Source organism: Hemiscyllium ocellatum, chromosome 11 (assembly GCF_020745735.1).
Source record: "Hemiscyllium ocellatum isolate sHemOce1 chromosome 11, sHemOce1.pat.X.cur, whole genome shotgun sequence".
Lineage (NCBI taxonomy): Eukaryota > Metazoa > Chordata > Chondrichthyes > Orectolobiformes > Hemiscylliidae > Hemiscyllium > Hemiscyllium ocellatum.
In genome coordinates, this window is record NC_083411.1 from 91,279,181 (window position 1) to 91,423,359 (window position 144,179).

At 40.8% G+C, this 144,179-nt stretch overlaps 1 protein-coding gene and 1 pseudogene across 3 annotated transcripts; both read left to right on the plus strand.

The window, feature by feature from the left end:
• The first annotated feature begins 14,582 nt into the window (after positions 1-14,582).
• si:ch211-153b23.7 (TNFAIP3-interacting protein 3) lies at positions 14,583-63,065 on the plus strand. 3 transcript variants are annotated; one of them, XM_060832245.1, is made up of 8 exons: positions 14,583-14,793; positions 15,272-15,442; positions 35,311-35,485; positions 38,672-38,815; positions 44,452-44,577; positions 48,223-48,468; positions 51,239-51,364; positions 60,274-63,065. In XM_060832245.1, the coding sequence occupies exons 2-8, from the start codon at positions 15,312-15,314 to the stop codon at positions 60,526-60,528; spliced, it is 1,203 nt and encodes a 400-aa protein (XP_060688228.1). In that variant the 5' UTR covers positions 14,583-14,793; positions 15,272-15,311; the 3' UTR covers positions 60,529-63,065. The 3 variants fall into 3 exon arrangements, with proteins under 3 accessions (XP_060688228.1, XP_060688229.1, XP_060688227.1); XM_060832246.1 differs by lacking the exon at positions 14,583-14,793 and adding an exon at positions 14,818-15,060; XM_060832244.1 differs by lacking the exon at positions 14,583-14,793 and adding an exon at positions 15,082-15,171.
• A 67,374-nt stretch (positions 63,066-130,439) lies between these two features.
• LOC132820554 (U6 spliceosomal RNA) lies at positions 130,440-130,538 on the plus strand (annotated as a pseudogene).
• Positions 130,539-144,179: the final 13,641 nt, after the last annotated feature.

The following is a 144,179-nucleotide window of genomic DNA, read 5'->3' on the forward strand; positions in this document are numbered from 1 at the left end:
GGTTGGATTTGCTGAAGGGGAGGCTCAGCATTTGCATATCCTTGGGGGAGTGGGAGGGGGAGTGAAAGTGGTCGACCACAGGGCAGTGGAGTTGTTTGGTGCACGTGTCTCAGAGTTTCCCTGAAACGTTCCGCATATTAGCATCCATTCTCCCCAATGTAGAGGAGACCACATTGTGCTCTGAAATGTCTCCACCACTTACAGTCGGACCCCAAAAGAGATATTTCCCTCCCCACCCCTTTCTGCATTCTACAGGGACCATTCCCTCCGCAACTCCCTTATTAGTTCCCCGCCCCCCACAACCCATCCTCCACTCCCGGCACCTTCCCTGACCGCTACAACAGGTGTAAAACCTGGGTCCACATCTCCCCCCTCCCCTCCATCCAAGGTCCCAAAGGATCCTTCCACATCTGGCTAAGATTTACCTGCACATCCAAACACCTCCTCTACTGTGTCCATTGCTCTCAATGTGGTCTCCTCCCAATTGGGGAGCCAGGACGCCAATGCATGGAATGTTTCAGAGAACATCTCCAGGACATAGACACCAAGCAACCCCACCACGCTGTGGCCGACCATTCCACTCCCCTTCCCAATCCCCCCAAGGACAAGTCCTGGGCCTCCTCTACTGCCAAATCCAAGCCACCCACTGCCTGGAGGACGAACAGGTCATTTTTCTGCCTTGGGACCCTTCAACCACATGGCATCAATGTCTAGTTCACCAGTTTCCACATTTCCTCTCTCCCCACCTCATCCCAGATCCAACCCTCCAACTCAGCACTGCCCTCTTGTCCAAGTTCCTTCCTACCTATCACTATTAGTCCACCTTCATTTACCTATCGCCTTCCCAGCTACGTTCCCTCCAGCCCTGCCCCAACCTATTTATCTCTCAGCCCCCTTGGGCCCCTCCCACATACCTGATGAAGAGCTCTGCGCAAAACGTCAGAAAACTCCTTGGGTGCTGCCTGACCTGCTGTGCTTTTCCAACGCCACACTTTTTGACAGAAATGTGGAGATGTTCAAAGAGGAAATTTCAGAACTTAGGGCTTTGGAATCTGAAAGCCAACTCATCAATAGTGAAGAAAGTAAAATTGGGAATACTTAAGAGACAAGAATTTGAAGAACATAGCTATCTCTAGAGGATTGTAGGGCTGGCAGAGGAAGTCAAAGACATGGAGGAGATTTGAATTTGAAAGCTAAGGTTGACAAAGAGACCTGGCAGCTCTGATGCCTCAGCACACCATCAAGAGATAGTGACACTGCTGAGGAAAACTCAGGGTGTCTCAAAATGGACCCACCTGGTGGGAGTAAGTAGAACTCAAAACTTAGGGAAGTGTAAAGTTAAATAAACCACTGATAACAGGAAAATCACTTAGAGTCATAGAGATGTACAGCACTGAAACAGACCCTTTGGCCCAACTTGTCCATGCCAGATATCCCAACACAACCTAGTCCCACCTGCCAGAACCTGGTCCATATCCCTCCAAACCTTTCATATTTATATACCGATCCAAATACCTCTTAAATGTTGCAATTGTACCAGCCTCCACCATTTCCTTTGGCAGCTCATTCCCCATACACCACTGTGTGAAAACATTGCCCCTTCGGTCTCTTTTATATCTTTCCTCTCTCACCCTAAACCTATGCCCTGTAGTCTAGGATTCCCCCTCCCCAGGGAAAAGACTTTGTCTATTTATCCTATCCATGCCACTCATGATTTTATAAATCTCTATAAGGTCACCCCTCAGCCTCCGACATTCCAGGGAAAACAGCACCAGCCTATTCAACCTCTTCCTATAGCTTAAATCTTCCAATCTTTCAAGTCTCACAACATCTTTCTGATAGGAAGGAGACCAGAATTGCACACAATATTCCAACAGTGGCCTAACCAACGTCCTGTACAGCTGTAACATGACCTCACAACTCCAGTACTCAATAATCTGACCAATAATATATGTATACATGTGTGTATGTATATACATATGTGTATATATACATATACACACACACATACATAATATATATGTGTGTGTGTGTGTATATCTCATTGGTCATATACCTATTATATATCAACTTTACTATCGCAATATGTCCCAAAGAAAGTCACATGCACATTATAAAGCAATATTCAACACTGAGCCATTTAATGAGATGGAAAGGCAGATGGCTAAAACTTAGATACAGAGGTAGTTAACATAGAATCCCTACAGTGTGGAAACAGGCCATTCAACCCAACAAGTCCACACTGACCCTCTGAAGAACATCCCACCCTATCCTTGCAATCCTGCACCTCCCATGGCTCATCCACCTAGTCTACACATCCCCTGTATACTATGGGTAATTTAGCATGGCGAATCCACCTAACCTGCACATCTTTGGACTGTGGGAGGAAACCAGAGCACCCAGAGGAAACCCACACAGACACTGGAGAACGTGCAAACTCCACACAGACAGTCGCCTGAGGCTGAAACCTGAACCCAGGTCCCTGGTGCTATGATGCAACATGCTAACCACTGAGCCACCATGCTGCCCCAAATGTCACACTACAGCCAAATTACTCCTTCAACAGAAGAAAAAATCTACTGAAGCCACAAGTTGTAATAGGCACGAGTAACAAAATCAAGATATAGAGTCATAGAGTCATAGAGATGTACAGCATGGAAACAGACCCTTCGGTCCAACCCATCCATGCCAACTATAATGAGAGGAAACTAAACTTCAATTTGATAAAATAGCCAAGTCATCGCTAGACTTGATCATTAGATAATCAGAGGGTAAATGTTCAAGGCTCCCAACAAATGTCCATCCACATAGCAACTTGCAACATGTCTTGATTCTGTGTAGTGAATGTGAACAACCACATATAACACTGATCAATTGATTGATTGATTGATTGATTGAAGACACCTACATACAACTGGAGAAGCTGTTCAATTACTACACAGTTGATCAGAAATATATGATCTCACACAGATACGCAATATAGAATGACCATCAATCCCAGAGATACACTGGTCACCAACAACAGAAATGGATCAGCACCAACAACAATCACTATGACACTCGCATTCGCCATAGGAATGAAATTCTCTTGGAATGAGCAGATACCAGATGAACAGCCAATGGAACCTGCACGCACACATTAGGAGACTTTCATGATTAAGCCTGTGTATGCAATTCATGTAAGAGACTGACAGAAATGGAATTGCCTAGAGTTAACAGACTTCTGTAATTAATTGTAATTTGCTTTGTATCATGTACATTGAGTAACTAATTAGCTTTATTACTGGCATGTGTACCAAGGTACATTGAAAAGTGTCGTCTTATGTGATTTAAAGGCAGATTGTACTACACAAGTGCATCAGGGTGACAACTGAGTACAGGATACAATGTTACAGTTGCCAAGCCAGTGCAGAGGGAGATCAACATTAACATTTAAGACATCCATTCAAAAGTCTGATATCAGTGGGGAAGAAGCTGTTCTTGAACCTGTTCATACACATATTCAAGTTTCTATATCTTCTGCCGATCAGAAGACAGTGGAAGAGAGCCAGATGGGAATGGTCTTTGATTACATCGGTTGCTTTCACAATGCAGTGAGATGTACTGATGAAGTCAGTGGTTGGGAGGTTGGTTTGTGTGATAGACTGTGCTATGTTCATAACTCTCTGCAGTTTCTTATAGTCTTGAGAAGACCAATTGCCATACCATGCTCCGGTGCGTCCAGATAGGATGCTTTCTATGAAGCATCTGTAAAACTTGGTGAGAGTCCTTGTGCACAGGCTGAATTTCCTGAGCCTCCTGAAGAAGTAGAAGCATGGTTATGCTTTCTTTGACTGTAGTGTCAATGTGGGTGAACCAGGACAGATAGTTCATGATAGTCTTTCCCAGGGACTTGGGCTCTCGACAATATCCATCTCAGCAACATTGATGCAGACAAGGGCATGCCCTCAACTCCACTTCTTGAAGTCAACGACCAACTCCTCCATTTTGCTGACATTGATGAAAAGATTGTTGTCCTCACTCCTTGCTGCTAAGCACTCTATCTCCAACCACAACGCCATAAACAAACACATAGATCTAGATACCATCTATCAACCCTCAGAAAATGAACAGGAAATGACATCACCACAAACCCCAGGAACCATTAGCCAAGTAATGAAACGTCTGGATATCAAATCTACAGCTCAGCGAGCAAACCTGCACCCTAAACCTCAACCTGAGCTACAAACCTTCACAAACCTTGCAAAAACTCTATCTCCTTCCTGAACTCCGTCTCATCTTTGTTTGAGATCGAACCTACACCAGTTCAGAAGGAGTGCCCCAGAGCAGAAAGGTGAGGTGGAGTGGTAGAGATGTTTAGGGAGGGAATTCAACAGTTTATAATTGATGATGAAGGCACCGACTCACCAACATTGAAACAATTAATATTAGGCATGTTCAAAAGACCAAAATTAGGTTAGCTTAGAAATTCCAGAGGGTTATAATTCTGAAGATTGCAGAAATAAAAAGGGCTGAGGTCATGGACATATTTCAAAATAAGGCCGAAGACTTTCCTATTGTGCCCTTGTTTAATCTGGAGTAAAAGTAGTTCAAACTGGGAGATGGGTGAATGAAAGTTTGTGCAAGTAAGGTCACAGGAAATAGAGCTTTGGATGAACCTGAATATGCAGTGGGTAAGAGTTGGGGCACTTTGGGGTATTTTGGAATAGTCAAGTCTGAAGTGAAGACTATGTAAAGGTGACTTCATCATTTGCAACGATGTGGGGCTGTAAGCTGTGAAGAATCGTTCAAGTATCAGTTCGGCTTGGCATTACCAATGGTTTATGCCCCATGAATGCTGAGTGATATTTTGAATTGTGTTTCTCACAATCTTTTCTTATCCTTCATGTTCCTTTTACTGACATGACAGTATGTTTCTTACTAAAGTATAACTCACTTTGGTGTAAAATGGAGATTTGAGTCATCCTGGAATTATCAAGCTCTGATGACTTCTGATAAATTCATTTGTCCAAAGCCAACTTTGTCAGATCAAGATCTTTTATTTTATGATTCAAGGTTTGACTGCCGTGTCTGTAAGCAAGTAACTGTCGAACCTTGTGTTTTTTAATAGGCTGCAAAACAACTGTCTCATCAGCAAGAAGTGATATTTTAAAGTTAATCTTATCTACACTAATTCTATTATTTTTATGATATGATTTTATTTGGAATTAAAACTTTATAAGAGTAGTAACCTATAGAGTTACCATATTATTTCCTTTCTTTAATTTCAGTTACATGATTGAAGGCCAAGGTTTCTCTGATGGGATAGAAAAGATGCAAAGGGAAAATCTGAAGGCAAGTCTTAATTGGGTCATTATCCCATTATAAAGTGGACCATTGCTGATAATAATCTGACAACCAGATTATAGTCGGAGATACAAAAGATGCAGGGTCAAGATCAACAAGAGAATTTATGAGAGAGTTGCTTGTTAAAAAAAGCAGTAGAAAATAAACTCCCATTCTATATTTATAAACATGAAGAATAATGGTTAAATGAGGAGTGAATGAAATTTGAACTAATCTTGTTCTTTAAAGTTTTGTTAGCTTTTTGAGCAATTCCAACATTTTTGATACTTTGGATTTCTTTAATTGACCTGATTCACTTCTTTGCAAAACTGTTCCCGATTAGGGAAATTTATTGTGCAGGCATGGCTCAAACCAGTGCTGTTTATAATGCAGTCATCTGTTAACCATAAGACCATAAAATACAGGAGCAGAATTAGGTCATTCAGCTCATCAGATCTGCTCTGCCATTCCATTACAGCTGATGTGTTTCTCAATTCTATTCTCCTGCCTTCTCCCTGTAAATCTTGATCCCCTTAATAATGGAGAACCTATCTATCTCTGTCTTAAGTATATTCCACAGCTCTCTGTGGCAATGATTTCCATAGATTAGCAACCCTCAGGCTGAAAGTATCTCTCCTCATCTCAGTTCTAAAGTGCCATTCCTGCTGTCTGAGGCTGTGCCTTCAGGTACTAGTCTCTTCTGCCAGTGAAAACATCTTCTCCATGTCCATTCTATCCAGACCTCTCAGTATTCTGTAGGTATCAGGCAGATCCTCCCTCATCCTTCTAAACTCTATCAAGTACACAAACATAGTCTTCAACTACTCCTCCTATGACAAGCTCTTCAGCCCCAGGATCTGCCTCTGGAACACCTCCAATGCCAGCACATACTTCCTTAGATATGGAGACCAAATCTGCTCATAATATTCCAAATGTGTTCTGATCAGAGCCTTATACAGCCTCAGTAATTAATCTGTGCTCTTGTATTCTAGCCCTCTTGAAGTGAATTCCATTCCCTTCCTCACTGCCAACTGAATATGCATGTTAACATTAAAGGAACATTGAACTAGGACTCCTAAATCCCTTTGTGCTTCAGATTTCTGAAGCCTTTCCCATTTAGAAAATAGTCTACACCTCTATTCTTCCTACCAAAGTATATAACCTTTGAACTCTCCCACATTGTATTCCATCTGTCACTCCTTTGACCACTCTCCTAGTCTGTCCATGTCCTTCTGCAGCCTCTCTGCTTCGTCAACACTATCTGTCCTTCCACTTACCTTTGTGTCATCTGCAATATTGGCAACGATGCCCTTGTTCCTTCTTTCAGATCGTTAAAGTGAACAGTTGTGGTCCCAACACTGACCTCTGCAGAATTCCACCTGTCATTGGCTGCCATCCTGACTAAAAACCTCATTAATCCCACTGTCTGCCTTCTACCAGTCAGCCAATTGTCTATCCATGCCAGCACCCTGCCCCGTACACCATTGGCTCTTATTGTATTTAGCAGCCTCCTGTGCAGTACCTTGCCAAAGGCCTTCTGGAAATGCAAATAGATTCCATCCACTGGGTGTCCTTTGTCTAACTCACTCATTAACTCCTCAAATAATTTTAGGAGATTTATCAGGCATGATCTCTCCTTGACAAAGCTGTGTTGACTCAGCTCTATATTACTGTGCACTTCCAAGTGCTCTGCAATCTCACCATTCATAATGGAGGCAATACAGTGCCATAAACAGATGAAGTGGAGAAATGAAAGAAATTTGCAACTTTTGGACCGAGTGTAGCAAAAGGTAATTAGTAGCCTTATTGCCAATCTGTTCAATCTTATCTACGGTGGCACAGTGGTTAGCACTGCTGCCTCACAGCGCCTGTAGACCCGGGTTCATTTCCCGACTCAGGCGACTGACTGTGTGGAGTTTGCACGTTCTCCCCGTGTCTGCGTGGGTTTCCTCCGGGTGCTCCGGTTTCCTCCCACAGTCCAAAGATGTGCGGGTCAGGTGAATTGGCCAAGCTAAATTGCCCGTAGTGTTAGGTAAGGGGTAAATGTAGGGGTATGGGTGGGTTGCGCTTCGGCGGGTCGGTGTGGACTTGTTGGGCCGAAGGGCCTGTTTCCACACTGTAAGTCTAATCTAATCTAATCTAAACGTTCACTCAATGGTGGGACTGTCTCAATTTAGCATTATCAATATGTTTTGAAATGAAAGTTAGCACAATGTTGGATCTAATACATTCTTGAAGAAATATCTGTTTTTAGCTTACTCCTAACTTGAATGATGTTGTTGACATGCTGAATGTGGTCTTTGTTGTACCTCTCTCTTAGGTAAACATATAGTTATTTGATAACAGAGAACTTGACATTTGCTGAAAAACAAATTTGTGAAAACTTTTCATCTTCCACTCATCAGGACAAATCTCAAGAAATATAAGAAATACCATGGAAAAGGGGACAGTGCTTTTATGCTTTATGAGATCAGTATGCTGTTCTAAGTAGAATAAGGAAATGATATATTTGCTGTGACTTTGGTGTCAAATATTATAATATGTATGATTCTGCCCCCTGAATCTTCATTAGCAATTCAAACTAATTTCACCATTTCATTTAGTGGGAGAGAGGGGGAGGAATATTATAACTTGTTCAACCTTTAGAAAAGACATCTGTGGTGTAATGCAAAAATCTCAAACAATTATGGTTTGCTAAAGTAATATCATAAGTCACTCAACAAGAATGATTCCCAGGTATATAGTGCTTTTTTTTTCTTATTTGTTCATGAGATACAGGTAGCAAGAGCTAGACCAACTTTCATTGCTATCCCTAGTTACTCAGATGGCAGTTAAGAGTCACCTACATTGCTATGGATCTTGGGCCATATATAGTCCATACCAGGTAATGTTGGCAGATTTCCTCTCCTAAAGGTCATTAGTGAATAAGATGGGCTTTGTATAACAACCATTAATGAGCATGTGGCTAGTAATTCCAGAATATTACTTTGTCATATAATACAAATTTCACTGTCTGCCATAGTGGGAATCAAACTCATCTTTCCAGAATATTAGTCTCGGATTCTGGATTATTCCCCTCCTTCCCCTTACAGTTTAAGATCTGACGGTGTGTCCCAAGAATATTACCACACATAATTTGACACTGAGACATGTAAGGAAATATTAAACAGGCCAAGTGCTTGGTAGGAAAGTTTTAAAGGTGGAGGGAATAAAGGTAGAGATTCCAGTACTTCAGGCTTTGTCATGGCCACCAATAGTGGAATAATTAAAATAGATGATGCACAAAAGCTTAGATCACAAAATATTAAACATACAAAGTGTTTTTCTAATTATTAGTTCATTCTATTTTTTAAAAATCAGCACATCGTAATGACATATATCAAAAAAAGGTGCATGCTTTCAGCAAATTCAGGTCCAATATCTAATTCTTCAGGTGTCCATAATCTTCAAATCCAAGTGTAAAGTTGCACAGAGTTGAAAATGTGTTGCTGGTTAAAGCACAGCAGGTCGGGCAGCATCCAAGGAACAGGAAATTTGACGTTTCGGGCCAGAGCCCTTCATCTGGAATGAGGAGAGTGTGCCAAGCAGGCTCAGATAAAAGGTAGGGAGGAGGGACTTGGGGGAGGGGTGATGGAGATGTGATAGGTGGAAGGAGGTCAAGGTGAGGGTGATAGGCCGGAGTGTGGTGGGGGCGGAGAGGTCAGGAAGAAGATTGCAGGTTAGGACGGTGGTGCTGAGTTGAGGGAACCGACTGAGACAAGGTGGGGGGGAGGGGAAATGAGGAAACTAGAGAAATCTGAGTTCATTCCTTGTGGTTGGAGGGTTCCCAGGTGGAAGATGAGGCTTCTTCCTTTCCCGCCGCACCAACCAGTACCCTTCCACTGACCCCTCCTTCGACTGACTGAACTGGTCCTCACCCTGAATAACTTCTCTTTTCAATCCTCCCACTTCCTCCAAACTAAAGGAGTTGCCATGGGCACCCGCATGGGCCCCAGCTATGCCTGTCTCTTCGTAGGATATGTGGAACAGTCCATCTTCCGCAACTACACTGGCACCACCCCCCACCTTTTCCTCCGCTACATCGATGACTGTATCGGCACTGCCTCGTGCTCCCACGAGGAGGTTGAACAGTTCATCAACTTTACCAACACCTTCCATCCCGACCTGAAATTCACCTGGACCGTCTCAGACTCCTCCCTCCCCTTCCTAGACCTTTCCATTTCTATCTCGGGCGACCGACTCAACACAGACATCTACCATAAACCGACTGACTCCCACAGCTACCTGGACTACACCTCCTCCCACCCTACCCTCTGTAAAAACGCCATCCCATATTCCCAATTCCTTCGTCTCCGCCGCATCTGCTCCCAGGAGGACCAGTTCCAATACCATACAGCCCAGATGGCCTCCTTCTTCAAGGACCGCAGATTCCCCCCAGACGTGATCGACGATGCCCTCCACTGCATCTCCTCCACTTCCCGCTCCTCCACCCTTGAGCCCCGCCCCTCCAACCGCCACCACGACAGAACCCCACTGGTTCTCACCTACCACCCCACCAACCTCCGTATACAGCGTATCATCCGCCATCATTTCCGCCACCTCCAAACGGACCCCACCACCAGGGATATATTTCCCTCCCCTCCCCTATCAGTGTTCCGCAAAGACCACTCCCTTCGTGACTCCCTCGTCAGGTCTATACCCCCCACCCATCCAACCTCCACTCCCGGCACCTTCCCCTGCAACCGCAGGAAATGCAAAACTTGCGCCCACACCTCCTCCCTTACTTCTCTCCAAGGCCCCAAGGGATCCTTCCATATCCGTCACAAATTCACCTGCACCTCCACACACATCATCTATTGCATCCGCTGCACCAGATGTGGTCTCCTCTATATTGGGGAGACAGGCCGCCTACTTGCAGAACTCTTCAGGGAACACCTCTGGGACGCCCAGACCAACCAACCCAACCACCCCGTGGCTCAACACTTTAACTCTCCCTCCCACTCCACCGAGGACATGCAGGTCCTTAGACTCCTCCATCGGCAGAACATAACAACACGACGGTTGGAGGAAGAGCGCCTCCCCCAAGTCCCTCCTCCCTACCTTTTATCTTAGCCTGCCTGGCACACTCTCCTTATTCCTGATGAAGGGCTCTGGCCCGAAACGTCAAATTTCCTGTTCCTTGGATGCTGCCTAACCTGCTGTGCTTTAATCAGCAACACATTTTCAGCTCTGATCTCCAACATCTGCAGACCTCACTTTTTACGTCAAGATGCACAACCTTGATATGATTTCCATCTTGTGTTCACTTAATGTTGCCATGCAAAACAACACTATTCAATGGAGTAATGAGAAGAGGCAGAGCAGACAGGTAGTTAATCATGTTAATAAAAGCCACCACTGTTATATTTTGATTTGTCTGCAGCTAGTCCTACATCCCAAGAATCTAACACTCTTTGCAAGAACTCTGCACCAAACTTGATATCCAAATTTTTGTCAAGAGCAGTTCTATATGAAACTGGATTGATAGGGGTTTCAAAAACACTTGAATGAGCTCTGCTAATATTAGCCCTTCCACACACATTCCCTTACACATATGATTAGAATAATTTGAAGTAGCAGAATGTAAAAGTGGAGTTGAGAAATGCAAAGGGAACTGCAGACAAGCTTCTTTGGTATCGGTGGAAGTGATAGGAAAGATAATGAAATCTTCATTCAGGAGATTAATGAAAAATATCAGCATGGATTTCAATATGAATATCATGATTGACTAGCTTTTATGAAAAAAATTGATTAAGTGAAAGTAAGGGGAGAGAAATTTAATGTAACATGTGTAATATATTTTGATTTTCAAAAGACGTTCAATAAGATTTAACACAGACAACTAACGACTAAATTTTGTGAGGTGCGGAGTTTGAGGACAGATAGCAGAATAGGTAGCAAACTGATTAGAGAATAAAAAGCAAAGAGTAGAACTTAAGGGTAGCCATTTAGACTGGCAAAGGTAAGTGAGTGGTCTTGCATCGGAATTTGAGCCTGGACCATTGCTGTTCACTATTTCCACAAAAAACTTGGATTTGGACCTGAAAAGCACAATTTCAAATCTTGTGGTTAGCACCAAATTGTGGGGTGCATTTTTACAAAAAGAAAACATACTGCGGATACTGGAAGTCTGAAATGAGTGTAGCAAGTTCTGGAGAAACTCCGTAGGTGTGGCAGCATCTACGGAAAAAGAAAAAGTTCATACTTTGAGTCCAAACAGAATCATTGAATTCAAAACGTTAACTCTGTTTTTGACTCCAAAAATGCTGCCATATCTGCTGAGTTTCCAGCACTTTCTAGTTCAATTACAACTTTTTTTTTGTTTGCTAATTGGATTTGGGTATTTCTGGCTGGGCAACATTTATTATATATCCCTAATTTCCCTTGAGATGATGGTGTTGAATTGCCTTATTAAAGGATTATGGGGGAAAAGGCAGGAAAATGGAGTTGAGGATTAGGAGAATCAGTTGTGATCTCGTTGAACAACAGAGCAGACTTGATGAGCTTAAGGGCCTAATTCAGCTTCTAAATCTTACGGTCTTGCAGAAGGGGTGTGCAATTACCAAGTTAATCTTAGTAAGGAAAAAAATTGAGGTGGTGTTGCATTTCAGAAGGGAGAATAAGGAGGACATATACTGCTTGGAAAATAAAGGCGATTTTTTTCTTATGCCACTGAATGATGTGACTATAGGCAAGAAACTTGGCAGAATCATATGAGATGAACAGTAAGGAGAATCCTGATGTTGAGAGCAAAATATCCCATCTTCCAACAATATGTTGAACAGTGAGATGAGATTCTTACTAATGAATAACCAAAGGCCTATTTGCATCCATTAGCTTGCACTAACATCTTAATATTATATAATATCACCTCATTAATATGCAGTTTGCTATTGGCCAGAGAGAAACCAAACAGCGACAATTCCTAATATGGAATTTGGAGTGGTTACCTGATGATTCCAGCTCACTGCTTGATCCTCTGGCCCTCCATTTTGGACACCAGTCACTAATATCTCACAAGCAGCAACTACATGCCACACTCCCAAGTCCCTGTTGGCAAAATGGGATGCCAATTTGCCTCTGTCTGACATGTCTTGACAGCAACTGTGAACACAACTCTAGAATCAGCTGCACTTGACTGGGTGCACACCTGGGCTTCAAAGATGGTGCCAGTGCCAGGAATTCTGGGAGATCTTGGCAATTGCCAGTGGCAAGATACAACAATTGGACACCAGAAAATTATGCTGCATATTTTGAGGTGAATTTAGAAAGATAGTGTGAGAAAACCCTTTCAGGCTTAATGAGGGAAAGCCTCCCTGAAACTCACCAAAATTTAGCTCAACTAAATAGGCTAGAGGAGTAAAAGGAATTTATGGATACGAGGGGATCTGCAGCTTTGTAAAGGCTCTGTGCTGTAGGATATTGAAGGTTGGAAATAGTGTCAAGCACCTTGGCCTTTAAGCTTGACATTAAATGAATTTTGTCAATTGTCATAAAGCTGTTCCTTTTCTCAAGGATAATGTCTCCTTGATTTTTTTTTCAGAGGGGTCATAAACCACTCAAGCTCTGAATCAACTGATCTGGTGCAGAGATGAAAGGCCTTTTTTTGTTTATACGCAAACGAATGAGACTTTAGGCCAAAGCTATGTTTTTAGAAGTGACCCGTAGAAGTTAAGAGGGTGTGGCCAGCTTTCTAGCTGAGCAGTTCAGTTCAGAACTTTACTTAGGAGTTCAGCAGTGGGCTGTGTGGAAACAGGCTGCTAGACACTCTCTCTCCTTCTGCCCTTCTAACTTTGACCTGTAAGTCTTTGTTTTATTTTTACAGTACTTAAGGGGTTTGTTTATTTGGACTATTCTGCATACTTGAACAGCATAATTAAGTCTAGTTTGGATAGACTGAGTTTTAGGTAGAGTTGTGCAACATGGAAACAGATCCTTCAGTCCAACTGAATTCTGTATGTCTTCTTTATTTTGTTCTTTGTGTTTTGTTCTTTAATTTTGTGAATAAATTTGTGTTTGTTTCAAAACCTGGCAGTCAACCTCGCTAATTTATTCTGTACACCGTACACTTACCGAAACAAATTGCACAGTTATGGTCTGGGCTAAAATGTTTTAAGTGGTCTGGCTTAGTCCATGACACGATGTAAGCTGTAATTATAAGTGTCATTAAGCACATTTGGGTGTCATTTACTGCATTGAAATAAATCTGTTTAGTACTTATGCGATGCTGAACTGTTACGTAATGTACCTTTTCAACTTTTATGAACACAATATACTTTTTGGAGATGAAAATGTGTTGCTGGTTAAAGCACAGCAGGTTAGGCAGCATCCAAGGAATAGGAAATTCAACGTTTCGGGCATAAGCCCTTCATCAGGAATGGTTCTTCATTCCTGATGAAGGGCTTATGCCCGAAACGTCGAATTTCCTATTCCTTGGATGCTGCCTCACCTGCTGTGCTTTAACCAGCAACACATTTTCAACTGTGATCTCCAGCATCTGCAGACCTCACTTTTTACCTGATACTTTTTGGAGACAATGTCTTAGACTGCTTTTCAAGAAAGGTGGAGCAGTTTGAGTCTTGATTTTCTTTTGGAAAGGCTAAGGCAATGCTTTTCAAAATAGAATAGAATCCTGTCAGTGTAGAAACAGGCCGTTCGGCCCAACAAGTCCACACTGACTCTATGAAGAGCATCATTGATACTTGACAAATTCCTTTACAATTGTGAAATTCACAAGATAGGTATGAAGAAAATGTGGCGAAAGTGAGGATTGCAGATGCTGGAGATCTAGATTAGAGTGGTGCTGGAAAAGCACAGCATCCCAGGAGCAGGGGAAAAAAAATCGACATTTCAGGCGAAAAGCCCTTCATCAGGAATGAAGCTGGGAGCCTCTGGGGTGGAGAGATAAATGGGCCAACTTGTGAAAGGGTCCAAAACTAATCAATAATAAATCGATTCAGGAGAAAGTACTTTATCTGGAGAGTGCTCAGGTTACCAGAATTAAAGTAAGTCAAGATAAGCAAAGAAGGGAGTACAAAATAAAACAAATGGATAGGTGGAGACTCTGTGAGACATGGAAGTTAGCATCATGCATTTGGGCCAAATGGTCTGTTTCTGTGTCGTGGACCTGATGTAACATGACGTTGGTTAGACTCATACCAAATCTGACTCACAGCCACCAGTGTCATCGTTTCAAGGGTTCGTCGGCCAGTGGAAAGTACATCTTTTGAAAGAATTAATAGTCACATGCCTCGGAAAGTACTTTTTTTCCGGGGTAGTGGAGCGGATACCATTTGTCGTGGTTACACAATGAACTGACCAAGAAGACGAGGGATGTTCGCCAAGTGACACGTTCTGTCAGTCGCTTCATGTATAGCGGAGCCGGGACCGACGGCCCGGACCCAGCCTGGAGAGTTTATTAATCAAAAGGCAAAAACTCCAAACCAGCTCAGTTTGAGCTCTGTTACAAATCGGACACTGGTTTTCCTCTTCCGCTTGCTTTAATGTTCGGAAAGTCCCGGGGCTTTTTCTGAAACCACAGAGATCATATCCGCCCAACTTTGTAGTCTGTGCAAATGCGTTCACGTGATGAATAGTTACTCTTTAAAACAGCATGGAAGTTTTGTATCCAAATTATAAATAATAGGCAGTGATTTGGAAAGTAGTGTTCTGAAAGTGATTGGCTGACTAACTGGCGTGAGATTTATTTATAATTCAGAATTTTTACTGTAAAATGAAAATACGCGGAAGTTATGTTTAAGTATGTGGATTTGCTGGTTTTTGTCTTAACATTAGATTTACAAAGTGGTAAGATTGCCAGCTGGTCTTTACAACATTCTGCACCTGATGCTGAGTAAATTTCCTCGTGAAACTGAATCAAAGCCACTTCCTCTTTTTCAACGAATAGGTCGGTAGAGGACAGGAGTTGTTGGAGGAAACTGTCTAGAATGGAAGGTAAAACTATTCTACTGCCCCATTCCACACATAGCCTTGAACTGCAGCCGAGCCTTGACAAGGATCCCAAGATACACCAGGGGGACGCAAGTGAAAACATCACGACGGCTGAAGTCGTTTTTGGGTAAGTCATTTAAATGGGTTGTTGACTTCAATCATAGAGCTGTTTTCTTCTTGTCTGGTTCCCCGACCAAGTAGAATGGGAATTCTAAAGTAGCTCCTGTGTAGGGACAGATTTGGTACTGAGGTGATCTGCAGTTGAGTAGTGTTGGGGCTCATGTGTGAGCGCTGTTCGCCGGAGTGAGATGTAAGAAAATACTGAGACTTTACTCAGCAAGGGGTTAATATTCATCAGAGAAGAAAATAACTTGACAGAAAAAAATGGCGAGTAAAGTATATTAAGTATACTTAACAGCATTAAGAAAATTTGTGTTAAATAATTAAACCACCCCATAAAATATTAAAGCTGGGGACTCTAGTGGTGACTCTGAAATGTGGTTCTGATAAACAAGGCGTTTTTAAAAGTTAAAAACAAACAGCTGGAACAGCTCAGCAGGCCTGACAGCATCTGGGAAGTGAATTCAGACTTAATGTTTCAGACTGAGTGACTCTTAAGACTACCAAGTTTGATGTGTCCACAGATACTGCCTGACCTGTTGTGCTTTTCCAGCAATTTCTGTTCTTGTTCCTGATTTACGGTAGCTACAGTTGTTTTGGTTTTCATTTTTGCAAGTGCTCCATGTATGTGTAAAAATGTCAGATCACCGTCTTTATTATGTTCCTTAACTTTAAAAGTCAATGATTTTACTTAGTTGCATGGTAACATTCTGAAAATGTGTTGCTGGAAAAGCACAGTGGTTAGCACTGCTGCCTCACAGCGCCTGAGACCTGGGTTCAATTCCCGACTCAGGCGACTGACTGACTGTGTGGAGTTTGCACGTTCTCCAGGTGCTCCGGTTTCCTCCCACAGTCCAAAGATGTGCGGGTCAGGTGAATTGGCCATGCTAAATTGCCCGTAGTGTTAGGTAAGGGGTAAATGTAGGGGTATGGGTGGGTTGCGCTTCGGCGGGTCGGTGTGGACTTGTTGGGCCGAAGGGCCTGTTTCCACACTGTAAGTAATCTAATCACAGCAGGTCAGGCAGCATCCAAGGAGCAAGAGAATCGATGTTTCGGGCATGAGCCCTTCTTCAGGAATGACTCCTTGGATGCTGCCTGACCTGATGTGCTTTTCCAGCAACACATTTTTCAGCTCTGATCTCCAGCTTCTGCAGTCCTCACATTCTCCTAGAAGATTTTAACCTACTGCGAATCCTCTTGCAAGAATGCCTTCCTTTTGAAGAAGCTCTCTTCCTCCCTCTACAAGGATTTCAGTGAGTCCCTCTCTCACTGCACACCCCAGGTCATCTCCTCTGCCCAGAAGCTCTTCAGCCACGTTCTCAAACAGACTCGCTACCACAGCCACATCTCCTTCCTCAGCACCTGTCTACGGAACTGACTGACCCCGCACAGACTCTGGACTACGTTCAGACCAACAAAATTTGGACCCAGCCAGGACAACCTGTACCTACAACAGATCTGAAGCCTCCAGCAACAGCCCTCCCTCCGGATCCTCCGCACCACACTTGCAGCCATGCGCCGCTACCTACATTCCCTGCAATCAGCCCTACCCCAGCTCAGGACAACACTCTCTCACAGATCTGTAAAGGACCTCTACTGTCCTTCATCCACAGAAGAATCCATAGACTAAACAAACAGTTCATCCTAGCCATATCGGAAATTAAAGACAGTAAATACCAAGAACTTTCATGTACTTGCCCCCACATTCTGGGTTCCTCAACTGTTCCAGAATTGTCCATCAGGTGCCATTAACCACATGGCCACTACAGCGCCCGCGGCAGCAACCGCCACCGCGAACCATGACGTCACTTCCTCCCCCACCGACCTTGCAGCCTCCGCGATCACAGCCCAGACAACCGCCTCCACAACCGCCAGGAAGACCATCGCTGACAGATTCGCAGCCTCCGCAGGGTCCACGGCTGTCAGGAACAACATCATTTCTGCCAGTCATTCCTGAAGAAGGGCTCGTGCCCGAAATGTCAATGCTGCCTGACCTCCTGCGCTTTTCCAGCAACACATTTTCAGCTCTGATCTCCAGCATCTGCAGTCCTCACTTTCTCCTCCATGATAACATTGTCATGGAGAAGACTATATAGTTTACTTTCTTTTATTTTGATAACTCTTCCTGAAACAGCATGAAATACATCAAATTCCTGTGACTTCATCACACTTCAGGTATTAAAAGTATATTCTTCTGAATAAAATTAGAGGGTCAGTAAAACCAGGGTATGGTGATAGTCCTACAAAATAAGATCAGTTCAGACATCTAATAACAACAAACTGCCATTTCAGTCACTGAAGATTCTCAAACTGGTCTTCTGGGCATTTCTGGATTCCTAAACCGTCACAAAGTTTCTTATGCGTAAGATTAAAATTTGCCAGAACTATTAAGGTTGCCTATTATCTTCACAATTCTTTAATTTTAATGTCATGTTTCATACAAAATACTAATCTGTTCTAAATTTTGATAATTGACCATTTTTTTAATAAACTTTTTTTGTCAGCTCTCATGGTAATTTTATAGAGGTGATTTTTAAAAGAAACTGTACATGTTAATTGTTATTTCTGTGCCTGGTGTGGGGACCTATTGAATTTTCCCATTTGCTTTACTTTTTTTTAAGCTTCTTACCTTATTCAGGAGCTTCCCTTAGAAATCTAGTAATTAGCAGATATGTTGCTTACAATCCATGGAAAAGGTGGCGTTGCTGTGTTGCCTCTTTCAAATTTCCATGTTCTTCAACTTGAATTTTAGCATAGTTTCTTGGGGGAGAAAATGCTGGTAAAAGTGGAATCTTTGAATATTTTTAAGGCAGTGTGAATGGATTCTTGATGAGCAAGAAGGTGAAAGGTACTGAGGAGATGGAAGTATGTAGTAATTAAATCAGCCATGGTCTTATTGAATGGCTCAATTGTCCGTGCTGCCTACTCCTGTATTCATGTGTCTCGGCAGATAATTAATATTAAAGGCCCAGTGCTTTAAAACAATTGCACACTCTGGTTGTTGAAAACTGACACAGTCATGCCATGGATTTGTTTTATGTGCAGCATGTGTGCTAGTAAAAACATTCATCTACCCTGAAAATTAAATGACAAAATTTAAACTTGGATTCTAAACTTTGGAATTGTGGGGAGAGGGGTCAAGAGAGTCAGAAGCTTGGGCAAAGAATGGTTTCCAATAGGCATTCTTCCTGCAAATAACCTTCTGTTGTTCGGTCACTAATTTCCTTAATTGTGGGAAATAGGGTTTTCTTAATTGGACGGAAAGGTCAACAATAGGCCTTTCTGCCTCGAACTCAATTTTGGTGGAAGTTCAAAGTTGTCAGGGCTCATGTTTCCCGCTCTGCATAATTAGTGCCCAGTAAAAAGTGAGGTCTGCAGATGCTGGAGATCAGAGCTGAAAATGTGTTGCTGGTTAAAGCACAGCAGGTCAGGCAGCATCCAAGGAACAGGAAATTCGACGTTTCGGGCCAGAGCCCTTCATCAGGAATGAGGAGAGGGTGCCAGGCAGGCTAAGATAAAAGGTAGGGAGGAGGGACTTGGGGGAGGGGCAATGGAGATGTGGAAGGAGGTCAAGGTGAGGGTGATAGGCCGGAGAGGGGGTGGGGGCGGAGAGGTCAGGAAGAGGATTGCAGGTTAGGAGGGCGGTGCTGAGTCCAAGGGAATCGACTGAGACAAGGTGGGGGGACGGGAAATGAGGAAACTGGAGAAATGAGTTCATCCCTTGTGGTTGGAGGGTTCCCAGGTGGAAGATGAGGCGCTCTTCCTCCAACCGTCGTGTTGTTATGTTCTGGCGGTGGAGGAGTCCAAGGACCTGCATGTCTTCGGTGGAGTGGGAGGGAGAGTTAAAGTGTTGAGCCACGGGGTGGTTGGGTTGGTTGGTCTGGGCATCCCAGAGGTGTTCCCTGAAGAGTTCTGCAAGTAGGCGGCCTGTCTCCCCAATATAGAGGAGACCACATCGGGTGCAGCGGATGCAATAGATGATGTGTGTGGAGGTGCAGGTGAATTTGTGGTGGATATGGAAGGATCCTTTGGGGCCTTGGAGAGAAGTGAGTGTGGAGGTGTGGGCGCAAGTTTTGCATTTCCTGCGGTTGCAGGGGAAGGTGCCGGGAGTGGAGGTTGGGTTGGTGGGGGGTGTGGACCTGACGAGGGAGTCACGAAGGGAGTCATCTTTGCGGAACGCTGATACGGGAGGGGAGGGAAATATATCCCTGGTGGTGGGGTCCGTTTGGAGTTGGCGGAAATGACGGCGGATGATACGCTGTATACGGAGGTTGGTGGGGTGGTAGGTGAGAACCAGTGGGGTTCTGTCTTGGTGGCGGTTGGAGGGGTGGGGCTCAAGGGCGGAGGAGATGCAGTGGAGGGCATCGTCGATCATGTCTGGGGGGAATCTGCGGTCCTTGAAGAAGGGGAGGCCGTCTGGGCTGTACGGTATTGGAACTGGTCCTCCTGGGAGCAGATGCGGCGGAGACGAAGGAATTGGGAATATGGAATGGAGTTTTTACAGGGGGCAGGGTGGGAGGAGGTGTAGTCCAGGTAGCTGTGGGAGTCAGTCGGTTTATAGAAGATGTCTGTGTTGAGTTGGTCGCCCGAGATAGAAATGGAAAGGTCTAGGAAGGGGAGGGAGGGATAATTAGTGCCCATCCCATCTCCAAAATTGCTACCTTCAGGAGCAAAAGATTTTGCCATTTAATTTTCAGGACAGATGAATATTTTTAATAGCACAGACTGCATGTAAAACATATTCATGGCATGACTGCGTCAGTCTTTAACAACCAGAGTGTGCAATTTTGTTTTTTTAAAGCACAGAACCAAAATAATAATTGGGTAAGATCTTTCACCACAGTAACAGTGGTCCTTTTTAAAAATCATACAACACCAAGTTATAGGCCGGCAGGTTTATTTGGAAGCAGTAGCTTTTGAAGTGCTGCTCCTTCATCAGGTGGTTGTGAAGCAGGTTCATCAGACAGGATTTATAGCAAAAGATTAGTGTCTTACAAGTAAAATGATATATTTAACAAATCTACATTGCTGTTAAGCCTTTCATCTTTTAGAATGGGTTACAGGTTTAGCTTCATTAATATGAAAATCATGGAACCACTTTTAAGTCTCATTCTCAAGATAAGATTTTATGTTTAAACAAAATGGCATCTCCGCTCAGCCAATGCATTCAAGGTGTGAGGTCAGAGTTTGTCTCTATCCCAGTCTTGAGTCAGATGGGTTCTATTTCCAAAGTAGAATTTAAAAAATTACATGGATTGACTGCCTGCAGATTTGTGCAATTTTTTTTGAGCAAAATAGAATGTTTCTGCAAATACACACAAGTCTGTGGGGTGAATTTGTATGTGTGCAGAGAGTGTGTGTGTCAGAGAGAACTTTAAGACTCTGTGTGTGTGTGTGTGTGTGCATGACTGTGATGGGGTATAAGCCTGAGAGAAAATCCCGCACAAGAATCACCAGACAGGGGTGTTCCCTTCCAGTCTGGGAACACTTCACCGGTCGGGGCATTTGACTTCAGATCTTCATGTGACCAGTGTCCTAGGTGGATTTTGGTACAGGTAACAATGCAAAGTGGCCAAGCAGAGGCTGATAGCCAAGTTCAGTACCCATGAGGATGGCCTCCACTAGGACCTTGGGCTCATGTCACACTCGGTGACCTTGCGCGTGTGCACACACTCAGTTAGATACACTCACACTCATGCTGACAGCTACCCGTGCACCCTCTCTCTCCAATTTTATACCCCATCACACTTGTGCACGCACACACTTACCAAGCTTGCACACATGCAAACACACACTTTCTTATATGCACTCATGCTGTGTCTCTGTCCTGCACATGTATGTGCACATACATAAGTCTATGGGGTGCATTTGTATTTGCAGATACATTTCATTTTGCTAAAAAAATACACATCCTGTAGACAGTCAGTGTAGATAGTCAATCCACATATTATTTTGTAAATTACACTTGAGAAATAAAACCCACCTGACTCAAGATTGGGATAAAGACAGACTCTAACCTCACACCTTTTAATGCACTGTCAGAGCTGAGATGTCATTGTTTTTTAATATAACATTTTGTTATCTTGAGAATGTGACTTAAAAGTTCTGGGATTCACATTAATGTACCAAAACTTGCAACCCATTCTAAAAGATGAAAGACTTAACAATTTTTAGGTTTGTTAAACATATCATTTTACTTGCATGACACTAATCTTTTGCTATAAATTCTATGTCTTATGATCCTGCTTCACAATCACCTGATGAAGGAGCAGCACTTTGAAAGCTAGTGCCTCCAAATAAACCTGATGGACTAAACCTGGTTTAGAAACATGGACTACAGATGCTGGAAACCAGAGTCTAGATTGGAGTGGTGTTGGAAAAGCACAGCAGGTCAGGCAGCATCTGAGGAGCAGTTGTGATTTTTAACCTTGTCTACCCCAGTCCAACGCCAGCTCCTCCACATCATGGTCTTAAGGAATATCAAAAAAAAACCCATAAAATGCTGGGAAACCTTAAATTGATTTAAAAACAGGGAAAAGTGTTCAGTATCCATTTTAAAATTATTCTTATTTCATGCCATTGGCTCTTTTGTAATGATTATGAAGTGGTAGTATAGTGTATCATATTGTTTTTTTTGTTGTACTGAATGAGTTCTAGTAGTTAACCTTTTGGCTCATTAGTAGTCATTATGTAGGTCAATATTTTGACATCCCGCTTTGTGAAATAAGTAGTAAAATTTTAATCAGTTTGCAGGATATTCATCTCTGCTACTTAGAACAGGTTCATCTTTGTTCAAAATGACCAAGTTCATATCTTTTAAGATGTTGCTTTGGAAATGTCAACTTCAATGATATGAGTGTGCTTGGCTGTCAGAAGACAGTGGAATGAAAATTAGGAATTGAGTTGTGGTTTGTGGTTGAGACTTCTCAACCTACAACAACTTAAGCATGTAAGAGTGCTTCCTAGCAGTACATCTCAAAGACTTGACTCCAATCTTCAAGCTCTGCTCTCCAATTTTAGACTCTGGAATTAGCAGAAAAGGTTTATTTCTACCTACAATATCAGTCTCCCTTAAAATCTTGAAAACCTTGCACACTGGTTTGGGAACTGCATTTGACCGTAGCAATAAGTTCCCCACCTAAAATGAAAATTCCTCTTCTCGGCATCATTACTAAATCCACACTGCACTTCCTCAGAGGCATGGTAGACAGGAATGAACACCACTCTAGCTGTCTATCCAGGATTTTGAAAAGCTCTAATGTAACTTCATCCCTATACAACTGAAAATATAACTGGCAATGTGGAGCAATCAAAATCAGGGAGGCACAGAGGAAAACATCAGAAGGTGCATTTTTCTGTTTTCTGGAGGTTTGTAGTAACAGAAGGTTACAAAGATAAGGATGTGTGACCAATTTTTGTAAACCTACTTTCCAATGGTTTGGCTCTGTTCTTGCTGCTAGTTAAAATTCTTCAACTGACATTTTCTGAAAGTTGAACTTTATTTGAGTGAACAATAAAATGAACACTTTGTCCTTTTTCAATACCTCTGATTCTAGCCTTGGCTTTTATCCTCTGGATATTTTCTAAACTTTGTATTGTAGAATATTCAACAGAAATCTCAAAGGCGTTTTGATCTTCTTTCTCTCATGCAAACAAATGGATATGCATGGTGAAATGGATACATCGTTTTGGTATAATTTTTTAAAAATAAAATTGTTCTATGAAGCATTGCTGCACAAAAGTTAAACTTATTTCAGAGTATTGAGATTTGAAAATGTAAAAATTGCAGTTGCATTTTTCAAAATTAGCTGTGAATGGCATACCTTTGGACAAAAGACCTCCTATCAAGCTGATGTCTTCAAGAAAAGAAAACGTCAAGACTCTAAGATGGAAAGTATATATGAGAAATTTTAATTAAAACTTTGAGAAGCATACTTTGTTGACCCATATTTTAGGATTTTTTTTTTCTTCACAGTATTACTTATAGATTATCCAGAATTGTTTTGAGCAACTTATGGAATCCTATTTGTCAGATGGTACAGTAATAAGAACATAAGAAACAGGAGTAGGCCATCTGAACCATCAAGACTGCTCTGCTATTCAATAAGGTCTTGGCTGCTGTTTTCATAGACTCAGCTCCACTTAGTGACAAGCTATTTCACAGAATTTTCCCACCCCTTAAGCAGAAAAGGCCAGATGTGGGATGGTGCACTACATTTGTACAGTCAACTTGTGGGCTGCTGTGTCAGCAGCACTCCAGTCCCAAGCCAATTTCCTGCAGGCTGCCTCAAATGAGCCAGCTCTCTCTTGAGCTGAATCCTGGGAACAGATCAAGGGAGTCAGTCCTCCAGACAAGCTTGGAGGATATCTCCAGCTGCCTAATGACAGCTGTGAACACAAGAGATTTGAGGGGCTCTATTGTCTGGCAGCTGCGATCACTCTGGACCTGAGACATTTTAAATGTGACTGAAACTGGAGGCCAACTCTATCTCTCTTTATGAAATAGCATCAAATGTAGAATGAGCAGCCCACAGGTTGACTGTACAAACATAATGTACCATCCCACATCTGGCCTTTTCTGCTTGAGGTGTGAAAATTCTGTGAAATAGTTTGTTACTAAGTGGTGCTGAGTCGATGAAAACATCAGCCAAGATCTTATTGAATGGCAGAGCAGTCTTGATGGTTCAGATGGCCTACTCCTGTTTCTTGTGTTCTTATTACTGTACCAACTGACAAATAGGGCTCAAAACAATACTTATAAAATTATCCAGAAATGCTGTGGAGAAAAAAAATCCTAAAATTATAGGTCAAACAAAAGTATGCTTCTTGATAAGTTTTCATTAAATTTCTCATGTATACTTTCCATCTTCTAACGTCTGAGGTTTTTTTTTAAGACAAGAAAAATTGGCATAACAGTCAATCAGAATTTTGAAATGTGCAATTGCGATTTAAATCACATTTTTGTATTTTCAAATCTCAATACTGTTAAACTATTGCATTAGTAGAGCTTATTTATTTAACTTTTGTGCAGCAATGCTTAGAATAGTTTTATTTAAAAAGTATTATCAAAATGGTGTCCCTTTCACCATGCATATCCATTTTCTTTGCAATGAGAGCGGATTAAAACCCCTGAGATTTGTGTATTCTACAATACAAAGCTTTAGAAATTTACCAGAAGATAAAAGCCAAAACTACAATTAGAGGTATCGAAAGAACAAAATGTTCACTTTATTGATTTGCTTGACATGTTGGATCTGATATTAAGAAAGTTTGATCTAAATTTGATAAGTGTGTATGTATATATAGTTTTAAGAAAATGTTAGTTATGATTAGGCTTTTACTGGTCTTCCTGGAGACATTTGTTAGACTTTCTTGTTGGTTTGACTTAATCAGATCTGAACAAAATGGTAGACCTGATGTTCATAGGTTTGTCTGAGCTTTTTTTCTTAATGGAGACTTCTCTGGAAAATTCTAGCATAATTAAAAGGTCAAGTTGTCATAATCCCACCAGACCATAGAGCTACTCTCATGTAGCGATAACTGGCTGTGATTTAACCTGAGGGTCACCATGCCATGCTGAAGAGCTTGGAGAAGGAGAGTCCTTCATGGTAACCTCAGCCAATGCAGGGATTGAGCCCTACTGTTTGCATCATTCTATATAACAAACCAGCTGTACAACCAGCCCCTCTACTGCAATTAAGGGTTAAATACAAGGGGAACAAAATGGTTAAAAGAGAATAGAATCTTCATATCTAGCAGCCAAGTTTATCAATGTGCAAAGTCTTGCCCAGAACATTTGTATTCACATTAACACCACTTCGGTTATGCTTTTATATTGCGCTTCACCATTGAAACATTTCAATTTTACTGTCAACTGCCATATGCTGAGACAGACTCTGATCACCTAGAGGCATAGAGTAGTATTGTATGGAAACAGGACCTTCAGCCCAAACTAGTCTATGCTGACCATGGTCCCTTCTCAGCTAGTTCCAACTGCCCACATTTGCTCCATATCACCTCCCTAAACCCTTCCCATCCATGTACCTTTCCAAATGTGTTTTTTTTTAAAGTTACTATTGTACCTGCCTCAACTACTTTCTCTAGCAGCCCATTTCAAATGTGCACCACTCTACATGAAGAATTTGCTCCTCCGGTCCTTCTTAAATATTTCTCCTCTCACCTTTAAATCTAATGTCCTCTAGTTTTCAATTCCCATGTCTAGAAAAAAGACTGTTTATTAAGGTCACCCCTCACCCTTCTAGGTTCCAAGGAATAAAGTCATATCCTGGCCAACCTGTCCCTAAAACTCAGGCCTAATGGTCCTGGCAACATCCTTGTAAATCAACAGGGTGACCAAAACTGTACACACCAGTCCAGGTGTGGCTTCATCAATGACTTATATAACTAACATAACATCCCAACTCCTTTACTCAATGCCTGCACTGATGGCTGGCCTTCATTCTTCACCGCCCTGGCTACCTGTGATGCTGCTTTCAAAGAACTATGTACTTGTACTCCCTAGGTTCCTCTGTTCCACAACACTTCACTTCTCTGGACCATAACATTTTTATTGTATAAGTCCTACTTTGGTTTAACTTTCCAAACTGCAACACCTTTCACTTATCTGTATTGAATTTCATTTGCCAGTCCTCCGCCTACTTCCCCCATCTGATCAAGATCCCTCCATAATTTTTGAAACCTTCCTCCCTATCAACAATATCTCCTAATTTTGTATCCTGGTTGGTTTGGTATCTTTATTGCCTGTCTTTAAGCATCACTCAATTTGATTTTTTTTTTAAAAAAAGTATGAATTGAAGCATTTTTGTTAGGAAACTATCTAGATGGTAATTTGTCTTGAGGAACTAGTGTTGAAAACTTCTAATGCAATGCATTACTGAGATTAAATAGCTTGGCATAGTTCTACCAAGAATGAAACTGCTTTTGTATAGGTCTTTTCATATTTAAATTGTAAAGATATTTTCTTCCTAAGAACAAACTAACACTAGTAGCTCAGTTGGAATTTGTGCATTGCACTAAAGTGAATAAATTTGGAATTTTTGCATCGGAAAGGGCTGTATGTGGTGTGGAAGATGACTGGAAATTTGCTTAATGTATTAATTCACTGTGAGCTCTTGATAATATATGATAAAGGTACATAGTCTGCAAAATACATCACCATTTACTAAATTGGAGCAAGTTGCAGCAAAGAAATTAGGTGATTACTAATTGCAGAAGTTTATCATGTCAACCACTAAATTCTGTTTATTAAACACTATAAAGAAGTATAACTATGCAAAAACCACAAGAAAACAGCTATTGTGCTGCAGCTGTTGTAACATGGGTTGTGACACACTTTTGTTGTGGGAGCTAATATGATAGCACTTTATATAAGTTTTAAGAAATGTATTCCTTAGATGGCAGTGCCTAAATTTCCCGGAGGTTTTAAGATAGCTCTTTTAACTGTATTAACCACTGCAGTTTATAATTTAAATGTTTCAGGTCAAAATTTATCCAATCTGCACTGAAAGAAACAAATAATTGTTCACTGCTGTTTCTGTCAGAAAATAATGAAAAAAAATGAATAGTTTGTTAGAATCATTGTAGGTGAAATGTGGCTCATTGCCATGAAATGAGCATTGCTGCTCATGGCCATTAGACTTGAGGAACATGTGATTTTATAGAATAATTGCTTTTTTCCCTGCCATCATGTTATTTCCACTTACAACATATTCTGCAATGCAGAATTCTGCAGTCTGGTATGATTGTTTCCAGTTCGTTCATGTTTCATTTCACTTCATAACTTGGAGTGCTCCCAACAATAAAACAAGTGGTTTGTCCATAATGACTTGTTATTATATTGTCAAAAAAAGGGAGTTAACAGAAAACTATCTTGGGAATCCAGCGTTTGTGTTTAATGTTTTTATCATGCAGTACTATGAGATCAGATTTATGACACAACTTACTTAACAAGGATTGTGATATCAGAAAGGACAGGAAATTCTCTATTCGCTTTTTATGCGGCACAGTGGTTAGCACTGCTGCCTCACAGTGCCAGAGACCCGGGTTCAATTCCCGACTCGGTTGACTGTGGCGTTTGCATATTCTCCCCGTGTCTGCGTGGGTTTCCTCCGGGTGCTCAGGTTTCCTCCCACAGTCCAAAGATGTGCAGGTTAGGTGAACTGGCCTGCCTAAATTGCCTATAGTGTTAGGTGAAGGGGTAAATGTAGGGGAATGGGTCTGGGTGGGTTATGCTTCGGCAGGTCAGTGTGGACTTGTTGGGCCGAAGGGTCTGTTTCCACACTAAGTAATCTAATCTAAAAGTCTGAGCTTCTCAAGCTATGGAACTTTTGACTGCATGTGGACAGCCATGGGATCCCACTAATCCTTTTATTATTCTCAATTGGTGTGTGTGACCTAACAGACAAGTCTTTTTTGAAGCCTGTTTTCTACTGCAACAAAGCCAGTGGATGGATATAGTTGTGTGCTTTCTTTTTAAATAAAGCCCTGCAGTTTAAACCACTTGCAGTAGGCTTAATGTGTTGATGCATACTCCAATCAAAAACAAATGGCATGAGATGAAGTTACACCTGTGCCCACCTGTACTGAGGAACTGAAACAAACCCCCCATCTCCATCAGCCCTCTAAGACTAGCCAGCATCTCCTGGATAATCTCTCATCATCTTTGAGATGATGGTAGAATTTTAATATCCAACTGAATGGAAAGGTGGGCCCTTGGGTTAACATCTCACCAACACAAGACTCATTGTGTGGTACTTGAAACGCGCAGCTGTTCAGGCAGCATCTAAGGAGCAGGAGAGTCGACATATCAGGCAAAAGTCCCTCCTCATGAAGGGCTTTTGCCCGAAATGTCGACTCTCTCGCTCCTTGGATGCTGCCTGACCTGCTGTGGCTTTCCAGCACCACACTTTTTTCTTTTTAAATTTTTTTTGTTTTTTTTCAACTCTGACTCACCAGCGTCTGCAGTCTTCACTTTCTCCATCTCGCCCTGAGTTGTCTTTGATCCTTGCTGTGGCACTTACACCTAGACCACCTCAGTCAGAAGCAAAAGTGGCCTTAAGCTAAGCTACAACTGAGGGCTTGATGTAGCCCTCTCCCATTTGAGAATAAATGAACTCTTTTAACATTGCCCATATATCTTCTACAGTCAAAAAGTGGGATGCTGGAAAAGCACAGCAGGTCAGGCAGCATCTGCGGACCAGAGAGTCGACATTTCATGTATCCGCGCTTAATGAGGAATGTGGAGGGGATTCTGGGGAGGAAGGGGTTTGAGAGATAAAAATACAAGGGGGTGGACGGCAAACATAGCTGGGAAGGTGATAGGTGCAAGTGGGGTTAACAGTGATAGATCGGAGGGGAGGATAGAGCAGATAGGTGGGAAGGAAGATGGATATGTCAAGAAAGTGGTGTTCATGCATCATTGTGTTCAGGAGCAATACCACCAAGGAGAATGACCACTTATGTAAAACTATAGCACTGGCTACTTGGGATACTGGCCTCAGGACCACGCATCACTATACCAATTCTTATTGCTTGAAATAACAACAGCCTGTTTTTACAAGTAGCAGTGCCAAATCCCCACCCCCACCATTGCAGTTAAGTCACCATCTGTGTCACTAACCTGTGGGACTTTGACTCTGTGTTAATGATTTAACTGCAAGTTCACCAGCTATACCAGACACTGACACTTCATAGCATCTGGTGTGCCATCTTGACCTGTTTTCTTATGTCAGTCACCACTGCAAGTTTAAGGTCTGAATGGTATGTCATATGTTGATCCTTGTAACAAGTACCATTAAGATTGAGTTATTGCTTATGATAGATATCTTGAAGTTTATGAACTTCTGCTACAATATTACAGACTCTCTCAAAATCTGTTATTTCTGTACATCGCTAGTAGTAAGGGATGGGGTGGATTAAAGGCATTGTCATGTCAACTAACCATGATTCTAGTGAATGAGGGAGGGGGAAAATGACTCAACAGGGAAATATGATTAAGATGTATAAAATTTGAGGGGCATAGACAGGAAGGAACTTTTCCCATTGGAAGAATCATTGACCAGGGACACCCTCCTTAAGGTAAGGAGTTGGAGGTTGAGAGGATGTGAGGAAACTTTTTTTTCCCCTCCCCACTGAGGGTGATGAGAACCTAGAACTCCCTCCTTGTAAGGGAGGTAAAGGTAAAAGTCGTCAACATTTAGGGAATATTGAGATGTATATTCCCTACACCTAAGGGGTATAAGGCTGGAAAATGGGATCTGATTAGCTAGGTGCTTGTTTATGACCACCACAGACTCCGTAGCATAAAACCATTTTTTTTTTGTGTGTGCTGTAGACCTCTGACTCTAAGGGGTTACTGCTGTTGCCGTGACATCACAATTATATGCACTGGATGAGATCTGGGTGCCTTTCTTATGCTGAGCCATTAAATGTCTTTGGATGTCATGTAAAAGTCCTTGTTGTATGCTGCCTACCTGGTGTGACATCTATGCAATAGCATTTGGTTTCTGCCATCTATCCTCTACATGTTTGGTGATAGGGATTCTAAAACTACATTTGCAATAAAGATATACATTACTAAATAAGAATTATTCTCACTAACCTAAGAGTGACCGCAATCTGAGTGAGCAGATTTTTTTTTACTGTCATCTATTTTGTATCAAGACAGCTAAGTTGTTTTTATTGAGGAATGAGAGAAATGTGATTCAGCTTTGTTCCGAGTGAGCTGAGTGCTGATCTTGAACTGGAATGTGTGGGGAAATGATTTGAGAAAGCCAAGTACTGAAATGGTATAAAAATGAAAGTGCCAGTGCTTCTATTGTGATTGGACAAAATCCAAATTGAAAGCATCACCACTGGGGACTCTGAAACCCTATTGAACAACTAAGCACATCATAGTTCACAAGAGAATAAGGATTACAAGGTTCTTAGTATCCAGTGCCAACTACCTCTAGAATGGTGTCTATCTAACTTGCATCTTCTGGAGTTGACCAGAAGTCAGACAAGTTTCTTTTTGGGAAGAGTGTGGATATAGATGCAGGGAGCACCCGCTAAAGGTGTGCAAATTTAAGATGCAATCCATGTGTATTTTTGACTGATGCCAGGCTTGTCAATTTTATTTTTTTTTTGCTGATTGTCACTCCAGTTAATGCCCTTTCCTTTTAAGTCCATTGTGTGTCCAGCAACAGGAAGGTTCCTCTTGCTAGTTCTATCATCACCATGCTCATATTAATTGCTGGCTGATTTTTTAAAATTTCTGCTGCTATGATTTATGGGGGATTCCAGAATCTGTTCAAGTTTATGACAAGTGGTGTAGCGTATATTAGCAGTTATGGTGCTGAGTGCACCAATTATAGACACAGGGAACTGTGTCAAGCTGTGGGTATCCCTTGTAAGACCAGACGAGGAACCATCGAGCACTCTGGAATAATGCTCCTAGTACTTGGCACAGAATGTCTGAGATGCATAGTACATGTCCCTCCAAGCTCTAAGCTGGAAACTGCAGATTTGCTGGCAAGTCAGGCAATCTGTTATTGTTCCTTTTTGAGTTCTCATGACCCATAACTTCACCTTTTCAGCAAACTGATATGAACAATATTGACTCTACCCTTGCTGCTGGCTGCTGATTACCCACAGCCTCACCTTTGACCCTTCCTCCATCTTCTAAGGTGTTCTTTAGCTGGTGACTATCATTTGGCTGTTTCACCACTGCCTGACCAAAAAGACTTGGGTGTGTATAGTGCATTTTTCACGATTGCTCAATGCCTTGGTGTTTTATAGACAGTTACTACTTTTTTTTTTAAGTGTATGTTTTATTTAAGATAGGAAGTGGGTTGACTAAACTGTGCAAAGTTCTATTAAGAATGGCCAAATGATCTGTCATGATTTGGAGATGCCGGTGTTGGACTGAGGTGTACAAACCTTTTTTTTTAAAAAAAACACTGGTTATAGTCCAACAGGTTTAATTGGAAGCACTAGCTTTCGGAGCACTGCTCCTTCAGGCGATTGTGGAGGACACAATTGTAAGACACAAACTTTATAGCAAAAGTTTACAGTGTGATGTAACTGAAATTATACATTGAAAAGTACGTCTATTGTTTGTTGAGTCTTTCATCTGTTAGAATACCATAATAGGTTTTGTGATTTACATATGAAAGTGAAACTTTCTTTAAAAGTTACAGTCTCAGGTTAACTCTAACAATTAGTGTCAGCCAGATAATATGTTGAAGGTGTTAGCCCTGTGTTCCCTGTCTGTGCCATTATGTTTAGACTGATTCTAATCTAAGTGAGTTAAGAGTCTCACATGGATTCATGCAGTTTTTGAGCAAAATGCAATGTAGCTTTGCAAGTACAAATTCATCCCACAAACATGTGCGTATCTGACTGGGGTGCAGGGGTTAAGAGTGAGTGTGTCTTAAGTCAGAGAGGGTCCATGTGTGGGAGTGTGTGTGTGTGTGTGTGTGTGTGTAAAGTGATCTCCGTCTGAGAGGATGCGTGTGGAAGTGTGTGCATGTGGTGCAATGATGGTCACCTGTAGTGTGACATGAACCCAAGGTCCCAGTTGAGGTAGTGAACTAAGCTATCAGCCTCTGCTTGGCCACTTTTTGCTGCTGCCTGTCCTGAAGTTAGCCTTAGAGGATGGTCACCTGAAGGTCCAAGGTCGAATGTCCTGGACCGCTGAAGTGTTCCCCAACTGGGAGGGAACATTCTTCTCTGTTTGTGTGGTGTCCATTCGTCTGTTGCCGTAGCCTTTGCTCGGATTCCCCGATGTATCATGCCTCCGGGCATCCTTGCCTACAATGTATAAGATAGACAACATTGACTGAGTCACATGAGTACCTGCCATGTACAAGGTGGGAGGTGTCCCCATGTGTAAACCAAGTCCACGCTCTGATATGTCTTGCAGCACCTACTGTGACAGGGTTGCCCTATGATTTGTTTGAGGCTTGGCGATTGTTTTAAAGGCCTTGGTGAGGTGCTCATCCTCATTGATGTGTTACAGGTCATGAAGAACATGACGTCGTCTTTCCATTCCTGGGAAGTACTGGACAATGGAGGGTAACCTGTCCGTTGCAGCACATGTTTGTCTCCTGAGGAGGCCATTACAGTTCCTTGCTGTGGCACATCTGAACTGGCGGTTGATGAGTTGAGCATCATACCCTGCTCTTATGAGGGCATCCCTGAGTACTTTCTGGTGCCCATCACATTCCTCCACATCTGAACAGGTCCATGGGGATGGCTGTGTTAATATGTTTTGGATGGAAGCTGGAGAAGTGTAGCATTTTGTGAGGTTGTATGTAGGTTTGTGGTAGTGTGGTGCTGAGGTGTCCATCTTTGGAGATGCATGTGTCCAAGGTTGAGTCAGATAGTCAAGGGTAGTCCATGGCGAGTTTGATTGGTAGGATGAAACTTGTTGATATCACCTGTGTAGTTTTATCAATGACTGCTTGTCATGGGTCTAGAGGAAGAAAATGTCATCAATCTACCTGGTGTACAATGTTGGTTGGAGATCCTGCATAGAGAAGAAGTTTTATTCAACCCCGTGCATAAGAATGCTGGCATATTGGGGTGCAAATTTGGTCCCTGTGGCTGTTCCATGTGTCTGGATGAAGAACTGGTTGTCAAAGGTGAAGATGTTGTGATCGAGGATAAAGTGGATGAGTTGTAGGATGTTGGTGGTGGTGGTGGTGGTGTCGTCATTGTGGGGGATGCTGGTGTGGAGTGCTGAAACGCCCATTGTGATGAGGAATGTTCCTGGTCCGTGGCTGCTGAGTTTCTTAAGAAATCCGTAGTGTTGCGACAGAAGCTGGGGATCCCCTGAACAATCTGTTTCAAGATCCCCTCAACATAGCTGAAAAGATTCTCTCACAGGGTCCCATTGTCCGATACGATGGGATGTCCTGGTGTATTGGCTTTGGGTATCTTTTGGAAGGCAGTAGAAGTTGCCTACACGTGAAGTATGTGGGATGAGGGTGCATAGAGAACTCTGATCAGGACTTTGGATCCAGTCCTTCAATGTGTTTTAACTCACGGGTGTGTTCTTTGGTTGGATCAGCTAGTAGTTGCCTGTAGTGTTCCTGGTTGTTCAGTTGTTGGTACATTTTCCTTGCAGTAATCCTTGCGTGCGTGTGCACACACACAAACCCATATGCGCACATACGTTTGTGGGGTGAATTTGTACTTGCAAAGTTACATTGTACTTTGCTCGAAAACTGCATGAATCCATGAAAGACTCTGTTAACTCACTACTTAGATTAGAATCAGTCTAAACATTATTGCACAGACAGGGAACATGGGGCTAACACCTTCAACTTATCTGACTGACACCAATAGTTACAGTTAACCTGGGAATGTAACTTTTAAAAAATTTTTTTTCTGATTTACATATGAAAGAAGTGAAACTATCATGGTATTCAAACAGATGAAAGGCTCAACAAACAATCGGTATTTTCCAATGTATAATTTTAGTTACATCACACTAAACTTTTATCATAAAATTGTCTTACAATTGTGTCCTTCACAACCACCTAATGAAGGAGCGGTGCTCCGAAAACTAGTGCTTCTCATTAAATCTGGTCTATAACCTGGGTATTGTGATTTTTAACAGATGATCTGTGTTTATGATGCTGATTTAATCATGTGGCACTTCTGTTGCTCTCTTGAAAGAATGGAATGGAGTCATGTCATGTAGTTGGAAGTGTAAGAGATGCATGTTTACAAAATGGCTAACTTTAGAAGCCAAGAGATTATGGGGTGAGGGAAAGCTAAGGTACAGAGCACTATGTTCAGTTTTAGTGCCACTGCTTGTATGACCTCCATTATAGTTGCTGCAATGATTGTGGACAGCTTCTCTTCCGTGCATTAATATAACTGTGCCCATCTCCAACAGGCTGGGTGCTCTCTTTAGCCATGTGCTGCCTTGCCCTGGAAAAGATGGTACAAATCTGATTTGTTGATTTCAAATTCCACCATTTCCGACAGTGGGATTTAAACGGACCTCCCCTGAATGTTTAGACACATGCGCTAGCAATAATACCACTAGGCCATCACTTCGTCTGCTACAAATCTGATTGTATTTGATTTATTTTTGAACAGCTGCAAAAACGTGCAGGCATGAGATGTGGTATTGAGTGTATCAGTCCTGATCAATTAAGATTGTTAATGGATAAGTGAGTTTGTGGTGTATTTGCCCAGTGTTTGAGACTGATGCTGCAATTAATTGGTTATGCTGTTTGAAAATATCTTCACTAGCCTTACCCACTCCAGTGAGGTCATGTGAACGTCAATGTAGAAAGTTCAATGTCAAAACCCCTGGTATTGATTCTGAGGTCTTTGTAAAGTTAATCAGGAGGATGTTTGAACACTGGTGGAAAGGAGACCACTTTCCTCCTGTTCACTTCCACAAATTAAGATGCTACTTACCTTTTTTTTTTAAAGTCAAAATATCTAGCTTTTAATTTGTTGTTACTTCATGATTTTACAGCTCCTACCTTAGCTTGCAGCTGTTCAATATTATGTTCTGTGCTGATGTACGCAACAATCTTAACTTCTAAGGGGCAGCATCAAATTTGTGGACTGTTTTTATGAAACCTCGGTTAAAGGATCATCTTGCATCTCATGTTTCTGGATGTGTAATTTAATGGCGAAACTGTTCTATTAATTTATTTATTGGGAATGTTCTGCACTTACAGTTGTCATAGGCAATGGAGTGTGTGAAGTATGTTGAGCTTCCAATGAATGTTATCATCACTACCAAATCTAAGAGATTCTGAGGCTTGGAATGCATTGTGTCAAATTTATCATATATGATTGGTAGTATCCCAGGCTGTTGAGTATTATATTCAATTTTTTTTCCAGAGCTAGTGTCTCAAGACCAAAAAATGAACCACTTCAGTTGCTGCAAAATATGAGTGACTTTGGAGCGGAGGAGAATGTGACATTTATCACAGAAAGTATGAGTGTAACTACAGCCGATGAGGAGAAACTGCTGCTGCTGAACAGAAACACTGAACTGAGACGCCTGAACAAAGAGGTAATTGGTCCTTTCCCACTTTTTTTTTCTCTATTTAAGCAACTTGCTTATGTAAATTCTGATGTTCATAAGTCTGTTGAGCAACACCCTGCTGGAGTTCCCCTTCTGCTCAAGAAAAACACACTACTTTTATAATTAGTGTAGTTTCTTATTGACAAAGCAAGTCTGTCAAGCATGTAGTTATTAAAATGTCCTGAGGAATATTTGTGTTTTTCCACATGCTGTTGTAAGTTTTTGCCTCTGGGACATTGGTGTGTTCAGCATCACATCAAGGAAACACCTAAGCAACTGTGAGCATTTTAATTACAAACGTCACTGTGAAAGAGATTGGCTTGATGATCAACAAAAGCAATTAGATTATGGCATGGTTTCCTCCCATTCAAATCTTTAATTCAAATGATAATTTGGTTCCTTTTTCAGCTTTTTTTTTAAAAAAAAAGTTGATCCAATTGAACAAGTGGAAATGCTAGGATGGGTGCTGAAAAATTGAAAAACTTTTTTAAGATGTTCCTAAGCCTGTAGCAGTCCGTTTAAGTACTTTAAAGTACAATTTCAGTTGTAGTATAGAAGTACAAAAGTGAATTTGCATGTCAATTCTCCCAAACCAACAATAATAAATTTTATTAGATCACTTAAATTGTTTGCAAGGAAAATGAGAGGACTCCGCTTTTAATATTTTACATTTGGTAAAAGTTGATCACTTGGAATTCCGACTCTTCACCTCCAGGTACAGAGGAATCATAACCAAAACTTATTAAATGCTTTTTATTCTTTGGGCATGGCTCAAAGTAAAGAAAAAATGCAAGGCTGTCATTATAAGCCAAAGCAGTACTCTAAGGTTGTGAATTACTACAGAAGCTTGTTAATGAAGGAACACAAGTCATTATATTGATTCCACTTGAATGGGTGATTTTTTTTTTTAATCCTTGTAGCAATATGACTACATCTTACCAGAAAAAGAATAGAAAACCCAGAAGGATTACAATGCTGTGAGTGCATTTCTGTGTAATAATGACTTGGATAACAGAATAGAAAAGAGCAATTTTGTAGTTAGGCCAGAGTGCCTTACCAAGATATAAAGTATCATTTAACACTGATGTCAGTTTGACAGTGCATGTTTTATACATATGGTTCAGAGTGAAGTACAGTTTTTTTTTCTTTGCATGCTTTATCTTTCAATTAAAAAGCAAGTACTGAGAGTCGATGGTGCGAACAGAAAAAAGGGTGAGATTTGTCTCTCTTAAGATAGATACGGGTTAGGTGAAGGAATTGTGAAAATGTTATTCATAATCTTCTGTAGATTTGGGAATTCTATAGAGTGGAAATGTTGTATGTGTCTCCACTATATTTAGAAAGATGAGGAGTCAGATTTCTGGGCTTGTCTGTTCAATGTCATTTGTTTTGAAGTTCCTAGAATCTATTATCGGGGTTAGAGGGCATTAATATTCCTTTTGTTGATTTTTAGATTAGATTCTCTACAGTATGGAAATGAACCCTTCTGCCCCAACATGTCCACACCAACCCTCCGAAGAGTAACCCACCCAGACCGGTTCCCCTACTTTATATTTACCCCTGACTAATACACCTTATCACTCTGGGCAATTTTAGCATGGTCAATTCACCTGACCTGCACATCTTTTGGATTGTGGGAGGAAAGCCACGCAGACACTGGGAGAATCTGTGCAAACTCCACACACAGTCACTCGAGGTGAGAATTGAACCCTGGTGCTGTGAGGCAGCAGTGTTAACCACTGAGCCACTGTGCTGCCCTAAGAAATTGAGCTTTAGTGAGTCGCTGTGATCTTCTGATCTGGAGTTAGACGCACTACCATTGTGCCACAAGCCCACATAGGCAAGTAATGTTTGACTAACCTAATCAAATTTGAGATCAGTAGAACAGTAACCTAAAAAAAATAATATAGGTGGTTATATAGACTTCTAGAAAGCATTCATTTAAGGTTTAACTATTAGAATTGGTAATACACAGAACTGGAGGTAGTGATTTTTAACTTGAGTTAATTGGTTTGCCTGTAGGGAATAGAATGGCAAGAAAAGGTTGGTAGTGTAGAAGATGAGAAATTGTCTGAGTTTTATTCAGATGGGTCAAACATTCAACGAATCATTCATTAGTGTGGAAGAATAAATGATGATACTAAATTGAGATACACTGTAAACACAAGCTGTGCAGGAAAAGGAAGCAAATGTGCAAATTGTGGCATATTATGTTAAGTGAACTGGGATGTTCATCACACTGGCTTCCATAAATGGTTCTACCTCACTGATCTGGCGATCTGTCATCCCACAACTGAGAACCGTTTCAGTTCCAGTTTGTGTATTGTTTAGGTCACCGAGGTCATAGTTGTCACATGGTGTTTTTTTTTTGGTCTGGAATAATTCTGATCATGTCGTTCCCATCAGCAAAAAGACTTGTTCTGTTGCTCACAACTGGGTGTATGAAAATGTAATAAGATTGGATGTTCAAGAAAACAAATAATTAGTTATTGGATTATTTCAAGTCCTGAACGAGGTTAGTGCAACATTTGCTCCATCTTAGAGGTTGAGATAAAAAGAAAGCAAACTGACTCTATTTTCTTAGCAATCCCTTGCTAATGAACATGAATATCCACCTAGGAAAGTCCATGACACTGCTCACGGGTTCTGTGGCTCCTTGGGTGGCTGCTGAGCCTGATCCTAGAGCTATATTTCCAAACCTGCCAAATGCATGGGCTTCCCATAGAGCAATTGTCACTTTGCAGTGAAATTGCTGGCTTTGTAAAAAGTGGTTCCTTTTTCATACTACTATTTTTTTTTTGTTCTATCCCCACCTGTTATTTACTCCTTACCCACCCACCCTATCTTCTGCATATAAACTGACATTTTCCTAGCTACCATGGATTCTGAAGAAGGGTCAGCAGACCCAAAAATGTTAACTTTGATTTCTCTTCAGCTGCTGCCAGACCATTTGAGATCTTCCAGCAACTTCTGTTTTTCCTTCTGATTTAGAGCATCCACAGTTCATTTGGCTTTTATAAAGTAGTCTGCTGGTTCCAATACTTCAGTGTAGTAGGTGTAATGCACAATTGGTGAGGAAATTGATTGATTGGAATACATCGTAATGAAACTGAGAGTATGACTAAAAGTTGAAAACCGGCTAGTAAAAACTATCTGCTTCCTTCCTTCTTTCAGCTGATGAAACTCAACCAAGACTGGGACCAGATCTATCGTGCAACTACAACAGGGCTTCAGCAAAGAGTGGCAGCTCTCCAAATGGAGATTTCCGACACTAATCAGCATGCCAATGCACTTTCCAAGAAACTGGACAATGAGCAGGTAAATACAGCACCACCAAACAGAATGATGAGCAATGACTTTTAATATTTACTAGTCAATATCAAACACAAATGGTTTTCTAACATACAGCATTTTGGGTGAATCAATGTTTGTTTAGTACAGAGCTAGTGTTACTGGATCCCTGGTTAACCTGATACTTGGCTGCACTGATACATAGTCTACAAAGCAGACAGGCTGACTCCTCCCAGCATGAGAACTCTGATTACTGTATTCACTGTGTCTAAGCGGCAGATTGTTCAAGAACTAGAACTCCTCCTGTCGCAATCTCAGCCATTAGATCAGCAAGTATGCTGGCAGGGGAAACTATTTTGATATGTAAGTAAGTATTGGCAATAGGTTGTGATGGATGATAATCAATGGAAAAATTACAATATTTATGAATGGGAAGAACGTAGAGAGCAATTACTGACCATCCCAATTTGTGAATAGTTAAAATGTGGGGGGTGGCGGGGGGGGGGAAGAAATTTTAAGTGTTCTTAGAAGAAAGTTACCACAAATAGAAAAGAGAGCTTTAAATGGATAAGAATAAAGGATGATCTGAATAAATTATAATGAAGCAGAAAGGGAAGGAACAGCAGTTTATAGTAATATTGGGAATAAGATGGTAAAAGCTGAGAAGTAGTTTGAACTTGTGAATTAGGAAAATCTGCTCTCCCCCCCCCCCCCCCCCCCCCCCACACACACACGCACACAAAACTGTGCCCTTGTTGGTTTGTTTTTTTTTTAGTTTTAAGAAGTCTATAAGTACAATAAACACTGATACAGAATCTGCATTAAGGGTACGTCTAGTATCATTTCACTGCATTCTATGATGAATTCTTTATCTCAGTTACATTGTTGAAGGTCACTGTACTGATTCTCGAGGGAATATAAACTGTAGTTGTAACATTATGGCCACAATATTGCAGTGATAAACCCAACTCCATACTTAAATCGGGACACTCATTTGAGATAAAAAGGTAATCCCCTTCGTCCTACTAGACCATAGAATTGCTCTACAATTAGTCAACTGAATGTCACTATGCCTTGGGTAAGGGAGAGGTTGAAAAGGAGAGTCCTCCATGGTAACTTCAGCTGGTGCAGGAATTAAACCTACACTGTTGGCATCACTCTGCATCACAAACTGACCACCCTGCTAACTGAGTTAACAGTCAGTTTACTTTGAAAGTGCTTACCTGTAAACAATACTTTTTTTTTCTTAGAGCATTTCACATCCTCAAAGCATTATCAATTCAAGATTTCAGTTTTGCAAAACAAGTTAAGCTGCTGACCAACTTACTTAGGCCTGTACTTTTTTTTAAAAATGTTACAAACTTGGTTTCACTGCTTTTTCATGTACTCTTAAATTACTTTCCATTCCAGTCTGTCCCAACCAATGTGTGCATTAAAAAATTTAGTAAATTGTATTTAAAAGTATTCAGATCAAATAGTTAGAGAATATTTGTTTTAATTCAAATACCTAACCACTTAAATCTTTGATTTTTGTCTAAAAATTATTAAACATTTCTTCAATTCAAAAGTAATAGGAAATTCTTACTGCTAAGAAATTCATAATAATCTTCGGGCTTGTTTGGGCACAGATTTTTTTTTTGTATGAGTGTTATTCTTGCTTCATTTTGGTTGATTTAACACTAAAAGATGGTGTGAAGGGGCCTGGGTTGATTCCACCCTCCGGTGGCTGTCTGTGCAAAGTTTGCACTTTCTCCCCATGTCTGCATGGGTTTCCACCAGGTGTCCCCGTTTTCTTCCACAGTCCAAAGATGTGCTGATTTAGTGGATTGGTTGTGATAGTATTCAGGGATGTGTGGACAGGATGGATTAGGAAATGCAGGGTTTTAGAGTAGCGTTGTGGGTTTGGGTGGTTTGCTCTTCGGAGGGTCAGTGTGGACTGAATGGCCTGCTTCCTGCAGGGATTCGATTGACTTCATTTAAGAAAACTGACACATCTCTGCATAGGATCAAAACCACTTTCTCTTGACACATTGTCACTGGATTGTCTTGCTAATTTGGATAGAGTTTGTAACTCAAACCTTTTTTTTGTCAGTGGCATCACTGAAGTACAGCTATACACTTTGCCTCAACCTTAACGTGATTTCTTTATTCAAATACACTGACTGTATCCAAACTCTCTGCTTAAGAGATCTGAGCTAATTTTCCTGTTGCCTGTGCCCCAGGGACAGGTTGTGTTCCAAAGCAGAGTAAAAAGAGGGCAGAACCAGAAGGGTGCTTCCCCACCCTTTTTGATGCTTCAGGTTTTTTTGGACTTTCCCTAGGAGATGATGCTGTCAGAATGGTGGTATTGATGTGTGGGGGAACATTCCAATCACTTCTGTCTCAATTTCTGCGTAAAACATACTGTCTCCTATTTGAAAGGCAGCTCCACTGACACTAAACTACAGCAGACTTTTAGCTTTTCACCTTGACGGTTTGAATGCAGCGCTCTGCTAGGGGCACTGTGTGGGGCATTATTGTTTATGTGAATATATCACCAAATGAATAAAAGCAAACTCCTGATATTACAAGTATGGTTGAATGAAAGAATGCTGATTTGGGGGTTTTACTGAACTTGTGGGGAGAAGATATATATTTTTTTAGAAGCCAGTCTTTCATTACAACAACAGGTAGGAAAATGTTTGGAAAAATTTCAAAGAACTGGTGAATAGGTACATAAATGAGGTTAATGCTGTTGATGTAGTCTACGTGGACTCCACTAAGGTTTGACAAGGTGTTGTATGGGAGACTGGTCAAGAAGCTAAGTGCACATTCGCTTCAAAATTAGCTTCAAGGCAACAAGCAGAGCATGATGGTCAGTGTTTTTGTAGCTGGCAGCTTTAGTTCAGTGGCATATTAAAGGATTTGGTGCTGGGTCCCTTGCAGTTTGTTGTATACATTAATGATCTAGACATGTTTATGTAGGAGAGCAATTACTGACAATCCCAATTTGTGAATAGTTAAAAATGGAGGGGGGGGGAAGAAATCAGTAACCATGCAAATGACATGAAAACTGGGAAGGGGTTGGTGGTAAATAATGAGGAGGAAAGCCTTGGGATGATGAAGGCAGGTTTGGTCAGGTGGGCAGAACAGTGGCACATGGAGTTTAAAGTATGAAGTGTTGCATTTTGGGAGGACTAATAATGGAAGGGGAGCCATATATTGAATGGTATTCCCCTTAGAAATAGAGGATCAGTGTGAATGTCTAGCGATCCTTAAAACAGCAAGACAGATAAGGTGGTTAAAAAGTGTCTTTTATTGATGCATTGAATGCAAGAGCAGGGATGTTATGATAGTACTGTGTAAGAATTCAGTTAAGCTAGACCAGAGTATTGTGTGCAGTTCTGGTCACTCAATGTTAGGAAGGCTATGATTGCACTCGATGGTGTAAAGGGTATTCACCAGGGTGTTGCTAGCTGGAGTATTTGGCAAAGAAGTGAGATTGGATAGGCAGAGGATAATTTTTTCAAAAGTGAAAAAGGGGTGGGGGTTCTGATTTCAAGTGTACAAAATTTTTAAGGGACATTGAGAGTAGATGAGAACCTCTTTTTTTTTCCTTTCGTAGACCAGTCAATGTCAAAGGGACAAAGATTTATCATCTGTCTGAGGGGCAGGTTTCTTTGTCCTCCATCTACACCTTCTATACCTCTCATAGCTTTAGAGGATTCAAGGAGGAATTTTCTTTTGACTCAGAGGGTGGTGGGTATCTGAAACCCTACCTAAACGAATGGTAAATGTTTGAAACTACTGTACTCGAGAAATACTCAGATAAACACTTGAAGACAGAAAGCTATGGGCAAAGTGATAGAAAATAGAACGAAGTGGCTGGACATTTCTTGGTTTGACAGACCTCTTATTGAATAATATCTTTAGCAATATTAATTTTCATCAGCTTTAGTTCATTAACTCTATATTCTCATTTGTCCTTGTTCCACAATACAGAGGATGTCGAGCCTGCTCCACCATTCTTTAAGATCATGGCTGATCTATTCATTGCCTCCGCTCCTCCTATCTGCATTATCCCCATACCCCTTAATTCTCCAACTATGCAAAAAAAAACATCCAACTGTGGCTTCAATATATTTAATGAAGCTCCCTCTACTGTTTCCTTGGGCAGCGAATTCCATAGATTCACTACTCTGGCAAAAGCAGTTCTTCCTCACCTTTCCTAAATCTACTCCCCCTAATCTTGAGGTCATGTCCCCTAGTCCCAGACTCTCCCACCAGTGGAAACAACTTGTCCACCTCTATCTTTTAAGATTCCCTTTCCATTTTCTTAAATCCTGGCACGTACGGTCCCAGGTGGTTCAACCTTTCCTCCTGGGATAACCCCTTCATGTCCAGAATCATGCTGGTGAACCTCCTGTATATCACCTCCAAGACCAATGGTTCTGGTCTTCTTTCTGGAGAAAAGATATATCACAATCCTCCAGGTTCAGCCTCACCAGCACCTTGTACAATTACAGCAGAACCTCTCCGCTCTCGAATGAAAGCCAATATTCTATCTGCCTTCCTGATTAAAAGTTAATTTGCAGGTGTAACAGATAATGATTCATGTCGATCTGCACTCCCTGTACAGTCAATCAATCATTCTCATACAATCATGCAAACCTCACTGCCTCAATTCATAATACTGAGCACAATAAATCCCCTCACTCAGTTACAGACTCCTCCAATCCACATTTCAGTAATCACATCCAGATTGTCCATAATCCACTGATTCTCATCTAGATGCCTTTTTCTTTACGCTGATTAACATTACCTTTCACATTGCAATAATAAGAGCCAACAAAATCTTTACAAATAGTTCATTTTACATTCTGTTAATGAAGGTCCTTCATCCTTGAATACTTGTTCATTCACAAGTATAATCCAATAATTGTAATGTGGCAGTACCATATGACTAACAGTATAATTCTTTCATTGCTTTTAAAATGTCCCAAAACTTTAGAAATCATTGGAAAAGTTATTATAATGTGAAGGCTTGCAACAAATGGCTGAAACATTTTTAGAAATGTATCCCTTATTGCTGTGAACCTTGAATCAGCACTTCCTTAGTCACACAAAAACCAAAGGTACAGCAGCATTCAACTGGTCAAAGCAAAAACTGTGCTGTGAAGCATAGTAGGAAGACATTAGCCCAATTTGGGAAGTTGAAAATCCCCTGTTCCTTTCTGTCAAAAACAGACAAATGAAAATGCTGAGGTCTGATCTGTATGTCTACTTCCTAATTTACTTCAGCCTAGCTGCAATTAAATCCAAATTTGACCATTTGATCAGCAATAGCAAAGTCAGTTAATCTAAATTAAACTCCTCCGTTTCAGTCATTGCTAAAAATTTGTATCATGACTATGAGCAGTCTTCCAGAAAATTGATTTGATTTTTAGTTTTAATTATTAGATTCTGAAAGTTTCCATTTTGAGATCTGTGATTTGGGTCTCTTGTGCCAATATATTTTCTCTTGCCAATCACTTGCTAAAGTTAGTACTAATGCAGGATAACAGATTTTAATTTAATTAATGCAAAGCTTCACTTGATCTTGCTGCCAATGTTAGGAACTGATATCAATGTCAGTAATTATTTCATTAAGTATATTATGTATTTTTTTTCATTTTTGAAATTAGCACAAAAGGGAGTATTATGAGCAGTCCTTAATCCAAGAGATGAAGAAAAATCAACAACTCCAGGAATATGTGAGACAGTTGGAAAGTAAATTACACAATATGAGACAGACAGTCCAACCACCCTTGGTAAGTCTCTAACCCATAACCAGTTGAATAGAATTTGACGCATGCGCTGGGTGAAATTTGTTCCCTGTTGGTGAACAACCAGTTAATGTAGCTTCAAGTCAAGGACATAGATTGTTCCCTCCAGTATTGCAGTTCAGGGCATTGTTTCCAGCAACATTTTAAACATTGCCTTGAACACAATATTTGTCACAATGTTGCATCCTGTGAATTTCTGCATTGTGTAACAAAATTTACTTTCCCACCATTCCATTTTTAAAAACACCCAGGGCAATGAAAATTACTTTCTTTAACTAGTTATTCTCAATGACTTGTGTTCTCTTGCCAAACATTTAATGCAGAGTGAATATTTTACTTCTACTAATAGGCATTGTAAAGTTACATTTCACCGATGTTTAAATTTGTAATCCGAGCCATCTTAGTTGAAGTACCATTGCTCGGCCTTGCCTGTAAAACAAAAATCATGAATCAACTCCATCAATAAGTTTGCCTGTATTTACTGTAATGCTTGCATCTCTGCAAACTGTTCCCTTTTTGTTGCCTTTTGTGGTGATCGATTCTTGGTTTAGTTTTGTACTTCTACTGATGCAAGTATACCTCTGTACTCCTGTTAGTCCAATATATTCTGATCAAGTTAATTTTAAAGTTTGAATTTGATTGCAGTGTTCCAATTTCCTGTTAGTAGAACTAGAATCTAAACCTTATTTAATCCTATTTTGAATGTTTGTTTCAAATGCCCATCTCTGCAGTGCAGTTTCTTTTTTAAAAATCACCTTTTTAAATTGTTTCACTTAATGCCTCAATTTAGTTAAAGTTCCATATTTGTAGTTTGCAACAAAGATGAGCTTAACAATATCATCTCTTGTTAAAAAGTAATGTATAAATTGTAGTATGGGGGACTTCCTCATACCATCAATTCCATCTAGCTAAGCCATCTTCAGCGAGCAATTTCAAATGATGTTTCCTGTCCTATGGTATGCAGCTCAGTTACATTCCTGGCTGGAATTACAATAGGCAGCAAGCTCACTTGCAGGTATGTATTGGAACGTTGTGAAATAGATGGCATTGATTTTAGTACCTCCAAGGTGATGCATCCTGCTGTGGTGCCCAGAGCGAGGACCTCTGGCTACAAGACCTTGCAAACACCCTGGATTTGTGTTTAGATCCCTTGTTCAGAAGGTCAATAAATAGTTAGTAGTCAACAGGCTAGGTGCTAGTGTGGACTGGGATGGAGTACTGTCATTCTGAACTTTTTTTGATTCCTTTTTATTTTTCTAATTGTTTTCCTTCAGAATCAGTACTTGGATATATTTGTACCCAAGATGGTGCCAAAAATGGGGACTTGTAGACTTTTCACTGTACTTGTGTCAAAGTTATCTCTAAGGTGCAGCTGTTTAGAACAGGGAGGGAAGTCCTGGATGCTACAAAATGCATCACTCAGCAGTTAAGTTTTTTTCCCATGTAGTTTTCAATTACACTAAGTAGGTCATATTTCTGATTAGTCATTCCTTTTGAATTATGATATGAAACTGGAGTTTTACTAATATCTGATGCTGAAAAAGGAAGCCTTGTTGAAAGAACAAGTAGCAAATGAAGGAAATGAGATGGGAACAGATTACACAGACATTGGGAAGAGTAGGGAGGAGAAGCTGGTAAAGGGGAGGACCACAAGTGATGGAAAGTGCCACCTAGCACATTATCATTTGAAGGAGGCTAACATATGACATTTCCAGGCCTGTCTCTGTCGCTGTCTCTGTCGCTGTCTCTCCCTACAGCAGACCCCAGATACCAGTTGTTCAGGCCACCATGGCATTGGATTCTTTATTTGGAGTACTCTATTGGCTGTGAACATGGGTGGCACCCTGCAGATGTAGGTCATAGATGCCTCTTTTAGTTGTCAGAGAGCCATTCATTGGTTCCCTGGGTGATGACATTGGCACAAGGGATTAGTCACCTCAATTCCTCCATATAAAAGCTTTCTACTCCCTATGATGTACAGTTGAACTGAGACCACAGGAAATGTAACTTAGTGCTCGGTGCTCACTTCCTGGACAACTATCATGTTTCCTTCTCCAACCTGAGAGTAAGAGTATCTGCTGGAGGATGTATTTATAATTTGACTTCTGCAGCTCATCCAGAAACCAACATGAAGCGCTGAGTAGTTATAACTAAAACCATCTTGTAATACACATTCATAGACCTTTACTATTTTGAAGACAAATCCATTTCTTTTAAGAGCTGATGCTGAGTACAAACCAACCAGGGTATCTCACTGTGAAAGTATGTATGCTGAAGAAACTCAACAGGTCTGACAGCATCTGTGGGGAGAGAAACAGTTAATGTTATGAGTCCATTAATGACTGACTTGTTTTGAGTTGAGGGTGGAAAAGTGATGGATTCCATACAGCAGACCACATTGTCGTTGAACATTTGTTCAATGGAACGTGGCCCAGAACTAAAGATTAGTAGTAGTTGGAGAGAAGGGTTGTGAATCCAGAGTATGTGCCCACAGCAGAATAGAGATCAGTAATGCTGAGAGGAAAGCTAGACACTTCAGCGTGGGTAATGAAAATGTGGGACAGAATTCATGATCTGAAGTTGTTGAGCTCAGAGTCTAGGAGGTTGTAAAGTCCCTAAGTGGGAATTGAGGTGCTGGGCCTCTACCTTGCGTTGGCTGACAATGGAACAATGCTGCAGAACTGTGGCAGAAATGTAAACTGGCAAGCAACTGGAATGTCAGGGTGATGTTTATAAACTGAGCGAAGCTATTCAACAAGCAGTTAGTCTGCATTTGGTTTCAATGTAGAGGAGACCATATTACAAGCAGAAAAGTACTTGAACAAAGTTCAAGTAAATCTCTACCTCACCTACTTGAACTGTTTAGTACATTGGAAACTGAGGGAGGAGGTGGTGTTTTGTCCTGGAGGTAAGTGTTTTTTTAAAAAGCAAAGGAGGTGCTGCTTGGTATGTGATGGTGTCATACTGAAGCTGGTAGCAATGGAGCAGGGTAATGGAAGTTGGTAGGCTTGGAATGAATATTGGCAGATAGCCTATCCCCAGAAATGGAAACATGAGACAAGTCAGAAAGGAAATGTCAAAAGATGAACAAGTGAAGTTGAGATTTTTTTTTCAGAAAGCAGAGGTACTGCAGAGGAGAATGTTGCCAAGGTGTTCGAGGAACTGGGGCCTAGATGGATCAAACTTTCTTCTTCCCTCCAAAATGGGCCGTGGCCCTGTGGGAAATGCACCCATCCCAGACTCTTCACTCTGTTACTCTTTTGACATCAAGTCATTCTTTGTGTGTTTGTAAATTTATCATTTCACCAGAGAGAATTAAGATGTTATGCATCTGAGGTAATTCCAATATCATTTGTCTGCAGGCACAATATTGCCAGCCGTAGAAACTTAAGTGTTATCTGTTTTCAGATAATGTCCAAGAACTATGTGTCTACTTTATGTTCTTTTTATCATATGTCTGCATGTATTCATTTATAAACCATGCAAACTAAGTTCCTTTTGAAAATTGTCTTTTTAATATTACATGGCAACGCAGTAGAATAGTAACATTGGATCTGAATTTGCTGCAGTCAGGATATGTGAAAACTATGGTGTCTGTATTATCTGAAAATACTTTGTATCATTGTTCAGGAAGATGAACCATGGAGACCAATTCCACACAATGAGAAATCAAATTACATCTATCCCCAGTCACAGTCAGAACATAAAGACATAATACCCTCTTCCCCAAAACGTGTTCAAATCTCGGAGAAACCAAGGGGCCACAGTCAGTACAGACTGACTAAGACTGAAGCAGCCCGACATGCAACCAAAAATGGAGTCTCTGAAAAAGAGTGCAAAGAGCTTCAGGACCAAATGCTTGCTCTCGTGTGTCAGGTAAGCAGTAATCTCTCCTTTTTTTGAATCTTTTGTTTTAAATTTAAATTTGTGATGAATGTTACTTGATTGCAGTCAACTAAGACCTGTGGAGAGAAAATCAGAGTTTAAAAAGTGGAATTTCTTTTTGAGGTTGGCATCAAAAGTGGGCCGAAGCCCCAATGAAGTTGATTTAAAAATGTGGAGCTGGAAAAAGCACAGCAGGTCTAGCAGCTTCTAAGGAGCAGGAGAGTCAATGTTTTGGGGCTTCGGCCCACTTTTGATGCCAACCTCAAGTCTTCCAAAAAAACAATTCCACCTTTTTTAGGGTGTAGGTTTGCTCGCTGAGCTGTAGGTTTGATATCCAGACGTTTCATTACCTGGCTAGGTAACATCATCAGTGGCGACCTCCAAGTGAAGTGCACCTGTTGCCTCCTGCTTTCTATTTATATGTTTGTCCTGGATGGGGTTTCTGGGATTTGTGGTGATGTAATTTCCTGTTCGTTTTCTGAGGGGTTGATAAATGGTATTTAGATCTATGCGGTCAGAATGCCAGGCCTCTATGAATTCTCTGGCATGTCTTTGCTTAACCTGTCCCAGGATAGATGTGTTGTCCCATTCGAAATGTTTTTTTTCATCCGTGTGTTGGGCTATGAGGGAGAGGGGGGTCGTGTCTTTTTATGGCTAGCTGGTGTTCATGTATCCAGGTGACTAACTTTCTTCCTGTTTGTCCTACATAGTGTTTGTGGCAGTCCTTGCATGGAATGACATAAACCCACCAACACTCTCAAACAAAAACTAACAAACTTAAAAGACCCAGTACAACCCATGGACAAAACCAACGTCATCTACAAAATTCCATGCAAGGACTGCTACAAACACTATGTAGGACAAACAGAATGAAAGTTAGCCACCAGGATACACTAACACCAGCTAGCCACAAAAAGACACGACCCTCTCTCCCTACACACTGATGAGAAAAACTACCATTTTGACTGGGACAACACATCTATCCTGGGACAGGCTAAGCAAAGACATGCCAGAGAATTCCTAGAGGCCTGGCACTCCAACCACAACGCCATAAACAAACACAGATCTAGATACCATCTATCAACCCCTCAGAAAATGAACAGGAAATGACATCACCACGAACCCCATCCAGGAGAAAGATATAAATAGAAAGCAGGAGACAACAGCTTCGCTTCATTTGGAGATCGCCACTGATGATGTTACCTAGCCAGGTAATGAAATGTCTGGATATCAAACCTACAGCTCAGCGAGCAAACCTACACCCTAAACCTCAACCTGAGCTACAAACCTTGCAACAATTCCACCTTTTTTTAACTCTGATTTTCCTGCTCTCTCACTCCTCAGAAGCTGCTTGATCTGCTATGTTTCTTCCAGCTCCACTTTTTAATCAACTCTGATTGTAGATGCTGGAAAGTCATCGCAATTTGCCCAGACCCCAGTGGATACATACAAGAATACTTTTATTTGAGGTGGTAACTAAGACGTCCAATGCAGACTTGATGGACCAAATGGCCTCCCTTAAGCACTAGCAATTGGATTGCCTCCAGATATACCCTTGAACTATAAGTGGTAGATGATTCATGTATATGTCTGAGTCAGTGGGAATACCTGCACCCATTGTCCTACCTGAAGCCCAATATACACTGCTGTATATACAAGAAAACATGTGGATGCTTCAAGATGGAGCCGTCCTTTTAAACAGATCAGAAATCTTTTCAGCAATTTGTAGTCAGAGCTACGAGGCCTAAAGCGTGGAAAAGAACAGTCCGTACGCTCAGTTTGGGAGTGAAAGCTTAAATAATGAGGGCCTCATTGCTCCCCAGCTCTGGTGCTCAGAGACTATCATAGGGGTCCTGTCAGGTTTTCCTTCAAGCCACTCACCATCCTGACATGGGACTATATCACTGATTTTGTTTTCACTCACTGGCTGATACTGCTGGAGACCTACTGGCAACAACTGGACTGCAACGGTTCATGTAGGCAGCTAACCACATCTAAGGCAACTAGGGATGAGTAATAAATGTTGGCCCAGTCAGCACTGTTCACATTCTGTTAGTGTTTTTTTTTGTAAACCTGTAGATTGTAGTCTGTCCACCACCAAAGCTGCTAATAAGATTCTGCCCTGTGTTTCAGGATGTTTCTTTCTTTGATTAATCAGAAGTTGGAAAGGTTAGATGATTGGTTAGACTAGCAAAAGCAAGGAGGCTGGGCAAAAGAACAACATGAAAGATCTTTGATAGTGTGAAAGCCGATTAACCTCCCATTTCCTTGCCAACTGTTTCATTCTCCCAGTTTAGACCGCTCCTATTATGATGAGCAACCTTTAATTATCCAGTCAGATAAGGATATCCCAAAATTGACCTACTTGATGTGCAGGCCTAAGGTCTGATTTTACCATTAATTTTCCTGAGACGTGGTGACAGCTTTAATCTTGTGGTGGTTTCAAACCAGTATTAAGTCCTCTTATTTGCCTGTCCAATGATTTGATCAGAAAAGAATCAAAAGATGTTTCAGATCTGGGTGGAAGTTCTGGATATTACTATTGTTTCCCTCAATCTGGCAGGAAATGTGTAGTTTAGATTCCAGCATCTGCAGTCCTCAGTTTTTCGCCTAAGAAATGTGTGAACTTCATACTACATTAGGACTGTTTTTTAAGTGCCTGTGCATCTTGCATTTGTTGACCTTTTTGATAACTGACAAATTAATCATGATTTCATCTCCAATTGGTATAAAATGAGAATTCTAATTTTCTGAAATGTAGACCAAGCTTTATGAATCAGATTATAAGACAGAACGCAAAGACCGACAACGTACTCAAGCAGAAAATGAGAAGCTGAGGAAGAAAACTGAAGAAATGTATTTGCAAATGAATCTTCTTCAACAGCAGGTTAGCTATTTTTTTTTAAAATAATAGTTTGGTATCATTTGTGACCTTGCATGAGTTTTCAACCATGAGTATCATTACCAAAACCTTCTCCTATTTTGGTAATATCACTCTATATTTTGTTTCTGCCTCAGTTTGCCTGTTACACAACGTTCGTGCTGTTGTTATTCCAGCCAAAACGTTCTAAAGCTCTTCCGGATGACCCTTCATCTTTTGATAAACTTGTTCTCCAAAACTGTCTAACTCCTAACTTTCACGTCCCAATCACCTGTCAAGTCTGATCTACAATCTCCTCCAATCATACAATCCTTTTGATCTCATTGCTCACCTAAGTTTGGTCTACTTTAAAAATAATCTGCTTAGTATTTTGTACCCCTACAGTCCTGTGCTTTCCTACTCCTCTGTTGTGGGCAGAAGCTTCACGTTATTTCAAAGAACAATATAACAAATGAAAGGCACACAGTGTTTTCCTGTTGCTTACAGCATGCATCTGTTTAAAATAAACAATGGTAGTGTACCACAAAGTGACTCCCGATTTGGAGTCATTCCAAAACATTTTTGGAAAATTATGCATAGGACCCCAATTTATCATCTCTTTCAGACTGAAATTGATAGCATGGAATCAGGTTTCTATATTAAATAATTTATTTATTCTAAATAATTAGACTAGAACTACAAGTAAATTTAAGCATTTTGTATGACATTACTAAATAAAGCTTTGATCCACTTCATAAACTTTTCCCCCTTGTACATAAACTTCTTGTTGATCTTTGCTTCCCAATTGATGTTCATTATCTGATTTTGACTAGCTAGGTCCTTTGCCTTCAATTATCTTCCTCTGGAAGCTTCTACTAACTGGTAACAAGTACAGAGCAACTGACTTACCTGGAAAATGTTGGATTTATCAGATCAAAAGTCGTAGCTCACTGGAACTGCTGCAGGAAAGACAACTGGTTTTCTTAAAATTTAAACAGTTTTTAATTCAAAACTGAAGAGAACTGGCAGTTGCTTCTGGTGAGAACATCAGCACATACTTCTGTGTCTTTTTCTGCGTCTATTTCTCTCAAACTAATATCTAGTTCCAACCTGCTCACGCTCCTGATCGTGTGCAGATTGAAGGAACCCATATCTACATGGTTTCACAGCAAGGAATGAAATACATAGTGAACTCTTATTCAGACATTGTGGTACATCTTGGTTTGTTTAAAAACCATTCTTTTTCTCCTTGCAGTCAGATTTTGAAGATAAAAATAAGCTGACATGTTTCTTAGAAAACATGCCCTTCCCCAGAGAATCCTCCATTTTAAGCAGCTATTATCCCAAAGTTCTTTTTAAACATTTTGTTTCTGTCCTTTTTCATCGCTCATCGCCCTGAGTTTAGGATTAGTCCTGTGCCTTCGTGCAACCTTCATTTTAATCACACTGTCATTTGATGGCAGAAATCAAACTCCTTGTCCATAAACTCATGAGTTACTTCCCTAAGTTTGTTTTCCAGCTTTTTCAAGGTGGCATTTGCAACCTTGCTTCTGTCCTCATGTAGACTGTTGGTATTTAACTTGGTTGTGTAACCACAAAATTCTTATGATTTATTTCATGCTGTAGAGGCACTGTGTATAAAGCAGGTTGAGGTAGTTTGGGGGAGTGCAATAATTCAAAGTGGCTAAACTATTTTGACTAATGGGGAGGGAAGATAGTCTTACATTTAAGATTGTGAAGTTTGCAAATAGTTTCCAGTTTTTATTACTGGAATACTATTGACTAGAGCATAGCTGTTTTGCAAGTATTTCATTATCATCATTTGATACTTAAATGGACATTAATTGCTCAAAACAATCCTATTGATGTAATCAATGATTTACAGAGCAGAAATGTTTGCTTTCATGTTTGTTGTGGTCTTTTGTTTCTCTGCATTCTTTTTTTGAAAGCAATAAAGACAGATTTGGTAGCTAGCTTTCTCTTAGTTTAACTAAACTGTGTGCTTGCAAATGTGTAGCCACCAGAAAGAATTTGACCACACCCAGAGCAGCAAGTTTTGTGAGATGGTTTGTGCTGAGCACATGCTTAGCAAATACCTTAGCTGATTTCTCATCAAGTCTAATGAATGTACTATGCATCTAGCATCTCTAGTTTAATAACTTCACAGGAGGTATTTCAGAATGCTTCTAACACTTGACAGGTTTTCTTTCTTCATACTGGAGATCTTTCTAAAAGTATTAATGGAGATTCTCAGGCTGCCTCCATGATGCAAGAGTACTAGTATGGAACAGATGGATGAAATCACCTTGCTGTAAAAGTTCATATAAAGAGTTTCCCTTATCGAGACAATGATTGCAGAAGTACAGAAACATTTTTTTCATTTTGCTTCTTTCCTCTGCCCTGTTTTTTTTTCCCTGAAGACTCTTATTTGAAGTTCTGTTTGTTAGCACAGGAGGGTTCTCGGCACAACAGTGAGATAGACTTGCTGATGCTGGAGATTGAGTGAAACTAAGAAATTTGGTGACCCTCATTTGCTCAATTCTTCTTGACCAGCCTTTATGAATAACCAATATCAGACACCAGGCTTATAACTTATTTTTGAACTGTAACATTTTAGCAGAGATAAGCTTAAAAACAAAACAATTCAATTAATATCTGATTTTAAACTGAATCCTCTTTGATCACTGCCCACACTAAGGTCAAATAGTTACATTTTATATTAAAAGTCCTTTTAACTGTCTGGTTCACTTGAGCAGTTCCAAATGATGGTTGCTAAATTTTCAGTCAGCGGATATTGAATTGTTCACTGACCGTATAACATGCTTGAATTCTGAAGTCATCAGCCCATGCAAATAGCTTCTGTAGACCACTGGAGACTTGTAGCGGTGTCTTGCAGAACTTTCAAGAATTCAATAACTGGATATAAACTAGAGAACCAAAACTTTCTCCAGCAACTTTCACAGCCACACTTTTTTTTGTCCACACCAAATATTGCATTGTTGCCTTTTTTTTTATTTTGAAACATCCTATGTTTTCACTGATCAGCAATGGTACCTCTTTACCCCTTTCTCAACATCCAAACAGCTGTCAGTTTGGGTACCATCCCTCTGTCACTCCACAGCAAGTAGAGTTAGGGTGGTGCAGCCTGCTCTCTGAGCTATTGAGCAGCCTTTTTCAGTATGTTCACTCTTCTACACCTAAGTGGTATAGATTATGTAGACGAAATTTTAGTATTGGGGTAATCAGTTAGCTCAGTGGTAGGGAACACAGTGTGGGCATGTCCAGTCTTCCTCCAAAGATCCTCATTAGCTACCATCATCCTCCAGTTCTGTGGCAATGGGAGACCATTATCCATTTGTCCGTTTTTTTTGTATGGAATGTGCATGTCACTATAAATCGTACTAGCTTTTCCCCTAACCTCCAGTACTTGGCATGGGATATGCTCTACTTTTTTCTTCAGTTAAAAGAGGGGTTTCTTTGCCTTACCTCCTATGTCTCAGCAGTACCCTGTCTGTCCCGAGGAGGGCACCCACATACTAACCCCTCTCCCATGGGTGCCAGTTTCCTTGCTCGCTCGCTCGCACTCTCTTTTTTTTCCAGTTGGTTAGGAGCTGACGAGGGGATGGTTTCTTCTGGAACAAGGGCTGTGGATCAGATAATAGTCAGTGTATCTGCTTACCTGCACACAATCACTTCCTGTTCAGACAGGGATGGAGTTTTTAAACTTCAGGAGAATTATTTCCGTTTATTTTAAGTAATTTCTCTTGAGTGTCTATACCCAATGATCAAGTAAGTTTTTTTTTTAAGCCTTTCAAATTCCACAGATCTGTTACAGGTTGTTTCCTGAGGGTATTGAATGCTTAACTGGATACCTGTGGTATTAACTGAGATGCCCTTGATTTTTTTAAAAAATCTGTCTCTGAATGAATGACACTTTCTTCCAACATGTAGCAAACTTTATGCACTTTCCCTGAGCACTTACTCAGTCATACAAAGGGCTAATGTTGGAACTGGCCACTTCAACTGTTTTTCTACCACTAGAGAGAAAAATAACTTCTGCCTTCCCAAAAACTTGGGAATTAAGTAAACCAAGTTTACTGTAGTCTGAGCTAGTAATGCCTGCATAGGACACAGGAGTCATTTTGGTTCCGAGAGCTTTCCTGAAGCACCCCCCTATTTGTTGTTGCTTGGAATTTTAATTTACACTGCTCCAGTTAAAATCCTTCTACTCCTTTCTGTCTTCAGTTTCCAACTGTGTACAGTTGACCAGGTCTTCAATTTTTCATTTCCTGCCTTTTGGCTGAAAATCAAACCAAAATGCTTTGTTAAATTTTCAACTGTTTTGAAAGAGAGAATATTTTAATTCTCAAAATCGTTACAACCAGACACTGACAAAATACCTAAACTGTTATGGATTCCTTCCCTTTGGATTTTTTTCTCTCCAATTACTAGGCTGTATCAACTGAAGAAATTAATTGATTAAATAAGTACTAATTATCGAGGCCTCTTCGAGAATACTGTGTAGTTCTGGTCACCATTATAGGAAGGGTGGGATTAAATGGGAGACGGTAAATGTTTTTTTGAACCCAGGATGTTGCCAGGAATAGGCTGAGACTTTTCACACGAATGTAGGAGGTTGAGGGGAGACCTTTTTATAGAAACTTAAAATCGTGAGAGGCACAGATAAGGTAAATAGCAAAGGTCTCTTCCTCAGGGGTTTCCAGACTCAGGAGCTTATTTTTAAGGTGAAAGGAGAAGGTTTTAAGAAGGATATCAGGCACGTTTTTAAAATAATATATACAGTAGTTGGTTGTAACTCCAGCTGAATTTACCATCTTTAAAATACATTTTGGAATAGGAAAATATATGAAGGATGTGGGCCAAATGCAGGCAGGTGGTACTAGTTTAATTTTGGGTGGTACTAGTTTAATTTTGGGTGGTACTAGTTTAATTTTGGGTGGTACTAGTTTAATTTTGGGTGGTACTAGTTTAATTTTGGGTGGTACTAGTTTAATTTTGGGTGGTACTAGTTTAATTTTGGGTGGTACTAGTTTAGTTTGGGAACATAGTCTATATGGACTAGTTGGATCGAAGGGTCTGTTTCTATGCTCTATGACTTAGTAATTACACACTTCTGTTCTTAGTCTGGAGGGGACACTTGACAGTAATGCCAGATAATTCCTGTGGGTACAAACACCAGGGGAATATGTGCAGCTTTATGACAAGATCACATGTTGTGCTAGAGTGCCATGTTACCCCCTCAAGGGAGCAGTGCTGAACTTGAACAGTGAGTCAGCTGATCTTGCATTCATTCTCACTTTTTGCTCATCAGCATTTTCCAGTGGGAATAGCTGCTTCAAGAAGCATTATCATGTACTTTGTTCCTAATCTTAGTAATTTATTTCAATGTTACATTATTTGGCAAGAACAATATTTCTTCTATATCACCAGTAGAGTTTGAGGAATTGTTTTCCCCATTCCAAGTTCTGCATTAAACTGAGCTTACACTCCATTGAAGGCACAAAGAGTTAGTTTATGGATTTTGTTTCTGCTTAAATCATTTAAGATCCTTTTTTTTAATAAAGGCAATCCGTCTACAAGTGATATCAAACCAGTTTTCAAACCAAGTAAAATTTGCTGTCAAAATGACTGACTAGTGCTACTGTATAGCTATTTTAAATAAATCTGTTTAGACATTATCATATCCCTCCAAGGAAGGTAGGATTTTGACCCAGGCATTCTGTGGCAGGTACTGGTACTCTACTGCACTGCACTGCACCACAAGCCACCTACCTAGATGAAGTTCATTGTAACAGGCCAGATTATGAGGCAGCCGATTAGCTACTCTGATTAGTAGGGCTTTGGACAGAATGTTGGACAGTAAAATTCACAGCCTAAGTTGTTACTTGCGATATAATGTTATATCGCAATGGACCTAGTCCCTGTTAATTACACTGCACTGTAGGACAGCTGGACACTCATGACATTTACTATAATGCAGTCATAGGGAATCATATGTCCAGCAAGTGGGTGGGGTGTTTCACAGACTACAATTATGATGAATTGAAACTATAGAAACAAGAAGAAATATCACTTTACAGTAATGAGGTGTAATATCTTTCCAGGAGAAAGAATTGCATAATTGGAAACCTTGATGTACTTCTTTCTTAAAAAAAATACATTTGCTTGAAAGAGCAGATGGTATCCCTCCTGTCCCAGACATTGGAATTTATTGAGAAGCACAACAGAAATTTTCAGACGTAACCACAGAAGTATCCTCTCCTGCCTCCTCACAGTCTTGGCCAAGTGACTGATAATTAGCTTGCACTCCCCTTCCACCCCCTCCCTTAATAAAATAGTGCTGTATTCCTAACGGAATTAGAACTTCTGATAAAAGGCTTTAAAGTGAAACAATACAATGTTACTGCAGCCTACCCCATTAAGCTGGGCAGGCCCATCAGCAATGTAACGTTAGTGGCACCTAAACAATATAGAGAAGGATTTTCAAAAGATGATTCTTCATATTCCCATCATTCTCCTCGCCCTTTAGCATTTCTCCCAGGTAACTTGAATAATTAATTCAGCACAAAGAAAGAACACTTTGACTATGAGAGTAGAAATGAAAACCGTTGATGGAAATTGGATAATAACTTGAAGGAATAAACTTGCAGGAGTGCAAGCATCAAAGGGGAAGTGGAATCCATTTCTGTTACTTTGTTGAAAGTCACCATGGACTCCGATAACCTCTTGTGCAAAATTTGAAAGGGGATAAATCCCCAGAACCTGAACAGGTGTACCCTAGAACTCTGTGGGAAGCTAGGGAAGTGATTTTCTGGGACTCTTAGTGAGATATTTGTACCACTGATAGTCACAGATGAGGTGCTGGAATATGGGAGGTTGGCGAACGCTGTACTATTTAACAAAATATGGTCAGGAGAAGCCAGGGAACTATAGACTGGTGAGCCTGACGTCAGTGGTGGGCACACTGTTGGAGGGAAATCTGAGAGACAGACTTGCATGTATTTGGAAAGGCCATGTTGATTCTTTAATCAGTCCTTGCCTCGTGCGTGAGAAATCATGTGTCACAAACTTGATTGTTACTTCTTCAAAAACTCAGGATTGAAGAGGGCAGAACAGTAGAAGTGATCTATATGGAAGGCATTCAACAAGGTTTCTCATGGGAGACTGGTTAGCAAGGTTAGATCTCATGAAATTCAGGGAGAACTGGCCATTTGGATACAAAACTGGCTCAAAGACAAGGTGCTAGTTGAGGGTGTTTTTCAGACTGGAGGCTGTGACCCACAAGGATTGGTGTTGGATCCAGTGCTTTTGTCATTTATGTGAATGATTTGGATGTGAACATACACCGTATGGTTAGTGAGTTTGCAGATGACACTAAAATTAGAGGTCTAGTAGACATTGAAAAAGATCACCTCAGAGCACAACAGGATCTTGACCAGATGGGTTAATGAGCTGAGAAATGGCAGATGGAGTTTAATTTAGATCAATGCAAGGTGCTGCATTTTGGAAAAACAAATCCGAGCAGGACTTATCCACTTGATAAAGGTCCTCGGGAGTGTTTGATTAGATTCCCTACAGTGTGGAAACAGGCCCTTCAGCCCAAAAAGTTCACACTGCCCTCTGAAGAGCAACCCACGGGGTGGAGGCTGGTACAATTACAACATTTAAAAGGCATCTGGATGAGCATATGAATAGAAAAAAGGTGTAGAGGGGTATGGGCCAAATGCTGGCAAATGTGAATAGATTAGGTTAGGATATCTGGTCAGCATGGACGAGTTGGACCAAAGGGACTGTTTCCTTGTTGTGCATCCGAGTGACTTCCGCTATGCTAAATACGGAAAGAAGATCATTATATTTCACAAGATGTAGATAATAGTACTTCCTATGAGATGAATAATGCACAATTCCTTCACTGAGACAGTCCTTCAGTACACTAGCACATTTTCACACTATAGTCAGAATTCCTTTGGTGTTGAAAGAAGCAATTTGGCCCATTGAGTCCAAACTAGCTCTCCAAAGAGCATCCCAGCACCCCCATGCTATCCTTGTCACCTCCCATTTACCACATCCAGTCTCCACAACTCTGGACTAGCATAGCTAATCCATCTAACCTGCACATCTTTGGACTGAGGGAGGAAGCCCTCAAAAACACAATATGCAAACTCCACAAAGGCAGTCAGCAATGGCTAGAATTGAACTTGGGTCCCTGATACTGTGGCTCAGTGGTTAGTGCTGTTGCCTCATTGTGCTGCTCCTAAAAATATGCTGAGGTTTAGCTGAAGAAAGACTTGAACACACTGCTCTGATTCAAAGGCAAGAGTGCTACCCACTAAACCACAGCTGCAACCTTTGAGGGGTATTTCGTAGACAGTTTAGTATTTTGCTTTGGCTTGGTACCTGCTAAGGGTAGTGCCACAAAAGAAAATATTTTGCCAGACTATCTTTGTGGGAAGTACTAACTTAGTGTGGATGCAGTACATGTATGAAGATATTGATGAATCACATTTAATGTAACCACTGTTGTAGAATAGTTTTTGGGCTCCACACTTTTCACACATCAGTGGTCATGTCATTCAAGGAATAAAGACTACAATCTTGTTTGAAGATTTCAGAATCGAACATTTTTCTGAATGCTCGTTTCTTCTTTGTGCATTTTATCCCTGGTATCAGGGTGAGAATATTGTTAGTGAGATTGATGCCCAGGTGCTCAGAGGAAAAGGGATAAAAGGCTCCTGTTGTGGCACAGAGATAGCGTCCCTACCACTGGTACAAGAGAGTTGGGTTTGAGTACCACCTGTTCCAGAGGTGTGTAATAGCATCCCTGAGCAGGTAGATTTAAAAAATTGGTGGCTTTATATATTTTTTAAACACTATGCTATGATATTATTCTAACTCTGTGCCTCATTGCTTTTTAGCTCAAAATTTATGAGGATGATTTCAAAAGGGAAAGATCTGATAAGGAAATTCTACAGCGACTTCTAAAGAGTAAATCAGAAAGTAAAGAGCCAGTTCTGGTTCATCGCTGCAACAACACCCACAAGAAATCTCCAGAGACCAGGAGAATACCATGTGGGAAGCACTGTGTTGAACGACATACTGAATGTTCAAATCACCATAGATGCAGAGGTGCAGAAATTCAGGCAGATGCATACTCCATAGGTTATCCTTAAAGAAAATGCTTGAATGTGGAAAAGCATTATCAAAAGTACGTTCAGTACTTTGGAAGACTTGCCACACCAGGAATGAAGCAAGAAAACCCATGATCATAACACATCGTAGAAAAGTTATATCTGAGAGCTTCATGACCTCTAAATATAGGACAGCATCTTAAATATGAGAACACATTTACATTTTATATAAATGTATAATTGTCTCATTTTATAAATGGGTTCATATGCTGCAATTAAAATAGCAGATGTATGTATGTTACATGAACACATTAACAATGTATAACATTTTAACAAAGTATCAGTTCTAAATTTTAGAAGTATGATGTGTATCTAAACATTTTCTTTTCATTGGATATGAGTGATAAACAACTACCACTTTTGTGAAAATAAATCACTCTTGCTCACACAAATACTACCATTAAGTATATGTCGAGTAGGTTAACATCTTTCACTGAGCCAGTAAAAGAAATTTGTTACTTCTGTGATTTATTTTGAACCACAATGATGGAATCATAATCTATTCTTTTTAGTTTGCAATACTTATGCAAGATATGTGCCTTCAGGGTCAAATAAATATTGGCTAATAACACTAGGAATTACCTGTAAGCCTGGATTACAAAAATGCTCATAGATCCAAAGTCTGTTGCTTACCTTGAGAATAAAGTTGAGGATTGCTGGGAAATCATTGTATTGTTGATATTAGTATCCATTATAGACAGCAGACCAAAGCTTGAAAGATAACAAGTCTATCTTTAATCATCTTACAACTGATGAGCAAAAGCTGTCTTTTTAGGCTAACAGTAGATATCAGGGTGATCAATGGAATTCACCGTAAGTGTTTGAGTTTATTGGTGTGATCTTCCTAACCTTAGTGGTGATATGCTCAATTAAACTGAGGCATTCCACCAAGGTGAGTTTCAATAGCAACTGTAACCTAATAATTCTTCAATAATACTGAACTTGAGTATTACTGTAAAAGAAAATACAATAGTAAAAGATTACTTTTCAATTACACTTGTATTCCTTGCATATTGGCTTGATGAGTACAAGATGAAAAGCTTCGACAATATCTCCCCAGCAATCCTCAACTTTAACCTCAAAAGAAACAAACAAACTTTGGGTCTGTGAGCATTTTTGCAATCTAGGTTTAAAGGTAATTCCCACAGTGTTGTTGGCCAATATTTAATTGACACTTATACAAGATATGCCTTATGTAGTTCAAATTATACAGAATAGATTATGACATCCATTAGTCTAAATCTTGTGCTATATTTCAAGCTTGCTTGTCACCAACCAATCAATTTGGTGATTTAATTAAAAAGTGTTTAGCAAAGCTATGCCAGCTGTGAAGCTAATTGATGTTTTAACAGATTATTGGTCATCTTCACAATGCTATTTGTGACTCTTTTCAGGTATATTAATGCCAACTGTCCCACATTACAGAGGTGCTTAACTGCGGGCAAAGTGCTTTGAGGTATCCGGAGAGCACAAAATATGGCATATGGAACTGATGGGCTCTCTTTCTCTCTGTTATAATTAAAAGTATCTTATGTTACTAATACTGTAGTGTACTTCCAATTCATCTTTATATTTGTAGACTTATTAGCTACATTTTGGGGAACATTGAAAGGGGATATATTAAATACTGTTTGGGACATGTTGGTAATGTCTGTTATGTATCACATTTGAATAAATTACTGACTTTTATAATAGAACAAGAACCTTTTATGACTCCCGTTGAGAATTACACAAATTTCTATCAAGTTCTTCATAGGCAAAGTTGTGGCGAACATAGTTTCTGGTTACTAAGTTGTCCTCTAAGACAAGTTGATAACTTTGAAATGGGATACTTACTGTCTTTGGTTTCTTAATATTAATAATTTAAATTGCTAATTTATTGGGTGAACAGTTTTCCCTGAGGGGAAAATCTATGAACTTAGATCTAAGACTTCATGTGCATTTTCCAAAGACACTGCATTAAGAAATTATTTTCACATCCGTATTCCGTAGCTTTATTCATCCAGTGCTGTTTCAGCTATTTCAAACAAAAACTGATATGTTTTTTTTCCTGTAGGAACAAATTCAGTCTGTGTGGTGCAAAGTATTAAGCCATTTGTAAGGAGCCAGTAATCTAAGTAAACACTTCTGTCTTGAGTGATCTGCATCTGCATGACTAAGATCTCAAAAGAATCAGAATCCCTAAAGTGCAGATACAGGTCACTCGGTCCTTTAAAGTCTGTGCTTCTTTCAAAGTGCATCCCTATCGACCCCCACAATCCCTGTAACCACACATTTGCCATAAAAGAAAGTCCTATGATACAGGTAGTGATCAAGTAATCCAAATGGGAATATTAATGAAGAATCCATCAAGTTAGGATAAGTTTGAAAAAAAAACACATTTCAGCTAATGTTTACTGCACTTTAGATAACCAGCTTTGTTTCATTTCTCTTCTACTCAGGAAGCTATTTGTATTTTTTTTCTACCCTTGATCAAAAATGATTTTTTTTTAGTATAATAAACTTTAGCTTACTTTCAATCTAACAAGATAATTACAGATTTAATTTTTAATTTATTATTTAAATGGAGTCAGTGCTTCCATCAAGCTTTTTATTTTAAAAACAAAAGGTTGTAGAGGTTGGTTGATTCAATTTTTTTACGTTATACTCTTGCATCAATAAAATACAAAAAAATGTGCAATGAAGGAAATGCTTCTTTCCCAATGAGTTCAAAATCAGAGAAATTGAAGCATAATACCATTGTCATGTTACCACTACCCTCATCTTGTTAGAATTATACAGTCTGGGTAAAACTGGTTTGTATCAGAAATTACATAGTGGTACAAATATTATGGTTAGCTCAGCTGGATGGCTGCTTTGTGATACAGAGTGATGTCAACACCATGGGTTGAATTTCTTCACCAGCTGAGGTTACCATGGAGAACTCTTTTTATGCTGTCTCCTTGTCTGAACGATGGTCATCCTCCCAGTTAAACTATCACCAGTCTTCTCTCTGTCTAATGAGAGCCCACTCCTATGGTCTGGTAAGGCTATGATGACTTCATAGGTGGCAAAGAAAAAAGGGCCATGTACATATAGCAGTGGACGGCATGTTAATTTTCCATCATTGCTTGTAATGATTGTTCCATATTTCTGTAAAATGATTATACCTTATGAATATGGCCATTGCAATATATTGTCATTCCTGATTTTTTTTTTTCCCAGTTTTGTTACAATAAAAAGTGTTTGTTTAATGATCAGATTCTGAAATACTTGTTGGATATAAATTGAAATGCAATTGAATACTAAAAATTGTGGATTTGTATAGCATTTGAGATATTACAATGTTTCCCCCCCCCCATTTCATTCAATTTATGCCAAGGATGCTTCTCATGCTGGGATATGGTCTCAATTCAGCCCTACTTACTCTTATTTTTCTGAGAGGGAGTGTCCATTAGCTTTTTGCTCCTTAGTTTCATTACAGCTCACACTGGTGCTGTCCTCAACCAAAAATCACTATCCATTAGAAGTCATGAGCTATTCGAAAAGCTGGAACCAGTTTCTTTTAACTTACATGCAGAAGCTGTTATGATATGCTGTCACCCCAGCTATGATCAGATTAGACTTACAGAGTGGAAACAGGCCCTTCGGCCCAACAAGTCCACACCGACCCGCCGAAGCGCAACCCACCCATACCCCTACATTTACCCCTTACCTAACACTACGGGCAATTTAGCTTGGCCAATTCACCTGACCTGCACATCTTTGGACTGTGGGAGGAAACCGGAGCACCCGGAGGAAACCCACGCAGACACGGGGAGAGTTCATGTTAAGTACTATCCTGGTTTGTATGGTGTGATATTACACTAGGTAGCAAACACATGAAAGGATAAAAGCCAAATTGCTTCCTATCCCAGTCTGATTTCATGACATTGTCATAATCCCATCTGATAGTAATACTAGATAAGATACCAGACTGAAAACTGGCTTGATAAACTTGTGATCTAGTTCCACTTTGTCCACTCTGGAAGTCAGTCACGGAACATATTTGCAATAGGAAGCTCGAGCATGAAAATACACTTTTGTTAAAAAAAAAGTTCATACACATGAGCACGAACTGTTACATTATACAAGAACAATTTGAAGCAATCCTATTTCAAATATCCAGAAGAAAGAGGCACCCATTTTACCCCAAGAACAATCTTACAGACACACATCTTAGTATACGGTCACTCCTATCTCCGCATTAGAGCATTTGTCGGTTGCAATGTTTGTAACTGGGTTGTGTTTTGAGGTGGAGAAGTCAATGTTTCCAGTGTAATCCTCCTCCAGTCCTGAAGGATTATACCTGATACATGGACTCCTCTACCCCCTGGTGCTGCCTGGCTTGCTGTGTTCTCCCAGCTCCTGCTTGCCTACCTTGGTTTCCAGCACCTGAAGTTTTTGTTCCTCTAACTGGGTTCTCTTTGACAAATTTGTGCATTCCCTCTGCTATTTTATTAAATTCTCCTCTTGTGACACTTAAACAAGTTGCTAATTCAGCTGACTTTACTGTCAGATTCTTTGAAACTCAGGTCTTCAGCCTTAAAAGATGTATTTTCTTCCTACTCTTTCAGGGCCTTCTGCTGCTGGGCTTTTTTCTCAGCAACACACGATTTTTCCCCTTCTTCATTGGCTGTTATGGAGACAGACTCACTCCCGCTGCTGTAAAGACTTTTTTCTCTCTTGGCCAGTTTCTGTCTGAATGAACTTGCTTCTGGACCTTGCTCGCTGGGTTCTAAACCTCAAGCGATTTAGTAATGATCTCCCTAGAGGAAGGGGAAGGTGGGGGAGTTTACTAGTCATTTAGATGAAATCACATGATTTCATGGAAATACTGACTTAGCTCAGGGCTCTGAAAGTCATTTTTTTAAAAAGTCAATATCCAACTAATGGATCTCTTTCCCCTATTCCTATCTTCATTGTTGATCATCAGTCTGTTTCAGTACAGTAGCACTTTCACTCCTGGCCTAGAATTTTGTGGTTTCAACAACCATTGCAGGACATGACCACAGAATCTAAGCTGAAAGCTCAGTTGTGAGGGAATGCTGCACTGGAAGAGATGCCACCTTCTGAATAAATCTATTAAACAGCTGCCACTTTTATCTGTTTGGGTAGATGTGAAAGGTCCTGTGAAAAGCAATAATTTTGAGAAAAACAGGCACTATAATCTTTTGGGAAATACTTATTCCTCAAGCGAGGTTACCGGTTTGTTTCTTTCTGTTTTATGCCAATTGGCTTGTGTTTGTCAACAGTGATTACACGCAAGATTAATTTAGGTTGGCAGGCTACTTTGAGACAGGAGGCACTACAATGCCTTTTCTTTGACTTTAACCACTGGCGGACTTCCCTCATATCTGGAAGAATAAAGCAATCGTCTCCTCAGACTCTTGTGGTAGTGGTAGTGTCCTTACTTCTGAGCCAGAAGTCTCACCTGTTCCAGAGTGTGCGATAAGATCTTTGAACAGTTCAATTAAAAATATCTCCTGCTGGGAGGAATAGGCCAGCCAGATAACAATAGAGATTTGTCCTCAGCACAATTTATTCTCATCTATCTGTTCCCAAAATGAAAATGTTCCCCTATTGAGTATAACCGTCTGTGGAAAAATTTTATAGATGTCTGAAAAAGTCCGCTTTAAAGAAGTAATTGTAAAAGGTCAATATTCAGGTCGAAATAAAGAATATTGATCGAAACAGGTAAATTGGCTTTCAGAAGTCTGTGGATAGAGCAAAGACTTTTACTAGGAGTTTGCCATTACCACTTCTGAATTACTAGTCATATGCAAGTCTGCTAAAATGAAACCCCATAATTACGGTTCCTTTTGATAATCCGTCTTTAAAGATCTTTCTAAACCTAATAAATACTTTCAAAGTGAAAGGCCAGTTATTAATACAATAAAATACTTAAAGGATATTCAGTAATTGCAAGATATCTGCTCCTTTAGTTACAGATATTTTTTTAAAAAACCACAGTAATAAACAAATTCCATTCACTACTAATAAAAGCAAAATATTGAGGGTAGTGGAGATGTGAAATTTGAAAAAAAAAGTGCCAGAGATACTCAGCAACATTGAGTCCAATAGGACTCTTCATTGAAGGTGAGGCTGACTGGAAAGTGATGGTTTTTGTATTGGTGACAAAGAGAGGAGGAACAGATGTTGAGGGTGCCCAGAGCAAACAATAAAGAGAGTGTGAATGGTAGAAGAGGTACAGACTTTCTTATCATGATTTTTGTTCTAGACCTGCTGCTGTGCTCCGACAAAGGCCACCACAAGCTGAAGGAATGGCATTTCATTTTCCGACCAAGCATTTTATGATGTTCAGCATTCAATAATGAATTCAGACTAGTTCATGAACACTGTCCCCTATCTTGATTGCACCTTCTTTTTCACCCATCCCCCACTCAGCATAGCTTAGTTTCTCTCATTCATACCTACCGTTAACATAAATTTAAGATCTAGAATCTCTAATTCATTTTAAAAAAAAGGAATAGATATATAGGCACTGACTTATGGTTAAATTAGATTAGGACTAAGCAATAATCTTTGCTTGTTTATGTCCATGTGCTCTCAGTGTCTGCCAGAGACCAATTCAGTCTAGATTATTGCAGTCTTCTTCCAGTGTGTTCTAACTCTGTCCACACTTTTCTATTTATACTCAGTACGTACAGCTCTGTGACATCACCAGGGACCTGAAGCCTTTACAAAATACCCCTAAGTTTTTCTGGTCCATCATAAACATTAAAAAGGTACAGTCTCGAATAAGTTACCTAGGTGACTAATATATTCATTTACTGTCCTTGTTTTGTTTACCTTGCCTACCCCTCACCAAGTCTTTGGTTTGATACATCTGTTTCAATAGGTAGATTAAGGAGGGTATGACCAAATCTAGAAACACTGTGTAAAGTGGGATTTCTACATTACTCTACTGGCTTCCTTCAGATCAGCAATTCAAGCCAGAGAGAGTGACAAACTGCCATCAAGAAAGACTACAATTCAAAACACTATCAAAAGGTACCTCTTTCATATGAAACATCTTTGCAGCAAAAGACCGAAGATTACCCAGGGAGATCTGTAGCTGAAAGAAGTCAGACACTGATGACGACAGCTGGTGGGTGGTTTTGAAAATTAAGTTGATGTAATTTTAATGGGGGCTTTTATTGGATTGGTATATCATCATAGAGTTGGAGAAAGGAGGCTTAGAATTGTAAATAGTTGTTGTTTACTGTTCACTTTTAGAATTAAAGAAAAATGTGATATTTTTCTTTAAATAGTGGAATTTGTCTCTGCTGCTCATACTTCAACAGATTACAAGGTGAGGGGAGCTTTTCTGGGTGTTGGCTTTAATTAGTAGAAGGATTCATCGCTGTGTCATAACAATTGTCCTATCAAATTCGATACCATGTCATCAGATTCACTCTTGATCTCTTTTCTCTTCTTTTGTATTTTGATGAACAAAAATTATAAAACTGATTTTTAATACCCCAGCCAAACCATCAAACAGATAACGATTTAACTCAGCATCCTGTTTCCCAATTTTTCTTTTTCAACTAATTTTCTTTGAACTTGTACCTAAAGGCTAATCTTCACCTGATCTTATTAAGCAAATGGTTTCCTAGTATTTTGTTATCACCACTTTCCAAATACTAGACTCGTGTAAGCCTGCTAAAAATTAAACAACTTAGTGATGATGGTCCCTTTTTCAGAATGTAATAAACCAAAATTTGTTAACTCGCCGCTGGAATTCTTAGCTCAGCTTTCCAATCTTCTGGCGGAAACAAAAGATTTTGGTTCCTTCTGACCTCCCTCGCATCTCAGTAATAGAGTGCCAAGGATTCATGAAGGGTAGAAAGAGGACACCTAAGAAGATTAGCAGCAGAATTTGTGGCATTTGCTTAAGATGGTCAAACACCGTTCACAGGCACTTAATTTAGATGGTTTAATTGCTAGTGGACCTTTACTGCTCTTGTTGCTTCCTTAAAAGGCCAGTTCCCCCTGCTGGCTGTAAAAGGCTTGGGACTTCCTGCAGTCCATTGGATTTTCTGGAAAGTTATATTCAGAGATGCTTCTCTCGAAGTTGCTGTTCAGCTCAATGATGTTTTCTGGCTACTGGCTGGTCAAAATTATTTTTTGAAAAAAAAGATTGAATTGTTCTCTTCTTACTGATACACATATTCCTTAATTGTCAACTATAACCAAATATCTTATATGTGAATTTAATGTATAACTTGCAACAGAACTTCACCACCAGAGAGGGCATTTTCTCTCAAACCTTTCATGCCCAAAGCAGTGAAATTAGTAGAATGTAATAGAGAATGTTGAAAGACATTCTGACTAATTTTAAAATCACTGGCATAATATGCAGTCATGTTTGTTACTAGAGACCAGCACATCATCTCCAGAATCTTACAGTACCTTTCACTCTTTCTCCCGAATATCAAGGTTTATCCATTTATTGCTTCCATCTCAGTAATTAAGGGCTGGAGATGGTGAAGGGTAGAAATGGAGCAGCAGCAGGAGAAAACATTGCTAACTTATTAACTATAATGTTGATAATATTATCTTCCTCACAGTGAATGAGAACTAGGCCACATGGGAATCCCTAGACAATCGCCTTGCCCTTCAGTTTTCTGCCTCAGTATGGTTGTGCAACCCTGTAACATATATGACTTCATATCACAGCACCAACTCAGATTCTTACATCTGGGCATAAACAGATATTGTTTGCAAATATGTGGCATTTGATAATTAACAGAACTTATGGGAAAACGAGGAGCTAAAAAAGTGAATGAAAATGTACCATGTACCACATGGCTGAAGAACAGTCTGCCCAACATTTTGAAATTCTGGATCTGGAAATGATCATCTAAAAAGGATGGTTAAGAAACAATGCAGCAATCTGCAGACTGAGGTCCAACTTTAGGAATGCACAGTAGACAAGTTCTGACTTTAAAGCTTTTAATCCTCCAGTGCATCAATGCTGTTTTATTCTCTTTATGAAAACTTAAACTTTTGTAAATATTTTCTTAATTTTATAGGTTGTTGAAGTATTCAGCATGTTGTATTATGTCCCAATCAATTACATCCATCACTACACAGTGACATGTGACTTAAGGGTGAAGGTTTCTTTCTTTTTGTGAGCAAAATGACCAATTTCCAGAAACACAATGCATGCTCCTTTGCTTAATTTTCCAAAAAAAAACTTTATTTGCAACTATTTTTAAAGGTTCTTACTAGCTCACACTGTTTTCCCTACACTTAGTATCAGGTCAGATACGAAGGTTTTGACGAGGGGGTCGTTTCTGCCTTGTTGGCCTTTTCACAGATTCTGCTGATTGACTTTTGTTCAGTCAGCAGATATGGCTGGGCCAGCATTATTTGCCTTTGAGCAAGTGGTGCTGAGTGGTGTTCTTGAACTGCTACAGTCTGTGTGGTTTAGGTAGACCCACAATGCAAAATAGTGGATGGAGTTCCAAGATTGTGGCCAGTGACAGTCAAGGAACAGCAATATATTTCCAAGTCAGAATGATGAATGCCTTGGAGAGGAAATCTCAGGTGGTGGTATTCCTTTCAGATGGTAATTGTCGTTAGTTTGGAAGATGCTGTCTCAGACAACTCAGTGAATTTCTGCAGGATACCTTGTAGATGGTACACACTATTGCTACTGTGCATTGGTGTTGAGTGTTGTCTAAGTATTCTATAGACTACCTTTGGAGTATTAGGGCCCATATCTCAGGAAGGATGGACTGGCCCTGGAGCGGGTTCGAAGGAGGTTCATGAGAAAGGTCTCAAGAATGAAAAGCTTAATGTATGAGGAATGTTTCAGGATTTTGGATCTATACTTGGAGTTTAGATGGATGGGGGGGAGGGAATCTAATGGAAACTTACAGAATACTGAATGGGCTGGATAACATGGATGTTGGGAAGATGTTTCTATTGGTAGGAGAGACTAACACCCAAAGGCACAGACTTAGTGTATAGGGGAGACCCTTTAGAATGAAGATAAGGAGAAACCTCTTCAGCCAGACAGTGTGGTGAGTCTATGGAATTAATTGTCACAGAAGGCTGTGGAAGCCAGGTCATTGAGTATATTTAAGACTGAGGGAGATAGGTTCTTGATTGTTAAGGGGATCAAGGGATATGGGCAGAAAGCAGGAGAATGGGGTTGAGAAACTTACAGCCATGAATAAATGGTGGAGGAGACTTGATGGGCTGAACGGACTAATTTCTGCTCCTGCGTCTCATGGTCTTATTCTTTAAGTTGTCAAAGCATTAAAATCCATCTGTTTTCAGAATTGTTTTCCCCTGCATCCAATGAATTTTTTTTCTCATCATTGTTGCTTTATGGCATTTAAGCAATGATGTCAATGTTGATTATCATTTTGTATCACTGCAGAACTAACTACCTGCTAAAGGTTGGGGTAGAGTGCTGTCTAACAGCCTACTTGGTTAACAGTGATTGAAGATGAACCTTTAAATCAACCTGAATTAGAAAAGGTACTTGCCTTAAAAGTCACAATTCTTTGCATAATTTCCAATAGGTAGAAGTCAGATTAGCTAGTTAGACATTATAACCAATACCTTCAGGAAACAATAATTACACATTTGTCTCCATTAGGGTCTCGAGCTACACTCTTCTTTTTTCCACCAAGACTGGATCACATTTTCGGATCAAGTGGAACTTAATGCAATCTCCAACAGTAAAATCTTTCAGAAACATTACCATCTGTGACAGAGACTGCCAAGAGGTTGCATTTTCTTTCTCTCCTTAGCATCCTGCCCTTTTGCTTTCCACAGCTGCTGTCCCTACCAGAAATATAACTGGATAAGTGTGCTAAACAGTTGATGGGATGGGGAACATATTTACTGGAGAACCAAATAGGGGAGTCCAGAACTGCTCCTGTCCCAGTGTGAGGTGTTCAGGTTGAACTGCCCTTTTAAAAAAAATACACTCCAACTCATTACATCTGCATTACACACAATTTTTTAGCAATATTTTCCTTAATTTTTAAGAAAATTTACCTCACAAATACCTAATCCAAATGGTGCGAAAATTTTCTCAGTAGTAAAATAGGCTTTCAATTTGCCTGGAGAAGGTTCAAATCCCCACCACCTCAGCAATCAATAGGAATAGTGATTTATTATTGATCAAGGGAAGTAGAAGTCATCAATTTATGATGCATCATGTTACACACTCTGATTATCTCTCTTTTGGCCTTTCACCTCCTTCACTATCTTACAATTCGTGAAACTTTTTTTATTACTCATTATTTGTCATGCACAACTATGCCACAATAAAAGTTGCAATAAAAATTAATGAAACCATTCATGGAAATCTAAATTATGTAGCAAGTTATGTAATAATGTCAGTGAAAATGAACCAACTCAACCGAAGAGCACAACCAGTACAAAATTAAAATTCAAAACAGAAATTCAAAGCTCTTTATGCATCAGCTGCCTAGCCTCTGTCACATATAGAGCCTATTATTGGGAGCAGACTAGTTACTTCGTCAGCAAATTAAACACGCACAATAGAAATACAGTGTATTACAACTTAGAAAGAATTCATTTGCAAGAGAAAAAGAAGTTCTCAAAAATCCAAGCTCTGGCAAAAGTCTTTCTGGTAAGTTTTGTCTCCACAAGTCTATCTTTTCACTGGAGAAGGAGCTCATCATTGATCTCAGTCTCAGTGACCCCTCAGTGCCCCCAGGAGCTAATTCCACTTCAATATTCCCAGATTCCTCATCAGTGTTCCAGATTTCCCATTGAAATCTCCCAAAATTCATCCCCGTTTCAGTTCTCTCAGATGCCAACAATACTTTCAGTTTCCTCGTGCCAAGACACTATGCCAGTGGTCCCAAAGTCAGGTTGTCTCTCTGAGCTTCCCAGCTCCCCCGTGCACTAACCTTGACTATAAAATCAATCACAGACTCCAGTCACATCTCCGTTTTCTGAGAACTTCAACTTTCTAAATCAGCTAAATGGACCTTCAACTATACTTCTCTAGTAATTTTTCTGTATTTCTTCTTAAATTACACACGTTAATTTATTCCCTTCCTTCTGGGTTCTGGAGGCCTTGAAAAAAAACATCATTGTGTATGTGAATATACGATCATGTGAAAGCCATGCAAAGACATTAGAAACACACGAGAAACATACAGTATTAATAGTTGGGATTTTACAGGATTCCGTGATCCCCATCATCCAAAATTTATAAGATTAAGGTGGAACGTACCCAGAATAGCTTCCCCACATACATTGAATGGTTGATTGACATTAATAGACTTGAGGCAGCATCGTCACCCCTCAAGGACAAGAGTACTTGCGTCAGAGAGGTGTCAGCAAGAGATCAGCAGCTCCCCAGTACAGACAGCAACACTTGTAGTACTGACCACTGCGAGTAGTACACTCAAGATTTGAGGAGGTAGGGCTGGATTGGGAGTCCATAAGCACTTGGGATCTTGTAGTGCTATGGAGAGCAGGGTCGGGCCATAGTTTGAGAGACCTTGGGAGGAGGGTGACAGCTGTGGGAGCCCTCCAAATAGATGTAGGGGTGTGTTGTGGAGAGCTCTCCACAACCAGCTTGTCACTAACCTGCGCATGGAACCATGGAGGGCTCGGTGTTGACATCTCCTGCTACGGTGAGATGAAATCCTTACATTGATCACTTGAGGGCTGAATTGGCCCATTGGAGGGTGGAAATCTGGTGCCACCTAGTAAATTTGAAGTGAGGTCAGAGACAGCAAGTGGGCGGTGGGCCAGATACCCGCAGCATTTTATGTACTCCTGACACTCATACCCACTAGGTGAACAGCATATAAACTAGCCTAATAAGAAATGTCTTGCATTTAGATTTGCACAACATGAGAAACATATATAACAGTCAGTGGTAGAGGTAATTGGCAAACAGAAGAATAGGGATATGAAAAAGATTTAGATTTATTGAGTAACAGTTGGAAAGATAGATCCTGGAACATACATTAAAAAGTGTTGATTAATTTTTACTCACTTGGCAGAGAGAGTTGCACTTAAGTGCATGTTAATCAGGGATTTAGGAATATAATGCGTGTAACAAATGTTATCTTTGAATAGGATTTGTTTCTGAGACTATAGAATTCATACACATATTACACCAATTCTTTTTGTCCTTAAAATGTTTTGTCAATTAACTACATTATAAAAATCTGCAAGGTGCCAAGTATTACATCCTTATTCTAAACTAGAAAATGCTCTGACTCAAAGATAATCTCAGTTTGGGACTATACTTATTTTGAATCAAGAATACAGTTTAGGGGAAAAAAAAGTTCACATCAAGAGGAAAGTGAAGAAATTCAGAGAGCGCACCAATAGATACGGAGTGGCTTAATCCCTGTTAATTTTGTGTATGTGTATTGAAAAGAGCACATAGCCAAAAATATTATCAGGTCAATTCCAATTAACATTAGCAGCAAATGAGAGAACCCAGCATGAGAGATACAAAAAGAAAAGACAGATGTTCGAGCCAACAGTCCACCACCATCTTCAAAGGCTAATAACAGATGTCCTCTGTGTGGGATAGCCTGGAATATTAAACAAAGAGACTCTGCAACCACAATTAAGAAAAAAAAACACTCTCAACACAAGCGGTAACTGCTGATCAGGCTAGTGATGACATTAAATAAGGCACATGGGCCAAAATAAGGATTATGCTCTAATGTTGAATCCATCTGCTAGTTTGTATTATATTTGCAACCAAACATGTCCATTCTGTATTTAATTATGGTCATCTTATACATTTATTTTTCATTTGTAAATTTGCAAAGTGAAAGTTAGTGATGAATTTGTACAAATAATTCATAAACAGATGAATTGCCTGTTGAACCAGGGCACTCTTGATGAAAAGAACACAGGGGATAATACCGTGTTGTGCTCAATAAGAAATTTGGATTAATTAGTTAATTTTGAGTTGCTATGGAAAAATATTCCAAAGTAGATTCTACTGCATTACCACAATGGTTAGAGACTCCAAAAGCTTGTTTGAAATAATTTGTGTCTATACAGAAGATTAAAACAGTTTAAACGAACACTAATTTCAGCACATTACCCAACATGTCTAGAACCTTGTTCAACTGCATACGAAAAAAATCAGTAATTAATTTGTTATTATTAATTCATGAACAGCATGAGTGCATAGGTTGATAAATGCTTCCTTTAATCCAGAGAACTATGAATCATTGTTTTAAAAAATGTGAAAATATAATTCAAATTAATTCTGTGAAAACTTAATTTTTCACAGAACTGCCTGCTCTTGCATGTTATTACGGAGAAAATGTAATCAAATGGCATCTTAGTACTGTAGCATGAAGATTAAATGGTTTAAATTTGATGCTAACTTCAATTTAATTGAGATGTTCTTAATAATTGGAACCTGTGGTCTGTAATGTTGCTTTCCAGAAAGCATGTTGAAACAAGGGTATTAACAAGTTATACCAGCAGAACAGTTTGAACAGGAACAGATTTTGTATCTTTCACCAATGATTAATATCAGGGTTTTAGACAACCTCTAAAGCAGAGATGAATTCCTATTTTATGTTTATTCAAAATGTGGAATGTGAGCATTGTTGCTGCATTGCTAGGTGCCCTTAACCCACAATGAAGTTGGGGTGGGCAGGTGGAGGATGTTTCAGGAATTTGACCCAGTGACAATGGGCAGTGGGCATACTTTTTCAAGTGAGACTGATTGGAGAGATGGAGTGGAACTTGCAAATGAAGAAGGTACTGTAGAGAATTCTTGAATTATGTCTCTTACAGATGATATGCATTTTGCACTATATGCAAGTGTCCACCACTTTATATTTACTCCTGTAGCCACTGTTCTTTCATTGCCATTGGGTCAAAATCCAGTAGTCCCTCCTCAAGACCACTGCAGAGAAGGGTTGACCACATTTGCTCAAAACCCATTACAGATGGGCAATAAATGCGGGCCTTATTAGAAACCCTCACATTCCAAGAATGAATTAAAAATGAGCATTAGTAAAAAATGCTACAATGGCAGCTGTAAAATTTAAATTTAATTAAAGAATAAATCTAGAATAAAAAGCTGGTATCAGTATTTAACCTATTAAAGGTAATAAAAATCCAGCTGCTTCACTAACATCCTTTAGGGAAGGATAATCATTATCCTTAGCTAGTGCAACCTAGATATGTCCCACCGCAAATTGTTAACTACCATTTGAAATGGTCTAGCAAGCCATTTGATTGTACTTTTGCTACAAAGGATTGCAGTGGTTCAAGGTGAGTCACCCACACCTTTACAAATAGGTAAAAATAAACAAATACTGGCCTTCTTAGAGGCGTGTGCATCTTGTGTATGTTTATTCCAACAAACAAACCTTCATTCAGAGCACATAGCTGCATGAGTGGAAGCAAACATTGAAAAGCTCAGCTATTATGAACTATGTTTCCGGAATATAGTCAACAAAAAGAATATCAGATGCTACCCCTTTATTTGGAAGTATTCATCACAGAATATTTGCACATACCAATAATCTCAACAGTCAGGTTATCAGGTGGAACATAGTTTGTGCAAACTGACTGTATCATTGGGAATAAGAGAAAGGAGAGTGATACCACTGTTTGGGGCAGATTGGGTTGTCTCAGGATTACATTCTTCTTAGTTCATTACACTTTGGAGTAGAATGCCAAATGTTATAGGCAGCAAGGTCCAACATACACCAGAACCTTCCAGGCAACTTTCAAATATCATATTTAAAAAGTCACCCAGACAGCACTTCACTCTCTGCAATCAGGAGCAGTAATCAACTTGATCTGGCAATCCCCACTCACCCTCAGAGATGTACGAGAACATACAGAAAGTGGGTCTCCATTACAGAGGTTATAGAAGAATGTAAATTGAGTGGAGAAGAGATGTCCTGTTTCCGAAGGTGGTAACAGGAGACCATTCAAATTAAAGTGGCAACATGCACCGAGGAGATTAATGCTTGTGGATAACTCAGAAAATTAGCCATTTGAATACAGAACTGGTTCAAAGATAGAAGACAGAGGTAGTGGTGGACGGTTGCTTTTCAGACTGGAGGCCTGTGACCAGTGTTGTGTGACCAGCATTGCTTTTCATCATTTAAATAAATGATTTGGATGTGAACATGGGAGGTATAGAGTCATAATTTGTAAGTTTGCAAATGATACCAAATTGGAGGTGCAGTGGACAGCAAAGGAGGTTACTTCAGAGTACAATGGGATCTTAAATCAGACCAGCCAATGGGCTGAGGAGTGGCAGATGGAGGTTAATTTAGATAAATGTGAAGTACTGCATTTTGGAAAGGCAAATCAGGGCAGGACTTATACACTTAATTGTAAGGGCCTGGGGAATATTGCTGAGGAGACCTTGGAGTGCAGTTTCATAGTTCCTTGAAAGTGGAGTCTTAGGTAGATAGGATAGTGAAGAAGGCATTCAGTATGCTTTCCTTCATTGGTCAGAATATTGAGTATAGGAGTTGAAAAGTCATGTTGCAGCTGTACAGACATTGGTTAGGCCATTTTTATAGAATATTGTGTACAATTCTGGTCTCTCTGCTATAGGAAGGATGTTGTGAAAATTGAAAGGATTCAGAAAAACATTTACAAGGATGTTGTCTGAGTTGGAGGGTTTGAGCTACAGGGAGAGGCTGAATAGGCTGGGGCTGTTTTCCCTGGAGCGTCAGAGGCTGATGGGTGACCTTATATAGAGGTTTATAAAATCATGAGGGGCATGATAAATAGACAAGGTATTTTCCCTGAGGTGGGGGCAGTCCAGAATTAGAGGGCTTGGGTTTAGGGTGAGGGAGAAAAGATTTAAAAGGGACCAAAGGGACAACATTTTCATGCAGAGGGTGATGCGTATATAGAATGAGCTGCCAAAAGTGGTGGAGTCTGATACAATTACAACATTTAAAATGGCATCTGGATGGGTATATGAATATAAAGGTTTTAGAGGGATATGCTGGCAAAAGGGAATAGGTTAATATAAGATATCTGGTCAGCATGGACAAATTGAACTGAAGGTAGTGTTTCCATGCTGTACATCCCTTACAAACTCAAGGAACCCTGGCTGAAGCGGCACAGAAGGCTGAATGATTTTGTATGCTCCCATAGTGTACGTGTCATAATCTACTCAATGCTACTTCAGAATCACAGGCCATGAAATATGGTCAGTTTGCCACTGCAGAAGACACGAGAGATTGGGTACCAGACATGTCCATCAGATGCCTCATACTGTGAATATGCCACAGTTCACTTGAGCTAGCAATGTCGCACTACATCCATCACAATGGCACTGGCTCCCTTATGTTCCAGGACTCTCAGTGGAAAGATAAAAAGGAGCTACAATACTTAGCAGCTCAGGCACCATCAGGTCAATGACCTTTCATCTCAGCTGGACACCTTACAAGTTTCCCCTATCCTGTTTCATTGGAAAAGGAAATAACCACAAAAGGTGGCTTTGATCTCAACATCTAAGCAATATTGCAGTCACAAACAGCACATAATACTTTACTGTTTCACATCTATTCTCGGTCTTTGATTAAACAGAAGCACAGTTCATTCGGAACCTTTTAACTCCTCAGACACTCTTTACCACGTTCCTCTTGCAAGTAACAGACACACAGACAGACATTCAAAACTCTGGGGATTACCATTTCAATCTGCATCTAAAATGCATAAAAAGTGCTCCTGAGGCTAGGCTAACATCTCACAATGCTTCTGTACCTGCAGAAGTGTCAGTATGTGTGCACCTGTACTAGGGTGAATAGGAGAGAGGGAAGAGACTATGATTGACTGAACACTCCAGACCCCTTTAAGGATTAGGCACAGTACTGGCAGGAGAACCAGGGGACCGTGCCTGTGATGAAGGAGACACTGGATACGTACAACCATCTAGTGAGAAATTCTGCTACTTCCAGCTGCACATGGATAAAGCAATAACATCTCCAAACAATTTTGGGTCAAAGTGGTGGCTCAGGACACTAACAAACCTCTACGTTTTTCTTTGTGACATCTGGATTGAACTCTAACTTCAGGAAACAAAGAAAAGCCCCATCATCCAGCTCCACTTCTAAACACTACCTCAAGCACCACCTCAGAGGAAGGGTCAGGTCTCTCAGTGAATGTACCATTAAGGACTTTCTCCCAACCCCCAGCAGTGCAGAGAGGTGCAATTTGTTCAGTGATCTATTTACAATAGGCTTAGGGTCAGATACAGGTAATGACAATATTGACCTGGGCCACAGCTCTCGCAGCAAGCTACAAAAAATGCCCCTGACATGCACATCTGAAGAACCACAGCCTTCAGACCTCATTACTGAGAACTCTGGACTTGGCCTTAATGAGCTGACAGAGATGCAAAAGCAAGCAGGGGAGTGTTGGGAAGAGATGCCAGAATTCATGCACAGACTGAAGTGTAGGTCAAAGGGATCTGCCCTAGTTCAGTCCAATGTCATAGCACCAGCACATGAACACATCACTGCCTCCCATGGAGAGTCAGCACAGCAATCAGTATCTACTGGTTATGAAACTTCCCTCCTGGAGGTGGCAGATAGGAGTAGAGAGTCAGGTGAAGGTGGCTGCAACATTGCTGTTCATTCATCTGCAGAAGACGCAATGCCTTTGGTAGATCCCTTCAGCATGGAAGACCCTGCTAATCCTTTTCAGGTGATGTGTGATGCTCCATAACCGGAGCTCCCAGGGTCCCCGGTCTCGCTTTCGGACATTCCTTCAGCTTCTCCTCTGTCTTTATTTTAACAAAGGATTTAAAACTGCAAGCTTTAGCTATCAAAACAATTGCATTTGATGTATGGATCGGAGAATAAAGTTGAAGGAAAGAGGTTTCTGTATTCCTCTTGAAAAATTGCCCCAGTCAACGTTTGGGTCTCTATCAGGTTGCTTCTATCTAAAGGTGAAGGTCTGCCCTGCAGCCTATACATAGTGAGGTCAATCTTGCCAATCCTTGACACCTTTTTCAATTGAATCATATGCAAAAAAAGAGTTTGTAACCTTGAGCATTATAATGTGTCCCATAAGTGCAGACTTCATCATTCCTTCAAAAGCCTGCAAATTTGGAGTCAGCAGCAGGTATAACAGTTTCATTCCCATGTCTATGATTCAGACAGCTGGTGATATGCAGTGGAACTGTGGTATTAGCCCACAATACCACACTATGGTGTGACTGGCTGTGGGATAACAGGCAGCCTGGTTCTTATTGAGTCAGATATCGGAAAGATTATTAATAACTAATTATATACAGTATACCAATTTTACATTTCAGACCCATATATTCTGTCTAGTTTATAATTTTAATCTAACTGTGGCATTTGTGGCAAGTAGACTTGGGTGCTAACCTTCTTGTCCAGAGATAGGAACACTGCCACTGTGCCGCAGTGACTTACCTTCTGATTTATGTGCTTACTTAGGTAATATATTACAGATATGGTTGAGCAGCTGTCATCAAACTGGCTGCCCATTCAATTGACTGCTGAGCAATCAGATGCTTAATAACTGATGGACACATCTTATTTAAAATTCAGTTTGAGACATGAATCAGCTAGAGGCTGAAAAAGAAAATATGTGGGTGTACTATGTCTGGATAATCAAATTCTGGAACAGCAACTGCATGAAAGAAAAAAAATTGACAGCATCAGCAAGAGTGACAGACATCATTGATGACTGTGGAGTTCAATGACACCCTGCACCCCAAGCCAACGTGATCATAATCCAGTCTTAAAGATTTCAGCAAATTACCAAACATCATAGAAACTCATAGGCTGACTTCTTATTATAAATCATCAGATGTTCTTTGGGCAAATCAGCTTTGGTTTGTAAGGTACACATTCAGAAATGAATAAGTTTGTTGGAAGGTCCATTACAAAAGGCTTGTAAGCGTTTCACTGTTTTAAGATGAGCTACACCACGGAGTTAATTATTCTGATAGTGATGATAACCTAACAGAGCACCGGCAAGGCTAGCATTTATTTCTTTTTCCTAATTATTACAGCACAGCATAGCACAAAGGCCCTTTGTCCCATCACATCTGTGTCAACCTATTTACCTTAGAAAAAGGTAGCAGTGAGCTACCTTGGATGTAGGTTTGCTCGCTGAGCTGGAAGATTCATTTTCAGACAATTCGTCACCATACTAGGTAACATCTTCAGTGAGCCTCTGAACGAAACACTGCTGATGACTTCTGCTTTCTATTTAAATGTTTGGGTTTCTTTGGGTTGGTGATGTCATTTCCTGTGGTGATGTCATTTCCTATTCTTTTTCTCAGGTGGTGGTAAATGGGGTTCAAGTCAATATGTTTGTTGATAGAGTTCCAATTGGAATTGGTACCCAAATGAACACAATCCGCAGATCTCTCAGCAACAAACCCAAACAAGCAGACAAAATGCATTCAGAAACCTCAGCCACTCTCCCCTACATCAAAGACATCTTGGCAATGACTGCCAGACCACTCTGACCCCTTGGCATCATGGTAGCCTATAAAACCCACCAACACACTTAAACAGCAGCTAATGAACTGGAAAGGCTCTATACGGACAACAAACATAACTAATATCATTTACAAAATACCGTGCAAGAACTGTAACAAAGACTACATTGGATAAACAGGCAGAAGACTGGCCACCAGGGTACATGAATATCAACTAGCCACAAAACAACATGACCCTCTCTCATTAGTATTCTTATATACCGATAAGGAAGGACACCACTTCGACTGGGATAACACATCCATCCTAGGATAAGCCAAACAGAGACACGCATGAGAATTCCTAGAAGCATGGCATTCCAAAAGGAACCCTATCAACAAACACATTGACTTGGACCCCATTTACCACCCCCTGAGAAAAAAAACAGGAAATGACATCACCAATCCAAAGAAACCCAAGTATATTAATAGAAAGCAGAAACCATTAGTGGTGCTTCATCCGGAGGCACACCGAAGATGTTACCTAGTATGGTGAGGAAACGTCTGAAAATGAACCTTCCAGCTCAGCAAGCAAGCCTACATCTAGAAACTCAACCTGAGCTACAAATCTTCTCAAAGTTCGTTAGTGAGCTATCTTCTTGAACTGCTCCAATCCACCTGCCATAGATAAATGCAAGGTGTTGCTAGGGAAGGAGATGCAAGATTTTGACCCAGCAACAGTGAAAGAGCAGCAATGAAACTACAAGTCAGGATATTGAGAGATTTGGAGGGGAACATGCAGATGGCGGTTGCCCATGTACATCTAATTTTTGCCCTTCCATGTGCTAGAAGCATGTGGATGTTGTTGTCGAAAATATGGAGAGTTGTTACTATGCGCATATAGGAGAATAAAGGATGAATTTGACACAGATGAAAGTATAGTCTGTCTGTTAAAGATGTGTTGCTTTAGACCATGGTGCCAAATTAGACATTGTGCTGACACATTAGTGATTAACACTCAAAACAAATTCAAATACACTGCTGTCAAAATATAATTGCTTACCAGAAGGAAACAGATATCAAGGTTGACACTCCAAGTGGAGGTTGACTGAAAATGAAATATCTAATAGGAAGCAAAAATAAATGCCATGTTGAAGATGCCACAACAACATCCTAATAGTGTTGAAGTATTAGAAATGTTGAGCAAAGTGTAAGATTTCTCTCAATGTTAAATGTATTTAGCACAGGAATATTTATTACATTGAAATCATTCTGGTTACAGCAATATAAGCATTCATTCTTAATGATTTGACATCATGGCAAGATTTCAGAGCAGGAGGTTCAGAACTGTAGTGGGTCTAAATTCTTACACATTATATGAATAAGTAACAAGAATAGGTCGACTGAGCCTGCTCTGCCATTCAATAAGCTCATGGTTGATTGGATTTTAACCGCATCACTAAATTCCCAGACCCCAATCTTTCATCCCTTAGTAATCAATAATCTGTCTTCCTCAGCTCTAAAAATTGAGTGATCTGAGATCACTCAATTTTTCATCCTAGAATTGATAATAAAGTACAGGAATCTCAAGAAACATAGAAAACAGGAGTAGGAAGCCATTCAGCCCTTCGAGCCTGCTCCACAGTTCGTCACAATTGTATTGACGTTAGATGTTGCTGTCATGCTATTGCAATTAATGAGAATATCTTTAGTGAAATGTTTTGCTAATAATGTTAAGTACTTTTAATTGGAAAGTGGATACATACATACATAGAGAGTTGAGTAGTAGGGTTTACTGCTGATGTATTTGGGGCCTTGGCGATGAGCAGTGATATCACGAATGTCAGTGGTCATATATAATGTTCCAGTAGGAAGTTGGATCATGTGCAGCTCTGATCTTCCTGCTCTGTGCCCTTACCATCATACACAGTGCAACAGTGAACAAACAGGAACAGTTTAGGCAGAGGCAGGCTAAAGTGACTGGGGGTGGGGTGGGGGGGGCGGGGAGGAGGGGGAAGCAGACAGGGATTCTGCAATGAGGGGTAGGAAGATACAACACCAAGAGGGTGGTATAGAAGACGGTATGTTGGTGTGGGTGGACTGGGAGCAGAGAGAGAGGCTGTGGGAGGATGGAAGACCATTCTAGAGATAAAGAGAGAGATATTTCAGCTCACTCCTTTACAGTAAGGATGTGATTACACTAGAGAGAGAGGGGATACAGGAATTTTACTAGGATGCTGCCTGATCTGGAAGGTTTACACTTTGAGCAAAGATCAAAATGGTGAGGTGGTTTTCCTTGAAACAGTGAAGGTTGTCGTAGGAACCTGAAAGAGGTGTATAAGATTATAAGGATCATGAGGATGATGAGTTCCCACCTGAACCAAAGCACCTTCCAGATTGCCTGCAAATGCACCCTTCTCCCCAGGAACAAAATATCCTTGCAGTAGTTTTACAACAATAGTTGATGGTGAAACCAGAGACTGTGTAGCATTGAAGTACAGAGACATCCTGTACCTGGATTGGAAAAATGCTGCAACAGTTCTTAAAGTTTACAGATAACAGATGCCAATGCTTGTGGACAGTGTGCACGGGGCTGCTGTCCAGAGTATGCATTGAAACATTGGTGCCTGGTTTTTAACATGGAGGGTATTTGGAGCAAAACAGCAAGCTAAATCTGCCAGGTATCCACTCCGATTTCTATGTTAGGTTTTCCTGACATCTAGTTCATTGGGTAAGATCAAAACGTGAATGTTATTAGAGTGAGTGGGGCTGTAAACAAGGAGTTTAACAAGTATTAATCCCATCATACTGACTTCCGGAGTAGGACACTCCACCTGGAACTTATCTGCTCTGCATTTTCCTCCTCTTTTCCTCCCTAATCTTGGCCTTGTACACCCAGCCCCAGTCTCTTGACTCCTGGCCTCCAGAGCAGGGACGCCAGAGACCAGAGGCCCAAAGCAGAGCATGGCAGCAGCTACAGGTCAGACCATGTGGAGGCCCTGTGCTCGTCTGCTGCTGAAAGCCCTTGGAGAGAGAGACTGTGATGTTTGTCTTTTTAAACTTTGCTTCTTGTTTTTCTGACCTATGGTTATAACTGTAGCGGTGTAATTTTTTTTTCATTTCTTTATTCTGCAACTAAAGCATTGTACCTAGGTACTCTGTACCTAAGATGATGCCCTATGTTAGTGACATTGTGATACTGTAACTAATCTTGTAACCAAAGAAGCTATACCTAGATTTCTTTGTAGCTATGACGCTGTAAATGGTGACTTATAATCTTTTCATTGTACTCATTTGAAGGCGTGACAAGACAGCTAATTCAATTCAGTTAGCAAGTTGTTGCTGCCTGGTGAGAATCTATCTATGCTAGATGTAAAAAATGTAAAAGGTAGAGTGAGACAATGTCAACGTTGAGAATGGGCCTTACTGGATTTCTTGTCTGATTCTGCTACACATCTCTCAGAACTACATAAAAAAATTCAGATCTTTAAACTTTGCCTTCGCCAATTTACATTACAAAATCTTTTTACAGTACAAAGTCCTGTCAGCATAACATCAGCTAGTATTTAATGGAATTGATGGTGATCTTCCCCAACAACTACAAATCCAAGAAGAATCAATGATGCCGCCTTTAGGAATGTCCACCAAATTAAGTCATAATCAGGCATTTAACTGTGGCTTACCTTCCCAGGATCAAGGACCCCAACAACAGAAATCCTACTTATGGTAGCTCCTGACCAGAAATTTGATTTGGTAGATGCTGACAGGATTTTTCCTCTTATGGGGAGCAAAAGGTGAAAAAAACATATTTCCCACTTAAGAGAGAGGAGGAGAAGAAATTTATTACCTCAGAGGGTCATTGGAGCTCTCTTCTACAGAGCTTGGAAGTTGGATCATTGAATATCCTCAAGGTTGAGTTTCCCTAACTGTTTAATCAAAAATCTGTGTAGGGCTATAGGAGACAACACAAAGGCAGAGTCAAGACTTCATCCCAGAAGCTTGCAAGAAACCTTGACAGGCTTTACTTTAGAATTGCCACATTCCATGGCCACTATCTGACACACAGTGAATACCAGGGAAGCAGTAAAAAGGTTCTTAAGTAGACATTAATTGCCCAATTGAGTAAAGCCTACAAACTGACAGAGCAAGGAAGGCTGTCCATAAACTTTCCCTCAATGGCAATCAAGCAGAGGCAGAGAGAGGTGGAAAGGTGGCAGGGTCTTCATTTTCAGTCACTCTCCCACACCAACAAACCACACCTCAGGAGGAGGGCATTAAATTCTGCCACCATCATCATGGAGTAAAGAATGATTGTTCAAATTAGTTTCATTGCTGTAATCAGGCAGCAGTACTTTAGCCACTCATCTCACCAGGAGGACTTTGAATCAACAAGGAATGATCATTCAATAACCTCTCTATGTATATTATCTCTTGTAACATTACCAATGTACTGTTTGCATTATAATAACTGATAATACAATAAAAACTCAGATCTTAGAGCTCATGTATCCTGTGTAATTCCTCATAAATCTCAAGTAAAAGAACCTCGATCATAAACCTGTCTACTCCAGGAGGGAAGTCATACATCTTAGAAGTAAAAACTCGGTACAAATTCAAGCAGAAGTAAAATATTCATTTTCTTTTGTTTTAACACATTTGCTATTTCATGCTTCATCAAAAATATTAACATAAACTGACCAGTTACTCACATAAACCTGGAGTTCAGTATTCTATATTAATCTCATTTTACCAAACAGTGCGAACAGCTTATAAGAACTTTTGACAATATGAAAATAGCAGGAACATTTGTCCATTATATATTTGAAGCTAAGTAGATACTTGGACATGATGATTATATTAGCCCTATTCTATGAAGCAGTGTATTTGTTAGGATCAAGTCGACAACAGTTTGCACAATAAAATCACATATATGCTTTGATAGCAAAACCCTTTGGCATATTCCCCCCAAAAAAAAGGAAATGGGAAGAGTTGTTACAGAACTGGGGCAGTTTTCCTTGCAGCATCGGAGGCTGAGGGGTCATCTTATAGAGGTTTATAAAATCATGAGGAGCATGGATAGGGGAAATAGATAAGGTTTTTCCCTGGGGTGGAGGAGTTCAGAGCTAGAGGGCAAAGGTTTAGGGCGAGAGGGGCAAGACTTTAAAAGGAACCTTAGGGACATTCTCAAACAGAGGGTAGTGCATATATGGAATGAGCTGTCAGAGGAAGGGGTAGAGGCTGGTATATTTCCAACATTTAAAAGGCATCTGGATGGGTATATGAACAGGAAGGGTTGAGAGGGATAAGGCCAAGTCCTGGTAAATGGGACTAGATTAATCATTTTAGCATGGACGAGTTGGACCGAAAGGTCTGTTTACATTCTGTACATCTCTGACTCTATTTAAGCATGTCATCACTCTTGCACTCATTGCCTTTTTATGACAATGGTCATTGGATATTCTATCAGAAGAGTTCTGTGAGGTGATGGCAGATACAGTGAATAGGGGAAAATGCAGCTCTAAGAAATCTTAGAACACCTTCTAAGATTAGATACCAAAAGATTAACCATAATCATAAAGACCATAAGAAATATGAACAGGAGTCATTTGACCCTTGAAGTCAGCTCTGATATTAAATAGGGTCGTGGCATATCAAACATTCCTCACGTCCACTTTCTTGCCTTTTCCCTGTATCATATGATCCCCCTACTGATCAAGAATCTCAGCTTTAAATATACAGGTTGTTCTGCTATAACGCTGTTTTGTCAATGCAAGTTGGCTGTAACATGATTGACGAATTGCAAACACAATAACAAGAACTTTCTACTGAATAGGTATAGCAATTTTCTATTAGCAATCTGCTACAGCATGATTTTCTATAGCAGATTTTCTACAGTAAAGTTGCAGAGGAACACAACTGTTGCAAAATAGCAGAACGGCCTGTATACAAGGGCTTTGCCATCACAGCTCTGTGACAAGGAATTTCAAAAGACTCAACACAGAACATTTATACCACTTATGGAAATGTATTAGAAACAACAGAGTGGCAAAATTGTACCAAAGTTGAATTAAAAAGGGAGGAAGTAGATATAGAAGTTAGGGGCAGTTCCTCAAAAGTTTGCAAGTGGGAGAAAAGTCCATTGGGATTCTTTTTGAAGTACACATAAATAATTTGGACATTGGAAATGGTTTCCTCTCATCCTAACTTGTAAACAAAACTAAAAATTATAATGTGCAAAAAATAACTCCATTGACAAAAATAAGTTGCAAGCGTACTTTGATAAAAAGGTGGAAGTGGCAAATAAAATTCTATGCTCTTAAATGTGAAGTGGTACATTTTGCTAAACTTAAAAAAACTTTGAATGAAAGCAAGTTAGGTGAATTGGGAGGAGAGAAGGATTTTGGAGTTCAGTCTCACACAGCATCAACTTTGGATTTGAATAGTGTTTTACTCCTGACTTGGATTACTATTTGATCACTCACCATTGTTTGATACATGTTTCCCAAGATATTTGTTGCATGATAAGAACATGCAGAAAGAACTATTGATTTGACTTCCTTGAAAAGATCTTGAACTCAATATTGATGTTGGCAGTGAATATTAATGAGAACTGAGTGATATTCAAGTAAGAGCTGGTGGAATTCAAAGTTACTGGTTTCTCAACTTTTGGGGAGAGAAAAAAGTTTTGATTGTGCAAACATGGAATAAGAGTAAACTCTTTGAGCCTGATTCTTCCTTTAATAAAATCATAGCTGATCTGATTTTAACCTCAACTCTGTATTCTTCTATACCCAGATATCTATACCCATATCTATACCCAGTATTTTGGTGCATCCTGCCCTTCAGTGAGTAGCATAATTTCCCATCACCATTCATGACTGAATTTGACAGGATTGCACTGCTTACATCTGACTTGTTGGTACTAGAATCAATTAGCTCTGTCTGTAACTTGTTGCTTATGCTCATTGACATGGAAGTTGTCCTGTGTTGTAGATTCATTGGATTGGCACCTCATTTTTAGGTGCGCCTGGTACTGCAACTTAATCAATGAAGATTCAATGCCAATCTTCTGCAATCTTCATTGAGGCAGTTGAAGGAATATTTGTAAATAAATTTAAGAATTTATACTCCCCAACCACCTGATGAAGGAGCAGTGCTCCGAAAGCTAGTACTTCCAAATAAACCTGGTATTGTGTAATTTTTAACTTTGTACATCCCAGTCCTACACCAGCACCTCCAAATCAAATTTAAGAATGAGTGTGTTTTATTGTCAATTCAGTGAAATCTGCAATCAAAACAGAGGAATTTATTTTGTTGCATCTCTGAATTGAATATGAGGTCTGCTCATGGAGGATAATTGAAAGTTGGTGTGGTCAGGCAAATACAAAGGGTGCTAGATGGGGACAAGGATTGGCACTAGGTTGGCATAGGGCCTGTCAAGAATCATTGGGGTTGGAGTGGATATGATTGAATAATGGCCGTGGTGGGCAGCTACAGCGTTATAAGATGGTATGGAAGATAGAAAGGAGGAGGGAATGAGTACCGGGTATAAAACCTAATATGTCAGGTAGGAGGCACCATGGGCAGGTGAGTAAAAGGCACCTGGGCGAGGTTGGTTATATTTTAACTTTTGTTTTTGTGCTTTAATGCTGTGATAAGTGAAGAAGTTATGCAGGCTGCTTTAAAATGGTGACAAAATCAGTACCCATTCAGGGTTCAGTACCAAAGCTTTGTACCAAGATACCTTTATACCTAAGTTAGCATCGTATGTGGAGGCATTGTACACTTTTCCCTGTACTTGAGTACACTTGACAATAAAAGCTTACACTACACCCACCCTTACTCTTAAGGTACCTCCCATGCAAGATGGCAATCCCAACTTTGAAGCACTTGAATCCAGGTCTTCATTTTTGTAAGCAAACAATTAAATTGAAAGAAAGTAAAGTTGTCATAGTCCAATCAACCATTAGCGCTGTTCTCTCATTAAAAGAACAAGAGATAGGATGAGAGCAACAACTGGTAATGGTTTAACCTGAGGGTCACCACGCCCTAGATGAAAGGATAGGTTGAGAAAGAGTCCTTTATGGTAACCTCAGGCTGTGCAGGAATGGATTCAACACTGTTGGTATCAATTTAAATTGCAAACCAGCCAACCAACCAACTGAACTAACTGACGCTCTAAGCCCTTTATATTTTAAGCTTTTACAAGAGGGGTGGTCAACTCCAATTCTTCATTGGTACACAAATGAGTTATTAAATAAAGATATGTTTTACAGGATGATGTCAAACACAGTAAAGTGCATGCTTAGTTGTAGAGATATTAAATCTTTTCTAATGTATAACTCATGCTCTTACAATCATTTCACCACATATTCTAGACTGATATAATTATGTAACCCAGTGAAGGATGCTGTATTTCTGATTTGACAATAACCTAGATTCTTTCATTGAATACTTTAAAGAATAGGGGGATTTCTCCTCGTTCAAATTCAATAGTTCATTAATGGCTAATGTGCAACTTCATGAAAATCATGACAAGTCTAAACACAAGATGCTGTTACTAAAAGAAGAGTAGCGTATAGTCATTTCTTTCACATCTTATGCTAAAGCATTCTCACCTTTACTTCCCACATAATAAGCATGGTCACCTTTACCGTGTCAAAGAGGGATCATAAATGTTACCTGAGACATTCAGACAGAATAACTTTTTCATGCCAAATGCATCACAAAGGATTTACTAGTTAATTCAGCAGACACCATTTGGATAATAAAAAAAAGTTTGATAAAGCAAAGTTCCTCCTGATGACACGACTTAAATGAAGAAAGTGAAAGTGAAAATACAATCCTAGCTTTCTTTCAGAAAATAAAAGCTTTTCCTGACAGTTTCATTGTGTACTACTACTAAAATGGGCATGGGTATCCCGGGAAACCAGAGATTTCATTATAATTTGCAAAAGGTGTTTTTGTCAGTTATAAATTAGCTTACATCTTGAGATTAAAATGTTAATAACTACATGCTTTGCTCTACAAATGAGTGGGAATTTCCAATGTTTAATTGCAGTGACAATAGTCACCTAACAATTATGAACAGAAATGTTTTTATTTTATGATATCGCTACCAGTATATAGAGTAATTAGGACAGAATGTGGTTTATCTTCCTTTGCAATATATATCATTCAGATTGGAAGTTTGCTTGCTGAGCTGGTAGGTTTGTTCTCAGACATTGCGTCACCATGCTTGGTAACATCAGTGAGCCTCTGGTGAAACGCTAGTGTTCTGTCCTGCTTTCTATTTGTGTGTCTTGGTCTGTTCTGTTGGGTGATATCACTTCTGGATCTTTTTCTCAGGAGATTGATAAATGGAGTACAAATTGATATGTTTATTGATGGCGGTTTTATTGACTCCCAGGCATCTAGAAGTTCTTGTATATGTCTGTGTTTAGCCTGTCCCAGGATGGATGTGTTGTGCCAGTTGAAGTAGTGTCCTTCTTTGTGTGGGAGGACACTAGTGATAGTTGGGCGTGCCTTTTGGTGGCCAGTTGGTGCCCATGTATCCTGGTGGCTAGTTTCCTGCCCGTCTGTCCAGTGTAATATTTGTGGCAGTACTTGCAGAGTATTTTGTTTATGAGATTTGTTTTGCTGGTTATTGGTACAGGGTCCTTTAGATTCATCAGTGGCTGTTTCAGTATGTTGGTAGCTTTGTGGGCTAGCATGATGCCAAGGGGTTGGAATAAGCGGAGATGATGACCAAAAATATCTTTGATGTATGGTAGTGTGGCTAGAGTCTCTGGGCTTGTTGTGTGTTCTTGTTTGGGGTTGTTATGTCAGAATTGGCTGACTGCGCTTATCGTTGTTTTTGACTATGCTGTATAGATATTTTTCTTCAGCTGCTCATAGTTCCCGGATGCTGCAATGTGTTTTGACCCATTAAGATAATGTCCTGATGCAGCTCCATTTGTGGGTGTTGGGATGATTGCTTATGAAGTTAAGTATCTGCTCTGTGTGTTGCTTTCCTGTAGATGCTGATCTGCAGCTCTCCATCAACTGTTCATTCCACTATGACATCTAGGAAGGGGAGTCTATTGTTGTTCTCTTCTTCTTTGGTGAAATTCATGCCAGTAAGAATACTGTTGATGTTGTAAGTTTGTTCTAATTTTTTCCACTTCATATTGACAAAGGTGTTGTCCACATAGTCAACTCAAAGCTTGGGCTGGATCATGGGGAGGGCTGTTTATTCTAGTCTCTACATCTCTGCTACTGCTAAGAATCCTGATATTGGTGACCCCATGGGTGTCCCGTTGATTTGTATGTAAGTCTTCTCATTGAAGGTAAACTGGGTAGTGAGGCACAGGTCTGCTAGCTTGAGGATGCTGTCCTTGCTGATGGAGCTGATACTGTCTGGTGTTTGTATCCTTGGTTCATCTAGCAGTGAGGTCGGTGTTTCTTTGACCCTGGACCATCTTCAGCAAAATAAATGTCATATACACAATACCCTGCAAGGACTGCAACAAAACACTACAATGGACAGACAGGCAAAAAACTAGCCACCAGGATACATGAGCACCAACTAGCCACCAAAAGACATATCCAACTATCACTAGTATCCTTACACACAGACAAAGAAGGACACTATTCAATATATCCATCTTGGGACAGTCTAAACAAAGACACACATGAGAATTCAGAGAGGCCTGGCATTAAAACCGGAGCTCTATCAATAAACACATCAATGTAGACCCTATTTATCACCTCTGAGCAAAAGAACCAGAAATGATATCACCCACCTTAACTGACCAAGACACATAAATAAAAAGCAGGAGAGAACACCAGCACTTCAACAGAGACTCACTGATGATGAAATGGTGACAAAATATCTGAAAACAAACTTACCAGCTCAGCGAGCAAACTTAAAACCTGAACCTCAACCTGAGCTACAAATTTTCACAAAACTTACAAGTATCTCATTCTACCGCAATGTTGATTGTAATTGTTAGATGTGATCCCGAGGCAACGGTCCCCAATTCATTGTTTTCGCTGTGTTGTCCGGTTTCCGGTTCATCCCTGGCTCGATTGATGATTTGCTTCCAGTAAGAAAAGAAAGAAAGGAGAGACTGTCCTTTCTTATTAATTGCAAGCACATGAGTATCCAATAGATTTTAGCAGCACATTTTAGTTCAGTCATGCTAAAATACTAAATTAGTCCAGATATAACAATTCTTGTTGAAACTCTTTCTCTTGTGTAATCCTGGCAAGAGAAAGCATAGACATATCTTACACTCAGATTATGTACTGTTATAGAGCATAGAACATGGAAAAATACAGCACAGAACAGGCCCTTCAACCCTTGACATTGCGCTGAGGATTAATTCTAACGTAAAATAAAATAACCTAACCTACGTACCCACAATTCACTGCTAGTCATGTGCATGTCCAGCAGTCACTTAAATGTCCCTAATGACTCTGCTTCCACCACCACCACTGGCAACGCATTCCATGCATCCACAATTCTCTGCGTAAAGAACCTACCTCTGATGTCTCCTCTACACCTTTCTCCTAATATCTTAAAACTATTACCCCTCGTTCCAGTCAATCCTCCCTCGGGAAAAGCCTCTGGCTATTACTCTATCCATGCCTTTCATTCTTTCTTCAGAGAGAAAAGTCTAAGCTTAGTCAACCTTTCTTCATAAGACAAGCCCTCCAGTCCAGGCAGCATTCTGATAAACCTTATTTGCATGTTCTCCAGAGCCTCTGTATCTTTCCTATAGTAGAACAACCAGAACTGAACATAATATTCCAAGTGTGGTCTCACCAGGGACTTGTAGAGCTGTAGCAAAATCTCACCTTAAACCCGATCCCCCTGTTAATGAATGCCTAAACACCATATGCTTTCGTAACAACTCTATCCACTTGGGTGGCAACTTTGAGGGATCTGTGTACTTGAACATCAAGATCCCTCTGTTCCTCCACACTGCCAAGAATCCTATCTTTAATCCTATATTCAACATTCGAGTTCAACCTTCCAAAATGCATCACTTCACATTTATCCAGGTTGAACTCTATCTGCCATTTTTCAGTGCAGCTCTGCATCCTGTCTATGTTGTGCTGCAGCTTGTCCTATACTAGCTTGTCCCAGTCGAACTAAAGTTGCTTGTCATCTGCGTGTGTGGCTACTAAGGATAGCTGGTCGTGTCGTTTTGTGGCTAGTTGGTGTTCATGGATGTGGATCGTTAGCCATCTTTCTGTTTGTCCTATGTAGTGTTTTGTGCAGTCCTTGCATGGGACTTTGGTTTTGCTCATGCTGGGTATCAGGTCCTTCGTTCTGGTGAGTTGTTGTCTCAGAGTGGCTGTTGGTTTGTGTGCTGTTATGAGTCCTAGTGGTCGCAGTAGTCTGGCTGTCAGTTCGGAAATGCTCTTGATGTATGGTAGTGTGGCTAATCCTTTGGGTTATGGCATGTCCTTTTTCCGTTGTCCTTGATCTGTTCAAGCCTGTACGCCTGCTCCTCAACAAGGTCCCTTTCCTTGGTGAAAACCAAAGCAAAAATCTCATTTAGGGCTTGCCCTATCTGCTCAGACTCCATGCACAAGTTCCACATGCTATCCCTGATTGGCCCTACCTTCTCCCTGATCATCCTTTTATTCCTCATGTATGAGTAAAATGCCTTTGGGTTCTCCCTAATCCTTCCTGCCAAACCTTTCTCGTGCCCCCTCCTGGCTCTCCTCAGTCCATTTCTGAGCTCCTTTCCAGTCAGCTTGTAATCCTCTACAGCTGTGCTAGATCCTGGTTTCCTCCACCTTATGTAAACGGTCTTCTTCCTTTTGACGAGAAGCTCCTCCGTTCTCATCATCCAAGGCTCCTTAAATCTTATCCCTTCTTACCAGTCTCAGAAGAACAAATTTGTGCATCACTCGCAACAGATGCTCTATAGTTATGTATCCTGCTGGAGACCTTGCATGATGATGAGTAAGTGATAGCTAATGTTGATACTAAAGTAAGAACAACAGTATAATGTGGAGTGCTGAATGTGCTGTTACTATCTATATGCGAACAAAATAATTGTAATAAAGTTTGTAATCCTGAAGCAAAATTTTTTTTAAAATCCATATCTTCAAATGACAGATGTTATTTTGATTCATGCGCATTCATGTACAAATATCTGTCCTAGCCTACTGTAGTAAAGTGCTGAAAATGTGTTGCTGGAAAAGCGCAGCAGGTCAGACAGCATCCAAGGAACAGGAAATTCGACGTTTCGGGCATAAGCCCTGCATCATTCCTGATGAAGGGCTTATGCCCGAAACGTCGAATTTCCTGTTCCTTGGATGCTGCCTGACCTGCTGCGCTTTAACCAGCAACACATTTTCAGCTCGGATCTCCAGCATCTGCAGACCTCACTTTCTCATCCAACTGTAGTAAAGTGGCATCTACCATGCTGCATACATCCTGCAGGCAGGCAGATCCCAAACTTCATTGCAATAAAATCCATATGTTAAATACACTGCTTTATTAAAAAACATGTGCCACCGTGGGTGGCACGGTGGCACAGTGGTTAGCACTGCTGTCTCATAGCGCCTGAGACCCAGGTTCAATTCCCGACTCAGGCGACTGACTGTGTGGAGTTTGCACGTTCTCCCTGTGTCTGCGTGGGTTTCCTCCAGGTGTCTGGTTTCCTCCCACAGTCCAAAGATGTGCAGGTCAGGTGAATTGGCCATGCTAAATTGCCCGTAGTGTTAGGTAAGGGGTAAATGTAGGGGTATGGGTGGGTTGCGCTTCGGCGGGTCGGTGTGGACTTGTTGGGCCGAAGGGCCTGTTTCCACACTGTAAGTCTAATCTAATCTAAATGAAGCATTGTATCAGAAGTGGTGAGTGCTCAGAAGTAAACATCACAGCAGAGCTGGGAGCTGTCATTGAAGAAGAAATGGTTCATAGTAAAAACACTGCTTAAGAGTAAACAACTGCAACTTTTCGCCAACCAGCTCCTGTTCAAATTACTGGGAAGGTGTGGCAGAAATGGGAACTCTTTGATGAACAATAGTAGAATTATACAAACCAAGGCTGAGAGAACCTGGACAAGAAGTCACTACAATTGTTTTTCTATGTTAAGAAGGGACTGATTCCAAAAGTATTCCACGTGCGAACTCTCTCTGAAGATCATAGACACATACTAGAAATTTTAAAAGCTTTGAAGTCACATCTTGAGCCACAAGTGAACACTAATTATAAAGGTGTTTGTAGTCAATTCTAGGGAACAAATTGAAAATGAATCCATCGATCAAAAAATATTAACTCAGCTTGCCAAAAACCTTTGAAGTTGCACAATTAAAAAAATATGAACTAATTAGAGATTAGATCCCTTATCTGTAATGCAATCCTACGTGAAAGCACATTTACTGACAGAAGACAAATTTGCACTTAGGAAAGTAATTCACATAGGCAGAAAGTAATTCACATTCAGTGCCCAGCTATTGCCAAATCAACAGCCAGGATGTACTCATGACAGAATAGATGAGGTCCAGTCATGCATTATGATGACAGCTGCTCCAGGCACACAGGGCAGCATTATCACAGACAAAGGCCAGGATATAAATCCTGCAGAAGACTGCATGCAAAAGAGAAGAGAGGATGTCCAAAATGGGGAAATCAACGTTTTCACTACAAAAAAGCTGAATCAATTTGCACACAACCACATGGCAAAAGAAAACAAAACAACAAACATGTTCAGATGGCCACTGGATAGAAATTGGCTGAAGATTTCTGATGAAACACAACACCATTGAATAATATGTTACAGTTAAGTTGTGAGACTTTTTTTCTGATTGTTGGAGTGAGGACATCAGGCCAACAGAAAGTCAGCTAGACAGTGGTACACCATGATCTTCACAGACCTGTGAAAAGTGATTCAACATTGTAATCTGAATTGAAGGCCTCAGAAGCAATGTTAAGGCTATATAACAACACCATACTCTTGCCGAGAGGTTAGGTTACTCTGTGAGCCCTTTGCAACAATAAGCTAGGAGCTGGAATTCCAGATTTTAGATGGCAAGCAGATGACACTCAACTCAGCTGGAACAAGTCTAAATCTTGAACTGATAATTTTCATTTTGCCAAAAGAGATTTGCAATGTTGTCACAGCACACAAAACCATTTGGTTAACAGAACATATCAGAGATGAGTACAAGGATATATACACAGAGTAAATGCAGTAGATGAGGCAGCGAGGCCAATTCAGCACCTATTAGAAGATTGAACATAGAAAAGTACAGCACAGAACAGGCCCTTTGGCCCATGATGTTGTGCCGAGGTTTAATCCTAATGTAAAATATAGCAACTTAACCTATGCACCCCTCAACTCACTGCTATCCATGTGCAGTAAGGCAAGTAAAACGAGGCTAGTCTGTAAAAAGAAGATTGAGCAGCTAGAAAAGGAAGTAAGCAAGAAATTGATAACACTTTTCAAGAAGTAGATAAATCTTTTAAAAGTAGTATTGTGAGAATGCAAGACCAGCATGTTCCATGCAGAACCAGGGGATGCTGGATATCAAGAGATAGAAAGTTTGATAGTGGAAAAAAGGAGGAAGCAGATGTCAATTAGAGCAGAGAGAGTAAATGCAGGCAATGCCTTTCAAAGGAATAGATACTGTAGATATTGTTTAAAGAGAAGATTGAGGATGAAGAGGGATCATGACATAACTTGGGCAGATGGGATCAAGGACAAACCAAGGCTTTTTATAAATATATTAGGAATGAGCAGATTACGAGGGAGAGAGTGGGATCTATTGGAGATCAAATGTGGCTGCCTATTCACGGAGTCAGTGGAAGTTTTAAAATCAGATAGTTCTCATTTGTGTTCAGAGGAGAAAGTTACTGTAACTGTGATGATGAGGTTCAAGATGTTAACATTAATAAGGAGGTGGTATTTGACGTTTTAGCAGATATACAGGTACATGAATCCCCAGGGCCTAATAAGATGTATCCCAGGTTACTATGAGAGACAAGGGAGGAGATTGCTGGAGGCCTGGAGGAGATATTTCACACTTTGTCTGCGTGGGTTTCCTCCCATAGTCCAAAACTGTGCAGGTTAGGTAAATTGGCCATGCTAAATTACCTGTAGTGTTAGGTGAAGGGGTAAATATAGGGGAATGGGTTGCTCATCGGAGGGTCGGTGTGGACTTGTTGGGCCAAAGGGCCTGGTTCCACTCTGTAAGTAATCTAATCTAATCTAATTCCATGATTTAGAAAAGATTAATAATATGATAGCAGTGAAACAATCTGGGAAGTTGAGTATGCATTGATCCAAAGAACCTAAATAATTGGTGAAACAATGTCACAACCCCATACCAGCTAACAAATTTGCCACAATTTGCAAAGGAAAATTCTTCATCACCCTAATAATGGAGAATTGCTACCGCCAGTTGAAGCGAGATGAAAGTAACAGCTTTATAGCTACATTCTGGATGACCTCTGGCAGAACATGCTGCTTAGCATTTCTATTGCACCAAAGAGTATCACTGCAGACAACAGGAGATAGTGCATTCAAGATACCAACACAAACATCCCCACCCTCAATGATGGAAAAGCCAAGCACCCATTAGCCAGAAGTGCCGAGTGGATAATCCATCTCAGCTTCCTGTAATGCTCCCTAGCATTACAGATATCAGTCTTCAGCCAATTTGATTCATTCATATTATATCAAGAAACAGTTGGAAACACCGAATACTGCAAAGATTATGGGCCCTGACAACATCCCAGCAAAGTACTGAAGGTTTGTGCTTCAGAACTTGCCATTTTGGTGCCAAGGTCTTCCAGTTATAACACAGCTACCCAATAGGGAACATTTTCCAGATTCATCCTGTATATTAAAAAAGAAGCAGGACAAATCCAATCCAATCAATTGCCATCCCATCAATCCACTTTCGAACATCGGTAAATTGATTAAAGTGTTATTAAGCAGCACCTGCTCAGTGACACCAAGTTTGGGTTCCGCCAGGGCCACTCAGCTCCTGACCCCATTACAGCCTTGGTTCAAACATAGACAAAAGCACTGAATTGCAGAGGTGAGGGGGGAGTGATAGCCCTTGACATCAAGACTACATTAGGCCAGTGTCTAAGTAAAACTGGAATCAACGAGTATCAGGAAACAAACTCCATTGGTTGGAGTCATATTTGACATATAGGAAGATGGTCATAACTATTGGAAGTGAGTAATCTCAGCTCCTTGGAGTAGTATCCTAGACACAAAAATCTTCAGCTGCTTCAACGATCTCCAGTCCATCACAAGGTCAGAAGTGGGGATGTTTGCCAATGATTGCACAATGTTCAGTACCAATTTGTGACTCCTCAGATAATGAAGCAGTCCACATTGAAATGTGATAGGACCTGGATAATATTCAGGCTCAGGATTACCAGAGGCTATTAACATTCTCACTACATAAATACCAGGCTATGACCATTACCAATAAGAGTATCACTCCTTGATACTCAGTGGTACTACCATCACTGGATACCCTACTAACAACATCCTTGGGGTTATTATTAACCAAAAACTCACTGCATAAACATGATGGCTTCAAAGGCAGGTCAGAAGCTAGGAAAACTGCAGCAAATTACTCATCTCCTGACTACCCACAGTCTTTCCATCATCTATAAGCCACAAATCAGGAGTGTGATGGAATGTTCCCCAATTGTCTCAATGAGTGCAGCTCCAACAAAAGTTTGACACCATCCAGGACAAAGCATCACACTTGGTTGGCACTGTATCCACAAACTTCCACTCTCTCCACCACTGACAATTAGTACACACTGTTGCTACTATTGTGTACAAGATGCATTGCAGAAATTCAAAGATCCTCAGATAGCACCTTCTAAACTCATGACCACTTCCATCTAGAAGGACAAGGGCAGCAGATATATGGGAACACCACCAACTTCATGTTCCCCTCCAAGCCACTCATCATCCACACTTGGAAATATATCAGCATTCCTGCATTGTCGCTGCGTCAAAATTCTGAAGTTTCCTCCACAATTGTGGGTCAACGCGCCCCCTGTAATGTTCTATGTTCTAACAGATGTTGGAGTTATTGTTTCAGCCTTTCTTACCCACTATGAAAGCTTACCATTGTCAATGTTTCTTTAAACTGATCTATCCAGCAGTTAAAAAAAATCCAGTAAATGAGCAGGACAAGTCCAACATCAGCTGGTGTCATTTGAAACAATGAAAACAGTAAACCAGCCACAAATTGGATACTGTTAGAGTAAAAACAAAATGTACCCATTATCTTAGTAAGAATTCTTTGACAAACATGAGCAGCGTAAGAATTTAACTGACAAAATGACGATATGATTAGATTAGACTTACAGTGTGGAAACAGGCCCTTCGGCCCAACAAGTCCACACCGACCCGCCGAAGCGAAACCCACCCATACCCCTACATTACCCCTTACCTAACACTACGGGCAATTTAGCATGGCCAATTCACCTGACCCGCACATCTTTGGACTGTGGGAGGAAACCGGAGCACCCGGAGGAAACCCACGCAGACACGGGGAGAACGTGCAAACTCCACACAGTCAGTCGCCTGAGTCGGGAATTGAACCCGGGTCTTCAGGCGCTGTGAGGCAGCAGTGCTAACCACTGTGCCACCGTGCCGTTGCAACTGAAGCTAATAGTCATAGCAGAAGATTCGTTGGATTTTAAGAATGGATTTGAATTTCACCATGTGGTCTGATCAAAGCCTTATACAGTCTCGGCAGTACATCTCCGCTCTTATGTTCCAGTCCTCTTGAAATGAATGCTCACGCTACATTTGCCGTCTTAACTGCCAACTGCACATGCATGTTAATGTCAAGAGAATCTTGAACAAGACTCCCAAGTCCCTTTGTACTTCAGATTTCTGAAATCTTTCCCAGTTTAGAAAATATTCTGTCTCTATTCTTCCTACCAAAGTGCATAACCTCATACTTTCCCACGCTGTATTCCATCTGACATATTGCAGCTGATTTCACAAACTTGAAAAGTATTTTTGTCAACTTACTGAATGCTTTGAGTATTTATATAACTGGCTTCTGCATGTAAAAAATTGTCAAAGGTCAAAGGCAAATACATATGTCTTCATTTGCTAAGATCTACCTGCACTCCTTGCAAAACAAAACTTTTCACTCTACTTAAGTACATTTGACTACAATAAAACAAATCAAACAATAAATCAAATAATACAGGACTGTATCAAGAATAAGTTAGCCAGAAGGTAAGTCAAGGTATGGCAATTCGTTCAAGCCATCATTTCAAAAGTTATTTTGGACAAGGTTGGTGTAAAAAAGGTAATACATGTGCAACCTACATCTGAAACACTATGTAAAAGTTGTGATTTCCTTTCTGTTTAAATCCTGTAAATGTATGTCAATAAATTTCATGACATGTACTTCTGTCTCACAGGATTACGAGAAATGTGGCTTGTGCTTTTCAGTCAAAAAATTATCTAAAGGAACCACATGGGAAGCCTAAATTTTGTCTTGTAATTACAGGATGTAAATTACAGTGGTTTCTCAACTCAAATTGTGCTAACATGTTACAATTTTCTTCTGTTTTCTTGCAGCATTTCTGGAAATTACAAATGTGTTAAACAAGATACCATGGTGCATCAGAAAAGCCAACCAATCAAGAATTTCAGGAAACTGTGTAAACATTACAAAAGTCACATTAATTACAGTCTGGTTGAAGATTTGTACTGCGACCCTTAGAACTCATAACAGCACACAAGCCAACTTCCACACTCAGGCAATAACTCACTAGAACAAAGGACCCAATAGCCAGCATGAGCCAAACTAATGTAGTTTATAAAATACCATGCAAGGACTGCACAAAACACTATATAGGACAAACAGGAAGACAGCTAACAATCTGTATCCATGAACATCAGCTAGCCACAAAACGACACGACCAGCTATCCCTGGTAGCCATACACTCAGACAACCAGGAACATGAATTTGACTGGGAAAACACTACCATCATAGGACAAGCCAGACAGAGAACAGCCAGGGAATTCCTAGAGGCATGGCATTCATCCACAAACTCCATTAACAGACACATAGACTTGGACCCCATATACAAACCACTACAGCTGAAACTGACACCCGGAAACGGCAAGAACATCCATCAACAGACACATCGACCTGAACCCCACATACAAACTACTACAGCTGAAACTGACACCCGGAAGCGGCAAGAACAAACCACTATAAATACCGGAAGAAACATCAAAGCAGCGCTTCACAGGAGGCTCCAATAGCACTGATGATGTTCCCTAGCCAGGGAACGAAACTTCCAGCTCAGCGAACAGAATCACATTAATTACCTTGCAAAGCTGTGGGATAAACAGGATCCCTGGTTATTTCTGTCTAGATTATGTGAAGATTTCCACATTTAGGATCATGTGCTGCTGTCCATTTGTTTTTCAGAGAGATTAATGTGTGCCTGACAGCAGAAAGTATAAGAAAACAAAGTGATTTGCAGTTACCAAACTCTCACTCACTTCATGGCTCATCCTAGCTCAGTGGCAAATGAAAACAATCGATCACTATGAAATAGCACTCAGTAGCTCATTAAGCCTTCATGATTAAAGCTATGCACAAATTCTATCATTTAAAGAGAAAGAGGAGCATTAAAGGATTAAGACATCAGTTTATAATTCCCCATACTGCACAAATATTTTATATACCTTCAACATATTATAGTTTAGTATAATATTGAAAGAATAGCCACAACTTTAACTTTAAATCCAATTTGCTGTTATTACAATCCACAAATGTCCAATAGAGTTGAGAGTAGAAACTGAGATTAGAAAATCAAATGGCTGGCATACAAGCATTTTTATTTAATTAGACTTTTTTGGCTGCTGGGTGTTATGCATGCAGTTGGAAAATGATATTCCTGTGCCTTATTCTTGTTCAATATATTATTCAGCATTGGATTTATACTGGGGAATTGCATTTAGTATCCAGGATATTGAATCCAATCTGTATTCTCAATAGGATTTGAACAGATGAAGAAACAGCACAATAACAAATAGTGTATTACAAGTGCTGCAACGTTCAGCACACTTTACACATTGGTCTCACATTTTTCCTTCTCATTTTGCCTCTTTTTGTCCTTGTGGTTAGTCTTTCATTGGTTTTATGGGCACTAAGAGCTCTTTACTTCATACAAGTGACTGTATGTGAGAATCTAGTGAATGTGATCAGGAAATTCACATTATAATTGAACCCAATCCTACCTTTGCATGCAGGAACACTATATAATGAAAACTGAGAACCTGAGACTAACTTTTCTCTGAGAACGCTGAGGCCAAATACACTGTTGCATCTGTTCTCCTGGCTGAGCTAAGTTTCTGCACTTTTTTTACCATCTCATCCTGCACTGTGATCTACTAAGTCATTGAGAAACATTTGCTGTTTCCCCCTTGCAGAAAGAAATTCCCTCAAAATGAGTTTTCATATTATCTGTGCTGCAAACTGATCCCCATAACTCCTGAGATTTTCAGCTTTATAACTATTCCTTTTTAAAAATGTTACAGTGGAATCATGATGATATTCTCTCAGATCCAATCTAATGCTGCTGCACTTTAGCCTTTCAGATATATATTTTTCTGGTTGAAAATTTAGTGGAAAGGTATTTTGTAATTCGCAATAGAAGTGTAGCTTATACTAGTATCACAGGAAAGTCATTAAAAACTGCAAAATACAGACTGTGATTTTAAAAACTGTTGACTGAAATGAGAAAGACCTGTTTTATAAACCAGTGTTTGAAACAGTGGCTGCAGTTTTCAAAGCAAGCGACTTGATACTCATGACAGACATTGTGTAAACAACTGAACAAGCAATAATTGCAGACAATCTGGAACAGAGGATGTCTAATGATGCAACAAGAAGTTGATTAGTCTATGGACTAGTGAGAGTTATAAATGACAAAGACCTTTTGCTTGCCAACAATTGTGTGATTGATTCTTGGATTGCTGATCAATATAGAACTAAAAATAGGATAGAGTTAGAGTGAAAACTGGTATATGCTTTCTGTGAACCTTGGTCTGAAAGTCAAGTAAATGGGGATACTGTGTGTACCTTAAGAAAAACTTTAACATGGGAATAGAGGGGCTCAGTTTGTAACAAGCTATCCCAACATCATAAAAATAGTCAGATTGCATGGTGTAGTGTCTCATATTCTGAATAAACTCTTCAATTAATGGGGAATTTCAGAATGTAGCATGACGGATGTTCATTATAGACAGAAAAATATTTAATTCTAATTATATCCAAACAGAATTCAATTGATGTGAATCCAAGATTTACAGCGTTCTGAAAATCAGATCAATAATGAAATACGTACAAAAACCTCAAGGTTCCAAAGTTTTCAAAATGTACTTGATGTTTGAAGATGTTAGGGTGTCTGTGAATATATAAAATTGATTTTGCACAGCATCAAAGCCAGTTAAATTACCTTGTTGCAATTGTTATCTGTCCATGTAAAAATGGTATCACACACTCAACACAGCATATATCCAAGATTCAATATAGGTGTGAGCATTCTGATTCTCTTTTTCTCCAGGTAGGTTGAAGTGGAAGGTCAAGTGTGTTTTTAGCCATGGATAGGGCAGAGACATGCACTCTGTGCCCAGTCAGGAATGCTACAATAAGTGATTTTATTTTGTTATTCAATGTTAATAATTATTTGATTTACAAGTAGTGTACAAACCTTTATATGTAAACAATTAAGTCAGTGAAAGCAAAGGTTACATCAATATTGTGATGAGGATCTATGAATAGATAGATTGTGGATTTGAAGCATGCTAATTGGTATGATGCAAATCTAACATTGTTCAAAGGCAAGCAATAATTGATGAACAAGACAACCAATCACAATTAGAGTAATTGGTTTGATGTAAGTTTGCGGAAAAGATTGGTTCTATTATTAGTCTGCAAATTATTTGAGTTTGAAAATAGTCACTCTCCTCTACATAGTTCCAGGATGTCAAAAATCAGACAGAATTGATCAGATATATTCCTATGTAATTTAATAACCAAGCTTAAGTGATACTTGGGGCAGCCTCAGATAACATTACCACTACCAAAACTATTCCAATGGGATAATTTTGTTGAGGAGTATTCTTCTTAGGTTCAATTTTTTGTGTATTTATTTAAAATATTAACCACTAATAAAATCAATTTCTTTTTCTTCTTTAAGTATGGAATCTTCAAAATGATTTAACATCTGAATAAGAGACATACATATTTGTTTAATGTAAGCAGTAATATTTTCAATGTACATGGTGTACATTTTTGCGACTTGGTCGGACCCTGCCCAGATTTTACACTGTCCAGATCATTGGAGACTGAATGTACAGACCAGATTTTGCATTAGGACACTTGTTATATCTCTCTGGGGTAGCATATTGGAAAGTTAGCTCCACTTTTCCCAGAGCCATCACAAAAGTTCAATATTTTTAAAAGTATGCAGAATTCCCCATTTTAGATTTGATTTCTGTATTTGACAAGAATTACCATTTATTACAAATCTACAAATTCTGTTATAAGTAAACAATTATAAACCATCAACATATAGCTCTACTAGTTAAACTCTAATTTCCATAAAATCTTCCCTTAGACACACATTCAAAACAACAGATGGGGAAAAAAAAAGTGTGTTATGGCAGAGGGAAAGACTGGGTACTCAGTTCAGTTGTTCCACATCAGAAGGTTTGCTGAGATGATTGTCTTCTGTTGATCAGAATGCTGCTTCTCTGTTATCTTTCTCTAAATACTTTCACTTGTTGGTGACATAGAATGATTGGTTTATACTTTTTAAAAAAAGTTTCTGATCATCAACTAAATGCCACAGCATACTGCAACTGCTGAAAGAATAACAAATTGATTTTCTTTGGGCATATAAATAATTGTTTTAACAACAGAAAGCAACACATAGCTCCTAAGCCTGTGAATATCAGATGGCTTCTCATCATCTTGTTCACAGCTTCAAACTGTTCAGCTTCCTGGGAGAAAATCACATAGAATTGGCCATCAAAAGGCCTTTGGTATTGATAATTGGTCACTAGTCTGCAGACAACTCAGCTACTTATTGCTGGCTGAGTCTTCATATGTACACAGCCCTTGGCTCCAGCTCAATCCAAACCATCTACTACTGCTTGAACTCGCAGCTGTGTAAACAGTACATATAGTGAGTGTGAGGGCTCTTGTTAACAAAAGTTGTAGAAGTTGGTTTTTTTAAAGTTAATGGAAAAGATTGCTTGCAGCAACCCTTGTCTTTTAAAGTGTTTTATTTTATCATCTCAATCCACAATCAAAAATACAGGGTTAGCTGTGTTATTTACCCTTAACACTATCAGAGATAGTTAGGCATCTTACCCATCAACTCAGTTTGTTTTATTCTCTCCCTTGCTTCCTCTCTTTCTTTGATTTTTTTTATTGTTAACCCATCCTGGTGGGCAGTGTTATTAATGTTTTCAATTGGGTGATTAGTTGACCTAGTGGGCGATTTCAAAATTTTGTTTTACCAAAGACCCGAGTTCTTCCCATTCTAGGCAGTATTCGTTATTTGTGAAATGGGTGACTTGTACAGTTGGTGGTTGGGTTTATTTGAAAAAAACAGATGAGTTTTTCTCCCCTTCTTGATTTCTGTTATGAAAACACTAACCCTGGTGGACAGTGTATGTAATTTGTTCACTGGGAGATTTGGAAACTCGGTGTTGTGATTATTTTACATATAACAAAAATAATTGGTTTTCTTCCCAATGAGGAGTTGGCTTCCAAACAGGGAAAGGATTCAGGTGTAAACTGGTGTTTCTGCTAATCTACAGCTTTACAATAAAACCCTTGTAAACCTGTGAAAGTCTTGGCTGCCTAATTTAAGAAACATATGTTGTTCTGTGAAACATAGTTCTTCTGTTGAATGTAGTGCACTTATTGGACTTGCAAACACAGTAATTCACCAAACTTTGTGTCATCAACAAATTTGGATATATGACATTGTACAAACCGTTAATAAATAATGTGAATAATTGAGGCCCTAACATAAATCTTTGTGGGACACCATTGGTCACATCCTAACAATTTAAGTAGCTATCTATCATCCCCAGTTTCTGTTGCCTACCATTGAACCAATTTCCCAGCCATGTCAGCAATTTGCCCTTCATTCCATGGGCTTTTACTTTAGATCCTAAAAACAGCCTCTTATTAGGCACTTCAATAAAAGCCTCTGGAAGTCCATATGAACAACATCCATACACATTTCCCTAACAGTACCTCAATCACCTCTTCAGATAATTCAGTGAGGTTTCTCTGGTATGACCTATCTGTCATACAACCATGCTGGCTCTTCCTGATTAACTGAAAATTTTCAAGGTGTTCAGTTACCCCATCCTTGATGAGAAACTTCAACAATTTCCCCACCACAGCTACTAGGCTAACTGACCTGTCATTCTCTCCATTTCCTCTTTCAACCTTCTTAAAAAGCAGAGTGACGTGCAATTTTCCAGGCCGGGGAATAATTCCTGTATCAAGGGAGCTCTGGAAGATTATGGTTAGGACATCTACAATGTGGTCCCCCACTTCCTTAAACATCCTCAAATGGAAACCTCAGATCCCATTGCTATTAGTTTCCTCAATACCAATTTTTTACTTACGTTAATTTTATGCAGACCCCGACCTTGATCCATGATTCATTTTCTCAGAACGTTTGAATGCTATCCTCCCTTTCTACTATAAACACTGAACACTGCCTGCCATTTCACATAGTCTTTGACAAAATCCCCACTTTCAGTTTTTAATGGGCCAGCTTTGCTCCTGACCACCCACTGTAACTTGATGTGACTATAACATTTCTTTATATTGATTTTTATGTCCTTGGGAAGTTTCCTTTTATAATCCATTTTAGTGGATCTTAAAAGTTGCTTTGTGACTCCTTGCTGGTCTTTGGATCTTTGTCATTCAGCGGGATCTGTGCTGATATTACATTTCTGTAAGACTTTCTTTTAGTTTTATGCTGTCCTGTATCTCTTTAGTTATCCATGGCTGTTATTTCTTGTAAAATGTGTAAGTTTCCCCTCTCAGGGATATAAACTTTTTTTTTAAATTGACTTAAATGCTTTTGTAAACATCCTTCACTGTCCTGCAGTTGTGTTACCCATTAGCAGATTTTTTTTTTCCCCAGTGTACTGTGGACAGTCTCTGTCTCATTATATTAAAGTCAGTCTTACTTAAATCAAATATTCTAGCAGCTGATTCATGCTGTTTGCTTTCAAATGCTCTCAAATGACCACTCTCCTACTTACTTACATTGAACATCATCTGCCATAATTTTGGCCATTCCCTTAATCAATCAATATCCCTGTGTCCTTATTTTATCTTGACCACCAAAAATGGCTTCTTTTTAGACATTTTGTCAAACTCATCCTTAAGTATTAAGATCACATAGAAACTATGATCTATGATCTGGAATTTTGATTTTGGCTCCGAACATTAGCACAACAATTATCTATTGATCACTCATTCTTATGGTTAAAAAAAAGCCTGATTTCTAAATCCAATATCAATGTTGGCCAACCAAGTACATTAAAGTCCAACACCCTTGACAATATGGGGCCCCTGCAAGTTCTACAAAATGTTGTCTCCTGTGACTGGCAACCTATTGACATTCAAAACAAGAGCAAAAAAAGCTTCTTATTTGTTTCTACATCAGATGGTGGTGATAATCTAGACAGTGCACCAGCATTTCAGTGATCACACAGTTATTTGCATTTAATCTCACAATTAAAAGCAGATAAAAGCAAAGCCCATCTCTTATTCAGGATGCAGTTAAAGTAGATTTTGGAGCCTTTGGATTCAAAACAGTTGTCAGTGGCATATGATCAGTTTTTATTGTGAAACTGCAACTTTACAAATATTTATGAAAATTTCTTATTCCAGAATCAAAGACAGTGCTGCACACTCTACTTGAGCATAACTTCAGTCTTGTTTTTGATGGTGCATGAAGCAAATGCATTTCATTTCTCCCCATCATTACCTAACATGATAGATCACAGCACTTACTCTGCATGGAGAAGCATCACGTTAGTTTATCTTTATGGGCGCATCATAATGTATAAGCTCTGTACCATAGAACATAGAACATAGATCAGTACAGCACAGAACAGACCCTTCAGCCCACGATGTTGTGCTGACCATTGATCCTCAAATATGCAACGTCAAATTTCTGTGACCATATGCATGTCCAGCAGTCTCTTAAATGTCCCCAATGACCTTGCTTCCACAACTGCTGTTGGCAACGCATTCCATGCTCTCACAACTCTCTGTGTAAAGAACCCGCCTCTGACATCCCCTCTATACTTTCCTCCAATCAGCTTAAAACTATAACCCTTCATGTTAGCCATTTCTGCCCTGGGAAATAGTCTCTGGTTATCGATCCTATCTATGCCTCTCATTATCTTGTATACCTCAATTAGGTCCCCTCTCCTCCTCCTTTTCTCCAATGAAAGAAGTCTGAGCTCATTCAACCTTTCTTCATAAGATAAGCCCTCCAGTCCAGGCAGCATCCCGGTAAACCTCCTCTCAACCCTCTCCAAAGCATCTATATCTTTCCTATAATAGGGCGACGAGAATTGGATGCAGTATTCCAAGTGTGGTCCAACCAAAGTTTTATAGAGCTGCAACAAGATCTCACGATTCTTAAACCCAATCCCTTTGTTAATGAAAGCCAAAACACCATATGCTTTCTTAACAACCCTGTCCACTTGGGGTGGCCATTTTAAAAGATCTATGTACCTGCACTCCAAGATCCTTCTGTTGCTCCACACTGCCAAGAATCCTATCTTTAATCTTGTACTCAGCTTTCAAATTCGGCCTTCCAAAATGCATCACCTTGCATTTATCCAGGTTGAATCCATCTGCCACCTCTCAGCCCATCTCTGCATCCTGTCAATGTCCTGCTGCAGCCTACAACAGCCCTCTATACTGTCAATGACACCTCCAACCATTGTGTCGTCTGCAAACTTGCTGACCCATCCTTCAATCCCCTCATCCAAGTCATTAATAAAAATTACAAACTGTAGAGGCCCAAGGACAGAGCCCTGTGGAACACCACTCACCACTGACTTCCAGGAAGAATATTTTCCTTCTACTACCACTCGCTGTCTTCTGTTCGCCAGCCAATTCTGTATCCAGACAGCTAAGTTCCCCTGTATTCCATTCCTCCTGACCTTCTGAATGAGCCTACCATGGGGAACCTTATCAAATGCCTTGCTGAAGTCCATATACACCACATCCACAGCTCAACCCTGATCAAATTTTCTAGTCACATTCTCAAAGAACTCGATAAGGTTTGTGAGGCATGACCTGCCCCTCACCAAACCATGTTGACTGCATGTAATCAAGCCATGCTCTTCCAGATGGTCATAAATCCTATCCCTTAGAATCCTTTCTAACACCTTGCAGACCACAGACATGAGACTTACTGGTCTGTAATTGCCAGGGATTTCTCTATTTCCTTTCTTGAAGAGAGGAATTACATTTGCCTCTCTCCAGTCCTCAGGTATGACTCCAGTGGAGAGCGAGGATGCAAAGATCTGCACAAATGGATCCATCTTGCAAATTTACTTTTTACCATAACTTGAATGCTTTATCACATTTGTTTACCCCAAATTTTGGAACACTTCCTCCAATTTGCTTTGTGGATTCAATAAAGCCGCCAGATTTGGTATAAATTTACCATGATAATTTACTAGATCCAAAAATGAATCAGACTCTGAAATATTCTGAGGTTGCAGTAAAGTTCATATTGTTTGAACCTTACTGTGATTGGGATGGAATCCATCCTTGTTCACTCTATGACCCAAATAATCAACAGAAATGTGTTGTTAGACCCCGGATGGAGTAAAGTGTACAGTTGTGCGTGTCACATTACAGAAAAGGTGTGGCTGTATCAGGGAGAGTGCAGAAACAATTTACAAGAATAGCTCCAGGAAGGAGAAACTTCACTTTTGAAGGTGGAGTGAAGAAGGTTGAGAGGAGATTTGATAGAAGTTTTCAAAATCATGAGTAGGCTGGATACATTTGGATAGATAAAATTGGGATAAATTTCTTTGAATTCCTTGCAAAATTTGGTTCATTACTCTTGAAATATTCTAACAAAAAAACCCAAAAGGCAGCCTGTGAAATAGACCGATATTGGTACTAATAATCAAATATGACTTTGACTCATTGTCTAATACAAATTCCAGATAAACGTTTGTTAGCTCTGGTTTTTAAAAAATTCTGATCCACCAACCACATAGCGAATAGTTCCTTGACATTTAGCAAGTTATCAGATGGAATATCTTTGAAGAGCTGATGTACAGTTAATTGATAACCCTCTTCTCACCTTAGACTACTGTTTGCCTTTGTAACAATGCTTTAGGAGTAGCACAATTACACTGTTTAATTCTTGCAATGTTGTTCTCCAGTTATTTTGAACTTGCGCAATAATCTCGTTTGAAAGTCACATGACACCAGGTTATAGTCCAACAGATTTATTTGAAATCACAAGTTTTCGGAACACTGCTCTCCACCAGACCTTTTTCACCTGACGAAGGAACAGCGCTCCGAAAGCTTGTGATTTCAAATTAACCTGTTGGACTATAACCTGGTGTTGTTTGACTTCTGACTTTGTCCACCGCAGCCCAACACTGGCACCTCCGTGTATTGATCACCATGACTACAGTTCACCACGATGCAAACAAAATGTGGCACAGAGAGTTCCTTCTTCATTCTCCTCATCCTCCTCCTCATGCAAATTCTCCCTTTCTCTGGCTCCTCAGCATCTATCACATTGTATAATTGGAACAAATACGAAGCAGAGCACAGCACACAATGAGGGTGAGGCACATTCAGTCTGGAACATCCTGGAGCTCCCCCGACGGACCAATCAATGCAGCAGAATTAATTTTCACCAGCCCTATTGTCTGCAGCATAACAGCCCCGCTCGCAGCAGATGCGCCAACTTTGTGAAGGTGCTGCACCAGCTGAGTGCTCAATACGTTACAAAAAGGTTCTAAATATAGAAATTATATATTAAAATGTACAATATACATTTTATCCAGACCTGCTAGCTATATAACTGAATTAACCAGTTCCTCAAGGAGTCGGAGTTGCTGAGGCAACATACCTGTTGACCTGATGTTATAGTCCGAAACTCTGAACACTGATAGCAGAAGCTCTATGTTCTTTCCATCACATGGAAATCATCCAAATCATCCCCCACTCTTACCACCAGCCACTGGCATAAATTGGAAGGATTTTGACAAGTTAATACTCCCATTATGAACACGCTTTCCTTTTCCACACCTGCATTTATATGTTGAAGCACATGTTTAAAAGAGGAGGGAAGTTATGTTGGAGTTGTACAAAACTTTGGTTCAGGCACAGTTGGAGTACTGTGTGCAGTTCTAGACACCATACTAGTTCTAGGAAGTGTGTAATTACACAGGAGGAGGTGCTGAGGCAATTCACCAGGATATTTCCTGGGGTGGTGCTCTTCAGCTATGAAGCGAGGCCGGATAAGCTTGGGCCCTTTCTTCTGAGCAGAGAAAGTTGAGGGGGGACCTGATAGAGATGTATAAAATTATTTAGCACATCAACAGAGTTCCTATTATTTGAAGGGTCTCTACAACAAAGGGGCGTAATTTCAAAATTAAAGGCAGCAGGTTTAGAGGGGATTTGAGGAAAATTTCTTCACCCAAAGCATTGAGGGTCTCTGGAACCTACTGCTTGGGAAGGTAGTTGAGACAGGTAACCTCAACTTTTAAAAAGTACTTAGATGAAAGCTTGAAATATCATAATAGTTTGAGTCTATGGAGTGGCAGTAGTGTAGATTCAGTGTAATTTTGGTGGTACAAACACAATGGGTCAAAGGGCCTCTTCTGTGCTGTATAATTCAATGATTTTATGAAGTCTTAGAGTGCAACCCAGGGCTTCTGAGTCACAGGCAAGGATCCAACCATTAGGCCACAAGACCTCCATTTTGTAAAGCACATATTTGCTTATTAAAGCATACAATTGTAAGATATGAGTCCTGATCGATACCATCAACAGCTGAGTAATGTGCATTATGGTCATTTGATCACTGGAGGTTGTGCTATTTGTAATTATATGGCATATCAATCTTCACTGATATTGACTTCTTGTGAGTATTCCCTGAACCTTTTATAACACTGCATCTGAATTCTTGAAATTTAACTCTTGGCATTGGCCTCCAAAGTTATCTGCTCCCTCTTTGTATTAAGTGCGTTTCTCGAGGACCTCCTGGCTGCCTGTAGATAAAGGACTTTTGTCCTGTTCACTTCCTCTATCAAAGACACCAGAGCAGCCTCCAATATCTTGAGAGGGGTGCTGCTGTTCACGATTTCCCAGGTCAGAGTCAATTCTTGCAAGACTGTCAGCGCCTGCTCCAGCCACAATGTACCTTTGAAGAGCTGCAGGTTAGCTTTCAGCAAGGAAGGTGAACTTGAACTGATGTGAGTATGCTTCATTTTAATCCCCTTTATTGATGCATATAGCCTAACAACATGGTGTTCACTACCGCCTGGATACAGCAATTATTCAAAGAAATGAAATCAGAGTGCTGACTCCATTAAATTGTACAAGGACAATCTAAATCAAACTTAATCCTGCCTGTTATTTTAAGAATAAAATGGTACATGCAAAAGAATCATCAAAATGTTTTTGATCATGGCCATATTTTTTATTTTACAACCTAGAAGCTGATGAAAAGATAACCCACTTTAAATCCCAAACCCTGCCAACTTTCATTACAGGCAGGAGGCTGGAAAAACAGCAAGCCAGGCAGCATCAGGTCATGGAAATGTCAATGCTTCTGTTGTAAACCTTGTTCCGGACTGGGGGTGGGTGTAGGGGGAGCTGCAGATAAAGGATGTGGCGGGGGCAGGGTGATGAAGTGGGGATAGGCGAAGACAGGTAGAGGATACGACCTGGTTGGTCAATGGGTGGAATGAAACTGGTTGGTGGCAGGGAGCAGTGGAAAGGATGGGGAGGGGCTGGGAAGGGAGTCAGGGGATGGGAAGGAAGGTTATTTGAAATTGGAGAACTTAATGTTGAGTCCTCCTTACAGTAGGCTGCCCAGGCGGAAGATGTGGTCTTGTTCCTCCAGTTTGTGTTTTGGTTCATTGTGGCAATGGGAGAGGCCAAGGATGGTCATGTTGGAAAGGGAGTGGGAAGGGGAATTAAAATGGGCGATGATTGGGAGGTCAGGCCTGGCTGAGATGCTTGGCGAACTGTAACCAAAGTTTACCTTTGGTCTCCCTGATGTAGAGAAGATCACATCAGGAGCACCTGATGCACGAAGCTAGGTCGGAGGAGAGGCAGGTGAACCTCTGCCTCACCTGGAACCCTGGCTTCCAGCATCTGCAGTTTTGTTGTCTCTAACCAAACTGGGGCCCTCGATGGAGGTGAAAGAGGATGGTGTACTGGCAGGTTTTGCATATTTTCTGGTTGCAGGGGAAAGTACCTGAGGATTCGGGGGTGGGGGGTGGGGGGTTAGGGGGGGTCGGTGGGGAGAGTGGAGAAAACCAAGGACTGTCGAAGGAAATGGCCCTTGTGGAAGGCAGAGAGGGGTGGGGAGGAGAAGGGAAGATCTTTTTGTTGATGGGGTCTAGTTGAAGTTAGTGGAAGTGTTTAAGGATGAAGTGTTGGATGCAGAGACTGGTAGGGTGGTTGGTGAAAGCAACTTTATTCGGTTTGGAGGGAGGGGGTTTAAAGCAGTGGGACGGGGAATGGAAGTGCTACGTTGGAGAGCTGTCTGGATGACAGAGGGAGGAAAAGCATGTTGTTTGAAATAGGTGGACTTCTGGGATGTTCACAAGTGGAATGTCTCCTTGTGCAGATGTGGCAGAGGCAGAGGAATTAGGAGAATGGAATGGAATTCTTGCAGGATACTGGGTGGAAGAGGTGTAGTTCAGGTAGTTATGAGAGTCTGTAGGTTTGTGGTAAATGTCTGTCTGGAGATTGTCACCAGAGATGGAAATGGAGAGGACAAGAAAGGGGAGGGAGGTGTCTGAGGTGGATCAAGTGAATTTGACGGCAAGGTGGAATTGTGGGTGAAATCCATGAACTGCTCCACTTCAGGCTGGGTGCAGGATGCTGCACCAATGCATTCATCAATGTAATAGTGGAAGAGTTGGGGCACAGTGCCTGTGTAGGTATGAAGAAGGACTGTTCAACATAACTGACAAAGAAGCAGGCGTAGCTAGGACCCATCCGAGTACCCATGGCCACCCCCTAGATTTGGAGGAGATGGAGGAGTTAAAGGAAAATTTATTAATGGTAAGGACCTGTTTGGCGAGGCGGAGGAGGGTACTGGTGCAGGGGGACTGGATGGGTCTGTTCGAGAGAAGATGCTGGGAGTCTGAAGGTTGTCCTTGTGGGGTATGGATGTGTATAAGAACTACACAGCCATAGTGAAGATAAAGCACTGGGGACCAGGGAACTGAATGTTACTGAACAGATGGAGGGCATGGTTGGTGTCGTAGATGTATGTGGGAAGTGCCTGAACCAAATGGGGAGAGGGCGAAGTTGAGATAGGATGCAATGAGTTTGATAGGGCAGGAGCACTCTGAGATGGTGGGTCTGCCAGGGTAGTTGCGCTTGTGGATCATGGGGAGCAGGTAGAACTAGGCAGTGCAGGGCTGGGGTCTGAGATTGGAGACACTGGAGAGAAGACCGCCAGAGGCAGTGAGGGCATGGACATTGCGAGTGATTTTGGTCTGATGGGCCATGGGCAAGAGGAAAGTAGGATGTGGTTTTGGAGAGTTGGCATTCAGCCTCTGTGACATAGAGATCTATTCTTCAGACTACCACCACCCCACCTTTGTCAGCGGGTTTGGTGGCAAACTGGGGTTTGGCCCAGAGAGAGTGAAATGCTCTGCTCGAAACCTTTTCCCCCCAAACTCAATAAAGACAGAGTCCCCATTCTCCTCACTTAGCACCCCACTAGTCACCGAGTCCAATGCATCACCCTTAAACACTTCCACTAACTCCAACAAGACCCCGTCATCAAGAACATCTTCCCTTCCCCTTCTAAGCCCTCTCTGCCTTCCACAAGGACCACTCCCTTTAGCAGTCCTTGGTTTGCACCACTGTCCTCACCAACAGACCCCACCCCCCCAATCCCCCTACCCTCCAAACCCAGGTACCTTCCCCTGCAACCAGAATAGATATAAAACCTGTGCGCTTGTCACCCCTGTCACCTCATTCCAGGTGAGACAGAGATTCACCTGCCTCTCCTCCAACTAGTTTACTGCATCAGGTGCTCCCGATGTGGTCTTTTCTACTTCAGAGAGACCGAACATAAACTTAGGAAACAGTTCGCCAAGCATCTCAGATGGGCCCATAGGGCCCGACTGGACCTCCCAGTTACCATCCATTTCAATTCCCCCAACCACTTCCTTTCTGACACGACCATCCTTGGTCTCTTCCATTGCCACAATGAACCAAACTGCAATTGGAGGAACAACACCTCATCTTTGCCTGGGCAGCCTACAGCCTGGAGGACTCAACATTGAGTTCTCCAATTTCAAGTAACCTCCCATCCTTTCCCACAATTCCTTTCCTAGCCCGTCCTCCCATTGACCAACCAGGTTTTACCCTCTACCTGTCTTCACCTATCCCGGCTTCACCACCCTGCCCCCACCACCCCCTTTATTTCCCTTCCACTCACCCCCGGTCCTGAAGAAGGGTTACACCACCTCCTGATGCTGCCTGGCTTGCTGTGCTCTTCCAGCTTCCTACCTGTCTACCTTGGATTCCAGTATCTGCAGTTTTGTTGTTTCTAACCAAACTTGCATTTCAAACCATTGTTCTTGCTAACCATTATTTATAAACAAAGATAACAACTTCTTTTTACTGCTGCTTAGACTTTTCAGTGGAAAAATAACCAATCAGAAAGAGAAAAACAAACACATAAAATCCAAAGTCATAGATGTTTTACAAGTATATCAGAAAACTTGCAGTGAAACATGCTGTATCACTATTTTTTTGGCTGATTCAGACTTGTTCAATCTGAATTTAAAACAAATGGATGAATTTACATTTGGTGGAAGTTAGATTAAAAATTTAAGGGAATTAGCAAAGTGAAGACTCAAGACTTTTTCAACATACATTATTCAGTGACCATTGATATCCTTACCATTAGGATCACAAATAATAAGCCAGACTATTAAATTCACAGTGTTTGAAATTAACTGCACAGTTTAATCACTGGTGTTATATGAGTATAAGTGGCTTGTAATCCTAAAGGAGCACCATAGATGTAATGTGGCTATCATCCTTTATGACAATTCTGTAGCATACAAACATATTAATATTTCTATTGTTTAATTAATGCACAATTTGTTAACATTATCCAAGATTCTATTTAAGTATTCTCTGCAGTTTTTCCTTCAATTTAAAATCTCTCAAAACTGGTGAATTTGTTAAATGCTGTCAATGAAATTCAAAGAGAGAGCCTCACATTCTTCTTATTAAACAATTATCAGAGTCTGTATTTGTCCTATTTCCAGCAATTGCTCTAATACCTCTACAATTATTCAGGTCAGAATGTCAAATGCTCTAACATCACTGCCAGTGTTCTCTATAGTAACTGAATAGATAATTTTGATTTAATAATGTGAACACGGTATTGAATACATCCCATAGACTGCTCTGGGTGACAGGTAAAGTTGACAAATTACAGAGCAAATGGTTCATTATTTATCAAAGAAAACAACTGAGTGATATAAAGACACAGAAGTGTACAGTATTTTTCAATATTTAATCATCACATAAGCTCAGGTTGCCCAATGCGTTAACTCCTAGTCAATTGCTTGGGACTCCATACATGGCAAATTGTATCCTGCAATTAATACATTTTTTAAAAAGATACCATTGGAAATATGATTTGGATGTGAATTTACTTAAATGGGGGTAAGTCTTTGCTGCAGGGTCAGGAGGTAATTCGGGATAGTATACAGATTCCGAACCAGTCCCAAAGGGGAAAAATGTCACCAACTCATGTTTCATGGGTGCTTCCTTACATGAAGATGAGTATTGTAGCCAAAGAGCTGCTGCAGTGTTAGGAATGGAAGTAAGACTGCAGAAGTGTGGGCCTCATGTAAACAGACGACAGCAATCATTATCCTGGCTGCTGGAAATTCATGTTGGAAGGTACATATTAAGAATTTGGAATGCCTTTGGAGAACCAGAGATCCGAAACACCAGGCACAGCCAACCCTCAATTTTCTTACATAGACCTGAAGGCCCTTCTGGAGGTCATGAAGAAGTAGAAGGAGTTGTTTATTTACAGAGGGCAGCAGGTGGAGGCCATCTATCCAGATCATGCAATCTGATATCACATAGCTACAATCAACAGGAAGCTAGATCCAGCATTGGAAGAGCTTCAATGACCTGATACTTGTTGGCAAAGTGAGCCCAACCCTCAGAACAGGCTGCTGGGGTATTCAGCATTCCACGTTGTGTGGAGGTGTTAGTGTTGGACTGGGATGGACAAAGTTAAAAATCACACAATGCCAGGTTATAGTCCAACAGGTTTATTTGGAAGTACAAGATTTCAGAGCACTTCTCCTTTATCAAGTAGCTTGTGGGGCAGGATCACAGAATTTATAGCAAAAGATCAAAGTGTCATACAACTGATGCAATGTATTGAACAAACGTAGACTGCTGTTAAGTTATTAGTCATTTAGAATGGATTTCAGGTTTCAATTCATTAATATGGAAATCCCAGAACCTTTTTTTTCAAGTCACATTCCCGAGAGAACTAAGGTTTTAAAAAAGAAAAGTGATAGCTCAGACAATGCATTAAAAGTGTGAGGTTAGGGTCTTCTAAATTCCAGACAGTATAATCCTAAATTGCTTAATCTCTGCTCATAAGACAAACCTCTCCACCTCAGAATCAATGAAAGGCCAAAAGGTGGAGGAGCCTCTTTCTTCAAGGTATCACAGCCATGGCAAGACATGGACATAGGCAGAATCATGAGCCATGGATAGGACTGGCAGCTTAATGTTCCAGGATACAAATGCTATAGAAGGGGGGTGGGGTGCATTTTGATAATGTTGTACTTAGGGAGGATATTCCTGGGAATACGTCTGGGGAAGTTATATGTGTGGAACTGGGAAATAAGAGAGGGATGATCACTTTATTGGGATTGTACTATAGATATCCCAGCAGTCTGAGGGAATTTGAGAAATAAATTTGTAAAGAGATCTCAGTTATCTGTAAGAATAATAGGATGGTTATGGTGGGGGATTTTAACTTTCCAAACATAGACTGGGACTGCCATAGTGTTAAGGGTTTAGATGGAGAGGAATTTGTTAGTTGTGTGCAAGCAAATTTTCAGATTCAGTATGTGTATGTACCTACTAGAGAAGGTGCAAAACTTGACCTACTCATGAGAAATAAGGCAGGGCAGGTGACTGAGGTATCAGTGGGGGAGTATTTTGGGGCCAGTGACCGTAATTCTATTTGTTTTAAAATACTGATGGAAAAACATAGACCAGATTTAAAAGTTAAAGTTTTAAATCGGAAGAAGGCCAATTTTGATGGCATTAGGCTATCACATGGGGAGATATGTGGAAATAAGTTGGGAAGTACTAACCTAATTATGCATGATGTAGGAATAGGACATGCTGTTCTAATTAAGCAGCATTCTTATAGGCATAACCCGCTAAAGGAGATTGAATGCATGCTCCAAGATGACACAATCGTAGTGAGTTACAGTGACTGGAGCTTACCCATAATAATGATGCTAAAACTAGATAGTAGTCAATGGTTATGTGTAGATCATTGCAAAGTCAATGCAGTTATAAAGACTGTTGCATATTTGATTCCACGTTTGGAAGACTGTATTGAAACAGTGGTACAAGGAACTTATGTTTCTATGTTAGACTTGCTCAAAGGATACTGGCAGGTACCTCTGTCTGAAAGAGCAAAGACCAATTTGGCTTCCATAATGCCAAATGGTCTGTATCAGTGAGAAACGGATGCATTTGATGACAGGAGTAAAACAGACTGTAAAAAACTTTAGAGTGCATGTTTGCATGTTTATAGTCAATATAATGTACGCGGATGTTGCAGTGTACTAGCAGTATAAGATAAAGGGGTTATAAAATGAAGCCATCTTTAAATATTGATTTTTTTAAGGGGGGAAGGTGTGACGATGGTGCTTCTTTAACAAGGTTAGGTTGTCACTGGGTTTTTTTTAATCAAAGGGGTCATAAAGACACAGCTTCCATTTGTCTGTGTTTACCTACTCGAAGAAGCCTTTAAGTTTAAAAAAAAACACTTGCACAATGAACGGGGAGTAGCCTGTTCTCCCAGCCCAGCTTTTCTCTGGTTTGGTTTGGTTTCACTCGTCTGGCTGTTCAGAGTTATTGGTCAGTGTTTTGAGGCTGCTGATCTAAAAAAATGAAACACAAGGAAGAAGGTGTTCCATGCTGATTCTCTCTGCCATCTCTCTCTCTCTCTCTCTCTCACACTCTCACTCTCACTCTCTCTCTCTCTCTCTCTGCTGTAAGAGCTCATGTTTGATTTTACCTTTATTGCCAAAAAATGTTTATGGGGATTGTTGCAGGAATTTGGACCAGCATCATTAGGTTAGGATAGTCTGCGGGTTTTCAGATAGCTTAAGTTATTCTGTGTTGTGTCTCTTTTGTTCATGTTTCATTCAGTACTCTGTAAATACTTTTGATTTTGTTTAAAACTAAAGGGTTTTGACCAGCTGTATCGCTCCTGGAATATCCACTCTATACCTGCTCAAAACAACTAGAAAATTTAGGATCTGGGCTACTTTCCTGAAATGTTTTGAGGGGGGTCTGGCCTGGTCCATAACACCCTATTCTGGTTAGCATTGGCAGCCTTTCCCCCTCCTCTATGCCCCTGCAATGCCAAAGTGCTTTTGGCCCAGTATCCTAACCTCCTACACTGTGTGGAATTGGGAGTTTGACCAAGCCAGTGGCCTAGTGAAACTGGCCCCTACCCAATTCTATTCCCACCCTCTCAAAGCCCAAAAATATAGTACCACTAAGTGTTGCCAAATGTGCTATAACCTGTCTGAGCAGATTGATGTTTTTTTTTGACAGCACCTTCAGTCCATTCACAAATTCTGGGGCATTGCTTTCTTGCTTGCGAAATAAAAGCACCAAAAGCAGGATTTAATCAGATCTCAGTTTTGATTGCTGGTCAGGTTCAACTTTAAGAAATAATTATATGGACACATCCAACGATCAAATTCACATCCAAAAAGCAGAAAGTAAACTCTTTAAGCAATACTTCAGCTGTAAAGCAGACTGAAAACCAAACATATTTTAAATATAATTATAAATATAAGATACCACAGAAAAGTGTTTGGAATGTGAAATATTTTGTATAGATTTTATGATGTATTTTTTCTAACAGTTAACATCACCTTTCATCTTTTTACTGGATGAACATTTTAAAATTCTAGTCATCAGAATGAATTTTGATGAATATTTTGAGGATCCATAGCTCAGGCTATTAATATTTATACTTTATATTTCTGAGAGAATTGTCATAGAATCAAATGGATTACAGATGCCTTCTGGGTGATTAAGATTTTGTTTTCTAACTGCAGTAACAGTATTTTGTGTGATCAAGTGTTCAATAGTAATGTATTAATTATCCTTGGTACTCTGAAACCTTCATTTATAAATCAAAGTGCTATTTACAGCTTTAGAAAGAACCAATTTCTCTACCAGGCACCATAATCCTGCATTCCAACAAAATCAGAAACCAAATTAATATTTAAAATTATTGCATTCATGCATTATTAAAATTCACCCCATGAATCATCAGCTTGACATTATGGAATTGATTATGCATGATTCCTTAGGCAATGCTATTGGGAACTCTTTACTCTTGGTATCAGATCAGCCGTGACAACAAGAACGTGATGGTGGATATGGGTTGGTGATCTGCCAGTGAACCATGTGGTCCACAGACCAGAAAAGCCTAAAGCCCTGCACGGCATTACAAGCAAAGGAAGATTTATTTTTTTTTAAATTTGTTAATAGGATGTGGATATCACTGGCAAGGTCAGTATTATTTGCCCAATGGCCAGCTATAAGCTGTGGGCCTGGAGTCACATGTAAGTCAGGCATCCTTCCCTAAAGAACATTAGGGATTTACAACATGGTTTCCACTGAGGATTCCAAATGTTTATTGAATTCAAATTTTCACCATCTGCCTCTGTGGAGTTGGAACTCACAAAACATCAGCCTGAAATTCTGGGTTACTATTCCAGTGACATTGTCAATAGACCACCACCTCCCCATGACTTTCACAGGTTGCAAAAGCTGATGATGGGCACAGCAACAATGCGGGCCTGATCCTTATGGTTTGCCATATCACTGTATACCTGACCAAACGTCCCTCGGGATCTTGTGGACAATGACATCTTTCCAAGTTCCCCACATTAAGGAAAGTCTCAAGCAGGTACATGCCACAATCAATTTACCAAGTCTGAGGCAATAGAGACATGGCAACTGGGATAGGGCCGTGAACTTTGATTAGGGACTCCAAGAATCTATAGACTTGTGAAGATCATTAGATACTCATGTTGGGAAAGTGGCTACAGAATCTGTGACTGAATAATACTCTTCAGGATATCCCCTTATCATCCCAAGTAGGGAGAGGGCTGGAAAATACTCCTTATAAATAAACTGTTCCACTATTTCCTGGCTGTGGGACACACCAAATGGGACCATTATTTTTGTGGTTGAAAAAAAAGGAACTTCAAATTCTGCAACTTGGAGTAATAGAGCATCCGTAGACAATCTCAAGAGTGACTGTCCAGATGGAAGAACTGCAATTATATCAAATGAACTATCAAGGCTCCAAAGTGACATCACTTCCCTCAATACGACATGTTCTGTTGGGGAGGGTCACCTTTTCTATAAATCATTTGTGCAATATTGATTTACTTGTTGCACAAGCAATAATTGCCCAGAGGGAAAATTAGAGTTAACCACATGCTACGGGTCTCGAGTCACATGTATGCTGGACCAGGTAAAGATGGCAAATTTTGTTCCCTAAGAGACATGAGTCAAACAGATGGGTTTTTTTCCTGACAATTTGCAACAGTTTCATGGTCATCATTAAATTCTTATATCAAGGTTATTATAGATCATAGATTATAGAACAATACAGCAGAGAGCAGGCCCTTCGGCCCTCGATGTTCAGCTGACCTGTAAACTATTCTAAGCTCATCCCCCTACACTATCCTATCATCATCCATGTGCTTATCCAAGGATTGTTGAAATCTTCCTAATGTGACTGAGTTAACTACATTGGCAGGTAGACCATTCCATGCCCTTTCTACTCTCTGAGTAAAGAACCTGCCTCTGACATCTGTCTTAAATCTATCACCCCTCAATTTGCAGTTATGCCCTCTCGTACAAGCAGATGTCATCATCCTAGGAAAAAGACTGTCACTGTCCACCCTATCTAATCCTCTGATCATCTTGTACGTCTCTATTAAATCCCCTCTTAGTCTTCTTAATTTATTATAATTGCCCTTGCCCTATAGATAACTCTTGATCTGTGACATGTACCTATCACTTTCCATCGCTAAACGAAATGTAACTGAATTATGGTCACCTACCACTAAATCAAACACCTGGCCTGGGTCATTACCAAGCACCAGATTCAATGTGGTCTCCCCTCTTGTCGGCCCATTGACATACTGTGTTAGGAAACTATCCTGGACACTTTGGACAAAAACTAATCCATCTAACATACTAGAATGATAGCATTTCCAGTTAATGTTGGGGAAGTTAAAGTCCTCCATATTGACCTCCCTGTTCCTTTCACTCCTACCTAGAATCATTTTGCCAATCCTCTCCTCCACCTCCCTGTTGGAAAGGAAAGGCTGACAGTGAACATGCTGTTCACAGAGTTAGTTTCACCATCAGTAATGCCAGTAGTTCTCCTGTAACACTGCAGTTGCGTTCCAGTGAATCCTTGCTTAATAGAAAATCACTTAATAGAAATAATGGGGCCAATGGGAAAGGTGGGGTTAGGGGCAGACCAGCAACAAATAGCACTCATGATCACTCAAAAATCACCCAAAAACCTAACACAAAGTAGCACAGCCTGAATAAAGGTTTAAATCATAATTATTTACAAATCAAAAGTAAATTTAACACAGTACATGAAAAAAGACTTCCAGAAAGCTGCTCTCTGTACAGTGCCTCTCACAGAAAGCTGCTCTGTTGGCAGCTGACATTGATGCTTGTGCAGAATGGAAAAAGGCCAGCACCAATGTTGCACATATGTGAACATCAGCACATATCCAGAACAGTAAGAACACCGGCACATGCGTGGAAAAGAAAGGACACCAACACATGCAGAATAGTAAGAACACAGGTGCATGTGCAGAACGGTAAGAACACTGGCACATGTGCAGAATGGTACAAACACCAGCGCATGCACAGACTGGTGTGAACACTGGAGCATGCGCAGAATGGTATGATTACTGAAGCACGCAAAGGCAGTAAGAGCATTGTTAAGAACGGTAAGAACACAGGCGCATGCACAGAACAGTAAGAACACTGACACATGTGCAGAACAGTAACAACACTGAAATATGCGCAAAACGGTAAGAACACTGACACATGTACACAACAGTAAAAGCACAGGCCCATGCACAGAATGGTAAGAACACTGACACATGTGCAGAACGGTAAGAACACAGGCACATGTGCAGAATGGTAAGAACACTGACACATGTGCAGAATGGTAAGAACACAGGCACATGTGCAGAATGGTAAGAACACTGACACATGTGCAGAACGGTAAGAACACTGACACATGTGCAGAATGGTACGAACACAGACACACGTGCAGAAAGGTAAGAACACTGGTACATGTGCAGAATGGTAAGAACACTGACACATGTGCAGAACGGTAAGAACACTGACACATGTTCAGAACGGTAAGAACACTGACACATGTGCCAAATGGGAAGAACACTAACACATGTTCAGAACAGTAAGAACATTGACACATGTCCAGAACAGTAAGAACACTGGTACATGTGCAGAACGGTAAGAACACGGTGTGGGCGGCACGGTGGCACAGTGGTTAGCACTGCTGCCTCACAGCGCCTGTAGACCCGGGTTCAATTCCCGACTCAGGCGACTGACTGTGTGGAGTTTGCACGTTCTCCCCGTGTCTGCGTGGGTTTCCTCCGGGTGCTCCGGTTTCCTCCCACAGTCACAAAGATGTGCAGGTCAGGTGAATTGGCCAAGCTAAATTGCCCATAGTGTTAGGTAAGGGGTAAATGTAGGGGTATGGGTGGGTTGCGCTTCGGCGGGTCGGTGTGGACTTGTTGGGCCGAAGGGCCTGTTTCCACACTGTAAGTCTAATCTAATCTAATCTAACACTGACACATGTTCAGAACGGTTAGAACACTGACACGTGTAGAATGGGAAGAACACTGACACATGTTCAGAACGGTAAGAACACAGGCACATGTTCAGAACAGTAAGAACACTGACACATGTTCAGAACGGTAAGAACACTGACACATGTGCCGAATGGGAAGAACACTAACACATGTCCAGAACAGTAAGAACACTGGCACATGTTCAGAACAGTAAGAACACTGGCACATGTGCAGAATGGTAAGAACACTGACACATGTGCAGAATGGTTAGAACACTGACACATGTTCAGAATGGTTAGAACACTGACACATGTTCAGAACAGTAAGAACACTGACACACGTGCAGAACAGTAAGAACACTGACACGTGCAGAACGGTAAGAACACTGACACATGTTCTGAACGGTAAGAACACAGGCACATGTGCAGAACGGTAAGAACACAGACACACGTGCAGAACGGTAAGAACACTGACACATGTGCAGAACGGTAAGAACACAGACACACTTGCAGAATGGTAAGAACACAGGCACATGTGCAGAACGGTAAGAACACTGACACATGTCTAGAATGGGAAGAACACTGACACATGTTCAGAACAGTAAGAACACAGGCACATGTGCAGAACGGTAAGAACACTGGCACATGTGTCGAATGGTAAGAACACAGGCACATATGCAGAACGGTAAGAATACAGACACACGTGCAGAATGGTAAAAACACAGGCACATGTTCAGCACGATAAGAACACTAGCACATGTGTAGAATGGTAAGAACACTGACATATGTGTAGAACGGTAAGAACACTGACACATGTGTAGAATGGTAAGAACACTGACACGTGCAGAACGGTAAGAACACTGACACATGTTCAGAACGGGAAGAACACTAGCACATGTGCAGAATGGTGAGAACCCTGAAACATGTGCTGATCAATGAGTGCAAACCGACCCCCACAGGAATCTTGTTATTGCCAATGGAGGTTCTCCAAAATACCAGTCCCTAATTCTTCTATGATGTTATAGCCAAATTGTGCTGCCAAACTGTGCATTATCCCAGAACTTCCTGTAGGATCTTAAATGCATTGCCTGAACTCTCATATTGTACAAATGAAAGGTTAAAGCCATAGCACCTACAGCTCAGTCAGAACTAAGATGTTACTTTTATAAAGTGCTTATACCATGACCCCGACTCTGATGAAGATATTAACAAACAGTTCTATTCTGACTTTGCTGACGTTCTGACTGTTGTTTCAAAACAAGAAATAAAAATACTTCTGCGGATTTTACTTCAGGATTGACAATGTTGTATATGCAAATACTGAGTCTACACCTCATCATGTGGTAGACTTGCTGCCACTATTCTAAGTGTAAGAATCTATAGGGCTTTCTTGGGATAATGTCCAAGCCTGGGAGAGGGGAAGGGGATATTTGTTCTGAGCTTGGGGTCAATGAGTTATTGTAGTCGCAAGCCTGAGGGATGTGAGTCAATGTAAACCAGAACATGAGGGGGAGGAGAAGATATAGCCCCAAGACTGGAAGAGGAGGTGAGTTCAGACACACTGGCGCAATTCAATATATTTCCAGTGGGCCGAAAGGGGTGCTAGCCAATGTTTACTTTGATTTCACCTCCCAACATGAAGGGAAGCGAGTTTGGAGACAAATTGGAAGTGTATGTGAATTGCAATTATGATTCTGAGTCATTAATTAAACGATCAAGCTTTTGTCCCAACAGTGAAGAAATTATTATTCAGCTCCAAGTCAGGATCGTGTGTGGCCTGGAGGGACACTTACACTTGGTGGTGTTCCTATATAACTGCTGCCCTTGTTCTTTTAATAGTATGGGTATGGAAGCTGATGTCAAAGGAGTCTTGGTGAGTTGAAGAATTGTTAGATTGCCATTTTACATCTCCTTCCATTGTACTCAAGTTTGTCGAAATGTTGCCACATTTTCATTGTTAACTATTTGTTTATCAGCTGTCTGTGCTGGCCATCAAACATCTGGTGAAGCATTCTTCTCTTTTCTGTAGAGTCTGTCACCCTGGCAGAGAGAGTAGAAAGATGGCGGGAAATGATTCAAAGTGTGGAGTTTGCACTTTCTCGCTGAGTCTGCGTGTGTTTTCTCCGGATGCTCTGGTTTCCTCCCACAATCCAAAAATGTTCAGGTCATTAAAATGGCCATGTTAAATTGCCCAGTGTTAGGTTCATTAGTTAGGAATAAATGTAGGGGAATGGGTCTGGGTGTGTTACTCTTCGGAGGGCCAGTGTGGACTTGTTAGGCAGATACGATCTGTTTCCACACTGGAGGGAATCTAATCTAAAGTAAGGCCAGATTGAATGGAAGCGATGAAGGAAGATGCAGGGAAATACATCTGTAAAAATGCAGCAAAGTTTATCTATTTTTCTGCATATCTCAACCTAATGGGAAGTAGTACTTGAACTTAGTGAGTGGCACAGTGGTACAATGGTTAGCACTGCTGCCTCACAGCGCCAGAGACCCGGGTTCAATTCCCGCCTCAGGAAACTGTCTGTGTGGAGTTTGCACGTTCTCCCCGTGTCTGCGTGGGTTTCCTCTGGGTGCTCCGGTTTCCTCCCACAGTCCAAAAATGTGCAGGTCAGGTGAATTGCGAAATTGCCCATAGTGTTAGGTGAACGGGTAGAATGTAGGGGAATGGGTCTGGGTGGGTTGCTGTTCGGGGGTCGGTATGGACTTGTTGGGCTGAAGGGCCTGTTTCCACACTGTAAGTAATCTAATCTATATTCCTATGTGAATGAATCTAACAGGCTATGATCACTTTCAAATGTTCATGATTTCTTTCACAAATTCAGCAAGTAATGATCACTGTCAAATGCTTCATTGCTCCATCATGATCATCTACGATCAGGACTCATTCCAAATTGCAAAGGTCCATTGATGATTCCTGTCTTAGTGTCTTAGAGCACAATCAAATACTTAATCTTTTTCTGGTCGAGTTTTATTGGTTCTGAAATCAAATTGTCAAAGGGTTTCAGTACTTCTCCAAAACTATTTCTGATTTTTCTTGTTTTTTTCTTGTTTTTCCTAATTGTGTATGAAATAGTGTTAACTTGATCAGTATCTAGTTTGATTTAGTATCTAGTTTGAAATTTATTTACTATCTTATGAATTGCTTTCTCCAAAATTCTCAAAGATTAAATATTATTTGAGACGTCATACCTTCCGATTGTGATTACTTTACTTGTGGCTTAAACAGCATTTATTTTGTAGTCCATAGCTGTGTTCCTTATTTAAGCTGCTGTTCTTCAGGGGTTTCTTATATTTCTGGTGGAAGTGAATATCCCTGTCTCCTGCAACTAAAATCAAGGCTTCCATTCTTTTGTGACTAAAATGAATGATTCTGGCTTTTTTCAGTGTTTCACTTTTGAATCCTGCTGTTTGTGAACTTAATAAATAATTCACATTACGTTAATGGTTTTTCCAAACGAATCCCACTGGCTTTGGCTTCAGTAAATGTTGCTCGCTTAATTTGCAGCTTTATTAAATGAGTCTTGCTCTTTGGAGCTTTAGATGGATCCTTCCCCTTTTTTCCTGGATGATTCTTATTCCCTGCAGTTTAAATCAATGTTTGGTGGCTTTGCAAGTGTTTTAATGAAGGATCTCCCATCTACCTTTTTCATTAGATCAGGGATGCTTAGGCTTCTAATCTGCTTCTTTATCAATTTAATTCTGGCTTCATGACATCTCTGGGTCTGAGGCCTCTGCACGAATTGCTTTTGGGCCCCTTAATTTCCCTTGCTGTAGTTTTGCCTCATAGTGACAAGGTGTAGAAGTGGCACTCAATCTGAGCTGTAAGTGTAACAATCCTTACTTCTTGCTTTCCTATCTCGTAACGCTGGATATTTTCTCAAGTTCTACTTTACACCCGAGATTTTAAATTTTACTCACAGTGCCGCTAATGTTCATTTGCTTTCCGATTGACCACTGCCAGGTGATGTTGTCTTTATCTCCTTTGGAGTTAACTAATTCCCCTTCTGCAGGAAGTTCAAAACTTTCCTGCTGCAGCATAATTCTTACCAGTTGTAATTTTTTTTTCTCTCTGTTGGCTATAGTTTCATTCTTGGCGAATTTTACCCTGAAAGTTTCTTCTGTAAGGTCCTTAATTATTCACTTCTTCCCTGCTGCTGACTCTCGGCAGGAGTGGGTGACAAAATGTACACTCTGAAGATGCTGAAAGATCTTCAGATTTCCAGAGCTGCCAGATTGTTGGATAGAGCAGCTCAATGAAATTATTCCTGCTGTTTATGATGTTGTATGCACAGCTAAACTGAGTCTGCTCCTCACTACATGGTTGGCTTGCTTTCTATATCCCCTTTAAATGTAGTGACATTGGTTTGGTGTGGTGAAGGAAAACCACTTACTAGTCTAACGTGAAGAGTCTCTTTTGGAGAAATAGTTTACTGCATGTTAGCATCTACTTAGTTACAGGTTACATTGATAAGATAGGCATTATTACAGAGATTTTAAGTTGGATCTGGACGTTAGGTCATACACCTTTGAGGTCCTAAGCTATTTGGTGTACAAGTCCACATAATACCATCATAGTGGGTTTTGTTTATGGCACTTCTCAGTATTATCCCTTTCAGAACCATGTACAACAGTTTGTGACTTGGAAGTCTGGAATGGACCAATTGAAAAAAAACAATATGGATAAATCTGATGCAAAAGGCATTGTTCTGTTGATCAAATGATAATACACACCCTCTTCTGCCAGAAGGAAGAATACAAAACCATACAGAGGCACTCTCGATCAAATCCTGAAGGTAAAGTATATTAATGAGAACTGTATTCTCATAATTTGCTCTGTGTCTCCTCAAATAAAATTCAATAGGTTGGCCAAGCAATTTTCTTTGTGGAATGCATGTTGACTATTCATTATTATGCATGAATCTTAAAGAGGTTTGAGCAACATTCTCCCGATGACTGCGTGGGTTTCCTTTGGGTGCTCTGCTTTCCTCCCACAGTCCGAGGATGTGCAGGTTAAGTGAATTGGCCATGCTAAATTACCCATAGTGTTAGGTACAGGGGTAAATGTAGGGGATTGGGTCTGGGTGGGTTGCTCTTTGGAGGGTCAGTGTGGACTTGTTGGGCCAAAGGGCCTGTTTCCACACTGTAGGGAATCTAATCTAATAAAATCACTCTGTTTGTTGATTCCATAAATCCTGATTAAATTGGCTCCTTTTAAAATTTGTGATTGGAAGAAAGGTATTCACAATGGATGAGATGCTGTTGAAATTAACCAGCTTTGACCAACTGCATTGATGAGGGAATAACGAGGGAAGAGAGTTCGTCCATCCTCACCCAGTAATTTAACAGTTTGTGATATCCCATCAGCAACCATAATGACTGGGGACTTGATGTGGGTCTGGCTGTAACAAGTTGGGAGTCATTAAGGATTTGAAGTTACAAGTGAAACAAAAGAATTGCAGCAGTAAATTGTCACTTCGAAATCAATTTTAAAAGGAAAAACTGCAAACGTTTTCCTTTACTTTGTTGTGCTATATTTCAAAAATGCCTGTAATTGATACCAACACATTCTTATCTGCTTTTTATTCACCCCGTCCATTCCCTTTATAATCTTACTCATCTCTGTCAGATCCCTCTTTAACATTCTCTGTTCTAAAGTAACAATCTGAGCTGATCCAGCCTCTCTTCAAAGCTAAAATGCTCCTTCCCCTGCACCCCCTGCAGTGCATTCACATCCTTCTTATAGTGCAGTGACTAGAACTACACACAGTACTGCAGTTGTTGCCTGACCAAGGTTTTGTACAGCTCCAACATGACTTTCCTTCTCTTATGATCCATACCACAATAGATAAAGGCAAGAATTTGGGATGCGTTCTTAGCCACTCTATTACCCTCTCCTTACTTGTCATTCATCTCACGTTTTCATCTACATCATCTATGAATATTGCAGCACATATACTAAAATTGGAACAATATTGAAAAGATTAGCATGGCCCCTGCGCAAGGGTGACACGCAAATTCGTGAAGCATTTTTTTGGCGGCACGGTGGCACAGTGGTTAGCATTGATGCTTCACAGCGCCAGAGACCTGGGTTCAATTCCCGCCTCAGGCGACTGACTGTGTGGAGTTTGCACATTCTCCCCGTGTCTGCGTGGGTTTCTTCCGGGTGCTCCGGTTTCCTCCCACAGTCCAAAGATGTGCAGGTTAGGTGAATTGGCCATGCTAAATTGCCCGTAGTGTTAGGTGAAGGGGTAAGTGTAGGGGTATGGGTGGGTTGCGCTTCGGCGGGTCGGTGTGGACTTGTTGGGCTGAAGGGCCTGTTTCCACACTGTAGGTAATCTAATCTAATCTAATTACAATAAGGGACCCACAGCACTGATCCTTGTGGTACACCACTGTACATCAGACTCTAGTCACTCAAACATACCACCATCCTCTGTCTCCTCTCATTACACCAATTTTAGATCCACCTTGCCAAGTTATCCTGAGCTCATGAGCCTCATCTTCTTTATCGGTTTCTCATGTGGGACTTTTTCAAAGAACTTGCTGAAATCTATATAAGCAACATCAACTGCCCTCACCTCATCCAAATACATGTCATGTCCTCGGAAATTACATAAGATTTGTTCGGCACTGACCCCCCTACCTCACCCCCTGCCCCCCACCCCACCCCACCCCACCCCTGACAAAGCCATCCTGACTATGTCTGAACAAACATTGTCTCTTAAAATGGAGGCCACTTTTCTCCAATAGTTTCCCTACCACTGATGTTAGACTCATTGCTCTACAGTTCCTTGATCTATTTCCGCCACCCTTCTTGCAATGTGGAACCACATTAACTGCCTTTCCATCCTCTGGCGCCTCCCCTCTGGCCAGAGACAGTTTAAAAAAAAAGTTACCGTAATTTCTTCCATCGCCTCCCACAACAATTCGTCCAGACCTGGTGAAAAGTCCACTTTTACATTTGTTTGCTTCCTACGTCAATCTGCTTAAGAGATTCACAGAGATTCGCGTTAGTATGCATGCTACGATATTATATTCACAGCTCAGCTGCACACCACTTCATATGCTACAGATTAGGAACTGGTGTTCACACTATGGTACAAGAGCAGAAATTACTGGAGAAACTCAGCAGAGCTAGCAGCTTCTGTGGAGAGAAAGGTAAAGTAAACATTTCGAATCTGACACGACTCTTGTTCAGATCTGAAAGAGGCTGGAAAATGGTGTTTTTTATGCTTTCAATGGAGTGGGAGGGAGAGCCAGATAGTGAGGGTGCCCAGAACAAAAGGCAAAACACTTTCAAACGGTGATAAAGGAGAGATCGTGATATAAAACAGGTTTTAATGAAAGCTGAAAAAGAGAAAAAGGTTATCTCTACTGAGAGATAAATTTCCTACTGTGGTGTTTGGCAATTATCAACAAGGATAACGCCAAGAGGAGAAGAAAGTTCATTGTCCACTTCACAGACAGAGGCGTGGATGTTCTAGTGGGATGGGGTTGTTGAGAAGAGGCCAGTCATTATCTCTGTAGATCACACTTGAGGCGAGGCCACCTCACCAGACTAAGCCATCCTGGGGCAGTAGTACAACTCAGGTCAGTGCTGCTTTCCTGGTGAATCAGGACACTTAGTGGTGCAGTGATGTAAAAGCGCATGATCTTTTGTGCTCTGCAAGGTTAAGTGCTATCACCTTCTCTCTCTGCTACCTCACACTCACAGGGCTACTACTGACTTGAACTTTGTCATTGCACATGCTTTTCACCAAAGCTCATAAACTACAGTTCTCTCTATTCCATGCATTATGTTCACTCAATCCATCCACCTCATCCCCCAAATTACTCACCCTTTCTGCCACCTGTGCTTCCAGTTCATTCACTGGGAACATCTCACCACTTCTCCCGTCCCATATCATCTTCCTATTTCCCCCACTTTGTCACAATGCAGGAGAGGTTACCCCGTACACATGATAAAATCTCCACAGCACCTTGACTGTTTTACCTGTAATCCCTGAACCAGTTGCACTTGGCCTGACCGTGACCTGATGCCACACTATAAGAACAGGATCCCTGGACTCTGATAGAATCAAGCATCTGATTGATCATTGCAAATCCCTGGAAATGGAATAAGGTGAACACTTTGACTGAGTGTGGTGATGTCCTCTGACTGACTGGATTCCCCCTTTAACCCATTGTTCCCCTGTGATTTTTACTTGTGGTCATTTGCTTAATGCAAATATAATACGTTTTCTACCTTAAGCTGCTGACTGTTGATGTCACACGATGCGGTTCTGAGACACATCCACCCCATTATTCTACAGTGTTCTCTACTATTGCAGGCTGTTTGTCTCTTCCTCTGCACAAGTAGCAATGCAAGCCACAGAAACTAGCATTCTGTGACTGACCACAAAAGACCCTCTGTATTAAGAAGGCCATGCGAGACACACAGTGACTGGCAGCCTCTGTAGATGTGTGAGATACATGTGTGTCCCTGAATGTGAAATAACCTGGCAGAACAATTCAAGTCATAGATGTCCCTGAGCTCCACAGTAAAGTGGTGTAGAGTTCAATTGGGGTCTGAGAGCATACATAATGACGTGGTGAGAATAGTACTTTATCAATGCTGACCTGCATGGACAGAAGGTGAGAGAGAATGGTGGCCTTACAGCATGTAGAAATATTATTGTGAAAAAGCAGTTGGGTGATGGCTGAGACACTCTATCTAGAAATAAAAGGTTAACCCAATGGCACTCTTGTAACCACTGCTGATTGTTGTAAAAACACATCTAGTTCCCCAATGTCCTTTAGGGAAGGAAATCTGCCATCCTTATTTGGTCTGGGCGAGATATAACTCTGGATCCATAGCAATATGGTTGAATCTTAACTGCCCCCAGGACAAGGAGGAAGAGCAGTAAATGCTGCCAGTAATGTCGCCATCCATGAATGAATAAAACAAAGCATTTTCAAACTGCAACCACCTAGTAACTCTTCTGGTTTACATGTCAGAAATTTGGCCATCTAATTTCTCAGGAAAGGAGAGGAGAATTGAAAGCAGAAGGTAAATAAGGCGAATTGTGTCTTTAATAATTTACAAAGTATGGAGGTAAGGTGGTGATACTCAATGGTGAGACTATGAAGTCACCATTTAAGGACTTAGGGAGAAATCACAAAAAGCTTTTGCCAAAGTGAAGATTCTGAATTCTTCCATTATCTCCATATTTTTTCACTTTTCATACAGCAGAGAGGAGTGTGAAAAAGAACTGAGGACTCTTCTAGTCTTTATGATAAGGCCTAATTAGAATCCTTTATGAGAAAGTATTGCCTAAATGTCCACAAATAACCAACATTGCACTTACATTTGCTTCACCAGTTGCCGGCACATGTAAAATTCATTTGGAATCATTTATTGTGACAAGCCTCAAATGACTCTTTCAATATGGTGTAAAGCAAACAAAACATGATTTCCACAAGGAGGCAGAAATTATGACTTGACAGAAATAGTGTAAAAAGATTTGTGAAAACATTTTGCAATGTATAAGACACCCATGAGTTTTGCCAGTTTAATTTCATTTCATATTTGCAAGTATATAATATTCATTGCTAATAATTTTGTGGAATGGAAAACATAAATCAGTTTTAACTCAGACATTTAAACAGTTCTGGTCATTACCAAGTGCAGCAGTTTGCAATAATAGGATGTCTGTGGCCTCAATCCAATCAGAACATCCAGAGTTTTGCAAAAAGTCACAGCAATAAATACGAATCAGCATTGCTAGAAATAAACAACAGGTTCTAAAGCATTTTGAAAAAAGTCAAGGTCAACTCTTCAGATGTGTGTTTTTTTTTGTTGGAAAGTGAGTTCCTTAATGGGACTTCATGAAATGAGATAGGAGGAAACACAACAAACAGAGGCAAGACTTAAACAATTAATGGTAAGGCCTTTGGTCTTGTTTTGGAAAAGAGGCATCAAGGGGTTCAGGTATATAATTCCCTGAAGTTTGTGTCGCATACAGACAAAGGCATTTGGCACATTTGCCCTCATTATTCAGTCCTTTGAGTACAGGAGTTGGGAAGTCATGTTGAGGTTGTACAGGACATTAGTGAGGCCGCTTCTGCAATATTGTGTACAGTCCTGGTTGCACAGTTTTAGAAAGATATTAACAAGCTGGAGTGGATTCTGATGAGATTTTCCAGGATATTGCTGGGAATAGAAGGTTTGAGTTATAAAAAAAGGCTGGATCGAATGGGATGTTTTTCACTGGAGTATAAGAGGTTGAGAAGTGACCTGATTGATGTTTATAAAATCATAAGTGGTATAGGCAGGCTTGATGATAGGTATCTTTTCCCTGAAATGAGGGATTTCAAGAAGAGGGGGCTCATTTCTAAGGTGAGAGGAGAGAGGTTTAAAAAACACACGACAGCACTTTTTTTACACAGAGGGTTGTTCATGTGTGGAATGAACTTCCTGAGGAAGTGGTGGCTGTAGGCACAGTTACAATGTTTATACGACACTTGGATAAGTACATGAAATAGGAAAGGTCTGAAGAGGTATGGGACAGTGCAGGCAAGTGGGACAACTTCAGTTTGGGATTATGTTCAGCACGGACTGGCTGCACTGAGGGGTGAACAACAAACAATAATCCTGGTGAGGAATATTGTTTCCTAATGCAAGTAGGAGCAAATAAGCAAATTGGAAAGTTAAAATGAGGAAGAATTTGTGGCAATCAATATTAGTTAGAGCATCAAGTGAAATAAAGACTTGGAAACAACATGTGGCAGTTTAGAATTGCTTTTTACTGTTTTAATGAGGAAGAAGCTAGTCTGTTGGTGAGTAAAATCCACTCTGTTCCTTAAGTATAAAATAGTACACGAACTGCTGGTGAAATGTAATGATACTACCAGATTTTAAGCTGAAAGTTATTTCTCCATGTTCTGGCAGGAATGAATGAAAAGTAATTCTTCCATTCAGAACATGTGCACCGATCTCCTCCAGTTCCCTGTCTCCACATCATCTCTTAACCTCTGCAATGCTGTGCTGTTTTCGGTCTACTAGTCCAATATTGAATCCTGGATAAATTACAGCCTGCACTCATTTACTGTTACTAATATTTTTACCTTGCCATTGATTCCACTTCCAACCCCAGCCACTTTCTCAGATTGAAACTGACAGCTCGAAACCTCAGCATCCATTTTGATCATGGACTGAACTCTTAAACTCATGTCCTTTACACAACAAATCCAATTTTAGTACAATTTGTGGACATGGTTCTGTCAATGGTGACCTAGATCTTTCAAACACCAATCTGCATTTAATGAGAAAATTCATGAGAACTTGTACATCATGTCAGTGTGTATAATGTGATTATTAATCTTGTCCACTAAGGATTGATACTTCTCTTATTTCTCCTATAACTAGTCCAATGCTATCAGTTTGCATTAGAGTTTGCATCTGTAACAATATTCAATTCTGTTTCCACAGGCTTATGTCTCGCGCAATGAACAGGATAGTGCATAATGTTTTAGTTTCAAAGGACCCACATCAGACACTGATAAAGAACATTAAAGCACACAGCATTCAGGATAACTTGGCAAGGTGGATTCAAAATTGGTTTAATGACAGGAGACGAAGGGTGGTGATAGAAGGCGGCACAGTGGCACAGTGGTTAGCACTGCTGCCTCACAGCGCCTGAAGACCCGGGTTCAATTCCCGACTCAGGTGACTGACTGTGTGGAGTTTGCACATTCTCCCCGTGTCAGCGTGGGTTTATTTTCTTTTTTGGGCAGCACGGTGGCACAGTGGTTAGCACTGCTGCCTCACAGCGCCAGCGACCCGGGTTCAATTCCCGACTCAGGTGACTGACTGTGTGGAGTTTGCACGTTCTCCCCGTGTCTGCGTGGGTTTCCTCCAGGTGTTCCGGTTTCCTCCCTCAGTCCAAAGATGTGCGGGTCAGGTGAATTGACCATGCTAAATTGCCCGTAGTGTTAGGTAAGGGGTAAATGTAGGGCTAGGGATATGGGTGGGATGTGCTTCGGCGGGTCGGTGTGGACTTGTTGGGCCGAAGGGCCTGTTTCCACACTGTAAGTAATCTAAAGTAAAGGCAGCCTGTGTGAATAGAGGCCAGTGGCAGTCCACAGAGATCAGTGTTGGGTCCCTTTTGTTGATATATATAAGCGATATAGAAGAAAATGTGGAGGGATTGATAAGTAAGTTTGCAGGTGGTAAGAAAATTGGCTAGGTGGTGGACAGTGAGAAAGAAGGTCTCGGTAGCAGAGGATAAAGACGGCTTGGTCATATGGGCAGATTAGCAGTGGATGGAACTTAACCCTGAGAAGTGTTAATCCTGAGACAGACTTTGGAAGAAGTAACAAAATAAGGGAGTACTCAATGAATGGCAGGACCTTTGGAAGCTCAGAAGAACAGAAGGATCATGGGCTGCTTGTGCTTGATCCGTGAAGATGGCAGTGTGAGTTAATAGGGAAGTTAAGAAGGCATATTGTAGCATTGAATATAAGAGCAGGGAGCTATGCAAAGCTTTGAACAGGGAACAGCTAGAGTACTATGTGTACTTCTGGTCACCACACTACAGGAAGATTGTGATTGCACTAGAAGGGGTACTGAGGTGATTCACCAGAAAGTTGCCTGGGTGGAGCATTTTGCTATGAAGGGAGGCTGGATAAACATTAGTTGTTTTCTTTCGAGCAGCAAAGGTTGAGAGAGGACTGACTGAGGTGTCTAAGATTATGAAGTGGATGGAAAGAGTGGATAGATAGCAGCTGCTCTCTCAGTCCCAGGGTCAATAACAGGCAGCATAATTTTAAAGTGGAAGGCTTTAGAGGGGATTGAGGAAAAGTTTATTTTACCGAGAACATAGTGAGATTCTGGAAGGGAGGGTAGTTGAGGCAGGAAATGTCACAAACTTTAAAAAGTATTTAGAGGAGTACTTGAAATGTTAAAACATTCAAAGATATGGGCCATGTGTTGGAAAGTGGAATGAATGTATGTTTTTGTTGGTGCAGTTGGTGCCGTGGGTGGCACGGTGGCACAGTGGGTGGCACAGTGGGTGGCACGGTGACACAGTGGGTGGCACGGTGGCACAGTGGGCGGCACGGTGGCACAGTGGTTAGCACTGCTGCCTCACAGCGCCACAGACCCGGGTTCAATTCCCGACTCAGGTGACTGACTGTGTGGAGTTTGCACATTCTCCCCGTGTCAGCGTGGGTTTATTTTCTTTTTTGGGCAGCACGGTGGCACAGTGGTTAGCACTGCTGCCTCACAGCGCCAGCGACCCGGGTTCAATTCCCGACTCAGGTGACTGACTGTGTGGAGTTTGCACGTTCTCCCCGTGTCTGCGTGGGTTTCCTCCAGGTGTTCCGGTTTCCTCCCTCAGTCCAAAGATGTGCGGGTCAGGTGAATTGACCATGCTAAATTGCCCGTAGTGTTAGGTAAGGGGTAAATGTAGGGCTAGGGATATGGGTGGGATGTGCTTCGGCGGGTCGGTGTGGACTTGTTGGGCCGAAGGGCCTGTTTCCACACTGTAAGTAATCTAAAGTAAAGGCAGCCTGTGTGAATAGAGGCCAGTGGCAGTCCACAGAGATCAGTGTTGGGTCCCTTTTGTTGATATATATAAGCGATATAGAAGAAAATGTGGAGGGATTGATAAGTAAGTTTGCAGGTGGTAAGAAAATTGGCTAGGTGGTGGACAGTGAGAAAGAAGGTCTCGGTAGCAGAGGATAAAGACGGCTTGGTCATATGGGCAGATTAGCAGTGGATGGAACTTAACCCTGAGAAGTGTTAATCCTGAGACAGACTTTGGAAGAAGTAACAAAATAAGGGAGTACTCAATGAATGGCAGGACCTTTGGAAGCTCAGAAGAACAGAAGGATCATGGGCTGCTTGTGCTTGATCCGTGAAGATGGCAGTGTGAGTTAATAGGGAAGTTAAGAAGGCATATTGTAGCATTGAATATAAGAGCAGGGAGCTATGCAAAGCTTTGAACAGGGAACAGCTAGAGTACTATGTGTACTTCTGGTCACCACACTACAGGAAGATTGTGATTGCACTAGAAGGGGTACTGAGGTGATTCACCAGAAAGTTGCCTGGGTGGAGCATTTTGCTATGAAGGGAGGCTGGATAAACATTAGTTGTTTTCTTTCGAGCAGCAAAGGTTGAGAGAGGACTGACTGAGGTGTCTAAGATTATGAAGTGGATGGAAAGAGTGGATAGATAGCAGCTGCTCTCTCAGTCCCAGGGTCAATAACAGGCAGCATAATTTTAAAGTGGAAGGCTTTAGAGGGGATTGAGGAAAAGTTTATTTTACCGAGAACATAGTGAGATTCTGGAAGGGAGGGTAGTTGAGGCAGGAAATGTCACAAACTTTAAAAAGTATTTAGAGGAGTACTTGAAATGTTAAAACATTCAAAGATATGGGCCATGTGTTGGAAAGTGGAATGAATGTATGTTTTTGTTGGTGCAGTTGGTGCCGTGGGTGGCACGGTGGCACAGTGGGTGGCACAGTGGGTGGCACGGTGACACAGTGGGTGGCACGGTGGCACAGTGGGCGGCACGGTGGCACAGTGGTTAGCACTGCTGCCTCACAGCGCCACAGACCCGGGTTCAATTCCCGACTCAGGTGACTAACTGCGTGGAGTTTGCATGTTCTCCCCGTGTCTGCATGGGTTTCCTCCGGGTGCTCCGGTTTCCTCCCACAGTCCAAAGATGTGCAGGTCAGGTGAATTGGCCATGCTAAACTGCCCCTAGTGTTAGGTAAAAGGGGTAAATGTAGGGGAATGGGTGGGTTTCGCTTCGGCGGGTTGGTGTAGACTTGTTGGGCCGAAGGGCCTGTTTCCACACTGTAAGTAATCTAATCTAATTAGGCCAAAGATCTCTTCTGTACTACATAATCTGATGATTATAATTCTCATATACCTTGAAGAATGTGGGCGATGGCACGCCAATTTAAAAACATGGTGAGGTCAGAAAAATAGATGCTCAATGTTGATAAAATAGGGCCCAATTTCACCCAAGGTAGTTTCTAATCTCACTACATTGATGTGCAGTTTGCTATTATTGCACATGGTAGACAGAAACGAAAAGGTGACAGTTCCTGACATGAAAGTCATAATGGGTACTTGGCAGCTCCTACTCACTGCTGTGTTGTTTATGCCTCCATTTATCCAGCAGTCACTAAGTTATCAGGGCATGCTGCATGGGTATCTTTGTCTCTGAAGTTGTCATTGGACATATATATCTTGGACATACTTACAATGCATTTATCCATTAATTTCCTATTCATGGGATGTGGGTGTCACTGGCTAGCATTCACCACCCATCCCTAATTTCACAGAGGATAGTTAAGTGTCAACCACGTTGCTGTGGGTCTGGTGTAGGGTAATGGCAGCAGTTTCTTTCTCTAAAGTACATTAGTTACCCAGGTACAGTTTTCCCTCCACAATTGACAATGGTTCCATATTAAACTCTTAATTCCTGTTTTTTTTTATTGAATTCATATTGCCAGGATTTGAACCCAGGCCCCCAGAACATTACTTAGGTGTCTGGATTAACAGGCAAGCAATCATACCACTCAGCTATCACCTCCCCTTGCTGCAATGCACCAATACCTTTCATTGTAAAGTTGCTGTCAGGTAACGTATTATACAGGGACAGTCACGGGTTTCATAGATTAGGATAAGGGGCTCTCTTGCTTGTTCTCTTATTGTTCACTCACTTTGCATTTACTTGCATGTCTACAATGTCTCTACTTTGCTCTGTCTTGCTGCCTCATTCAGAATTTGCAGACATACGGTCCTTCTGTCTTACATTGTCTTTTACTGCAGATACAAAGCTAGGCAGCTTTTCATGTTTGCCAGCCATGATTAGTCAAGGGGTGAAAATATTGCTGTTTGGCACCAATGCTGCATCAATATTACATCTGCACCATATGCCGGGAGCTTATGGAGCACAGTCAGGTAACGGTGCTGAGTTCAGGATGTAGATTTGCTCACTGAGCTGGAAGGTTCATTTCCAGACGTTGCGTTACCCTACTAGGTAACATTTTCAGTGGGCATCCAACCCAATCCAACACTAACCCAAAGAAACCCAAACATATAAATGGAAAGCAGGAATGTTCAGTGTTGCTTCACCTGAGGCCCACTGAAGATGTTACCCAGTATGGTAATGAAATGTCTGGAAATGAACCTTGCAGCTCAGCGAGCAAACCTACATCCAATACCTCAACCTGAGCTACAAATCTTCTCAAAAGGTTCAGTAAGTGGGCTGGCCATTCATCATTCAAGGCTCTCTTTCCAAGTAAGTGAAGGTGGATGGGCCACAGTCAGACTGGTTTTTGGGGGATGGGGGGAAGGGGGACATTGTTTGGACAGTCTGTTCACTGAAAGTCAAAAAGGGCTATCATGTGCCCATGCTGTGCTGGTTAAGTCAATTGTAGGAATTGCAGACAGCATGCTTGTACACAGAGGGGAAACATGGCTGGACCTGGAGCAACTGAAACCAGGAACTCCTTCACTGGGTCCTAAGCAAACTCCCTCCAGAAAAAAAAACACACAGTGAATTACCTGCTACACTGGGTTCTAAGTAGACACCCTGGAAAAATACACTAAACTGCAACCTACCTGCTCCACAGGGTCCTAGGAAGGAACACTTAACTGGAAGCAGTCACAAATCACTCCATCAGACCACTCAAATGTAAGAAACCTGTGAGGAAGTGAGGTAAGCATGCCGACCTGCTAGTAAGACTGAGACTACGCAGTTTCAAGAACTCCCTTCCTAGCCAATCTTGACCATATGGGCCAATGGGCTGAGAAGTGGCAGATGGAGTTTAATTCAGGTAAATGCGAGGTGCTGCATTTTGGGAAAGCAAATCTTAGTAGGACTTATACACTTAATGGTAAAGTCCTAGGGAGTGTTGCTGAACAAAGAGACCTTGGAGTGCAGGTTCATAGCTCCTTGAAAGTGGAGTCATAGGTAGACAGGATAATGAGGAAGGCGTTTGGTATGCTTTCTTTTATTGGTCAGAGTATTGAGTACAGGAGTTAGGAGGTCAATTTATGGCTATACAGGACATTGGTTAGGCCACTTTTGAAATATTGTGTGCAATTCTGGTCTCCTTCCTATCAGAAAGATGCTGTGAAACTTGAAAGGGTTCAGAAAAGATTTACAAGGATGTTGCCAGGGTTGGAGGATTTGACCTATAGGGAGAGGCTGAACAGGCTGGGGCTGTTTTCCCTGGAGCATCGGATGCTAAGGGGTGACCTTATAGAGGTTTACAAAACTATGAGGGGCATGGATAGGGTAAATAGACAAGGTCATTTCACCCTGGGGTCGGAGAGTCCAGAACTCGAGGGCATAGGTTTAGGGTGAGAGGGGAAAGATATAAAAGAGACCTAAGGGGCAACTTTTCCACGCAGAGGGTGGTACATGTATGAAATGAGCTGCCAGAGGAAGTGGTGGAAGTTGGTACAATTGCAACATTTAAGAGGCATTTGGATGGGTATATGAATAGGAAGGGTTTGGAGGGATATGGGCCGGGTGCTGGCAGGTGGGACTAGATTGGGTTAGGATATCTGGTCGGCATGGATGGGTTGGACCAAAGGGTCTGGTTCCATGCTATACATCTCTATGACTCTATGAATCTTACTCCTGACAAATGTACAATCTCCGGAGAACAAAATGGACAAACTCAGATCACGGCTCAGCTTCCAGCATGAACTGCGGGACTTCTGGCTCAACCTATCCCATTCCTGACTGTGCACTTCAGGTTGATGGTCTTTCTATCTATCCTATGGACTGTACAATGTCCTCAGATAAGACAAAGGGTTGGAGGGATTTGCTTTTTGATCAACAACTTGTGGTGCATGGACATTGCAACCCTGGGCAGCCATTGCTTCCCAATCCTTGAATTCCCCACCATTGAATGCCACCCCCTTCTATCTACCACGGGAATGTACCGCTGCTATACTAACTGCTGTGTACATACTGCCACAAGCAAAGAATGAGGAAATTCTCGAAGTGCTGTACTCTACCACTAACACCCTGGAGACAAAACACCCGAGGCCCTGTTTATTGTAACTGGTGACTTCAATCAAGCCAATCTAAGGAAGGTGTTGCTCAAATACCACCAGAAGGTTAGCTGCCCCACAAGGGACCCAAACATTTCAGACTACTGCTACGTCACTGCGAAGGATGCCTACCACTCCATCCTCTGCCCTCATTTTGGGAACACCAACCACAATGCTGTGTTTCTTCTCCTGGCTTACAGGCAAAAGCTCAAACAGAATACCCCCCTCCGAATGCAGGACCAGTGTTGGTTGGAGGAGGCAATGGATCAACTCCGGTGCTGTTTGGAATCAGCTGATTGGGCCATGTTCAAACAGTCCACAGGTAACTTGGACGAATACCCCATCACTGTCACAGACAGGAAACTCTGAATGAATCAGGACATACACAACCTGCTAAAAACCAGTTGTGAGGCCTTCAGATCAGGAGAGCCACTCAAATATAAATAATCCAAGTATAACATTCACAGAGCCATTAAGACAGCCAAGGAGCAATACCGATCCAAACTAGAGACCCACATAGACACCCAATGACTATGGCATGGATTGAATGGCACTACAGGTTCTAAAAAGAGACAGTGTAAGATAGCAGACGATGACACATCCCTCCCAGATTATCTCCACACGCTTTGAGCAGAAATTCGGAGGAGTGGTTGCAACTATTCTGACAAGTCCTGATGAACCTATCCCAAAAGGCACTGCATCAGAAGTCACATCAGTTTTTCTTCATGTAAATCCAAGGAAAGCGATGGGACCAGACGGAGTACCAGGCTATGCACTCAGAGCATGCGCAGAGCAAATAGCAGAGGTCTTTTCAGATATCTTCAACCTCTTCCTGCAGCAGACCACTGTCTCTGCCTGTTTCAAGAGGACCAACATCATCCCTGTGCCTAAGAAGGCTCATGCACAATGTCTCAATGACTATCACCCAGTAGCCCTAACTTCGGTGATCATGAAGTGCTTGGGAAGGCTGATCGTGGCATTAATAAACTCCAGCCTCCCCACTACCCTTGACCCAATCCAATTTGCCTATCGGACCAACAGATCAATGTCAGATGGCATATCACTTGCCCTTCACTCCTCTCTAGAACATCTTGACACCAAGAACAGCTGTGTAAGAATCCTACTCATTGACTACAGTTCAGCCTTCAACACTATTACCCCCTCGAGACTGATTCCTAAACTTAGTGATCTCGGACTAAACCCCACATTCTACAACTGGATCCTCAGTTTCCTGACCCACAGGCCACAATCAGTGATGGTTGGGACAATATTTCATCCTCACTAACACTCAACACTGGAGCCCCCCAGGGGTGTGTACAGAGCCCCCTACTACACTCACTGTATACCCATGACTGTATCACCAAATATCAAATGAGTGGTATTTACAAGTACGCTGATGATACCACTATTGTCAGTTGAATCTCAGATAGCGACGAAACAGATTACAGATGGGAGGTGGAAGACCTGGATAAATGGTACACTGAGAACAACAAGATCTCAATGCCAGCAAGCCCAAGGAATTCTTTCGGCGGGTTCTTACTCAAGCCCCCCTACACATTAACAGCACAGAGGTGGAAAGAATGGAGAGTGTCAAGCTCCTGGGAGCGG

Coding starts and splice junctions, on each gene's coding strand:
- si:ch211-153b23.7 (XM_060832245.1), top strand. CDS start 15,312: ATGGAAGGTAAAACTATTCTACTGCCCCATTCCACACATAGCCTTGAA. Junction 35,486..38,671: donor TGAGACGCCTGAACAAAGAG/GTAATTGGTCCT, acceptor TCCTTCTTTCAG/CTGATGAAACTCAACCAAGA. Junction 44,578..48,222: donor AGACAGTCCAACCACCCTTG/GTAAGTCTCTAA, acceptor ATCATTGTTCAG/GAAGATGAACCATGGAGACC.